Source organism: Sycon ciliatum, chromosome 2 (genome assembly GCF_964019385.1).
Source record: "Sycon ciliatum chromosome 2, ocSycCili1.1, whole genome shotgun sequence".
Lineage (NCBI taxonomy): Eukaryota > Metazoa > Porifera > Calcarea > Leucosolenida > Sycettidae > Sycon > Sycon ciliatum.
The window spans coordinates 13,171,062-13,302,023 of NC_088644.1; the positions used below are offsets into that span (position 1 = coordinate 13,171,062).

A 130,962-nucleotide genomic window follows, 5' to 3' on the forward strand; every position below is an offset into this window, starting at 1 on the left:
TGAAGACATCACACCACACTTCCAAAAGGGTATATGCACTTGTCACTGACAAGTGATGAAAACACGGAAAGGTGCACACATGACACTGAACAAAACACACACACACACAACAGCCTAGCGGTGACAGCCATCAGACCACTAGAAACAAAGAGAGAGGCTGAACCAAGGCATCCAGTCACTGCACAGCCGTGCCAAGTCCCGAAGAGCGAGATACTGCAAAACATGTTATTTTCGGTGTGTTTAATTTCGGTGATTTCGGTAGAGAAACCTGGCACCTAAATTGAGATTACACCTAAAAAGCACCAGAGTATGCACTGTATCATGTATGTGAAGGGAAAGCTGGTCACTGTAATTCTACATTTAATACACCTGAAACCTGTCAGGTCCCTGGCACCGACATTTTAATACACCTAAAAATTGCTAAAACGATACGTTTTACAGTATGCGTATCACCGCTCACCTGGACAACATGGACATGTGATTGCAGAGAGGAAGCACAAAGCCTGGCAATGACGACACTGACGCTCGTCATCGGGCAGCAGCTCAAACGCCTCACGTTCCGATTCCACAACACCCTGTTCAGGAAACACATACCAGTACACAGGTACATACATGTAGAGAACACATCTGTGTCAAGAGAAAGGCATTGCATTTTCCACAAAGCCAGACGCCTTTAATTCAGAATCCTCGGTTTCCGGCAGGGTTTCTCAAGAGCCAGATCGCGGCCAATTTTTTTCCCCACGCTTTATATCACCATTCATAATCTGTCTCTGGCAGTGCCTTTCCAAAAGAAAGGGCAAACAATTAAAAATGCGTGCACATCAAGCTTGTAGTCTGTATGCAAAATGTACATGCGTCCGCCAAGCTGACTCCTTTCGTGAGTGGCAAAGCCACTCGATTGCAGTCCCTTACGGAATTGATGTGTTGATTTACAAATAGGCAGTGTTTTGATGGCCTGCTGTCAAATCTGAGTGATATGCATTAGATCTACACGTATTCCGTTTGCATGTGCCACTAAGAAGAGCTCCTCATCTCTGCTTGGAAATCTGGACTCAAAAACAGGTGAAGTCATAGACTCTAACACACCGACACCTGCTCGCTTCTCTAATGACTGTGTGGACAAATCTGGATGCAAACATGATAGCCACGTGCACTTACATGAAGTATTAACTGGTTTGAGGGAGAGAGACAAACGGGAAAAGTCTGAAGAAAAAATTGACTGTCGCCACCAGGACTCGAACCAGGGACCTTCCAGGGACCTTCCAGGGACTTACATGAAGATAAATAAAATAGTTAAAAATACACTGCTGTAAAACTGGGAATTTTTGCTGGTGTTTATATTTTTGGTATTTTCCAAAATCAATGGTTTGGTAGCGCGAAAATTTCCCAGATCCAAAAATGCATTTCGCACAATGTGTGACATGGCATGGTTGAATTTTAGGTCGCGTTCTATTCTAGGCAAAAATTACCTCTACCGAAATTTTCCGGTTTTACAGTAGGCAAAACTGAAGAACTCACCCTCTCCGAGATGTTCTCGCGCAGTTTGCTTTCGTTCTCCACCATGACTTTCATGTCGTTGTAGAGCTCCGCGGCCATCTGAACATCCAGGCTGTTCACAAGCATCGCCATCTTACAGACCAGCTCGTCGTGTGCAAACACCGTGTAGCGCTGAAGTTGCTGGTAGTGCGCCATGCATGAGCGACCGTGTGGAATCTGCAGAATACACATACATCAGCAGCAGCAGAATTATTTTCTTTGTTGCACGTACAAAACACTTTTCTCGGTGAGCTTGAGGCACCACACATTATCAGAGTAGATTCATTCGATTGAATGTGCTTCCTCTTGGGAGTCTTGCAAGGACAACGTTCGAATTTTAACACTCTCGGACACTGGAAAAGGAAAGAGCGATAGCTCTCAATAATGATGGTGGCACATCACACTATACCGAGAAACAGGTTGCAACATGTCATGCAAAATCCAACGGGGTTGTCGTTGAGAGTACTGTTGTTGAATAGAATGGTCTCACATCTATCACATGACTATACGAGACAGCCATGTTGGTTCCAATTCCAGTCAAGCCTTGCATCTATGGGCCACGCGATGACAGTTATGCATGTTGGTTCCACTGTCTACATGCCAGGATCACGTGCTACACAACTTTAGTCACATGACAAACTGATGTGAAACCAGTCTACGCTCTACGAACGCTTGGCAATACAACAAACATTCACAGGGTGCTGCAATGTTGTGCGAGGTGAGCACGGCAACTCACAATCCACAGCAGTCCCCCTACCAACATTTGAAGACTCCCTGCTATACGCTCTGTTGACGCTGCAAAATTGCTTATCATCTCCCTCCCTCCCCCCCCCCCCCTCCTCTCTCTCTCTCTCTCTCTCTCTCTCCCTTTTGAAATTCGCTTCCATAGAATTGGGCACCATTGCCCGTTTGGCCTTGCGAAGCAAAATAAAAATCAACAACAACAAACAACATACTTGCAACATGGCATATTTTAAAATACTGTCCCCCCCCCCCCCGCATAAACTGCTTCGTCACAGGAAGCAGTCATAAATAAATTGGAACTTGTACAAATAACAAATAACATGTTTAGAATGTACCATACAAGTAGTCCATACCCAATCAGCCGGGCAGAAGTTGACTGCCTCCGCAAAGTTATAACCCTGATTGAAACCGGCGTGATAAGCACGCGGAAAGGTTACCACAAACTCTCCAGCATGCTGGTTCGTCCGCACAACCTGAAACGGATACACGCACACGCACACACACAATCGCAAGCGCCAAACGGGCGATTAAAACGGTTGACTAAGGATGAGAATACCAGCCACAACACATGATCCAACATGCTCAATATACACAGTGGCAATACTCAGCACTGACATCTACTCAGCACAGTGTGTTTATGCAGGCAGACAAGCATGCACACAAACATGTCGAGTTAAAAGCAAGTACATAACGTGCACAAGAATGAATGCATTCACACCCACACTCGTACATATGCCCGCGCCCACACAAGTGTCTATGTCCATGCAAACGAGAACTACTCACGGGAACATTCTGATCCATAAGCGCATTCGGTGAGATTAGCGTGACGAGATGATGCAATAGATCCGGCGTGTCCTGGAACAGCTCGGGGACAGCATTCCGCATGGCTTTCTCAAAACTGCTGGCTGATGCGCCTGGCACACCATACCAGGTCTTCGGCTCACCCCTACGGGGACACACATGCATTACAACAAAGATATATCTGCATACGGCTACGAGAGAGAGGGTAGACACGTGTATACGCAGTACTGGTTCCAGCTAGATTGCATGCCATCATAAGCTCATACTTCAGTAACAACTCATTATACTGATACACGGGGAGTTCATGATAGTACACATTACATCAATCAAATGGTTGTTGTTGTTGTTGTTGTTATTTTATTTTACTTCACCAGAATTACAGGCAGTAGAATGCCTTCTCACTAGACCAGGTCTAGTTTTCACAAATGATGAAGAAGTTACATGCATGTAGGCAGGCGGACATTCCTACCAATGCAAGTAGTTGATGGAGTAACTCCAGTGGTCTTCATTGTGCCAGCAGAAGCTGGAGAAGCACATGCCCACGTACAGCCATGGCACCTGACAATGCCACATTGCACCAACACACACACATCACATCACACACACACATCACATGAGCACACAAAACACACACCACTAAGTCTTGCAACCCGTGAACGCACAGTATAGCCATTCTTGTACAAATTCATGCACTCCATTAGGACAGGAGACACGGACAAATAGCTGCTAACAGTAGTAGGGGCAAGTGGAGCAAACATAGATAGCCGCTCCCCCTCACCCCACACACACATAGTAATCATACACGCGCACACACGCACACGCACACACATGCACGCACACACAAGCATGCACGTACACCACACAACATGTGCACACACACAAGCATGTACGCGCACGCACACACGCACGCACACACGCACACACACACACACACTATTGAAAGCAGTACAAGCCCACGACCAAAATAGCACGCAATAATACGGCTAAGCCTTTTTAACCTACCTTCATTCCGGATATATCAGCAGTTATGTGGCGCAGGACAGAAGCCTCCAAGTTTGGCAGGTTATTCAAGTTCCATCCATTTTGTGTATAATACTGCAGTGCATGCCATGTTTCGGTAAACACAAACAAGACAAGACACAGAATAACATCAATACATGTACAGCCATTGAGACGCTCACTGATAGTTAACACGCAACACACCGACTAATGGGGGGGGGGGGGGGCACATGCTACCCACCTGATGATCGTTCTCCTCAGACTGTCCCATCGGGAAGCCACTACCGTGGTCCGAAGAGTGCAGATCAGCACCGTACTCAACGGTTACCTGACCAGTCAGCAAGCAAACACACACACATACACACACACGCGCACACACACACACACACACACAAGCAGAAGAGAGTATAAGAGAGCCTTATTTGAAGGTGTGCCGCATAAGCTCACCCCGGGTGAGAATCAGCTAGACTGACTTTCCTGTGTCCTTAGGAATGACACCACCGTCAAAGGTGAAGGCATACATGGTTCCTAAAGCGGCACGGCGTGATCAGATCAGACCCGCCACAAAGTGGCCGAAGACCAAAACTAAAAAAGCGTTCTAATCACGACAGACGCGCCCTGTGCCGCTCCTGGGATATGAGTGAAGTACACGGGCATGGTGGCTGCACTCAGCACTGTCAAACCAGAGCAGTGCATGAAACATACGGTTATGAACGTAAGAACGGAAACTCCCTCAATTTAGGAAAAGGACTGTGGAGAGTCCATCAAATACCAATAGAAGTACAAAAACAGAAAACAGTGAGCATGACAACTACTATGCTAACTTCTCTTACATCATCTTCAATAGAGTGCACCAGCCGCCAGAACTCCTGCTCAACATCACTTGTTGGTACAAGCTGAACAAGAAACACAAACAAACAGAACAGTACCAAGAACCACCGTCATTCGTGAGAGAGAGAGAGAGAGAGAGAGAGAGAGAGAGAGAGAGAGAGAGAGAGAGAGAGAGAGAGAGACATTAGCCACAGCAAATGAATGACACCGGAGACAAAGGAGAGAAGCTGTCCATATTTAAAATTAAAAAAGCAAGAAGCAAAACAAAAAACAACTGCCTGAGTGCACAGGGTCTATACGCACAGGGTCTACACAAGAGAATACTCATTACTTCTACCAAGAGCACATAACCCCCAAGAGTGTGCAACTCCAGGTATGGGGTCTGCGACAGCAGAACTTAACATCACGTGCCGGACACATTATTTGCACCCTGTGCATGATAGATGCATGGTTCAACTCTCTTGTGCTAACTTTGCACTGTTTGCCAGCGTAACCCTTTGAACGTTGTCACGTTATGTCAAGAGTAAATAATCTCCCAGAGCGTGCAACGCCTGATCTAGCTCTGCATAGGGTCTTGGTCAAGCGTAATCGGATCTTTGCGTCACAGTACCGTACAGATCTGAGGGGGGCCAGGGGAGTTGCGTGGACTGCATGATCAAAAACAACGGCGCCCTGCCTTAAGACTGGCCTTGCACTGGTGTGAAGCGTACGCATGACATCAGAAGATCTGACTACGCTCGATCAAGACCGTATGCAGAGCTGGATCAGGCGTTGCACACTCTGGGAGGTTATGTACTTTTGGTGATGTGAAGTTCTGCTGTCGCAGCACTGTATAGAGGCTGTGCAGGCAGTTTTACACTCTTGGGGGTTGTGTACTCTTGGTATTATTGTGAGACCTTGGATGTCCAACTCTAAACAAGAAGTCTCACAGGTCAAGGTCGACGTGGATGGTAAGTCCGCTGCCACCAAAATTTACCAGTGGCTGCAATGTGCGTGTGTGTGCGCGTGCGCGCGTGTGTGTGTGTGTGTGTGTGTGTGTGTGGTATGTGTGGTATGTGTGTGTGATGTGTGTGGTGTGTGTGGTGTGTGTGACTCACATGCGGAGCTGTCTGGAAGTAGTCGCCCTTGAAGCGATTCGCGAACGTCTGAAATGTGTGTAGCGTGTAAACCTTGTCAGCCTGCTCGAACCCGAATGCTTCCTGCGGTTTATTGCACTCCTGTAAATACGCCACAAGCAAACACACGTCACAAGGGAACACTAGTAGATGACTACGATACATGCACTGCAGCACATGTACATGTACAGAGGCAATGCGCCTTAACTTGCTAGAGTGCTCAATGGCCGTGCCTTCCCCTTGTGTACCTCTTGTGTACATGTACATGTATAATCTCTTGATCACAGCAAGAGTGCAACTCCAGACTACGGGATATGCGGCGGCAGAACTGCACACAGCGAGACAACCCCCCCCCCCCCCCACACACACACACTATCTGCACCCTGTACACGATAGCTATATGGTTGCACGTAACTCTGCTTTGGCATTGTGGCTACGACACAGCACTGTTTGCCAGGACAAACTGTTGAATTTAGCCATGTAAAGTGAAACTGTGCCATCACAGTACTAGAAAGAGAGAGCGAGAGCGAGAGAGAGAGAGAGAGATAGAGAGAGAGAGACAGAGAGAGAGAGAGAGAGAGAGAGAGAGAGAGAGAGAGAGAGAGAGAGAGAGAGAGAGAGAGAGAGAGAGAGCGAAGAGAGAGAGAGAGAGAGAGAGAGAGAGAGAGAGAGAGAGAGAGAGAGAGAGAGAGAGAGAGAGAGAGAGAGAGAGAGAGAGAGAGAGAGAGAGAGAGAGAGAGAGAGAGAGAGAGAGAGAGAGAGAGAGTACAGGCAGCTGCCCACTTTTGGGGGCATACACTCTTGGTCATTGCTATAACACATGCACTGGTAAAGACTGCTATAGCCAATAAGCAGGTGTCAGTACGAACAGAGCATACCAATACAACTGCCTACAATACGAGCCAAAATAGCGCACCTTTGCAACGCATGGCGGACACCTCCAGTCACCCGGCGGTACACCACGCAGTGGTGGAACTAGGCAGTATGTGTGATAGCTGGCGTTACACACATCACACAGTAGCATGCAGTCTTCTCCATCTCCGTGCCGGCATGAGTAACACACTATGCTATCCACCTGGGCAGCAGTAATCACACAATACAGCAGACAGAAAAGGCGAGTGAGTGAGTGAGTGAGTGAGTGAGAGAGTGAGTGAGATAGATAGACAGATAGATAGATAGAGAGAGGGAGAGGGATAGATAGATAGAGAGAGAGAGAGAGAGAGAGAGAGAGAGAGAGAGAGAGAGAGAGAGAGAGAGAGAGAGAGAGAGAGAGAGAGAGAGAGAGAGAGAGAGAGAGAACTTGCACACTAAACACGCGCCTGCAAAGATCGAGCACGCCATTTCACATCAACGTTGCACTGAAACACATGTAAATAGAATGTGTGAACTACAGTACACAGTGCATTGATACTAAACATGACGGGATAATCGTCAACTTCAGGAAGAGCACAGGGAAGAACAGGGCAAGTCAACCTACATCCAGAGTGCCGTCCGGTTTGGTAACGGTCACGACTGGCTTATCCTCTGCCTGGTCTGGTTGTTCTTCCTTGATCTTGGCAGTGCTGACCTCATCTGAACAGCAATAACAATCAAAATTCAGCATCATCCTTGCCTACGTAGGCACGCACAACATCTGTGAACAGGGTCAGTATTCGCTAGCAAACTACCAATGCAAGCAGCTCTCTTACCGCTGCTGGACAGGTATGGGATTCCCATTCTGCTCACCTAGTGCACTTGCCCTACAAGTACCTGCTACCAGTTCAGTACATGCAAACACAAACCACACTTGCTAGAAGATCAAGAGCACCACAGACGAAAACACGGAAAGCTCCCACAAGCCAGAACCCTAGTGAGCTAGTGGTACACAACTGTAACAGTGTGTAGTGTAACGGACGTAAGACATACCAGTGTCATCAGAGTTTAGCTTCGACTCCTGCAAGATCTTCGGCCCAGGAGCAATGAACTGCAAGCGTTGAAGCTCACGGTTCTTTTTGTCGCGGACTCCCGGTGCCTGAACAGATACCACACGACAAAAGTGCATACGTCTATGTCCATGCAGTCCACGTATCTTACAGAGACTAGACGAAAGTCTAAATTCAAAAAACCCAAATCTGCAGCACTGTTCGCTGGTTGAGTAAACCTAAATCTAAGGACATGGGGTGGCTATACTTCCAGCAAAGGCAAAAGTTGCACTACACTCAGCTCGTGACAGCCTAGCTGGGTGTAAATATGTGCATTGTGATTGAGAAATCGTTGGTTAGCTTGCTTCAGCTTTGTGCAGATTACATCATCCCTAGCCAAAACGGTGGCTGAAACATGGTTACATGAAGCACACACGGTAATGCAACGTACATGTACACAGCACCAATGCAAACAACACAGGCATATAGAAGAACTCACAGCCGTAGTCGTAGCAGTAGTAGCGGCAACTCTGGCTGACAGTAATGGGTCTACACCACCGGCCATACGGCGACTACGGCGGGTGGTGATAGACGATGAGCCATGTGTGAACGCACCCGGTGTCGCTTCACCCACCGTACAGGACGGCCGATCAGCGGCAGGAGTCAAAGGCACCGTGCCACCAAATTCCTTTTTCTCCTCTGCTGAAGGGGACCATGCGTCGTCTTTGTTATCCTCGCTGTCCTCGTCACTATCGGCAGGATACGGCGAACCCACGCTGGCATCACTGGCAAAATTCAGCTGCAATTTGTCAGTGGCACGATCGTTTGGGAGAGGTTCCGATTCGGCAGCACCATTATCTGGTGTGCCACTCTTGGATTCGCCAAGCTACATAGGTAGCACACGGAGAAAGCATACACACACACACAGCACAACACTGCAATTGGCCCATTTCTCGACAGCTCTTGTGCAGTTCCACAGTGCTACCCAGTGGAATCCACACACGGAGAGGGGGTGTACGTTGAGCATCCTGAGCAGCCATTGACAGCCTGCATCCACACAACCTGGCTCACCATGCGGCTCGCGGCACAGTTCTCAAGCGAGTGGTCAGATTTCACTGGTCGGCAATTTTGTTCTTTCCTGCATGCTTCCTTGATGAGTACCTCCCACCGCATTTACGTACGAAATAACTATGTTCATTACTAGTCTGTAGTATTTTCAAAGCAATCACATCGTTACTTGTTCTGCACCCCAGGGTTAGTAGCTAAATCTTCACATCAACTTCAAGGGAATTCCAGGATCCTTTCAAGGAATTTCACAGGTGTTATCATTACTTCGAAGTAAAATGTAGCACCACATATATACAGTCACAAAAATATCAAGTTTGCTAATTCAAATTCTCAGTCATATGGTACACCAGTACTCTCCACAAGACTACGCTGGAGCTCACATTACAAAGAAAGAACGAGAGACAGAGAGAGACAGAGAGAGGGAGGGAGAAACAGACAGACAGACAGACAGAGAGAGGGAGAGAGAGAGAGAGAGAGAGAGAGAGAGAGAGAGAGAGAGAGAGAGAGAGAGAGAGAGAGAGAGAGAGAGAGAGAGAGAGAGAGAGAGAGAGAGAGAGAGAGAGAGAGAGAGAGAGAGAGAGAGAGAGAGAGAGAGAGAGAGAGAGAGAGAGAGAGAGAGAGAGAGAGAGAGAGAGAGAGAGAGAGAGAGAGAGAGAGAGAGACAGAGACAGAGAGAGAGACAGAGAGAGAGATAGAGAGAGAGACACAGAGAGAGACACAGAGAGAGACAGAGAGAGAGAGACAGAGAGAGAGACAGCGAGAGAGACGGAGAGAGAGACAGCGAGAGAGACAGCGAGAGAGACAGCGAGAGAGACAGAGACACACACACACACAGGCTAACAGTTCAACGTTCTGTATTCCGAATTTTGGAACATTTTCTGTGCGCAGGAAGGGGTCTGAAAGGGAAGGCGAACACTAGGAAAATCTGGGGTGAAAGAATAAACTGTTCCTACAGGTTTCAAATCGATCACCTCACAGTACTAAAAAATGAGCATAGTTCGTACACAGTTTGTCAGATTCCCAGCCTCAACAACATACAAAACGAATACACAAGGCAATACATTGCAGTTCCAGCAAGTGAAGGAGCAGTGAAAGAAAGGGGTAAGTTATCGACAGGCAATACGTGCCACTTCAATGATGCTAGCTAGTACTACTTGGTATAATAATAAGTCTTCCTCACCTGTACATTCTTGAACACATGGTAAGGAAACAAGATCTTCTCATAATGATTACGAAGAACCGATCCTTGACCATACTTGCAAAAGCCCATCTGATTCACACAACAACATAAAGGCAGTGCGACAAAAACTGTACACATTCAGATGAAAATTGTGGTAGTTTATTTCGGAACACAATGCGCTAACTGCTAACATCACAGTGATATTGTTAGGCTGTCAGTGACAAACACAAGAAGTTTCCAATGTTGCAAGTCAGGCGTGTAAGATCATCTACCGGTATGTCGGCCTAACCTTTTGCGAAAGCTGGGCCCAGCGCTTTTCCTTGCAGACTTGATTGAATCCACCTTCGGTTTCTACCAACTGCATACATGTATACACACGTACACATGTACACACACACATGCCCGTTCACGCGCACACACACACACACACGCACGTACGTACACACCGCACAGCAAAGCACATTTCAATCATGTCCCCATCCTCAAAATCATTGGCAAGTCAATAGCACCAGGGCTACATGCTAGTATTGGGGTTCTAGCCAAGGAGGGGGGGGGGGGGGCAGCACCCCCCCCCCCCACTCTGATTGAGTGTCCTCCTGTGAGAAAGTGCCCCCCCCCTCCCTACTCATTTTTTTTATATTTTTGTGTTTTTATGCCATTCAACGAAAATACAGCCAGTAGTGAGTATTAGAGGGTTCATATGGCACACGTATCAGTGGTGAACTCCGGGGTTCGCCCCGTACGTTGCATTTTACATGGCAAGACAATTTTGGAAAATGGAAAAAATGGGTTACGGGGTAACTGTTTCCCTTGCCCGCCCCACACTATGTTGACCTGGCTAGAACCCTGTGCTATGCTTTACTATACAATAATAAAGAGTCAGACACTGAGTAATGACCAAGTATTGCCTAGCATCACAGGCCACACTCCAACAAACAACTCTGCCAAAAACATGCCCAGCCAAGTAATATGGGACAGTCTCCATAGTAGCAGCTCCATGCAGACATGGCCACTAGCACTACATGTATGTATAACAGTTGTGCAGCACTGCAGGGCTAATGAAAACCATCAGAGTACCGTCCGTGTACATGTATGATTGTGCTACACAGCTCACAGCATGTCTGCAAAACAGGTGCATGTTGCAACCCCACAGTCAAGACAGTAGTAGCCCCCATGCCATACACTAACTCAACACGTACAGCACTCCTCCACAGAAGGATTGCACAAGGAATCAAAGAGCATGATCTAGTACAGTACTAAGTAATTATCAATAATTATTTTAGTTAGTTACTTGCACAATCCTGTACCTGCACCTACATGTATACTGTGTACTGTATACTGTAGAGCACCAGCCAGCTACATTGGGCAATCAGTACAACATGGGAAAAAGGCTGTAAGACTAAGAGAAAAGGATGTACCAACAAGATACCCCTGTATCAATGCTGCTGCAATGCCATCACTCCGTGATATGATTGAGTGCACAGCACATGAGCACAACAGGTTGTCAGTGACTGACCTTCCACAGCTTGAGCAAGTCCAGGGGAGATCCTTCCACTGTTGGCAGACGCATTGTAGTGCCCTGGACGAGGTCCGAAGCAGAAACACATGCACAAGGAACATTGAATCATTGACCAGTGTGAGTCCCTCACCACTGTATAAGTTAGAGAGGACTAGACTAAAGTCTTCAGCTGATGACCAAAGTGACATTACCAACTACTTCAACTCACTGACCTGTAACTCCCAATATTTGGCAACAGCATCCAGGAAATTTAGCTTCACTCTTGTGGTGGCCTGCAGATGGCAAGGAAAAGGCAATTCACATAGCCATGGAGTGATTGGGTGGCCAAAACATCCATGAAAAAGTTTTCACTTTATAGCCATAACCGCCATGTTGGCATCTGGTAGCATACATTGAGCAGCACAGTGTATGCAGCTGTTGCAGTTGACTCACACATGGCACAAAGACAACTCTCGCAGAAAGGAATGCATCTTGGCTTTTTTTGTTTTGATATTGTGCATAGTCTCAAGAAGTAGTGTGGTATGCAGCAGATAATTATAGTAGGGTATAGTGCCTCAAGCAGCGGAGTAGTGTGTGCATACCTCCAATTCGTTCAGACGCTGGACTCGTGGAGTGAATCGAAACTGAGGAACGTCCACTGAGAACGGCGGTCTCCATTCCTAAATCAAAGTCAAATATTATGAAACAATTTCATGGGCAATTGCAATTATACGTGAATACACCAGAATGATGAAAATGGAAGCAGCACTTACTGACGGTGGACGAATCTTGCATATTCCCGATTTCTCAGCAATTGGACGAATCTTTGCAATGTATGCCAATGGATCTTTGAACTCCTCTCGGCTGGGCTCAAAAACAGGAGCCTCCGGAGGCGGAATAAAGCCTGGCATGGTGCTCAGCAACCCTACATACTACAGTAAGACGATGTTACTCAGAAAGGTGAGCTTTGAATCCCGTCACTTTTTCTTCGTGTGCATTTGCTCTCTGACAAAATACGACCAACCACACATCTACACAGTACAGACTCAGTATCCTTGAGCTGAAGCTTGACACTCAGCTCTGCTCAATGCTCATCGAAGCATGGGTTTTAGTACGACGCTGATCACCCCCCGACCATGCATGCAACCAACGAAGTGCAACCGAAATACCTGAATGTACAAACAACAGTTACATGACTATACTACTGTACTATCTCGTACTGAGTCGTAGTCGTAGCCTCCCGGCCTGGTTCGAACTGCATACCGAGTCGTAGATTTACACCTCGTTCCAGATCAGCAGGGGAGTCACCGATACCATGGATACAGGGCCAGGGAGCTGCAGCTGCAGGGATCCGGATCTACATTATTATTTATAGGGAGTCGTCAAAATACTTGAAGATTCCCTGCAGGGAGGAGTAAAATACCGGCATTTACTACTCCCTGATTCGACCCATGCCTGGCCTTGCCCAGAGGGGGGGGGGGGGGGGGGGCAAACTGGGGTGACTCCCACTTCGAACCAGGGAGTACAGTAGTGTGACATGCTGTGTGACATTAGGCCTCGCATTACTATTTCACGAAACAAAAAAGTTTAGTTAGGACTCTCCCCCAACCACCCACCCCTGAACGAAATACCGTGATTGACTTGACAGCAAGAATGCCTTGATGTCTCTCACATCAATATTTTTCAAAACGAAACTCCCCTTGACCCACCCACCCATAAATGAACTTTTTCTCAGTCTTCGTGTAAAACATCGGTAATCATGGACGGCCTCTTACGTACAATGTACATGTAATAATGACTGAGGGCCATAGCATCCTGTCCGGCCATGGCCGGACCTTATTTCGAAAAAAATTGGCCCACCCGTTAAAAAAGTTGTTTTGTCTGTGTCTAGTCTGTGTCCATTTCTGGCCAAGTACCGGTTTGGTTGGTTTGGTTTTTATTATTTCAGTTCGTTGCCTCAACAGTACAAAGTACAAATATCAAGAGCCGGGGACGAACGAAAAGAGAAAATAAAACAGAGCAGAGAGGAAGATGCAACTGAAGGGAAAGAAAAACGGAGAAGGAATGTGGACTGGGCGGATTCATGAACATTACTGTAGAGCAGGGCAATGCATGAACAGAAGGGGCAAGTCCGTCGATATTCATTCATTCCTTATTTTATTGGTGAAATACATTTTCAAAAAGGAGGGGATATAGGGATATCAGTCAATTTGTCATTTACTAGCGCGCAAAAGTTCTGTAGAAAATGATCTAATGTCCTCACTTCCTTTCAAGTGAGCAGGGAGGGCATTCCACATAAGGGATGCTCTGGAGGAAAAGGAATTGTACCCTACCATGGATTTATACAAGCAAATTGACAAATTGTTTGTAGTTCCACGAGTTGACCGTTTAGTTAGAGGTGGGCAAAGGGAACAGACTGCGTAAGCATGATGCAGGCTGAACAATATGACAAATAAATGTAAACGTAAGAAATTGATAAATGTATCGATATTCAAGGTGTTTTATTTGAAGAGAAGCAAGAAGGCCCGGTATACCGCGTTTGGCCGGACCACCTGAAAACGCAGTGCTACGGCCCTGTTTTTTACGGGCAATAATACCATCTCGATCAATAATAGAAATGCAACTAAAACCCAACACAATTTTAAAATGTAAAGAACTCAAAGCAAATGGAAAAAACTCAAAGCAAATGAAAAGAACTGAAAGCAAATGAAAAGCCCTATGCCTGTATGTACATCCTGGTTCGAATCAGGGATCAAGGGAGCAGGGAATAGTGCGATACAAAGACGGCAAGATAGACCAGAGTGACAGCGTGCAGCTCCGGGAGAATACGCCCCGATATTGCGCAATGACGTACATGTAATTTGTACCATCAACACCCGACACAGCCACCTGGGCATGGTCGTGTGGAGGTGTTGAACAGTGCATTCCTGATCCCAGCATACCAACTCACATGCATTACTCATGCATTCCATATTTGGCAATGTGCAATGGGCTTATCATCCAACGGCAAAGTTGTTTGTTTTGTTTAGGGCATAGTGACTCCCCTTTGCTGCAGCTTGCGCACCGGCTCACATGGTCATTTTACCGTATCATTCTGTTTCCCATTGCTGCTTGTCGAAATAAAAGATGAAAAATGCACGCGAATTTCCCGTTATCACCTTGGTGATACGGTGAATTGGCACCGAACCTTCGGTATGACTTGGGATCAACACTGTATACAATGCAGACAACTGCGCTGCATGAGAATGAAGTAACGGTGCCTGTGCTCACAGCATACATATACAACACTGGGGAGACTCGGACCTCTTTCTATCCCACTCCATTATCAGCATCGCACCTCCAGCAGAAACGGTCCAAGTCACCGGGCGGTCTTAAAGTGTTTGCAGTGTGCACATTATTCAGAGAGACGAAATACACTGAGGTGATGAGGTGATCCGGCGATTACGTTAGTGAGGTGAGAGCCGAACCGTAACACGCTAAAAGAAGTTTGGAAAAAGCATTCCTTCCATGTTATGTCATCCAGCAAAGCAGGTTCAATCACTCGGCATGCATGCCACAGCCAGACTTGTGAAGGAAGCTTCCCACAAGTTTCCAGCAATACATTACGCCCTCAATGTTGAACATGCTTGCACTCAGTTTATGCCCCGATATTGTCTCGGCATAAACCGGCATCTAGATATGTGTCAAACGAATGCCAGCAGTCTAGGTTGATTTATTTTCTTTGCACTCACTGTAAGATGATTGCTTACTTCGGACTCAGTTGACTTTACAATGTATACCAACTTCAGAAACCTTGTGACGGGTTTTGTGAACCTCCGTTGCAATTGTACTTGTTCATGTTGTGATTCACCTGCAGATGCGCCTCACGGCCACCTGCCGGCGCGGGTCACGATGATAACTGCAGCACACGGCTGGGGTTGGTTATGCGCCGGTCTGGTCACAGGCAACACGCCGATCCCACCATGCAGACTTGCACACACAGGTACTTGTACATGTACATGCAATGTTGCACTGCAGATAGTAGCCGGGTGACTCGCACACATGAACTGATGTCCCAATTTGCGATGATGTTGAAAATTGGGACATGATGAGTTCGTGCATATCTCTCTTTTCCGAACCTCAAAGTCACGGACACCTCAGAGTATCCAGCAGGCTAGGAGGGTCAAATCGGATATAGCTTTGATGCACATGTGACTCAGTGCAAGTAATTTTTAAAGGTACTACGACGGGTGTCCAGGTTAGAGAGTCCACGGATGTGCAGGAGGCCTGGCACATACAGCACTGTGTACGTGCTAGTGTCGTGGCTGGCCCGGGCTGATCGTCCCTACGTGTTGAGTTATCCCAAGCCCGTTGGCACAAAGTATATTGTGCACCTCTTGGTCATTCCACTCAGGCCCACCTCAGACCCACTGCACAGAGAGAAATCAGGGTCACGGCGGAGCCCTCAGGTTCGATATGGTAAACGTAGAGAGACAAAGGAAAAGTAGGAAAGTTAAAGCCACGGTAGAAAGGCCAAACCCGGGCCGGCTCAAGCGGACAAGAATGGACAACGGATGTCTTATCTATTGGCACAACACATCTTGTTTGTTTTTTTGTGCTGCGAAACAATCCTAATCAGAGCATGGTGGAGCTAGCCAGATATCGAGGAGATTCTCTTTAGTTTCCTTGAATAGACTTTTGTTGATAGGACTTGTCCGCTTGAGCCGGCCCGGGTTTGGCCTTTGTAGTACTTTTCCTTTGTTTCTCTACATTTATCGTATTGGACCTGAGGGCTCTGCCACCCTGATTTCTCTCTGTGCTTTGGGTCTGAGGTACGCTTGAGTGGAACTACCAAGAAAATGCACATATACTTTGTGCCAACGGGCTTGGGATAACTAACACGTAGGGACAATCAGCCAGCCAAGACACCAGTACCAGACTAGGCAAAAACCATGCATTCCTGGATTTCACTAGCCGCCGGCAATGCATGTACTGCTAAGGTTAATATACCGTTAGTCGTGGATAAAAGCCGGGTTTGCATACAAGCACATCGCGGATAGAAGCCTGAAAATCAAATGGGTCAAATGCATATAAGCCTGTCGCGCGTAGAAGCCTGGCTTCCATGCAAGCGCGGCTCGGGTAGGTCAAGAGCGCATGCGCTATGTACGGTGCATAGTAAAACTGCCGCCATACCGGTAGTCAGTGGTAGATCTACGCGTGTCGCGAGTAGAAGTGTGCATACAAGCCTGGCAAAAAGTATCAGTGGTGCATAAACATGGTTTGCATTAAAAAGCCTGATGCAGAAAGCGGCTTAAATGCTTATAAGCCCTACGGCTTTTATCCACGACTTTACGTTATTGGTCTTTATACTGATCAGTAACTGTACGGTGTAGCCTATTCAACTGGTGTGCTGCACACCCTCTGGGGGTCTTGTCCCACCAACTCAGATGAGATGATGGTCTGACCAGTGCAGTACGTCAGAGTACATGTATGTTTGTTTGTTTGTATACTTTATTTGAATTCGCAAATCCAAACGAGCACAAATGCTCAATGACAAGGCAGCGAATATGTTATTATGTTACAGGGAAGGAGGGTTGGGGAGAAAATAAGGAGAAAAAAGAGAGAATGGTAGATATCTCAATGAAGAGCGAAGCGTTATCAAATTACAAGTAAGCCAGCGAACGATACGTCGATAGTTCTGTAACCCGCCTAATACACTAAGTACTTTTTTTTCAGGCGTGCAATGGACTGTCATTAAAACAGAAACAGAAAAATAATAATAAGGCACCCGTTTTGTTAGTCCAGGGGATGGCCCACGCCTGGTAAAGAGAATAAAATAGAGAAAATAAACAAACAAAGAAAGTACTTGTACTAACATCGGGAGGATTTTTTTTGGAAAAAGGCCCAACCCTGCCCTGCCAGTTACGGACTTACGGGGGTCGCCATGGCAAATAATAACGGTAAACAGTGAAAATCAATCACAGACAGGAAGCTGTCTCAGGGCAAGTCTATAATCATAACATCAGGAAGATCGGAGGGTATACAGTACGACGGCAGCTTTGAAGCTGCTGAGAGACGACAGTACTCTGACTGCATCCGGTAGGACGTTCCAAAGGGCACTACCTTGGGAGGCAGGGCGAGATCGTCCGGCGCGGATTCGTGTAGCTGGCAGACGGAGCCCCAGGGCGAGATCCTACGATCCGCGCATATTAGCTATTATTCAATACTGATCCAGGTGACCTGGCCAGACACTCCAATGACATCCGTCATGGTGCATGTGCATGTACAGTCAACTTTGCTGATGCCGTCTGCGGATATAACGACAATTCGCGAATAACAACAGCCTCGGAATATCTATGCCCAGAGCAAAGTCCCATCTAACTGTAACACGTATAAGGACACTTTTCTGATGCCCCGCTGAGTGTCGTTATACGCAAAGTTGACTGAACATGGCTTGTCATAGTCATAGTGATAATATGCTGTATTGTGAGGTAAATTTGCCACGGCGTGTACACTCCTACCTCGTTTATCCGGGACTGGTTGACTTGTCCTAACTCTCTCTGAAACATGCTCTTTGGATTTGTAGGCATGCTTGGCAATAATACCCTGCAATACTATTAATTGGCTTGGGCTTTTTTCTTTCACCTTGAATGGTTATCTACAATCTGTATCCCGGTGACATATTTGTTGGTTCACCAATGAAGGATATGAGACTAACTCTCTCTCAGTGAGTGTCTTGTTGTCATAATTATCATGTGTTGCATGAACATAATTATGCAACCCCTATGTTACTTTTCCTCAGCGCCCAGGTCAACACACTTTCGTCAACACCGGGTTTCCGCACACAATCGAATCACAGTTCAGTTTTACTCCACTCCGGAGAACACAATTATTCAGACCCATGGAACATAGGAAAATCACAACAGCTACAAACTTGTAGAATCTAGAGCTCAGGTCCTACACAACAAGAACCAAAACATTACCACGCGGCCAGCAACATGTGCATGCGAACAACAACTCACACAACAAAAGGCACATGCTTCCAAAACCAATACACACTCCGGCCCGTGTCGCATATGCCAGCGGTACATGCATAAAAGGAAGTACAGTGAGAAGGAAGTAACGCAGGTCACATGAAAGCGCGTAGCATTCCCACGTGTAAGCTAACACGCACCACAAATCACGTATCACAGACACAGGGCCTAGGGCACAACTGCAACTGTGCACTACGCACACATTCAAATACAGCTGTAGACACGCACTGCATAAATCTACAAGTACTCGTACAAACTGTGCAGGTCAGCGACACCTGCAGCATCTGCTGGAACAATGGCACAAGGGAGTACTAAGAGTAAGAAAACGTAACATTCCGTCCCTCATGAGCGAACGTGGGAAAACTGAGCGAATCTAATGCCTATACGCTATTGGGCAAAACCGTAACTTGATACACAGCATTAACAACGGCGAGCATGCCAGTTAATGTCACTCATTGAGATCACTTAGCCGGACTTCGGCAGAGGCTGGGAGAGTCACCTTGACTGCTGACGGTTCCACATCTAGGGGCACCAAGCGGTGGACGCTGCGCTTGTACACCTTCCCTTTGACCTTCACGTCCACTACGCGCACCTTCCCGTCCTTTCCAGGATACGTAGCGACCACTCGACCAAGCGGCCACTGAGTCCTTGGGAGCGATTCGTCCAGCATCATCAGGATTTTGCCGACTGTAACCGATGCACTATCACGGTGCCACTTCGTCTCCAAATTGGCTCGAGCAACAATCTCGCGGAGCCACCTCTTCCAAATGCGCTTCATCAGATCCTGAAGCAACTGCCAGCGACGATGCAGACCCCCCTCCGGGGTTGCTTCCAACGCTGTTGCAACTCTCGAATGGCCAACCAAGAAATGCAAAGGCGTTAGCGGCTCCAGGTCTTCACTTTCCTCCGAAAGCGTTGTCAATGGCCGCGAGTTGATGAGAGCCTCGGCCTGCACCAATACTGTCTGGAGCTCTTCTTCAGTTAAATCAGCCTTGTACAGCACAGTCTGGAGAACTTGCTTCATGGAGCGCACGATCCGTTCGAACACGCCGCCGAAATGAGGAGAACGAGGCGGATTGAATTTCCACTCAATCCCTTGGCCTGCATACTCCGATGTGAGGTCGGCATGGTCAAGCTGGGCGACTGCCTCCCTCAGCTCTCGCTCTGTCGCAACAAAATTGCTTCCATTATCAGTAAGCAACATCTCGGGTGTGCCGCGACGCTTGCAGAATCGCGTCAGGGCCATCTTGAAGCCAGTCGTGTCGAGAGAGGTAACCAGCTCCAAGTGACACGCTCGAGATTGCAGACACGTGAACACTGCCACATACCTCTTCTCTTGTGTACGTCCTCGACCTCTCTTCACTAGAAATGGTCCGGCGAAGTCCACAGCGGTGCGGGCGAATGCCAGAAGTGGTCCTTGCGTGCGGAGGTCTGGGAGAGGACCCATCCTGGGAGTGGCTGGTTTGCGCCACACCTTCTGACATCCCACGCAGTGGTGCCGATGTGACTTCACCATTTGCTTGCCTTTCACAAGCCAGTAGTGATCGGCGAGGTTGGACAGGATGTGATTCGTGCCAATGCTGTGTCGGCATCGCTCATCCTCTCTCCGAATGATCAGCTCTGTCACTCGGTGTCGAGGTGGTAGAATAATTGGCGATCGAAACTCAGATGCCAAGTGGTAAGCCGTACGCAGTCTCCCACTAACTCTTAATACGGGGTATCCACTCTGTTCGTCGATGCGCGGTTGCAACTTGAGAAGAGGGGCACTGCTTGGCAACTCCTTCCCTTTTCTCAGCGTGCTCGTCACTTCACCATAGCTCTCATCTTGCGCACGCATGATCCAATAGTGCTCCGCTCTTTCAAACTCAGCACGGGCGTCGCTGAGCGTTAGCTGTGGCAGTCGGCTCTTGCGGCGATTGTGTATGGCACGCATGCACCAAGCCGTGACCCGCACAAGACGGCTCCACGAGGAATAGTTGTTTGGACTTAGCCGCAACGGTGGTGACATCATTGCCGTCATCGTGATTTCAGGAGTCTTGAGCATTTGTGGTAGCTCCTTCGGCACAGCTATCCTGCGATCTGGCCATTCGCTCTGTTGCTGTGCCAGAAACGTTGGTCCATGCCACCACCTGCTCTCCTCTGCCAGCTGTGTGACTGTCATCCCACGGGTGGGGAGATCAGCTGGATTTCTGACTCCGGGAACATGACGCCAGTTCCGTGCCATAGACTGCTGTTGGATCTCCGATATCCGGTTGCCGACTTCCAGCTTGAACTTTCGGCTGGGTGATCGAATCCAATACTGGACATTCATGGAATCGCTCCAGTAGTGGCTGTCGGCTGCTCTCACACCAAGAGCTTCGCTGACGTACGTCCCAAGACGCACACCCAGGACCGCTCCCTGCAGCTCTAGCATCGGAATGGATCGACGCTTGATCGGTGCTGGTCTTGCCTTGGCCATCACCAGGGTAACCTTCGCTGTACCATCTGGTCGCTCTGCTCGGACGTATGACGCAGCGGCGTAGGCCCGTTCTGATGCGTCGGTGAACGTGTGCACACTCAGACCCATCGACGTTGTGCTATCTTGAAAACAGCGATCAATGCGTAGCTGTGTTAGCTTAGGCATCTCAGCAAACCATTCTTGCCAAGCTACCGCCGTCTCTTCAGGCAGTGGGTCGTCCCAGCCGAGCCCCGCAAGACATAGTTCCTGGAACAACAACTTGCTCCTGATGGTGAATGGTGCTAGTTGCCCTCTGGGGTCAAACAGTGATGCCATGCGACTGAGGACGGTGCGCTTCGTGCACGCAGCGGATGTGGGTTCCTGATAGTGAAACGTGAAATAATCTTCGCTGACCATCCACGTTACGCCCAGTGCCTTTTGTGAGGGCTGTCCAGACGACTCTTGTGCCGTTATGGACTTAGACGTGGCCGGCGCGCGGTGCTCCGGTGGAATTGATTCCATCACTGCTTCACTGTTGCTCAACCACTTCCGGAGATGGAAGCCGCCTTTCTTCAGGAGGTCTTGTAGCTGAGACCGAAGACGCATTGCTTTCTGGTCGTCAGGCAAGGACTTCAACATGTCGTCGACGTAGAATGCCTTGCGAACTGTGTCACTGACTGCTGGGTCGTAGTTCGCTCCGAAACGCTCGGCCGTCTCCAGCAAAGCTCTGCCTGCTAGGTATGGCGATGCACGGATGCCAAACGCCAACCTGGTGAACTCATAGGCCTTGACTCCGTCCCCGGTCTTCCAAAGAAATCGGTGATATCTGCGATCCTCAGGCTGTAGTGATACCTGAAGGAACATCTCCGACACATCAGCAATCAGTGCCACGGGGTGCATGCAGAACCGGATCAGTACTGTGACGAGGTCATTCTGCAGTCGCGGCCCAGCGTACATGTGTTCATTGATGGACGTGCCGTTGAAGCGAGCTGCAGCATCAAACACAACACGGACCTTAGTTGTAGCCTTGTCTTCGCGGACTACTGCGAAGTGCGGTAGAAACCATTGCTCACGGCCACATTGCTGGACTTGATCAGATGTCAGCTCCTGAATGTACGCCTTCTGTAGGTACTCCTCTAGCACCTTTGCATAGCGAATCTGAACGGTTGGTCTTCTCTCTAGAGACCTCAGTAGCGAACGCAGCCGATCCTCGGCCTGCACTCGGTTGCTCGTGATCTGAGGACGCGCTCCATTCTGCCAGGGAATACCGACAACGAATCGACCATCTGCGTACCCTAGCTGCTGTCGAGTCATTTCCTCAGCATGGCGTTCGTCAGGTGACAGGTAGCTCTCAGCAGACGGTTGCATGCCGACCGCTTCCAAGTCCCAGAAGTTACGGACAAGCGAGTCGAGGCCTGTCTGTGTTAGTTCCAGGGCATGATGGGTGTGCTGGACAGAGCTGTCTTGTATGGCTGAACCGAAACAGACCCATCCCAAGGGTGTGCGCCTTGCAATGGGCTCACCTGCCTTGCCAATCCGTTCTTCCTGTGCACTGTGCAGTGCTGCTGAATTTAGCCCGATTAGGATGTCGATGGCGCGTTGATTGCTTGCAGCAGGGAAATCAATGTCTGCTAGATGTGGCCACTGGTGACGCAGACGGCTCCAATCAGCAACGTGCACGTCGCTTGTGATCTTTGGCAGCACATATGCCTCAACTTCTGATATCTCCTGGCTGTCATATTGATGAAGGGACAGAGACACCACCTCTCGCTCGCCTGAGAGAACTTGACCGCCTAGCACACCAACATGCACTGGCTTGCGCTCTCCTCGCAGCCGTAGTCGGTGTGCAAGCCTCTCTGTGACAAAGCTGCATGTTGATCCAGAGTCAAGAAGGACGTTGGCTGTGGCAGTCACTGTTCCATTTGCAACCCTCGCCGGTATCGTCATGAATGAGGTCAAGCCGGCCTCGTCGTCATTGACTGGCTGGGATTCGCTGTTCACATGGTGGCTAGCCTCTTTTCGCGTTGGTGGTGATGGTGCAAAACTGCCTTGTCGTTCACGGTGCAGTAAATGATGATGCTTGCCTTGACACTCTCGGCACACCGCTGCCATGCAGTCTCGTGCCCAGTGCCCATCTCCCAGGCAGTTGACGCATAGCCGTAGGTTCCGGACCGTGTCATTTCTCTTTTGCACGGGCAGACTCTTGAATTCGCCACAATCTGCAATATGGTGTGCACCCTCGCACTTACCACAGGCATGGCTGTTGTCTGCATGCTGTCTTTGCTCTGAGGCAGCTTGCTCTTTTCTGGAGTTGCTGCGGCTGCTAGAAGCGACCAAGTTACGTTTCGGCCCAGGCTGTGACGAGTCGCTTGATCGTGGAGTCCCAGGACTGGAGATAAGCGTGCGCTCCCTGACTCCATATTGCCTGCTGGGCAACGGCCGATTACTCTTGTTTTGGTGCTCCTTGGGCTGCAGTGATACTGGTGGGCGGTCTCCCAGGCCAATTCGTTCCTCAACACGCATCTGCTTCTGGACGTGTGTTATTAGGAATTGCGAGAATGCCTGTATGTCACAGCTGGAATCATCATAACGATCGAAGTAGCGTGCCAGGAGCCGTCGAGGAATCTTCCGGGTTAGCGCCAGGTATAACTCTCTGCCTGGCTGCACCTGGACTGCTTCCATGTTAAGCAGGGTATTGCGGAGCCGAATGGCGAACTTTTTCAGCTGGCTGACGTCACGCTCATTGGTCAAGACTGGCCACTCCATGAGCTCTCTTTCCTGGTTGTTCAGCTCTCGGTCTTGGCCACCGTACCAGCGTTCCAACTCGGCCATGATTGCTTTATATGCGCCAGGTCCATCCAAGACATCAGCAATCAGCTCCTCTGCAGAACCATCAGCAAGGGCCTCCCTCAGATGCGCAAGCTTGTGGTTCTCCGACATCGCGTAACTGTCGTCAATCAGCCGAAGGAAACGCTGCCGCCACTTCAGGTAGCTTTTCACCTTCCCATCAAACTTGGGCAGCTCTAAAGCCTTCAGGTGACTGGTAACAGCATAAGGCGAGTTCCATGGCATGAATCCAGGCGATGCCATCTGGTGTCCAGGCAGTGCCAGCTGAGGTCCAGGCAACAGTGTTTGCTTCGCTGGTTGGAACGGCACTGCTCCAGGGTTGAGTGAGAGTGTCTCAGTCATGGCACTGCACAGTGAAGCTGCTTGCTCGGCTTTGTCCTTGTTCTTCTGTCGTTTTTCTGATTTTTTCTTCTTCGGAGTCATCAGTCTTCTCGGTGCAGCGGCGCTTGGCTGGGCCTGTCCACTTGCTTCCAGCAGCATTGGACGCACGGCGCTACCAAGCACATGGACTTGCTGCAGCTGCTGCTGCCGTGGCGGCTGTGACGGCGGCTGCTGCTGCTGCTGCATATGTACTGGCTGGGTAGTGCAGGCAGCTCCGCCTCTGGACGCAACTCCTGCGTTGGCCAGAGCACGTGTACCAACACGCCTGGAAGCAGGCCCATAGTGACTAACAGTACTACTATCAGTGTGGCTGTTATCACTTTCACCACTACTGGCGTTAGTTGTAGTTCCAGTAGTTGTAGAGTCACCAGCAGTGTCACTACTTGAGGCGCTACTGGATGACACATAGTGGTCTGACTCTTCAGACACACCGTCAACGACGTCCGGGACATTCTGCGATAGCTGAGCAGCTGCTGTTCCTGCTACCAGTGTATTCACATTTTCAACACTGGTGCGCGCGAGTGGTAACGGGGGATCAGTCGTAAACCTACTACCGGTAACTGCACTGTCCGACTCCGCTCGTGGTGGCATACAAGATCGCAGAGTCGCACTTGCGCCGTCACGACTTCGTTGGAAGACCACGTCCCCGTCCGAAGCGATTTCTCTACGAGGCGACGGGCTAGCTCCTGCCGCCGACTCGTGCGCAGATTCTTCTTCGGAACGAGCTTGCTCCAAGGCTTGCCGTTTCTGCAGGACAGCTAACTTACTCTGCAGAACTTGTTCCTGCAGAGCAGCAATCTCTTCTGCCACTCGCACTTCGGCCTCTGCCCTTTTTCTGGCCACTCGAGCTCTCTCCAATTCTACGAGTTCAGTGCTCCCAGGACTGGCACGAGTACCCGAGCGCTCACTTCCAGAAAATCCATATCGCTTGGGTTCCTTTCCTTTCGTCGATCTGTGGCTGATACGCCGCTCCTCACTCATGGCGACGACTCTCAGCAACCACGGAAAGGCAAAAGGATCCCGTCGGAGGTGCCAGTTTATGTTACTTTTCCTCAGCGCCCAGGTCAACACACTTTCGTCAACACCGGGTTTCCGCACACAATCGAATCACAGTTCAGTTTTACTCCACTCCGGAGAACACAATTATTCAGACCCATGGAACATAGGAAAATCACAACAGCTACAAACTTGTAGAATCTAGAGCTCAGGTCCTACACAACAAGAACCAAAACATTACCACGCGGCCAGCAACATGTGCATGCGAACAACAACTCACACAACAAAAGGCACATGCTTCCAAAACCAATACACACTCCGGCCCGTGTCGCATATGCCAGCGGTACATGCATAAAAGGAAGTACAGTGAGAAGGAAGTAACGCAGGTCACATGAAAGCGCGTAGCATTCCCACGTGTAAGCTAACACGCACCACAAATCACGTATCACAGACACAGGGCCTAGGGCACAACTGCAACTGTGCACTACGCACACATTCAAATACAGCTGTAGATGTTCCGGCCCGTCCGTCGATTCTGCCCATCCTAAGATGGGCAGGGTGGCCAATGCCCATCCTGGGATGGGCAGGCGAATCTCGGATCGATCGATCGAGGTGGCATCGATGTTGTAGTTTGACGTTTACATTTATAATCGCCTTTTATTACGTGGAGGAGCTTTCATGTTCATCGTCCATTTTCGGAAAATGTAATTGTTGTTTTCGACATGTTAGGAGAGGAGACGGTATGGTTTTCTAAATATCTATGTTTGTTTTGATGTTTTGATACTTGTTGCTAGTGATCTTGCAAACTGTTACTGTGACTTCTCCAAGTCCTACTGATATACCTTGTCAAATCAGATGCCCTGTAGTCTTGGTGGAGGCTAAGTGGTATGCATTGAATTCGTAGCTGCTGAAATTGAAATTTATTTTTTCTGGAGTGACACTGGCAAGCGATGGCATTGGCGACAGAAGAACTTTGCTTCCTTCCAGGAGAGCTGCATCACAGTCGGATCCTGTCCATGCACATGCGATCATGCTGTATTGTACTTGTAGACATTCGGGAGCTGATTTTGACCCGAGAAAATATTAATTTTTTAAACATTCATGAAGAGGATATTGTTGCTGTAGCTAGCTGACAGACATAACCTGTGGCAGTGGTGTATGGAATCAGCTTGCAAGGTCTGTAGCAACTCGATCATGCAGAGAAGGAGCTGAACTGCTCACGCACTCGCTACTGCTCTCGCAAGATGATAAGATTGGCTTCTCTCCAGTGATCCAGCCCCCCTCAAAGCATGGATCCACTGCACTTTGTCGTCGAACACATCAACACGCCTGTTGACGTACACTGGGAAAGGTATCACTTCACGATGAGGAGCACACAGCACTCGTGGAGGCTTGTGCTGGGTGAGTGGCTTCTCTCCAGTGATGCAGGCCACCTGGAGGCATCGGGCCAAGTGCGTTCTTTGCCGCAAGGGCCATATCAAAACAGCAACACCAGCAATGCCACGACTTCCTGACTTCAAGACAACTGGACCACATCAGTCATCTGCCATAGTTGGTGCCGGCTATGTCGTCCCGTTCTATGCACGCCAGGGTCGAGATCGGTCACAACTCAAAGAGATCTGTATGTGTGTTTACATGTTCCTGACTAGGGCTTGTCATTTCGAGGTTATCTCTGGACAACGACGGTTTTCTCCTGGCTCTTAGACCCCGATTCACCATGCGACGTCGTGTGCCACAAGAGATGCAATCGGACAACGGTACCAATTTTCTTGTTGCTGATCAAGAGGTAAAAGCAGCTGTCAAGTTTCTCAACTACTCCAGACTAGCAGCAGAAGGTCATACCGCGACATTACCTGGTACTTCAAGCCACCAAGTGCACCACACTTTGGCGGTGTGTTCTAGGTAAGGGCCAAGGCAATGAAACGACTGCTGCAAGAAGACCTTCAGCTGCTATTGCCACAACACTTTCTCACTGGCCATGCTAGGGCAACTATTGCTGCTGAAGCCAACACATCTACAATTACTCAAGTTCACCCGAGGAAGTGCTGGGAGTTTGTGCAACGTATTGTAGATCAGGTATGGAAACGTTAGCTGAAAGAGACTGTTCCCAAGCTGGGCATCCAGGTGATGTGGTTGCTACAACAGCGTAACGCTAAGAAAGGAGACATCGTGCTTGTGATGGATGAGCACACAGCAATTGCACAGTGGCCACTTGGACGTATGCTTATGACCTATCCAGGTAAGGATGGTGTTGTTCGGATAGTAGAAGTTTAAGCTGGGAAGGTATTCAAGCATGCAGTTCATCATCTTGAGCCACTGGAAGTTAAAGGTGCAAGTACTGGGCAACTGTGATTGTTTTCATATTCATAGTAAAGAAAAGACCAAGGAACTACAAGCTATGCTGTTGCCCCCTAGGCGACAAGCAACACCCGTCGTATGCAACATACTTTGTATTCACTGCTACACTTTCTGTAGTCTGGGCTTTATGTATGACTAACTATTGATGTATTGACTTTCAGTCGGCTCCAGTTACAACTGCCGGTACACATGATACATGAGCTGTCTGACCCCTTTCATGCATTCGTATGCAGCTGTCACCTAACACCGGCACCTTTTGTCATCTACTAGTATGTATCATTTGCCGCTACGCTAGGATCGGGATGGTAGTCTGTGATCCGTAGGCGTAGATCGGTGCTTGTTTTCCTTGGTGTGTGAGTTTTAGGTTCCTGCTTCGGTGGTGCAGGTTATTGGACTTGTTTTAGTTGAGTTAGCTGTTTGGCACGAGAATGAAAGAGTAATAACACAGTCTTCTTATAGTACAGTAACGACGTTACGTTTGTGGAATGGTGAATCAAGACGAGAGGTAGAAACATATGCTATAATGTCCACTAACACCACCAGTTCCTTGACGATCAGCTCATGCGATAACATTGCACGAAACTGGCCGACAGTACTGATGTTCAACAACTAACTGGCTATCAGCTCTAGCATGTCTTGTAGGTCCTTGGTCCTTTTCTTTCCATCCAAGTTTTCATATCCAATTGCCATTGTTTTTGTTGTGTTTTTTCTTCTTGTTGTCTTCGTCTTTTACTCACTCATGTGCTCTTTATCACTTTTCCTTCACGAGGGAGGTATGGTAGATTGATTCTCCTATTTCTGTGTAATTTACATGTACTACTGTGTTCGATGGTGATGAACCACGATGCATTGATTATCATGAATGCATGTGACGTGCGTCATAGATAGATAGATCTGATTTCTATGGCTGGCGTCTATTACGCCTGACTGCTTTCCGCCTTAGGCTTGCATTCACAACGAAACGTACTATTATTTCTTCACGGCCACATGCATGTACGATGCAATGCTGTTATGTCGTTGCCTGTTCATACTGTCCTGGAGCTGGAAGAACCCGCTAGTCTTACTTCTTCTACTTTTAGTTGTTACTATCTTGCCTAAGTGGGCAGTTTAAAAAATGTTTGCAGCGGTTGTGCTTCGGTTTATAGTTATATCAAGGAACGTTAGAACATACGGTTCTCTGTGATTGTTCTTCGAAATAGTGTAGATGAGTGCTTGTAAGACCACAATATAGCGAATGCAACACACTGCATGCTGGAACTAGCTGGTCGCACACATGCGCTCTTAGCCACAACAACAAATAGCACCCGAACATATACCCTCCAGTTGCATGAGAATAGTGTTGTACATCAGCAGTACTACATGTACTAGTTCAATATTCTATCACAATGCAAACCAAAAAGCATGATGGGAAGAAGGGATCAATGTTGAGAGGGGGGGGGGGGGGGGGGGAGAGAGAGAGAGAAAGAAAGAGGGAGAGAGAAAGAGAGAGAGAGAGAGAGCGAGAGAGATACAGTGTACGTTAAGATGCGTGTTGAGATGTTCAACGACAAAGTGCAGTGGATCCATGCATTGTGAGTGAGTGTGTGTGTGTGTGTGAGAGAGAGAGAGAGAGAGAGAGAGATGGATCCATGCATTGTGAGTGAGAGAGAGAGAAAGGGGAGAGAGATACAGTGTACGTCAACATGCGTGTTGAGATGTTCAACGACAAAGTGCAGTGGATCCATGCATTGTGAGTGAGCGAGTGAGAGAGAGAGAGCGCGAGAGATACAGTGTACGTTAAGATGGGTGTTGAGATGTTCAACAACAAAGTGCAGTGGATCCATGCATTGTGAGTGAGCGAGTGAGAGAGAGAGAGAGAGGGAGAGAGATACAGTGTACGTTAACATGCGTGTTGAGATGTTCAAAGACAAAGTGCAGTAGATCCATGCATTGTGAATGAGTGAGTGAGAGAAAGAGAGAAGGAGAGAGAGAGAGAGAGAGAGAGAGAGAGAGAGAGAGAGAGAGAGGAGAGAGATACAGTGTACGTCAACGTGCGTGTCGAGATGTTCAACGACAAAGTGCAGTGGATCCATGCGTTGTGAGTGAGTCAGCGAGTGAGAGAGAGAGAACGAGAGAGAAAGACAGAGAGGGAGAGAGAGAGAGAGAGAGAGAGAAAAAGAGAGAGAGAGAGAGAGAAAGAGAGAGAGAGAGAGAGAGAGAGAGAGAGAGAGAGAGAGAGAGATACAGTGCACGTTAAGATGCGTGTTGAGATGTTCAATGACAAAGTGCAGTGGATCCATGCATTGTGATTCAGTGAGTGAGAGAGCGAGAGCGAGAGAGAGAGAAAGCGAGAGAGATACAGTGTACGTTAAGATGCGTGTTGAGATGTTCAACGACAAAGTGCAGTGGATCCATGCATTGTGAGTGAGCGAGTGAGAGAGAGAGAGAGAAAGAGAGAGAGAGAGAGAGAAAGGGAGAGAGATACAGTGTACGTCAACATGCGTGTTGAGATGTTCAACGACAAAGTGCAGTGGATCCATGCATTGTCAGTGAGCGAGTGAGAGAGAGAGTGAGAGAGATAGAGAGAGAGAGAAAGCGAGAGAGAGAGAGTGAGAGAGATAGAGAGAGAGAGAAAGCGAGAGAGAGAGATACAGTGTACGTTAAGATGCGTGTTGAGATGTTCAACGACAAAGTGCAGTGGATCCATGCATTGTGAGTGAGCGAGTGAGAGAGAGAGAGAAAGAGAGAGAGCGAGAGAGAGAGAGAGAAAGGGGAGAGAGATACAGTGTACGTCAACATGCGTGTTGAGATGTTCAACGACAAAGTGCAGTGGATCCATGCATTGTGAGTGAGCGAGTGAGAGAGAGTGAGAGAGAGAGAGAGAGAGAGAGAGAAAGAAAGAAAGAGAGAGATAGAGATGCACACACAGACACACACACACACACACACCATTGGACCATTGGACGCCCCATCGCCAGAGGCGATGATAGCGATGCCAAAGCAGAAGCCATAGCAGCTTGTGCTGGGATTGCACCATTCAACAGCTTGCAAGGCTGAATAATTGACCGCCACTATTCAGCCTGGTCTGCACCACACAGCTATGAAGTGGCTTTTGCTGGCCAGTGAATCCCTACTTTTTGGTCTTTTTCATATTTTTCCGCACACACATCACACCTCATACTCCGGCATGCACTGGCTGTTGGTAACCACCCAGGAGAATGAAAGAAAAGTCAGGAGGAGTCTGACACACCTACACACGCACAGCACAGCACACACACACACACACACACACACACACACACACACAGGAAGAGAGATAGAGAGGCAGACAGAAAAGAGAGTGGGTAGCTTAATCAATGCGCAGATGTGGATTCGTGTGAGATGATACAGAGAAGCTATCAAAGTTGACAAGATAGATCTGGTACCGTTGGTATAAGAGAAAATCAGTGGGTGTACATCCACTGCACTTGCAGACTTGAGTGTTTCTCTTGAGACGGATGCACATGGTGCTTAGTTTCTGAGTGTCAATTGGCTCATCCTACAGGCAAGTGGTCAGTGCCTGAGTTCAATCTCAGAAAAGGTAAGTAGCTTTAGTGTGCAGTGTGGAGAAACATTATACCAAATAGGCGGTCTTTAGTAGAGACTATACCAGCAGCCTCAATGGGGGGGGGGGGGTATTGGAGTTGTTGATGATCAACAGAGTATCTGTTAGGCATATGTTGCATCCATTGGTCCTGTTCGAGTGACAGTAGGCGTGCGACCGGTCAATGTTGGTGAAAGGTTTCATTACCAAAAATTTTGGAGAGAGAGAAAGAGAGAGATGCAGTGGATCTACGCTGCAAGGTAGCCTGCATCACTGGAGAGAAGACACTCGCCCTGCACAAGCCTTAGCAAATGCCACGTGCAGTTCATCATCGTAGTGTAAAACAATCACCAGTGCAAGCTGCATGGCGTGCTCCATGCCTCGCATCAACACACCGTGCGGTATTTATCACATAGCTCATCATGCTTCAATGTGGCATGCATCACTGGGGAGAAGCCACTCACCCTGTACAAGCCTTCACGAGTGCTGTGTGTTCCTCATCGTGGAGTGACACCGTTTTCCAGTGAATATCTGCGTCAGGCGGATTGATGTGTTCCGTGACAAAGTGCAGATAAGTCATGCATTGAGGCAGCCTGTATCACGGGAAAGAAGCCAATCACCTTGCAAGAGCAGTAGCGAGTGCGTGTGCAGTTCCTCATCGTGGAGTACCGTTAAAACTTAAAACATGCGCCAATGGAAGTTGCTTCAGCTCCTTCTCTGCCATGATCAAGTTGCTACACAGGTCCTCATCGTGGAGTCGTATCTTTTCCAGTATACGTCAACAGGCATGTTGATGTGTTCCGCGACAAAGTGGAGTGGATCCATGCTTTGAGGCGGCCTGAATCACTGGAGAGAAGCCAATCACCTTGCGAGAGCAGTAGCGAGTGCGTGTGCAGTTCCTCATCGTAGAGTAACGTTAGAACATGCACAAATGTAAGCTGCATGGCACCCTTCACATCTCGCTTCAGCTCCTTCTCTGCATGATCAAGTTGCTACAAACCATGCAAGCTGATTCCATACACCACTGCCACAGGTTATGTCTGTCAGCTAGCTACAGCAACAATATCCTTTTCATGAATGTTCAAAAATATTTTCTCGGGTCAAAATCAGCGCTCCACTGTCTACAACACAGCATGATCGCATGTGCATGGACAGGATCCGACTGTGATGCAGCTCTCCTGGAAGGAAGCAAAGTTCTTCTGTCGCCAATGCCATCGCTTGTCAGTGTCACTCCAGAAAAAATAAATTTCAATTTCAGTAGCTACGAATTCAATGCATTCCACTTTGCCTCCACCAAGACTACTACAGGGCATCTGATTTGACAAGGTATATCAGTAGGACTTGGAGAAGTCACAGTAACAGTTTGCAAGATCACTAGCCATTACAACAAGTATCAAAACATCAAAACAAAAATCGTGTAGATCCAGCCATCGATCTACAAAAATCAGGTTCCTTTTACACGCGGGAAAACGAAAAAACCCAATTCCACGTGAAAAAAGACCCGCGCGCGCGGCATCTCCATCATGCATGAACGTATCCCATCCTAAGTCCGGCACCCCCCCCCCCCCCCCTGCCCATCCTTGAGGTATAATTATGTATCAGATTGCAACGACCAGGAGGCTCAAAGTAGTGGCTGCAAATGACCGATATCCGTCACTTGCAGCTCTGCATCATATCAGAGACCTGTAGCTGGCCTGATGAGTTGTAAAATTACTCCTTCGTAGCCGGGCGAGTCAGAGCGAGGGCGATTCACGGCTAGCTTGGTCAAAAAACTGTCGGCCTGGAACGTAAACGTCGATCTGCCGACACAGTTCACCTGGTTCACACGCCTGACCAGTGACCTGGCATGCTGCCTGCGTGGAAGGAACATTTTTCGGAAAGCAAGCTTCTTCTCCAAAATTCGAAATTTTCCTTCCAAAAATGCCGTCGTCCTTGACCTCGAAGCTGAATGTTGTTAGGATAGAAAATTAGCGAAGATGTAGCCGACCCATTCTGGCAAGCCGTGTGCCCTCTGGATATGCAGTTGTTCGCCATGGTCAACAATCTTCTTCTCCTTCGTTCGTACTTTCACTTTCCTGACCACGAATACAAGCGGTACCCATGCTCAGGTTAGTGTTTGTTTGTCTGTCTATGCACATACATGTAATACAATGTACTGTTCGTGCTGCAGGCACTGGCCGATCATGGAAATAGAGGAAGCAGCCAGCTTTCTTTGAAAATATGTACACACTTTCCTTGGCACCTCTTTCCCACCGCCACCATGCATGCACAATCGAGCTTGCTTTAATGCCCTGCAGTGCAGAATGCTCCCACCACCGCAACTACCACCGCCGCCACCACCAGCAGCAGCAGCAGCAGCACCACCACCACCACTATGACCACCACCACCATGACCACCACCACCACCACACCGTGACCACCACTATAGAACTAGAAGCATTGTTGTGCATGGCACGTCTGCAAGAGAAAATAATAGTATGCCAGTGTTGTAATGCCCTGCAGTGCAGTATGCTCCCACCACCACCACCACCACCACCACTATGGAAGCATTGTCACGCACTGTACATCGATCCACAAGAGAAAATATGCCAGTGACTTACTAGCACCTCCATGCTGCATGCGGACCTGGACACAGCACTGTTCCCTCTGCAGGAATGGGGCGGGAGTGTATTTCATTTTCCCTGCTTGAAGTAATAATGACTACATGACATGATATCCAGCTAACTTTGCCAGTAACGAACGACCCTTGATCGGGCATGAGAAAAGTGTTGCTATTTGGGAGTTGTCGTCATTCACGGGGTTGAAAACATACGGCTATATTGTTACTAGGTCTGAAGATAGTGTCACTATCCGTGGGTTGTTATACCCGTGGTTGACTGCAGATACGATTGATTATTCTATGAGTATATGAAGGGTATACGTTTAAAAATATTTTCCTGAGGACATAGCACGAGGAAATTATGGGGAATGCAGTACATGTATACAATGGTGCAATCCATTTCTCCCAGGGCACTTTCCCAAGACTCCTCTCAATATTCACTCTTGGCGCGACCCATGTGAACTGAGCGGGGTGTATCGTTGAATACACCCCTCTCAGAACGTCTACTGATTGGCTGAAATCGCCCAAATCATACCGTGCCATGGATCAATGCATGTCAGGGAGTCGTAGCACCCAAGGAAACAACACGAGATCATGATACCCAAAATGATGTACTGTAAAAGCAGAAATTTTCAGTGGTGTTTTATTTTCGGTAACTTCGGTGCCAACAATTTTTACCGAAAAAAATGCACCGAATTTTCCGGTACTACTTAGTAGTACTAGCACCCTTACCTGGAAAGCGGGTATTACCGAAAATTTCCCTCCACCGAACTGCCGATTTTGGAGAATTCTGAAAATATTACACCACCGAAAATTTCTGCTTTTACAGTACACAGATTGGATCCATGGAGACTCTACATGATCTGTTGTTTATGCAACTCGTGATCGCGGACTTGACCCACTGGCCCCACGCATGGGTCAGTCAAGCGATGCTATATGCGAGCATGTATGTATCGCACTTGACCCTAAGGCAGTAAGGGCAACTGTCACTGGCAGCCCGGGGTTGAACCCACATTAATAATTTTTGAAATTTTCTAGGGTGACACGAAAAGCTTCACGCACTGGGTGGTCACTCTCTATTCATGTATACCACTCTGCCAATAGTGCATAGAGCTCTCGTTTGAGCTGCCCAGCTGGCCCTCGTTATGATTTAGGCTGAAAGTCTACCGTGCCGTCTCCCTTATGCTATGACTCCATAATGCATATGTACAGAAGAAAAAATCCCGGGGCCCCGTTGATGAAATTCTGTTTTGTCAAGTGGGCATTTTTGATTATTGTGAATGGCGTGTAGTGCCATAGTACAGTTCCTTTTGCTACATAACGTTTGCACAAGTCACGTTTCAGCAATTGAACTAGGGAGATCTATGTCTCTGATCTTGTCATTTGGCCCGGCTGGTGCTGTGCATTAACAACCAATGTCAGGCACCCTCGAAAGACCAACAGCGATGAGTTCATGACCCAAGCATTATTTGGGCCGTTAAGTTGACTAAGGCTGTGTTTACATGAGGCGTTTCAACCCGGGTTGAGTTCGACCCGGGTCAGATTTCAACCCGCCATGTGCACAAAATGAATGGCGCGTTTACATGACGCATTGCGCTTGACCCGGGTTGAAATTTCGCCCCGGGTTGATTCAACCCTCCCCCTAAGGGGAGGGTTGAAACCAACCCAGGTCAAGAAAATCTTACAAACGTACTTCTGTGCGTATCTCGCGCCAGGTTTGAACAGCACTGCAGATGCAAATTTCGCGCGAACGGATTCACGTGACCATGCAGGACTGTAGAAGTGGACTTTTGGCGGCATATCAGTATTTGACCCGGGTCAACTGTCTTCATGTAAACGCTCACCTCTTTTGTTTGTCGTACAGACTTTCAACCCGGGCCGAACTCGACCCGGGTTGAAATTTCTCATGTAAACACAGCCTAAACGGGAGTGTAGCAAGCTTTGATCGGCGTACTTCCTTCCGTACGTAGTGAAATGTTGTCCGAGCTGAATAGATTCTATCTCCTGCGGTTTAGTACAACAGTTTCACACCTAATACTGTAGATTCGACGTCTCCAAGAAAAACCTCCATGGAGACTGGAAACTATAGCAGATCATAAATGACGCAGCAGCTCAGCTGATTCCCCAGCTCGTGTCTACTTGGTTCATGTACTTTGGTCAACGTGTTGTGGCAGACTCCATGTACAAAGCTGCATACTCTTGGGGTTATTGATTCTTGCTGATAATTCCATTAATGTTATTGCATAGATATGAACATCATAATAATTGAATGTTGGCAAGACCCAACAAGGTGTCCCTAATGACTTACATCAGATCTTCACAAAATGCACATACTGTAAGACATGTATATATATAACGAGGAAGCAAATCTAACGTTTTAACGGATGACATTTCTTCGTTATAATAAGATCCGTTGAGGCCGTACTGCTTCATATATGCTGTGTGTGGATATGGCAGAATACTGCAAGATCGTTAACCTATGAATTTTGGACAATCGTTAAATTAGCGACTCGTTATAATAACATGTCTTACAGCATATCTTGAAAAGCCGTATTTTGGTTTCACATACACGTCTCATTTCTATCACAGAGATCAGCAGCCATGGGCCATTGGTGGCAATACTGGTAGGAGTCGCCCGAGGCTAAGCCAATAATTTCCGTTCTATACCCAATGTACATACCTGAACTGGGCACAAATCTATCCCATTCCTTGGTGCTGACCCCTTTGATGCGCCCCCGAATCCCTTAGCATTATTAGTACCTCCAATTCATTTCGTCATCAGCTCACCGCATGCTCAGTACTGTGTTGTAAAGTATGCAAATTTTCGACGCTTTTAAATTGCAGCCTCCCCAGGGCAAAAACACATCTCGGCCACATTGAAATTTCAGCCTGTACTGCTGATGCCTGTATACACTGTCACATTGAACCTTGCAAAACAAATTTTAGGCTACAAATGCCCAGTAAATAAGAGGGGAGAAGGCACTGAACGAAGTGTCAACCTACGAATACAACCTCAGTGCAACAACGTGCTCTTTCTCTTTCTGCTTGTGTAAGCAGAAAGAGCACGTTGTTGCACTGAGGTTGTATTTGTAGGTTGACAGTTCGTTCACTGCCTTTTCACCTTTGGTTACATAATTTTGTTACCTTTTGCGTTTCCTCTAGTAAATAAAAGGGGGGTTGTCAAATGACAACCGCTCTATTCAGTTGCTATTCACTCTTGGCGCATGCGCTGGACGAAAAATTCTTATATTAGTGATGTCGAAAAAGTATGCGGTTGTCAGTTGACAAACCCCTTTTTATTTACAATTCAGTTGCGTGATGTCCACCACTTTCCGAATTAAAAATGCACAGGCCGATAATAGCCGAAAATAAAATATGCGCCGAATATGCAGTACCTTGCACACTCTGTTAGAAGACATTAGGGCTACTGGGAATGAATGCCCAAGTAAAATGATGAAGTACAGTAATACAATACTATAGGGAGTGCATTTGCCATGAATGCACCAAGCCAACTCTCCTATACAAACAGTATAGTGTTGCTGCCAAAAATATGATCAGCTAAAGTTGCCTTTTTGCATTATTATATAATATGGTTGAACTTTTTTTTTCCTGTAGCCTCGTTCCCAAGCTGTGGATTTAATCATGAAATTCGTTAGCAAGACGAAGAGGTTTTATGTGAGCTTGCTATTATTCTACCTGCACTTGCTTTTATCTTTTTTGTGCAGGACTCTGAGAAGCTGGAGGGACCCAACAAACCTCAAGCATTGAAGATACAACTTTTAACCAAGAACCAGGCAACATGATGTGCATGTATCACGTTCGCTGTGATTGCATCGTTTCAGGGTACACTGACAACATACTAGTACTAGTAACTAGTCCTTGATTAGCAGCAGTGGCCTGAATTATTGCCTGGCTGCTATTCATATAATCCTTTGGTGCTTACTCATCGCCTTGTTCTGTCTCTAAAATGGCGTATGGGTGTTCCGAGGCTTGTAATATTTGCTCAAGCCGCGCATTGGCATGTCGGTAAATGCCAGCCACTGCCTAGCTCAACATGTTTTGTATGATGTAGAATGCGCTCTGTGTATCTACAATCGAGTGACCTACAGTTGCACTAGTATGTGCACTGTGCTGGCACAGTGTATCATACTCAGTCTTGTCACTTCTTCTCCCACGTTTACTGTATTGTTTAATTCACTGTACACATCTTGCCCAGCTCCTCTAAGGCCACACAGAATTAGTTTGTTGTTTTGGGCCACTACACTCAGCTGGTGTAAGGTTGGTCTGCTTCTCTCTTCCTTCTCTTCGACGTGTCCAGCCAATCATTCATGTCAAGCTTTGCATAACTTAGATCACTGTATATACAGTCACCTGGCTGGAAACGTCCATGGCTGCAAAATCACATCTTTCTTGAGGGACCCCATTTTATAGAGTGGACGACATTCACTTTCCTGATAGACTCACCTCAGATGTTGGTATTGTACCCATCCCTGATTTGTACATGCACCACTTTTTTGGCAACTCCGAACAGTGAGAATGTCTGCTGTGGATAGTTCTCATGCTTTAAACTCATTCCTAAATTGAATGTAAACAAGTACGGTATAATACCGCCGAAATGTAGTTCATTACAAGTCGTCGATTATGATCCTTTGTTGAGACGAAAGCTTCGGGACCTGGGAGTACTTGTGACATACCCATATCATACTCCCTCATGTTCTGAAGCTGTGTGTGTCGTGTTTGCTTTGCTTTAAAGTATATTAAGAGCTCTGATGGTCTGCACTCTTTGAATGGAGTCACCTCCAGTGGTTATGGCGATCGAGTGCATGTATGTTCGGATAAGGGCGTGGGAAAACACTCATCTAAAACATACTCATTTCCTCATGCATACTTTTATTTCTCATTCTTTTCGGCACACACTCCAGCTCCTCGAAATTATCATGGGATGCATGTTGATGACAGCCTGCTGCCATGCAGACTGAGCAGTTCGGACAATCAATCATTCGGATAATCGGCATTCTATATTACTACAGTTGTAGTAGCTGTATTTCATGTACAGTACTACAGACAGTAGAGTCAGGCGCCGAAGAATGTGTTGCCCAAGAATGTCCAGCCTGAAATGCTAAGAACGCCACCGCCTAAAGTTAAGAATGGCGGTGTTGGTTTTCCGGCAGCTTTTGGGATACATCATTATGATCCTAACATGATTGTTTCTAAGAACATGCTATAAGAGCGCAGCCGGATGGCTGAAAAATAAGAACACCCCAGGCTAACCTCTTGGACACAACGTTCTTGGACGCTTGACTCTACTGTAGTATGGAAGAACACTCTTCGGCAGGGATGTTACATTTTAGAAATCATGCGTACAAGATGCCTATTAAAGTCTGCTCTTTTTTTATGACAAGCTTTGGCATGCATGCAGCTCTTAATTAATCCCAAAGGTGGAGTGCAATGACATGCATTTGGAACCGTGATCACTAAAATCCTTCGCTAAATTCTACGATTTAGAACTATACGTGATGTTGCACACCCAAGAACGTCGTTCCGAGGGCCTAGGTCGGGGGCGTTCTTGGAAGAACATCATGCTGGATTGTAGATAAACTATATAACCCACATGTGTGTGATAACAAAAACTGCGGTACAGTGCGGAGAAACTAGTTTAACATACCGGTACTAATATCACCAGTAGGTTTTCTAAACTTCTTGTTCTATACTGGAGAATATTCCAGCGAGTGAATCCAGAGCAAGTGCTATGGAAATGGACTAGCGAGAGCTCACAATAGCCAGACAAACCCACGAGTCCTTTCTTGAACCGAACAATAATCATTTATGGCATTCAACATGCAGTTTGGGAAGCCATGCAGTCCTGGGACAAATATCCAAATGCATTCTTGTCTCCAGACCAAACAACGATTGTTATCATACTTGACAATTTCCAACTCTACGACCACCATGCCAGCTCAAGCAAAAAGAAGCAAAGGAAGACGGAGATTTCTACTTGTGCAGCCATTCAGGGAGGAGCACGAAGGCTGTTTTAACATTACATGATTCGACTGTGCACGCACTTTCCAAAAGTGTACTTATCACATACCACGTGAACTCTTAGGCTGTTTGCAGTGCGATATACTTACATGTGCATGCCCTTGCCGCACATTCACACTCCAGTACAAAACATAATCATGCAAATATGTAATGCACATAATGTGACATTCTACGCTTGAAAGCAGATCAGCATTCGAACTTTTTCATTGCCTTCAGGCTGCAACAGCATATTGCAAGAGGGCACAATGGCCCAACCCAACATCTTCCAGTGAACACCATCGGCCATGGCAGTACAGACCATCTGACATCACTCACACCACCCACATCGAAGAGAAGCAATGTTGATACTTCATAGTTAACACGTTACAAATACTACTGAGAGTGCATATAGGCAGTACACCAGGTTCAGGATGCATTGATCCATTCTTCTGCTTCAACTACCTTAGCTGCTCATTTGATCTATGGCTATGCATGCTGTCATCAGTGAGCCACATCATTGCGAAAGACTGATGATGGAGAGATCATTGCGAGTGTGTAGTCACAATACTATCAGAGAAATACGTTTGGCAAATATAGGAATACTGTGGACAAAATTGTACACAATAACCTGCCTTGAAGCAAATCTCAGAAAGAAAGCGCTGTGCAGATGCATATCAGCGGCTTCAGATTCAGTCACTTCGTGAGATCCAATATTCTTCCAACCGTACTGTTCAGCCTTTGGTGATCCACAGAGACAGACAAACAATCTGTTCCGTCCTTCCACATGAGAAACAGAGAGGGAACATGTTCCAGTTCATTCCAGTATGAAGGCGGCGGATACAGGCAATGAAAGTCATCGTTGGGCCAACATGACCAGCTTTCAGACATGGGTTCTCAGAGACCTTCGCTCATGATAATGGTATTCAACCTGGCTACAATCCTGCAAAACACGTGAAAAGATTGCAGCAAAACAAAGTTGTAGTACAGCGAAGCTAAGATACAACACCCAGCAGCCAGGCAAACTTGCTAATATCCGATGAATTAGCATGCCTGGTCATGGCACACCGGGTACAAAATATGCAACCAGCATAACGTTTCCACCAGTATTGATAATCTATCGTAACGTTATGATCAAACTACATAACTGCTAAGAATGTGCAACACCTAACATAAGGTACGATCGGCTTCGAAATCCAATGATTATGAGCAAGCGCGCATATATTTCTACATGTGCCATGTAGATAGAGTGTTTCATCAGGTTCAGTAGGCATGGATCCACAGTTCATTGTTCTGCTTCAACTACCGTAGCTGTGATGTACAAGTTTTGATCTCTGGCTATGCATGATGGTATTAGTGAGCCCAATGGCCCACAAAAACCGAAGTGATGAAACTTTCTGCCGTGGGCAGAGGGATCATCGAGTTGCCCACTCTTGGTTATGTACTCATGCCATTACCAACTATCAGTGCACAAGTACTGCTACACCCTCACTATGATCCATTGCAACACTATCACCAGGCACATGCATGCTACTGCAGCCATTAAACCAAGAGTCGCAAATAGGAAAATCTTTGCTGTAAACCACAGCTATAAGGTGCTTTGAGTCCAGTTTTGTGGGAAAGTTTCACTGCACGATGCACAATACCACATCGAGCGAAATTCTTTTTTTCACATAGCGTGAAGTGTCTCTCGAGAAATGCAATGCACAATGCATAGCACATCGCAGAAAAATCTTGTATTGCACCTGCAGTCTAAAACTGCTTGCCAGCCAGAGCTCTTGAGTCACATGCACCAGCATGCAGGAAGTGATGCCCATCACGTGTCACCCAACCTAGAAGTGGAGCTGGACTCAATTTCCTGTGATATGACCTGTGATGGAGCTGCAACAACCAGCGATGCAAGTTTGCAGTCCAATTATTTGAAACTGGCCCGCTATGTTGCTGAGAATGTACTCAAGGCAACATTTGAGAAATTACCTTTCGAAAAAATGTTCGGTACAAACCTGGCCGGATATTGTTTCAACGGTACTGTGCGAAGAAAACAACTATTTTATTGCATAGACTAAGGAGCTATCCAGCATTATCGATAATTTTCACGAAATGGTCCGCATGCAGCATGGAGGTGCTAGTAAGTCACTGGCATATGTTCTCGTGTGGATCGATGTACAGTGCGTGACAATGCTTCCATAGTGGTGGCGGCGGGAGCACACTGCACTGCAGGGCATTACAGCACTGGCATACTATTAATTTCTCTTGCAGACGTGCCGTGCACGACAATGCTTCTATAGTGGTGGTCACGGTGATGGTGGTGGTGGTCATGGTGGTGGTGGTGGTGGTCATAGTGGTGGTGGTGGTGCTGCTGCTGGTGGTGGTGGCGGCGGTTGCGGTGGTGGGAGCATTCTGCACTGCAGGGCATTCAAGCAAGCTCGATTGTGCATGCATGGTGGCGGTGGGAAAGAGGAGCCAAGGAAAGCGTGTACATATTTTTTGTTGAAAGCACGAGAATTCAAAGAAAGCTGGCTGCTTCCTCTATTTTCATGATCGGCCAGTGCCTGCAGCACGAACAGTACATTGTAGTACATGTATGTGCATAGACAGACAAATAAACACTAACCTGAGCATGGGTACCGCTTGTATTCGTGGTCAGGAAAGTGAAAGTACGAACGAAGGAGAAGAAGATTGTTGACCATGGCGAACAACTGCATATCCAGAGGGCACACGGCTCGCCAGAATGGGTCGGCTACATCTTCGCTAATTTTCTATCCTAACAACATTCAGCTTCGAGGTCAAGGACGACGGCATTTTTGGAAGGAAATTTCGAATTTTGGAGAAGAAGCTTGCTTTCGGAAAAATGTTTACGTTCCAGACCAAGCCTAGCCGTGAATCGCCCTCGCTCTGACTCGTCCGGACTAGTAATGTCTACTGTACTTCTGATCCACCCTCCCAAAAAAGAAAGAAAAAAAAAGTATAATATAAACCACGTTTATAAATTTATAAAAGCACGTTTTCGGCGGGAAAACGAAAAAACCGGATCTCCATCAATCGAACCTATCCCATCCTAGGATGGGCACCCCCTCAACCCATCCTAAGATGGGCACCTGCCCATCTTAGGATGGGCAGAATCGACGGACGGGCCGGAACATAGACACGCACTGCATAAATCTACAAGTACTCGTACAAACTGTGCAGGTCAGCGACACCTGCAGCATCTGCTGGAACAATGGCACAAGGGAGTACTAAGAGTAAGAAAACGTAACACCCTATTCTTGTTGTTGCTGGGGTGAACTGAAAAGTAAGTAAGTATTAGTTAGTTACATGATATAGCTGGAGCAGACTGGTGCATGTTTCTAAGATGTGACACCCACTCAAGACCAAGTTACTATTTAGTTAGTTGTCTCAGTATACTGTAACCATGGTAACTGTGTAAGTCTGTAGTCGCCGCGTAGTCACCAGACCCAGTCAGAGGCCGGCATGCAGTACGTTTTGTAGGTGGAGGTCTACTAAAATTTAATGAATATGACTCTAGTCAGTGTAGTGTAGATCTATTGTCTACTGACTGCACCTCAGAGGCTCAGTACCTGTCCTGTCCTTGGTGTATGGACTATGGAGTATGCCGGGTCCTATGCCGGCTGTGGAGCTTTGTGTACTCAGTATTCATGGTATTTGACAGTTTGACTTTGACTGAGTTTGTGCCTTCATGAAGTAACATAGTTCATCGAGAGTTGACTGGGTGTTTGCGATGATCCACTCAGCCCACTCAACTCCAGCTGCTCAGGCATGCAGGACAGAAACTGTAAACAGCTAGCTCCCAAACAACCAGATGCAGACTTGACTGACGTGACACACGCAGCCATACTACGCTGGCTTGCACTTTTGCAGTGCAAGCCCGAGAGCTACAGTGGTGGTCAAAAGTTTTGACCCACCATGCAGATTTCTCGAATTCTGAAGGTTTGGGCTGTAAGCTACTAAATTTTTGGTCGAGGACCTCTGAATCAGGCTGAATAGTGAAGTAGAAATGAAAAATGCTGAAAGACGGAGTCATCTGGGGACTACTGTGGTCAAGTATATGTAAAAGGCGGGTCAAAACTTATGGCCAACGCCCGCACTATCATAAACCGCCAACAGGATACACGGAATAGTGTGATTTCTAAAAAGTATTCAACTAAGCTAAAGTCTAGAAGTCAGTCCCGGCCTATTCCAGATACATCCACCACTTTGTAACCCCTCCCTTGGTCTTGATGATCGCTTGCATACACTGCCGCATTGAATCGACGATCTTCTTGCGCTCGTGAGGAGAAATCAACTTCTATGCCTCCCGGCACACTCGCCACAGCTCATACTGGTTTCTGGGGGTGATTTCAACATCGTGCTGCTTCAGCCCAGCAATTTTGCAGAGATTCTCAGTTGGATTGAGGTCAGGTGGCTGCAGGGGCCATGTCAGGACGGTGATGCCGTTCACCGTCCGCCGCGCCTCCGTTCTGTTTGCGGAGCGTTAGCGGCCATAAGACACCACCCACAAGCTGCATCATGCTCAGCAACATCATGTTTTCGGATGATGCGAGGAACTGGTCCGCATTCATCGTATCCATCACCCGGCAAATGCGCGCTACGCCGTTGCTGGCCATGGTTCCCATACATTGATATTGCCGTCGCGGCGCTTCACAGTTTTGCGGGTGCATGTGCCAGCCAGAGCCTATCCTGTCCACCTCCTGACGTAAACTGCATCACCAGAGCCCTTGAGGTTGATTTTAGACTCATCAGTCCACAGAAATTACCACCAGTCATCACTGCTCCAGTCCTTGTGCGTCTATACAAATTTAAGGCGTTTTGCCTTATTCACAGCACTGATGAAGGGCCATTTGATGGCCATACAGCCACGTAGGCCTGCTCTCTGCAACTTGCGTCTCACAGAACGCACAGAAATCGCGTTATCACCGTCGCTCACCATCTCAGCTCGCAGGCAGTGACGGATTTGAGGCGATTCTCCATTGACTTCATGATATGGTGGCGATCTTGTCTTGCACTGGTCTCTCTTGGTCGGTCTGATCGAGGTGAAATGTAGTCAATTTTTGTTTCCTGACAATTCTACGTATCGTAGGATTACTCAAATCCAACAGAGGAGCGATACCACGCCAAAAGAGACCGTCAACACTCAGCTTCACGACCATTTCCCTCACATCCTTACTAATCTGACCTCGGTTCACTATCCTGGCTGAAAATACCATCTCCGTCGTCAAAATAATCAAGTTTGATATCGCAAACTCTCAAAGTGAGAAGTCAAGTGTTGATTTTCAACTTTCCCGGCACGTGCATCAGCCTGACAACTTTTTTGAAACCGTACGGCCAGTCGGTACGGTAGAGCAAAATTTGGTCACGTGGCCATAAGTTTTGACCCACCCAAATGTATGGTGATCCATCACAAATCTCAGTTGACAACGGATTCTTGCAAATTTTAGTGTCCTTCAGCCAAGTTTCAATCGGCTTTGGCCTCAAAGAAGTAAAAAACGGCGTGTTTAGGAGCCAGGCTGAGCTGTACTGACGATTCCATGGGGTGGGTCAAAACTTTTGGCCACCACTGTAGATGATGCATGCTAGCGTCTTCCTAGATCCTAGTCTACCTAGATCCTGTCAACGGGAAACACGTGTTGATAGGTAAATAATTATTTTATACAAAGAAGTGCGGACGTGTCCGTGCATCCGCGACGGCGCGAGTACCTCGGTCGATTTTCTACACGAGTCTTTCCATACGGACGTCAAAAGAACAAACACCGTTTTCGTATACTGAGTACAGTACTTATCGCGCTTTTCATGCGCTCATCTGCCCTCGGCTGGTACTTGCAGCTCAGATCTACGGACCCAGTACGGTACAATCGTCGCTTTTGTTCCTGATGACCTGGTACTGTGGTAGTGGTAGGGAGGAATTTTTGTTGATTGATTTAGGGCTCTTTCTGAACTTGTTTCGGAATGCGTCTTGGAACGCTAGCCGACTACTACAAGTAGCAGTTCGTCTGCAGGTAGTTACAGCGCTTGTCCCGTAACGGCGCTAGTCAGCCTAGAGCCTGTAGAGGCTAGTCTGTTTTTTACTCTGTGCCCCTTCCTGAAGCGACAGAGGTACGGAGCTACCGAGTCTGGCAATAGCCTTAACTAAACTGTAGTATAAACGGCGTAAAACGCCTTACTTACTTCGTTACTTGCCTGCACTGCTGTAGCACAGGACTTAAGTATCGACTTGTATTGGCCTCTTTCAAGTAGTAAAATTAATTACATAAGGGGTGCGATTCGTGCAAGGTGCGTACACGAAAACACAACCTGGCGTAGTGCCCGTCGCTGTCGTTACCGTCCGACACATAGCCGCTACACTGCAGTGGACCTTTTAGCGTTCGGCGCTTTGCGCTACGGCGACGTTAGCAATGGCGGAGAGTAACAGCGAGTTGATACTGACGCAGCTAGACGAGCTTCGGAGCGCAGTTCTACAGCAGGACAAGTATGAGAAGCAGCTGGAGCGACAAGTTGAGGAATTGAAAGCCGAGGTGCTGCGCTTGAACGGAATTATAGCCGAGTTGCAACATGGTCTCCCTCCTCCTCGGAGCCCTGAAGCCAGGTAAGTCGATATTATTACCACTGTGTCGCAGTCAATCGGTGCTAATATCAAGCGAGTTTTCCTTGGTCTTAGGCAAGGTACAGGTGGGAAGGTGGTGGAGGCTTGACCCTGTCGCCAGTCGGTCAGTGACGATCAAAGCCTTTGCTAAGAAATATTGTTGTTTTCGTCTGGGCTAGCTACTACCGTAACGCGATGGTGTGGTGCAAGCAAGGGAACGCTCTGCTTTTATATAGACGAGCTACTACTAGCGATGTGTCGCGCAGCGTAGTAGTAGCCTGGGCGAGCCCAGTCGGCGAGGAAACGAGCGGCTGAACGAGCTTGCTAGATTCCGTCGACTAGAAGCGTGGCGTTCAGCGAGCTAAAACCAGACACACTGATATCTATGATTGTGTTCCTGCGTGGTTGTGTTGTAACTCATACTAGTCATAGGCGATTATTGTTTCGAGTATTGCCGCGACGATGGACCCTGTAAACCTACCTCCCACTACGCGCCAGTTGTTTCGACGAACCAGTTACGTAGCTGGCACGTACTCCTGTCATAGTTGCTTTTTGCGCAGTGTCCATCACTCGACGACCGGCATCCGCTCAGGACGATTTCCGTCCGCGAAGCTAGCAAGAAAGACTCCCAATGGCGTAGTCGAACTGGTTCTACTCATGTCATGTATTCCCCGGGCTGCTTGTGCTAGGACCTCATCCGCATTCATATTCATCTCGTCGAAGAAGGTTGTAGGAAGCATGTCTGCTGCTGCCGTGCTGGCAGCACCAAACATCTCTGATTGCCAATGGTCTTCACGTCAGGTGTAGGCGAGCGGCTTTGACCATAATTATGCATAGGTCGAGCTGGAGCGAGCAGCTAGGATTCATTTCTGTAATTTGCGAGTCGAGGTGGGCGCGAATGTTGTCGTGAAGTCCTGCACTGAAGTCGATTATTTTGTAGCGGCTGGTGACAGCGGCGTAATCGGTTCGCCAGCTTAGGTGTGCGTGTTTTGGACAGGGACGTGTCCACCTGGAGTCGACTGGACATCAAGTAACACTTGGGATCCCACGGGAGTCAGTAGCCCTTCTACCTGGAACACGGTGCTAATGAGCTGTGGCCAGTGTGAGGGGTGGCAACTGCTGGTGTTGGTCAATATTTTTGTCACCCACTGCTGTGCAGTGCAGTAGCAGCGGCGATCGACCCAGTCACAGGAGCAAATGGTTGGTGAGGGTATGCCTCCACCGTCGTCAGCGGAGAGACGAGGGAGAAGATGTGGAGTGAACTCGTTGCCACCCAGTATGTTAGTGGCGGCATCTGCTGCTGCTGCTGCTGGTCAAGCTCCGCCGTCCAGGGCTTGTTTCCAGTATGCTCTGCCGCCCAACTCGCCCCTGGTTCGGAGTCCTGCAACGGCAGCTCTGCTTGCAAGTGGCCAGGGCTTGGTTGGTGTACAGAGTCGCAGTGCTGTGGCAGCGTTGAAGCCACGCAGGGAGAGACCATTGTCCCAGTGCCTGTCCGTTGCTCAAAGAAAGTCGATGGAATGGTGAGACTAAAAGTGCAAAGCGTCGATAATGTTGACGTCTTTTACGTAGTTTTCCGCTCACTATCTGTGATTCTCTGTGCATACTCAGCGCCTGTGACCCAAGAATGACGAAAAATGTCGATGTCACGGGGCCCGGCTGTGCACGTGGTTGTTTGTCAATGCAAAACGTTGTGAAATATGTAGTGTGGTGGACAATACTCAGTAAAAATGGTGTCAACTGGTCAGGCTTCACGGATTTGCTTGCTGAACTCTGGCCTTTCCACTTCCAGGCTACCGTCATTTGACTGAAGTGATGGTCCCATACATGAAAGCTGATGGTTGCTGCCTGGGCTGCAGACAGTGCAGTGGGAGCCTATCTAACTACTTTATGCAGCTGTTTAGTTGGTTAGGTTGGAGATGGTTGTTGTACAATCATGTTGTACATATGCAGGCCAGTTGCATTGAGGGTAGACACCACGACATGTATCACGTGTATTCAGGGGTGCTAGGAAGGGAAAGTAGCGAATGCTTCTTGTCGATTTCATGAATTTTTGAGACGAGCGTCATAATAATAATAATAATTGGTGTGTTGGAAGTCGGTTGTGTTTATTGTTTCGTAAACAGCATACCGAGGTGGGTTGCTATTACCGTATTTCCTCGATTAATGGACCATGCTCGAATAATAGACCATGCTCAAATAGTAGACCCTCCTAGAGGCCTCTCGGAAAAATCGTAGACCATGCCCGAATAAGAGACCCGGTCTCTTATTTGAGTTCATCGCTTTTGCGCATGCGCACTAAGAAAGCACGTGGTGGATCAAAAAAGGACGCGATTTTAGGTTGTGCAACTACAATTTTTGTAGTGGCTAGTGCTTTCTTTCATTATTTGAGCACGGTCCATTATTTTCATCGGCACATCGCTGGAAATTTTTAATACGTCATTATTATAGAACTTCTATATTATGACGTGTTAAAAAATCCACCATTTCCAGCGATGTGCCAATGAAAATATAGTGGACCGTGCTCAAATAATGGACCATGCCCAAATAAGAGACCGGGGGTCCAACCCTCTTCAAAAAACAAAAGCCCGGGTCTATTAATCGAGGAAATACGGTAGTTACCACAATACGCTTTTCACGATGTTCTAGTTCCATGTAAATAATCAGTGAAAGCGTGAGCTCCTCTGAACAGTTTGGTGTCCTGGAGGAATTGTGCCTGTCATCCGCAAAGCTTGCCGATAGCTTCCTTCATGGCTTCCTCGCTTAGTCAGTTGTGCAGGCAGTTGCAACAGGGCATGCCCGTCAGGCGCTGCACGTAGCAAGTTTAGACCAGTCATGTCTAGGTTAAATGGAAGCTCAGATGCCACACTGCATGAGTGCCGTCAGTTTGGTGGTAGGTTTCGTCCTCAGTTTCTGTGCAACACGGGAGGCTGTCTGCTACTGTATGTTTTGAAACTGGTCTATTGCGTCTATTACGGGTCTGCAAGAGGTTCGAAGTTGGACTATGGGCGCTGCACCTATGTCGGCAAGATTCTGGACTGTGCGAACGAGGCTGCCGGGAGGTTTGACCCGAGGTGCAATTTGAAGATGTATTGTGACGGAGCCAAGATTCTTGAAAAGTTTTAGTATCGCAGACGCTTCTTGCCCGTGGAAGTGGAACGTAACGTGCTGTAACTGTGGTTCTGTCTACATTGCAAGTGAGTGCATGCTACTACCATGCAGGGTAAACAAACAGCATGTTAGGGCTAGGGTATAGTAGAAGTGTTGAGTATTGACTCGGCCTTTGTTGCTGTATTGACTCGGCCTTTGTTGCTGTATTGACTCGGCCTTTGTTGCTGTATTGACTCGGCCTTTGTTGCTGTACTGACTCGGCCTTTGTTGCTGTATTGACTCGGCCTTTGTTGCTGTATTTACTCCTGATACGGAAGACCCCAATGGCGGGGCAGTTTTCACGGTGCCAATGTTTTGCTTTGTTTCGCTGATGCTTCATTCCGGTCCTGTTATGGTTGTCGGGCTGCCCCTGCTTATTTCACCAAACACACACACAATGTGTTCTGTAATATAGCCTGTCATGTTTTCTGCGGAATATACGTCTGTGTGTGTGGGGGGGGGGGGCTGTGTGACCCTGACTCAGTGTCGGGGGTGGAACTACATGCTGATACTAGTATCTCGTAATACAGTGTATGCCGGGGGGAGGAAGTAAATCATCTCTTACATTCTGAAAGATGAATTCAGCGGAAATGTTGCTGCCAGCAGGGGAGAGTACACTCATGACGTGGCCAAAGGGAGTCATCATCTTCCATTGCCGGCAAGACAACGACGCCTTAAAGCAGAGTATTACAAATTTGTAGGATACTTGATCAATGTGAATGGCATATGTGGGTGTGATGAAAGCTTCTTGGGGGAGATGCCTGTATGACACCCTGCTCATTGGCTTCATACAGTCATGATTATCAATCAGTGACATCAGTGGCGGGTCAATAGCAGATGCCCGCAATATGGCAATGTATGTCCTGTCGTAGCGCACTGAAACACACTACTCTCTGGGGAGCTTCACACGAGCTGTACACGGATAGTAAAGGGTAGCGTTTCTTGTCAGTAAGAGTCTGTTGCATGGCTGCATTCCGGTATACATGCTACAGAACTAGACAGTGTATCACGGTGTTTATCATTGTATCACTGTGTGTTTACTCCAGGAATGGCCATCCGGCAGGTCGACCACTGAAAGTACGCTCCGTCCCTGCCCATTCTCAATCAGTGCAGGCCTACAATAACTTGCAGCGCCGCAGCAGTGGCGAATTGGCAGTGCAGCAACAGCAGCTGGGGACATCGACGTCGTCACAGCAAGGTCTCTCGCGAAGTCAGTCGGCGAGCGGTCACATTTCCGACAAGGCAGCATCATTACCAGGTGCAAACCTGCCGACGTCGCGCACTACCTCTTTCGGCTCGTTCAGCGAAACTGACAGTGGTACGGCGTCGATGGGTGTTAGTTCAACCACACTGGCCACGTCCACATCGGATGTACGCTCTCGCTCTGGCAGTAAGAGTCGCAGTAGGGATGACAGCTTCTCTCAGCGTCGTCCCAGCTCGAGTAGCATTAACGATACAAGATCCCACTCGACTGACGGGCCGGAGTACGTTCTCTCTCCGGACATGGAACAGAAACGCAGTGAACGGGCGGTGGTGGATATTTGCAGGCGCTACGGCGGCAACCTGAGGACACAGAGGGCGGCGCGTACGATACAGCGGGCATTCCGCGAGCATGCGCTGAAGCGAAGGCATGCTCATCATCGCCAGATGCGTGCTAGCCGACTGTACTCAACACCGCCGACCATGGAACAGCTCAAGCAGAGTGGGTTGTCACCGAAGCAGCACCGCTGGATCAGCGAGTCCAAATCCATGCATCGGCCTGTACAGCGCACAGCTATATCACCAGCGATGTCTGCTGGTACCATGAGCAATGGGGAGTCTATGGATTCCATGGTGGGAATGTCGGAGATCGTAGTGGTCATGCCAGAACCGGAACAGCTCTCCACGGATGTATCTATGGGTGGTCCGGACGGCGGAATGAACTCCGAGACATCCTCAATCAATACACGCTCCTCACCTGGAAACAGCAGTGGCGAGGACAAGACATCGGCTAACGGCGTTCATAGTGGTGCCGTGTCTCCTGTGTCTATTGCATCGTCGGCGAGCCCGTCTCCTGGCATTGACACTGGCGGCCAGTTTGAGGTCATGCGACGGGCGTCTTTTGCAGTCAAGCCGAGCGATTCGAAGTTGAAGCGACAGAGGCAGCTCCGCATCGGCATCACTCACTTTAACAGGTAGGTTGGACTGGCTGCCGGAGAAGACTCAGTGTTGCATGCTGAAGAAAACTTGTGATTGCTGGCGTGCTGAGTATTCGGGAGCCTGGACAGTCGGTTGGGGCTGGTGGATCAGCGTAGTCGAAAAGAACATACTATGCCAGTGTAGATGATTGGTTACATCGAGAATACAGACTGAAGCTTTCAGTAGCCTGTGGCAGAGCTGCAATGGCTTCATCTAAATGTGTACCCATGCATGTGGATTTGTGTGTTCACTGGCTTTTGTATATCATGTGTGTGTATCCGTATCAACAGAAAGCCGAGCAAAGGGATCCAGTATCTCATTGGGAAAGGTCTTCTGCAGGATGACACCAAGTCTGTTGCTGTGTTCCTGAAGAAGCAGGGTGGTCTGAGTCGCCAGATGATCGGTGAATACCTGGGAAATCTTCAAAGTGGCTTCAATCAGGCAGTGCTGTTGTAAGTGACCACCGTGACCACACGCACACACACACACATCCCCAACTCGAACACGCACACACACACACACACACACACACACACACACACACACACACACACACACACACCTACACATACGCACATGCACACACACCTCAGACCTCAGACCTGCCCATCGCGGAAGCGATGATAGCGAACAGCTATGTTGGACATAGCAACTTGTGCTGGGATTACACCATTCACCACACACACACACACACACACACACACACACACACACACACACACACACACACACACACACACACGCGCGCGCGCGCGCACACACACACACACACATGCACCCACACACACACACGCGCACACACGCACCCACACACACGCGCACCCCCCCCCCCCACACACACGCGTGCGCGCACACACACCCACACACACACACACACACACACATGCACACACACACACATACGCACATGTGCACACATACACACGCGCACCCACACCCACACCCACACACACGCACACACCCACATACACGCACACACACGCACACACACACACGCGCACACACACACACACCACACACACACACACACATGTGCACACAAACATACACGCATTGGCATAGCGAGTGGGTTGTGGACTCTTTATTGCTATTTTCTTGATCAACTTAATTTCATGTATGGTTCTACAGCTGACATTGGAATGCTTGGAAGGTGATTGATCATGTACATGTAGTACATTGCGTCTGGTAGGTCAACTCCGTGATGGGTACTATAATCACCTGCTTGTGTTTGCTATGGCTCTTGGCGTTTGTGCAGAGATTTTGTAAATCAATTTAATCTTCAGTCAGAGGCATTCACGATGGCCTTGCGTAAATTCCTCTCAACTTTCCGTCTTCCGGTAAGACTCGAGTCTGGTATCTATATAAATAACTGTTATATGAATACACACACACATACTCTCTCGCACATGTCCAGATATGCACTCACACGCACACACACACACGCACATGCACGCGCGCACACAGTACTGTCGGTAGTACACGGTGCCACTTTCCAGCTAAGGGCACCTCAGTATTAGTCAACTGCACCATTTATTTAAAAGCCTGTTGACCTCACATGACTTTCCTCGGGACAACCTTCATGCCAATCCATTTCATGTGTGAGTGAATGGGCTTACCAGGTCTTTGATTCTAACTCGGTTCATACGTGTACATACGTGTATGCACCTGTATGCGTGTGTTCACTGGTGTTGTGCTGAACTGTCCACTACAGGGTGAGGCACAGAAGATTGAAAGAATACTTCAGGTAAGCCTCTAACCTGCTTACCAATGACGCCTGTACATCAGTGAGCATGATTTGAGCACAGCGATCGTCGTTTTTCGGTTGTAAGCACTCTTGAATCCCTACAGCTCGCATACTGTACTTTGTGCACGAACAGTTCACATAACTGATTTCACTGGCAGCGTTCCATGATCAGTTTCAGTTTGTCAGCCGTTCTGAACTGCTCTTTTCAACGGTTCTCTTACCATTTTGCTCTTTACATGTCCGATTTTGATGTCACGTACAGGTGTTTGCCAATCGTTTTGCGGAATGCAACCCTGAGCATGACCTGAGCGCCGACACTGTGTTTGTTCTGGCCTTCTCCACCATCATGCTGAACACGGACCTGCACAACAGCAGCGTCAAGCAGCACATGACCAAGGAAGAGTTTGTACGCAATAACAGAGGTGAGTCGCGGGCGGCACGGGGCGCGGCGTGACGTAGCAGGTTCAAGTTGAGGGAGTGCATGGACGGACGCCTGTGTAGTAGTGCACAGAGGTGGCGTTGCAGTGGATGGAAGTGCCTTTAATAGTGAAATGACAGGTGCACAAATGCCAGTTGTCTAAACACTGGTGTTATGCACCCATACAGTCAACCGCTCTCCAATAGCAGCCTCAGTTATAACAACTCACAAATAGTGACTCTACCGTCAGACCCACAAGTAATCATTTGACTGCATACCTTCAACCTCACGAACTTAGCACCGACAACTCACAGTTAACAACAACTTTCTCGTGGCAGGTAGAGTGTCGTTACTCGCAATGCTTACTGTAAAATGTTGCAGCATTGCAGTGCCACGACCTGGCCATGCACTGGACGTAGCATATTCGGAATGTGATTAACCTGTCACGGTCGGGGTATACCGAGTCAGACGGCATCTCATTGAAAAGGGGATCACAACTGGCGCCTGACCTGCACTCTTCTCTCTTCATCTTCTTTCAATGGCTGTGTATCCTTTTTTTTTTGCTCAGGCATCAACAATGGAGAAGACATCCGCCGCGACTTTCTGGATGCCATCTATGAAGACGTGTCTGAAGTAAGTCGCAATACCATCATTTCATGTGTCTCTTCATTGTTTGAGAGCGCATGCTCACCTTGATGACAAACTTTGAACTGAAATCGTTTGAATTTGTTTCCTAAGCAGAAATGATTGGTAAGCAGTCCAGCAGAGCGTGTGCTGTTGTGTACAGTCGTCACCGCGCTTGTCGATGTCGGAATTTGTGTGAATGAACTTAGGTGCAGTGTACTTACTACCACGGTGTTGCCGGCTGTATGTTTCAAGACCCGGTGGAGATCTGTTCCGAGCAATGATGCCTCATGGCCTCAGTGCGGTGGGTGTCATAGTCAGTCGTGATGTTTTCACCGTTGCCACACCGAGAGTATGGAGTCTCACCCGGTGTTGCAGACATGCAGGGCCTTAAGCATACATGTCTCATTCCCGTTGTTCTGTTCGGCTGTTGTGTCCTCTAACTACAGCGAGAGTTTAAGACCTCCAAGGACCACGTACAGCAAGTCCTGTCTCTGGAGAAGACCATCACTGGCCGCGGCCAAAGCCCCGTAAGCAGAATGCAGTTTGCGCACACAACGTGTGCATTATACCAGCACATCTGGGCATGATATGCACAGATAGAACACACAGATAGAATTATGTACATGTAGGCCTATGTTCATTTAATTCGTTTTCCTCTGAACGTCACGTCGACTCTGGAAATAAGCCATTCAAGAGATTGTTTGGGGGGGGGGGTGAGATCTTTCCTGCTGCCTAAGTAATGATGGACTCCATTGCGATACCAAGCAATAACAACCATTTCATTGTTATTGTGTTTGTGTTGTGTTTCCTGACTTGATTGCAACAGCGGCTGTCGCAGCCACACCGACAACTTGTGCACGTGGCCAGGATGATTGAGGTTCTGGATAAGGATAAGAAGCAAGCCCCCAACCAGCACTCGCGCTTCCTCTTCCTGTTCAACGACATGTTGCTGGTAAGCCGAGAGTAGCACTGCACAGTTTGCAGCTAGCGAACTTCAAGTCTGACATTTTCAGTGCGGGGCATGCATTCCTCTGTGTCTAGTATCAAAATTGAAGACAGCTGTGGGTTCAGTACATGGGGTAATGGTCTACCAGAGCAATTACACTCACCAAGTTTCTGTGTATCATGCATAGTGCGGTCGCTTCGGACAGACTTCTGACTGCACTGTAAACTTAGTAGGGTGAATTATTATGACTGTCACAGTGCAGGAGCATGTGATAAAACACGCCCGATATAAATGTACAATGTGTGTGTGTGCGTGTGTGTGTGTGTGTGTGTGTGTGTGTGTGTGTGTGTGTGTGTGTGTGTGTGTGTGTGCGTGTGCGTGTGTGCGTGTGTGTGTGTGTGTGGCTACTGATCATGTCTTCCAGATTGCAAAGTACGCGCCGAAGAAGAACAACGGCTGGACGTACATGTACAAGAACTCACTGCCGTTGCTGGGAATGAAGGTTCAGGAATTCAGCAACCAATGTAAGCAGCAAAGCATGTGCAAACAAATCACCTGCCATATCCAGTAGTTTGCAGGGAGTTGAAAAGGGAAAAAGTCGGAGGAAAACAATCACTGCCGCCTACAATACGTGAAGTAAGGTCATTCGCTTCAGGCCACTGAACAGTGCTCTACAATTAATCTATGATAGTGCAGCCATTACCAGCGGAGACTGTGACTACCTTTTTTGTCGGACGGCAAAATAATACTTCCCGTGAAGCTACTCAAGCTTACCTGTTCTACAGCAGGCTATCTTCGAAACCCTGTTCAACAGTATTCTCAAGGATCTATACTGCACTACATGTACGTGTATGCTTTTTGGGCAGGGCATGAAACTGGTTTTCATGTTTATGCTTCGCCTCTGTGCTTCGCCTCTGTGCTTCAGACTACAAGCGGGGCGTACAGATAATGACCAACTTTGAGGGCAAGGTAAGGGTGAATCATTAGTAGAATCATTACCGTTTGGGCTGGAATCGAGTATGCATGGTGCTATAGATTGTTAGGAGCAGCAGCAGGAGAATGCTGCATGCAGTGTACAGGAGAATCCTGCATGCAGTGTACACACTGTACGTGTGGCTGGAAGTCTGCACTGCCAGTACCGTGACACACGGAACGCAGCACCTTTTAAAAAATAGGCACCCTGGCTTAGCAGCTGCTTCATCTGTTGTCATGTTACAGGTGATGCTGACAGTCAATGGAGAGAAGGAAGAGACAAAAAAGAACTTTGTTCGCGACTTGCGTGAAGTAATGGCGGAGGTAAGTGATCATTCATAGTTGAATTATTGTGGTACATGTACATTGGCTGGCACTGTGCTCTGCATAATTCTTCTGTGTTTGCAATGGTAGCTCATTGCACCATAATTCGCAAAAACTCCGCTTGGCAATTGCACTGTCCCACATAAACACATTTCTGTCATGTCTTTTGTGACAGTCAGGCAAGAAGTTTATTCATGTATGATTGTTTCATGTGGGGAGTTGTGACAGTCTTCCAGTGAAAACTCTCACATGACTTGCCGTGTTGCTGAGCCGAGTGGCCTTCACAACTGAAGATCACATCCATTACACATCCATTACACATCCATTACACATCCATTACACATCCATTACACATCCATTACACATCCATTACACATCCAGCATGATTGCTGCACATAATGAATGTGTATTGTGAGTTAGACAACAATCAGGATGACAGTGTGTGATTACCGTTTCTATCTGTCGTATCTTATCTTTGTAGATTGTCGAAATGGAAGAAGAGCGAATCCGTAAGTTGAAGCGCCGCAGCACTTACTAAGCTAGCTTTCCTATCCATGGCACCCCATTCATGATTGTAAAGACTCATGCTGTGGACACAGAATGTCAGTATAATTTCTTTTGTGAAAGATTTTCTTTTGCTAGTAGTAGTCTTAATGAACTGACCTGTTTGCCTGTGTTTGTGTGTGTACATGTCGCGCCACAATACAGAGGAGATGGAACACGTCTCTCAGCGCTCCAAGAGCTCTGACCTCTCGCCGGAGACTGCACGTCGCTCAGCACTGGCACAGCAGCAGCAGCAGCAGCAGCAGCAGCAAGGCCAGTTGTCAAGTGGCGCCTCGCATGTGTCCTCTTCAGTACCTGCGAATACAAAGGGAAACCACCTTGGGCAGGCACAGACCCTGATGCCCATCATGGAAGGTAGCAACTCTGCAAAGAGGGCAAGCTCAGGTAAGTCGCCGGCAAGCAGGTTTAGATGTTGATAGCATCTCTTACCAAACTTGGCTTCTTCTGCGGCTTGTGCTGCACCAGCTTACTGAGGAGGCATCAAGTGCACTGCTCTGCAGCCTCATCATTCCTAATGCTTTACTATGTGGTGCTAAAGTGTACATGATCCACCACCACCACCACCAGCCCACAGTCCAGACTCCACGATCTATACGAAAATGGGTCATTTTATGTTTGCTAATCCCGTGTCTCCGCTGGCTCACCTCCAGGTGAACTCGCGAATACCGTAATATTCCATCAAGACAATGACTACTTGTACTTGCATTTGTACTTGCAGTGCTGGTGTGCTGGAGTGACAGCCTGGAGCATACCCTGTGTGGAATTTTGGCCTTTTCCGATTTAGTCTATGCAATATGCCCATGCACTTCCCAGCTCATACTTCTTAGGCTCCGAGTTCACCGTTGTGAATGTTTTCGATGTGTTATGGCTTTTTAGGCAATGTTAGCGTACGTTCATCTGGCTCGCCGTCATCGCAGAGACGCGCTTTAAGCTCGTCAGATGTCAGGGTAAGTGCTGCGAGATATATCTCTGTGTCTTTACCGTGACAATGGTTGGTTTTTAACATGTATGTACTGTACTGCTGGTGCCCAGTTGGCAAACTGGTTGTGAATGTTGGTCCTGCAAACACGAGGGGTTAAATTCTGCTTGTTCAAAGATATTTCCACCCTGAGAAAGCCTATCTGGGATTGGGTGACAGTTTGGGCGGCAAAGGAGACGAGGAGAGGAGAGGAGCACTGGCACGGTTCGCAAATCAAGCTTATTGAAACAAGAGATCTCGAACACCTGCCGCCTAGCCAGAAGTGGCTATGGGCTACTTTTTGCCTTCCTGTTGTACTTGTCCTAGCCTAGATGGCCACGTACAGTTAGTTTCTATATAAATTAGGGACTAGTTGCTGGATTCTCAACTACACTGTGCTTGTCACAGCTTCACATGCTGGTCTGTGCATAGTTGTGTTGGCTTGTACACGTCATGCAGAATAAGTATAGTTTGGCCCTGTCTGAGAGATTGAGCACTGGAGTGGTACTGGTGTCTTTAGCGAGTATCATAATAATTATGATTATTATTTATGAGCGGTCAACCTTGCGAATAGTGACCCTTGATCGGGCATGTTGAAGGTGCTGTTGTTTGTGAGGTTAATTAATTAAAGTATGCCGTCACATAGTGTTAATAGGTCTGGAGAGGTGCCGTTATTTGCGGAGTGTTGTTATGCCTGGGGGTCGTTACTCACAAGCTTGGCTGCACTGCCATTATAATGTAAGTTCTGTAACTGATTGTATCCATGGCATGTCGTGTGGTTCAGGTTGAAGAGCCCACAACATCACCAACACCACCTTCTAACCAAAGACCTGCAAGTAACGTTGAGGATCACAGCATGCTCACCGAAGGCAGAGAAAGCGGCTCGTCGAGCAGCTGGAGAGCCAAGCTCTCCGGAAAGCGACGCAAGCCAGGAGGACCGCACCTGCCCTGAGTTGCTCTAGGTATTTAAAAGCAGGTGCATCCTCATAGCTGTTCAATTTTCACCTTTTTAAACTATTTCACTATTTGTATCAAATGCGATTTTTTGGCTTTCTTGATTTCCCTACGATTATCACCATGTGTGGAGATTCAAAGATTTTCTGTCGACTTCCAATCTGATGAACCTCGCAGATTGCCTTGACCCTGCCGTCCTCCTAATTATTGTTCTGTTACGATGATTTTGCCCTGCTCTTTCGAGAAGTGGGTTTCCTTGATGTTCACAGTTTCCAAGTCCCCTACACATACTACCGGTCTCTGGGATCTTGAGTGCTTACGTTAGAAATTTCAGTTGAATATTTCCAATACTTCCCTCTCCCACCTTGGACTATGCCTTTTAAGATTTGGCAACATCATTATCCTTTACTTAGTGCGAGAGTTAGGTGTAGCATTAGAGATTTGTGGTGGCTTGTGTTGAGCAATCTAGCGCAACATTTCAGGTTTCTTTTTTGGTTTGGCCTCAGCTTGTCTCCGCTCTCCCCTTTCCTTTTAACGGACAATTTGCTAATTTCTTGCATACTGTGTGATGGTGGTGTAAGCTGTGAACAACATGCTTCAGCATGTTCATAAGGTCAAGCCGAAATACAACATGGCTGTGCCCCTGCAAGCAGTAAAATCTTGGGGAACGTACTTTGGTCGAACTTCATCAAAGGCAATAGAATCATTTCAAAGGCTGTCAAACAGATGCATAACAATTCAGGTGACGGAATAATAACAACGAGATCCATCGTAGGCAACAGGACGGGAGCACTCAATTCGTGTGCATCCCTCTACTGTAAATAATAGGATTACCATTGCTAGTCTCGCCAGTGATGCATCCAGGAAAGATGGAATGATCAGCAAAAAAATTTAAACAAACTAAAGCACTGTCAGCAAGCTTGACATCGTCAACACAGGCCGTGTAAGGTCTAGGGAAAAATCTATGGAGTGCAAGCTGGCTGCACTGCAGCTTTGCTGCCGCACCTACGGTATACGGTGCTTGGTCTACGCATACCACCCGTGTCAACAGATGGTGTTCAGCCGGGCTCTACGGATCAGTGACAGCAGTGCACACCAGCAACAACGACGACCGAAAGGAAACAGAACACCATTGATTGGTAAACAAAATCTAATGGGGGTCGGAAGCCCTACAGTAGTACAGAGCCCATACCACCGCTAGTACAGTGGACATGCATGTACAGGGCAAAATGGATAGTAGCAGTCATGTTAGTACACCGGAGAGAGCAGCAGCAGCAGAAGCAGCAGCCGTAATGTGTTGGTGAGATTGAAAGCCGGCTTGCACTGAGCACGGTAGTTGAAGAATGAAATCGGATTTTTTTGGTGGTCCCATCATGTGTTGTTGCCAAACATAAGCTCCTCGCCTGGGCATTGCACTGGAACGATTCTTGCCACTTGGCCACACTTCACGTGCATGGTCGTCGGCTGTGCGGGTGCACGGTGCGCTAGCTTTACAGCTTCCACGCCGTCCGCATCATCAGGTCAAAGTAGGCATCGTTATCGATGGATGAGCTGACACCGGAATAATAGTCCATGAACTCCTCTCTCTCAACCTGCATGCCAGTATGAACACAACAGGAACATCGTCAACACTCTCTCACACATCTTGCAATAGTCTTGCAATAGTACATAGACTAAACAGGTAGGCGAACATCAGTCGAGACACAGCTCTGTAATAGGAGGGTACGGCTATGCATTTTTCACTCATGCCTCAATAGTCACCCCAATGGAACAGTGTTTGCGCTCAGAGACAAGTGCAGTATTGTTTATGATACTTCAAGAACGTAGAATATATGCCATTGTCCAGCGCTAGTTGATTTTACGTAATGATAAGATTGCATTCAGCACCGATGTCTTATGATCAGAAGAGAGAGAGAGAGAGAGAGAGAGAGAGAGAGAGAGAGAGAGAGAGAGAGAGAGAGAGAGAGAGAGAGAGAAAGAGAGAGAGATGTGCACGTGTACATGGGTGTATATTGGCATATACTGCAGTCCGCAACACTAAGCTGCAGATGTCCACTACTCCGACGGTATACGTCACTAGGGTGTCACCCACTAACCCTGCCGTCTGGATCATCCGGTGAGTCATAGCTCTTCAGGAAGGATATAAAGACTTGATCCTCGTCCCACTCCCCATTCTGGTATTTGGGGTGCTTCCTGGCGTTGTACACTCTGTCAAGGTGAAGAAGACGGTCACAACATAAACATACAATTAATTCCTGTTCATGGAGTCAATCAATGATTGACAACCAGAGACGAATGTCAATGCTGGTCAAAGCGGGAAGACCATTAAAAGACTGCGAACCCTATCTACTAGCAGTCACCTCACAATAGCAATGAAAAACATGCTGACAGGATCGCTTGCGTCTAAATACTATACCATGCAAGAGTAGCTACCAACATACCCTCTCAGGTCCTCCACAGTAACAACTCCATCACCTGTCTTGTCCAGCTTGGCAAAGGCTCTGACCACCAACGATCGGCGGGCCTCGCTCATGGGAGGCTGAGAGGTGAACCAAGAGAAACAAAGCAGAGCCAAATGTGTTACGTGCGGCCACTCCAGGGGCTGCATAAGCCACTGTATACTTGTGACTACAACATTCTGCTGAGATGTTGTCAATGATGCATGGGTCGCATGCGTAACTGCAGTTGTTCTCATTGTTTGTATGGCCACTACAAACAATACACCCTCAGCCATGCTGGTGCACGTGCAATGCAAATGTTACAGCAAGCCCGAACGCGCCGAAAAACCACACTGCATGAGCAGGAGTGACAGCAAGCAATGTTGTTCAAGCAGCCACGTTTAGCACACACACACACGCACACACCTCAGACCTGCCCATCGCGGAAGCGATGATAGCAAACAGCTATGTTAGACGTAGCAACTTGTGCTGGGATTACACCATTCAACAGTTTGCAAGGCTGATCAGTGATGAATTGACCGCCACTATTGTTAGCCTGGTATACACCACACAGCTGATTGAAGTGGCTTTTTCTGGCCAGCGAATCCCTATTTTTCATTTTTTTCACACACACACACACCACGCTACATACTCCGGCATACACTGGCTGTTGGTAACCACCCAGGAGAATGAAAGAAGAGCTAGGAGAATGAGAAAGAGAAGAAAGACGTGTGCGACCATAATCGTCGGGAATTGAACCCGCAACCTCTCCATTGGAAATCGACTGCACATACTACTGTGCCATAATTATGGGCACACACCCCTTGGACCCCCTTGGACGCCCATGGCCGGAGGCGATGATAGCGATGCTACAGCAGAAGCCATAGCAGCTTGTGCTGGGATTGCACCATTCAACAGCGTGCAAGGCTGAAGAATTGACCGCCACTATTCAGCCTGGTCTACACCACACAGCTATGAAGTGGCTTTTTCTGGCCAGTGAATCCCTACTTTTGGTCTTTTTTCATTTTTTTCACGCACACACACATCACACCACGTGGCCACATACTCCGGCATGCACTGGCTGTTGGTAACCACCCAGGAGAATTAAAGAAAAGTCAGGAGGAGTCTGAGAAAGAGAAGAAAGACGTGTGTGACCATAATCGTCGGGAATCGAACCCGCAACCTATCGATTGGAAATCGCTGCACATACCACTGCACCATATGGGACACACACACACACACACACACACACACACACACACACACACACACACACACGCGTACACACGCACATGGATAAAATAACGCACATACGAATACCGGTACCGTGATGCAGGCGCAACAGCCGAGTTACAGTGGCAACTTACCCTTAGTCCTCGCAGAAACTCATCAAAATTCAATGTTCCGCTGTGATCACGGTCACACTTCTCGAAAACTTCCCTCATTTCCTGAATCGAATGCAGCAGTGGTAGTGAGAAGAAAAGTCCACAGTCATTGATGCATGCATGAACAAAAGCAAAGACGTCCTCAGGGAGGATGAACAGCATACACAGGGTACTCGAATTGATACTTCGCATCCCAGAATAGCCAGGTCAGTATGCTCTCCAGGCTGTTCAGTCTCGGTATCCCCCACCCCCACCCCCACCCATCCTGCAGTCCAAGCTACAGAACGGAAGCCGAACTCCTCTACGTCATACGCTAATTAAAGTTCATTAACACGATTGTTACAATATATAAATGTCATGTACTGCTGTTGTAACATATCACCTGTCATGTTGGTAAGACGGCTGCAAAATTACAGTCTGGCAGAAATAAAATAAAATAGTCCATTAATCAGCTGAGCAGACCGGGATGCAGTGGTGGCTCCGTACCGTTTCGTCGAATGTCAGTCCATACTGGACGATGCCCGTCTTGAACTCTGTAAAGTCAATCTGTTTGTTGCCATCGTCGTCCATGATACGGAACAACCTGATAGCAGCAGAAACGCATCACATGATGAAGGGTGAGAGATACGGCTCTGCCACACACAACCCCACGTCGCTAGCACACATCGTATAATGGTCACGGATATGCCATGCTAGACCACCACCAACTACAAACATGTCTCCAATATGGAAGAACTTTACCTATGCAAACACCTACTCATAATGTAGCCTTTCCTGCAGCAAAACTCTCTCAATGTCAACCCAACACATGTGTGTGCATGGCCCATATCGGCTCAGGGTGAAACAATCAAACTAAAGACAAACAACCGTAGAAATGGAGTACTACTCGTACAGATGCTGTGAAGTGTGGTAGAAAGATGATAAGCTTAATAAGGGAAGCGAGAAATGTGTCGGCTTATAGGCTATTAACTGGTTTGAAAGAAATTATAGGCTATTCAGACTACGGCCAATTGTGACCACGTTTCTACGACTCAGCCATGTTTGATCAGCGATTGTGCATAATTATTTGAAACACGACTGCATCACCATGGAAATTCAAGGTCAGGCGTGATTTTGGCCGTAGTCTGAATCGCCTTAAGGAAGAAGAGGATTATTGATCAGCTTCTGCACATCCCTAAATCATCCTAACCAAACAGTGAATGGGACCCGGCTACAAAGCCACATATGCCAATCCGTGCAAAGTGGGCCGCTTAGCTACCATCCAGACTGGCACGTTACTCTGGCACATACTCCACTCAGGTATTCTGTGTGACAACTGGCCCCTTGATCATCCATGGCATGCAGTGATGCACTGGCAGATATGTAGAATGTCAAGCCATCCACTATCTGATGTGTGCCCAGTATGGCCATGGTGAAAATGTATAAAAGAAACTTGTAAATGTATGGCCTTGGGATATTGTTTTCTCAACCACTGTAAAATATGTACATATATTTGAAGTATGTGACATATTTGATAGAAGTGCAACATCAGATCAGGGGCGTCGCACACGCTACGATGACGGTATTGATCATGCCACTCTTTGTCCCAGGTGCCCAGTCAATCAAAAAAGAGCAATGATCTGGGCTCTAAATTTATTTCGAAATTTTCCAGAGGAGCCTACCCAACCCCACGAGTAAATTGTACTTCACGTGGCTGACCATAATAATAATAATAACACAGATACGCGTACAACATGCACAGCCGTGCCATACATGCTTCCGCTGCTGTTCTCTAGCTCTGTCCATTATCTATGTCAATATCCGGCAGTTGTGGCGACTCCTTCAGATAATCTGCCGCCATCCATTGCGATCCGCAGCAAACTGTCTCAGGTCGTCCAGATGGCTTCGGCTCGAGAGGCCCAGCTTGCCTCTGCTGAGCAGGTCTTGGTTCAGGGTGCCGACCAGCGACAATCTGGGCCGGCCCTTGTACCCACGTTGCTGTGGAGTGAAGTACCCACTCATGGCTTGCTGTGCTGGGGTGTCCGGCGACAGTCGCAGTGCATGCCCCAGCATCCGCATACGTGCCTTCTCGATGGTGGCTGACAGAGGCTCTTCCCGACAGCGCTGGTACAGGTTGATGTTCGATATCCTGTTCGGGAACCTTATGCCAATGAGGCTCCTGAGCTGGCGTCTGTGGCATCTGTCAATCTCACTCGCCAGAGCCTTCGTCATGCCCCAGGTGGCACAGTTATAGGTTAGGCATGGCTTCACAAATGCACGGTATAATTTGATTCGCCGATTCTCGCTGATTTTCTCCCGTCTGATCCACAGTGAGTACATTCTACCAAATACTGTAGAGGCAAGCTGTATCCGGCGCTCACAATCCGCTACATCCCCCAGCAGCGATCCCAGTTGCTTGGAAGACTTCCAGACATCACTGTCGTGGGTGAGGTGGATCCATTCTGTTTTTTCTGTGTTGAGTTTTAGATGCCAGTCTGCGAATACAGTGTCGATAATCGGCAGGGCCCGTTGTAACCATTGTTTGCTAGTGCTCATCAGCGTCACGTCATCAGGCTGACCATACCACCCTAAAAATACCTTCCGGCGCCCCTGACTCCAGTAATCAGTGGCCAGCATTCTTCTCCACACTCATTCCGCATCACACACACACACACACATACACACACACACACACACACACACACACACACACACACACACACCTTTCGACGCCCATCGCCATAATCAGTGGCCAGCATTCTTCTCCACACTCATTCCGCATCACACACACACACACACACACACACACACACACACACACACACACACACACACACACACACACACACACACACACACACACACACACACACACACACCATGTACCACACACACACCTTTTGACGCCCATCGCCAGAGGCGATGATAGCAATGCTACGGCAGAAGCCAGGCGCGTGCGCCGGTGCCCTTTGCCTTCCCCGGGAAAATTTTCGAAAAATGAAGCAAAATCCTGCATTTTGAGCGAAACAAGGGGGGGGGGGGGTTCCAGGCACCCAGGAACCCATGCGGGGCACACGCCTGGAAGCCATAGCAACTTGTGCTGGGATTGCACCATTCAACAGCTTGCAAGGCTGAAGCACACACACACACACACACACACACACTCGTGCGCGTACCTGTCTTTACACGAAGCCATAATATTTCTGCATACTCCAGGGGCGTCGGACACGGTACGGTCAATACGGTATTGACCGTACCACTATTTGCCTCAAGTACCCTGTGAATCAATAAAATGCACTGATTTGGGCTCTAATTTCCCAACAAATTCGGCTCAGCCATCCCTCCCACACGAGTGAATTGTACTTCAGATGGCTGACCGTACCACACTAAATTGCCTTCCGACGCCCCTGTACTCAGTACATGCCATCTATAACTTTATAAGCAAGGCTAGCGACACAGCAATTGCACATAACTATTATGGAAAGCGGGTGAAGGACAGCTGCAGGACTAGCTCAGCGGTTTCGGAGCGAGTCATCCATACCCGAAATTGCCCTGTGGGTGGCACTAGACTTGATAATGGTGCCCGCTTGCAGCATCGCTTACCTGGCCAGACCCTTGATACCTGACGCGCCGCGAGTCAGGCATTTGTTCCTGAGTGTCGTTAGCGGCGACGCACCGCCTTTGGACAGCTCGGACTTAGCGCGCTGTACCATGTCCTTCTCATGACGCTCGGTGGACGCCATCCTAGCAAACGACAAGGGCTCGACAAGCAAGCAGTACTTTTGTGTTCCTCGGAAAAGAAAATGGGATCAGTCGAGTTTCGTAACAAGAAAATCTGTGCTCAAGAAATTTTTGTGTCGTCGAAACAGCGGCTGAAGAAGGCTTTTATGTGGCATGAGATTTTCCGCTCCGTAAAACCCGTGGCTATGCTGTGCCTAGCCTGGAAGGCTTGTCTGTTGTCAGATCTCCCGCCGCATATGGCCGATCTACACTACAGCGTAAACAACGTCCGTGATACTTATGAAGTTATGTCATGACTATAGTATGAGGACAGGACCTCGGACTCGGAGCCTGTCAGTGTCACTCTATCTGAATGCCTCGCGTCGCTGTCCACCACCACAAAACTCTCGTTCACCACACCACGATGCGAAAGGGTTTCCATGGTGCCCAGTCGGGATCGCGAAGGCGCCACATTCACAAATCAAGAATCATCGACCATTTGACTGTTTTTTTCTTCGCATAGAGTGAAGACAAACGTCATGCATGGCCATCTAGCCGGCTTCCAAAAGCAAGGAAGGACAGCTCAGTGGTCACTCCATCGTGATCTGGTGATCAGCCCTGCCTGTACTCGAAGCACCAGGCCCAGGGTAGAATCTACCTACAATTAGTAATCATGGTAACTAATACTTGACTATGCCCCTCTAATGCTCTATGCATGGTGACAGTTTGTGTCGGTTGTCATTTCGGACATGCTGCCGTGCCCAAATACCAAGCTGAATACAAGGGCGAGCAGTACAGGTAAGGCAGCGAAGCCACATACTGACATAGCGTAGCAGTACCTTCATGTGTGGCCGAGCCAAGCCCCCTAGGTGACCGTTACTGACGACGAAAACACACTCCGTGTCACGAAAATTGAATTGAAAACTGGACCGAGCAAGGTTTGGTTTTGCAAGGGAACTACTGACTTCCAACGCCGGCTCGGTCGCATGTAACTCCGTGAGTGTGAGTTGTAACGGCCAATGATTATGTTCCGACTGGTTGTTGCATGGTATAGCGGCGTTCGGTTCCACGCAAAGATTGCTTGTAAGGCTGCCTGATCAGTCATCGCGTGTAATGATCGAGTGAGTGCTAGTGTAGTAGTGGCTGAACCGCGGAACGACGTACCTAAGAATACTTGATGCACCGAGACAGCCTAGCTTGGTTCGAGACTGAACTGAAGGAGACATCGAGAGAGGTAGGAGTGAATGTGACGATTGCTTACAAATATACTCCACCAATCAACCGAATCAACAAGCTGAGCTTCTGCCTCGCGACTGCCCTTACAGTTACATGACAGCGATCAACGAGCAGCCCTAGCCCTGGCGATACTGTGCTACACCGTACACGAGTCCAGACTGAGGTGTTGTGGGAGAAGCAGACCGTACCTGAGCTGCGTGCGTTTACAACTGATGATGAAGCATCGCACTTACGGCCCTAGCCTGGCCTAGGCTATACAACAGCTGGTAGTACTACAGTCCGCTGGAGTTCACCGGTCATAGTCCATCAAGAGTAACAAACAAGACGTTAACGTTAGCTCTCCCTCCACTTACAAAGTTAGTTGAAACTTGAAGTCACTGTTCCCAGTACCAGCAAAGATACCAGACCAGCAGTGACAAATCATCCTGGTTGATTGCTAGAATGTAGTTATTGTGATCAGTAACCCTGCAAGCTGAATACCCAAACACACGCTGGCACACATGCACACACACACACATGCAGTATGCTGCATTGAATCACTACACTGATTTACCGGCATTCTAGATCTCTTCAACCAGCGGATGGTCAATCTGTACATCGACCATGCTAGCTGAGCCGCAGCCGGCGTCAGCGCAAAGCCGTCCAGAGATGATGGACAACCCGAATCTGACGTTCAGCCCGCAGATCAACGAGCACAGCCGGCGCCTGGCCTCGGCATCTGCACGCCGTTCCAGCAGTCGCATATCGGAGGCATTCGCCAGTGTCACTATGTCCACCTCCCCTGTAATCAACACTGCCAGTGGTGCCCTTGTGGCATCGGCTCAGGAATCGGAGGCCGGCAGTGCAACTGAGAACATGTGCACACGTGATGTAGCTGCTGCCTCCTCTTCTGGTGCGGACAATATCTCTGGCTCTCAGGACAACGTGAACACGGAAGAACAGGTTGAAGCACCATCCAACGGGGCACCCAACGGAACACCAGCGCCGGGTTGTGCCGTGACGAACGCCGCGCTCAAGCCAAAGCTGCCACCGCTACACTTGCATAAAGAACCTCGAAAATTCAGGTGAGTAACTTGTTATGCACCGGAAGCTATGCAGTGTTTGATATCATCAGATTTACTTAGCTTATCCTAGTCTTGCTTCCGCCGGGGTATAGCATCGGGTCTTGTATAAAGCACAAGATCGTAGCCGCACCTGGATTTCGTGGCATACTTGACCAGAAAATGAACATTTTTGACAGAAACCCCCGCTTTGAATGAATTGGGTTGGCGAACTTTTTCAAAAATAGGGTGGTCCAGCCATGGTCGGACCGGATGCTACGGCCCTGAAGCGTGGCATGTCAAGAGTGCATTGGCACATAGGCATGCCTCCTCAGTGGGTTGGTTTAATGTAGGGGTCAAAGGGGTGTTCCGGGTACCCGACCGTTAATCTCTGGTACCGTTAGTAAAAGGGTACCCGTTTGGATTTCGATGATCCAGTCAGTACGGAACGACACTGCTAGGATTGCGCATTCCAGGCGGGAGTCAATTATTTCCAACTCCACGCTGGATGTCTGCATTGTTGTTGCATTTTTGAACCTAGTAGATCTACCTCCGCAACTATCAGACACAAATCAATTTGCGAATCATAATGTGATATCAAAATTCAACCTGAGAACAGATAAATTAATATCATGATTTATGTAAAAATTGCCCAAAATTAAACATGGCGGCTAAAGGGTACCCGTTAACCCGCTCGTTAAGAAAATTACCCGGTCGTTAGTTAAAGGTACACCCGTTTGACCCCTAGTTTAATGCATAATTTGGCAAATTGAACAAAGGCCTTGGTTGACCAGCGTTTTGCCAACCAGGCACCCCAACACCATTTTACTATGCCCATGCATGTACTAGATAGTGTTGTGTTCCCTTAGGCTTAGACCATGATGCCCACCCCAATGCCCAAACCAATCACACAGTATTGAGGCCTTCTAACGTTACCACCTGCAATGTGCCATTCCATGCAGTTTTGATTCACAGCTGACGTTTGCACCGCGGATCAACCAGAACAGCCTGCGCATCCTTGCCAACAGCAACAGAGACCAAGTAGGCTTAGTGGAGCGCCTCACAACACAGCGTCCCATTGATCCGGATAAAATTGTCAAGCCACTGACATTCCGACCCGAGGTCAGCAAACGTAGCATGCAGATGGCGGAGAAGCTAACCAGTACTTTCCTAAGTCGCCAGCAGGCAGTCGTCGAGAAGCGGAACCAGCTGGTAGGCTCTCTCCCCTTGTTCGTGTGTATGTGTGTGTGTGTGTGTGTGTGTGTGTGTGTGTTCTTTCTCTCCCCCCCCCCTCTCTCCCTCTCTGTCTCTCTCTCTCTCTTTCTTTTTCTTACTGATGTTAATCTGGGCACCATAGCATATGCAAAGTGTATGATGCCTATACACACCTGGTAGATAACACCACTGATTTTGTATGGAAACAGGTAGTTTACAACCGGAAATAACAATGGATTGTCCATGTAACTGAGTGGTCTATCTTGACGGACAGATAATTTACTGCTCACCAAACTCTCAGATAGGGAGTGCTTGCTCCCTGGTGAACAGCGTCACAAGGGGACAGTGGAAGGGAACTGCTAAAATGTATTAGTTTTTGCTTACTGTTTGTCCAATGCCTTCAGATTCCACAGGGGAAAGCAAACATGATCGGCCAAAACAGAAGGTCGGACAAGCCGGATCAGGCAAAACTAGCGGCGAAGAGACTCCCCACCAAGCTTGGATCAATGGCAATCGCCGCCATAAACCTGCCAGTGAAGCTGTCAGTCGCCCGCAAGCTTGCCTTCAGTCGTCACCACAACCTACATGCAGACAACACTGCTGCGAATGACAAGGCAACAGCAACTAAATCGCAGAACAGCATGACTACAACGTCTATACCTGCAGCAGCAGCAGCGGCAACAACATCTGAACACAAAGTTGCACAGCAGAGAAGTCAAAAAAGTAATATGTCTCCCGTAAAGCCGCCAGTAGCAGGAAAGCAAACCATGAAGACACCGACGATAAAAACTTCTCCAGTAAAGGCATTATTCCGGAAGAATAGCTCTTCGTCTTCGTCTTCAGTAGATAGCAAGTCCAAGGTCAATGATCATGACAAAGGATCTGTGGAAGTTACGGAAATGACGGTGACGGTGGGTTCCTTGGACACACACCTGCTTCTGAACTTAAATAGTGCTGCCAAGGACCATGCTGGCGTGTCTGCAGTAGATGAGACTACCACCTCTGTAGCCGCTGCAGGCAAAATGGCACGGGTTAAAACTCCTGTCAATGCCACCGGGGAAGACGCAACACCAGCCAGCGATCAAAAAAGCGATGATGGCGGCTCGGGCGACTCTGACAGTGCATGCCGTCCCAGTTCGCCAAGCAAGGCGGTGCACAAGAAGACGCTGAAGAAAGCAGCACCTGCATTGCCGGGCCATATGGACATTGATCGTGTGAAACGTGTCAAAGCCAGAGCTGCACAAGCATTGAAGGTAGGAAGCATATCACTCGCATGTCCCGTTGAGTCATGAGTCTTCACAGTACATAATAATGGATAACAATTTTAAAAAATATTTTTAAAAAAATATCTTTTTTTCTGGAATATTGTACAAAGTGTAATAATTGGCTCCTATCTTGCCAGACATGCAGCCAGTGATGGCACAAGTACACTTGGTTAACATGCTCCCCTACAATATACAGTTCGTTACAAACGAAAACAGCTTGCTGCAACGGGTCAATTCTGTATGGCTTCAAATAGCAACATGGACGGTGGTTCGCTATACATCACGAAATTTGCTACATACGCATTTGTTATAAGTGAGGTAGGCTGTACTTCTTATAAGAACTGGATCAGCCTGCACAGAATGATGCTACATGATGTGATGCTCATTGTGTTCAGTATGTTCTTCCATGCTGCAAGCAGCAGCAACAGCAGTGCATCTTTCTCTACGTCTTTGGTACAGAACCACATCATCAATGTGTATAGCTTAGAGGAGAGGGGGGGGGGGGTGAGAAATGAGGACACGGTACTATGGATGGCTCTTAAGCAGTTAGTAATACTTCAGTATTACCCAACATTGACCCAGAACACGTTGCACATGGTCTTTGCTTGCGGCTACAGCAAAAACGAATATTCACCATCTATGGCCCATACCCAATGGTACGCTATGCTCTGAGGAAACGAGGCTGGATTGAGTTTGAGTACAAGATTCCCAAGGGCATCCTGGCAAACCGGCAGCGCAAGAAGCGCAAAAAGAAGCCACCCGCAATCCAGACGAGTCCCGAGAAGAATGTGTCGACCACAACCACCGGTGTTAGCGGTGGAGAAGCAAAGAGCAAGAAGGCGGATCAGTCTGCAGAGGCCGGCAGCAGTGATAGCGATGATGGTGACAGTGGTGATGATGGTGGTGACAGTCCCGCTGATGCGGACCAGCCAGAGCCGTGTCCTCGCCTGCTTGGCTATGAGCCAATGAGCAAGACAGAGGAAGAAGAGTGGGGAATGCTGGTAAGCTTAAGTATCCACCATGCACACTATCTGTGTTTTCCAGAGAGAAGTAAAAGTGCTGCATGTACTTCCTGGTACAGACTATGGTTTACTTACTGTACAATGTAGTTGCATAGCTATGTTATTCAGTATGCTTCTGGTGGTATGGTAGTATGGGCTGTGTTGCCGGGGTAGACAACCATCCTGGAGGAATGGAAACCCTGCTAAGGTTCTGACGATGGGTGACTGGCCCGAAACGCCATGCGTTTTCGACATCACAATAAAGAATTTTTCATCCAGCGACTGCGGCGATTTTAGGCTGACATATTTAGCCCAAACTTAGGCTCGAAAACCTATTCATTGATGTATCGTCCATAATCACTGAACTGGGCGTGCCCCTCACAGCATTGGCATGCAGATATGCAAACCTCATAGCACTTGGGAACATCACGCAATGCTGTGTGGTACATCCCGTGCTCCAGGGGCGTCGGAAGGTATTTCAGGGTGGTACGGTCATACATCTGAAGTACAATTTACTCGTGGGGGAGGGTAGGCTGAGACGAAATATTTTAGCAATTTAGAGCCCAAATCAGTGTATTATATTGGTTTATGTGGTAACTGGGGCAAAAAGTAGTACGGTCATTGACTCAATACCGTAGTGACCGCACCGTGTCCGACGCCCCTGTGCTCTCTAGTACTCGAACGGTATGCATGTGGTGTCTGGCTGGTATCAGGGCTAACCGGCGGCCCGGAGCTGGACCACTGCTGGTGATTGCATTGCATTGGTTCCATTGACTACTTCGCTTGGTTATCGGACCTGTCTTCCTCCCTGTCCATTTAACCTTGCAGTCCACATTTGCACAATGGCAAATGTTTCCCTGCCTGGGGAGTGGGGATCACTTTTTTTGCCATGAAACTCTGAGCTGAAGCTTTATCCCCATTTACATTAGGTAAGTTTATATTCAAGATCTGGATTTGAGCACTCTCCCAGGACTTGAGAGCCGCATGATTGTGCTTTTGTTGTGATCCCACAGTCCCGTGCCGTGCGCAACGAACATCCGCATTTCATTTGGACCATGATGAAAGAGGACATTGACTTCAAGATGCTCTATAAGGTAGGTGTTAGCAAAGAGGACGTGAGTACAAGCCATATTAGGCATTCCATGCAGCGATATGGTTCAAGTAGCGGCCCTACTGTGGTAGCCCCAGAGCTATTAAGTGGGATATCGCGTGTATCAGACATGTCAAGATTGGTAAGGGAAACAGAGCAAAGACTGGATTTATTAGTTTTGATAGCCTATTACAATACATGGCCTTGTGATTACACAGTTTGGGGTTTTAGCAGTCAAAAAATTCACACTGGAGAGTCTCTTCCTAGTAAGAGACGGGGGGGGGGGGGGGGGGGGGAGCATATCACCATTGAACATTCTGAAATACCCAAGGTGTGGCACAGGCCCGTGGCAATTCATGCTCTGCCATTCTGCATGCCAACTGCTGTGTTTTTTCTTGCCTCTCCACCTTTGATCCTAAATGCAGGACCAGTATATCAATCATTTCCGTGAAGGACATGCTTTCACCACCAAGGTAAGTGACAGTGCGAGTGTGCCTGTTGAATTGATCGAGCGGCAGTTACAGACTGGAATGCACACTTATTCAGCATGCATCAAAGTACACAGGAGCAAAATAACGGGTATTGCGCTGCAATTTCTTAATGTGATGGCCTCCCTAGGCAGCAAAAGGATACCCAGGTTCTAACGTTATTGTAATTCTAATCCCAAAAAATATTCCATTCGTTTCATTATTTGAAAATGGATCGTATACATGTATGTATGTGTCAAACCTTTGGACTTGCTTGTGACTGTTCCGATACACACCAGGTTGGTATTTGTAAGAATCTCCGGCAGCTGAGCTGGTCTTGTCAGCAGAATTCCGATGAGTTCTTCCCACGGTGCTACGTTCTCAGCTCCAAGGACGACCGCGACGAGTTTGTAGGTAAGGAGCATGAGTGCGCTGCAGCAAGGCTAGCATTTTGTTGGCTAGAGTTTGTTGTTCAAGTACGTTCCGACCCGTGTCTGAGTCAGATAACTGGGGTATGACTTGCGCAGTGGCTTGCCAAGAACTAAATAAATAGCTTCATTCCGTACTGATGTGCAGCCTTTGTGTGACCCCATGATGTAACCAATGATGTAACCCATGCTGTAAGTCTGGAACCAATGATGTAACCCGTGATGTAACCCAAATGTCTTGTAAGGTAGTGAAACACTGCTGTAATAGTTTCATGCTCTTTTCCCCAGCGTAATTTCGATGGTCATTAACCACTAGCTGTCGCTGTATCCTTGCAGATAACTATCGACTGACAGCTGCCGCGTCCATCCTGAAGTCGTTCTGCAGCGGTCGCAATGCTGCCGACCAGACCTGGGCCAGCACCAGCTTTGCTAAGAGACGCCAGCAGGAGAGGCGCGCCGGCCGACGCAAGAAACGAGTGAGTAACGAGTCCTGCAATGCCGGTGTTAGCCCTAGTGCCAGTGATGCTGCTGCTGCTGACGGTGCCGATACCAGCTCATCAAGCAATTCCAGTCCTGACTCCTCACCCAATGTTCCACGCAAGTGTGCAAGTAAACTGGACAGCAGTAACAGTGACACTGGCCTTCACACCACCGCGTCCTCCACTAGCGTTCTCCGTGCTGACCTGGACTCCGATGGGCGGCCCCGTGCCGAGGAGAGGGCTGTCCGGCTTGCCGTGGAGGCTTGTGAGCTGTTCCTCTGCCAGCAAGAACATGATGACATTGATGAAGAAAAGGTGAGCGGAAACCACTGCTGTGTTGTTCCTGATAACTCATCCGAAACCTAACAATCCACTAAAGAGAATGGCATTGTGTAGCTGAGGGTATGCGACTAATGGGCATGCATTGTTTTGTTTACAAACTTTTGTTTCCATGTGTGCTTGCTGCAGGATAATAAACTGTCCGATGCTGAGTGGGACTATGTCATCGGACAATTCTATCTCATATGTCAGTAAGTACCTGGCAGTGGTACCCACCGACACTGCTGTACTGACCGATGGTCATGACTGGCTTCTTTTTGATTCTACATCATAGTATATGTATTTCCGAACCGCGGTACAATCACAGGCCATGTACAATCCTGCTCAATGAAATCCAGTCGTGTCACTCAGTTTGCACCTAGCACAGTCCAGTGTTCGCAGGCCTATGGCTGCAGAACGCCCGGCGCGTACTTGAATGACATGACTGGATTTCATTGAGCAGTGCTGTACTTTAGCAGCAGGTTAGGTGGAGGTGATCAGAGTGTGCATGGAAGCCGAAAAACAGGAGCAGATGCACCCAGCAGGGGTGGCAGCAGTACATGCAGCAGTGTCGTAGCAGCTTCAGCTTCCTTCCACAGATCACTGTGGAAGCTTTGCAGGTGTTGCCACATGTAGTAGAGACAAACTGGTGAAGCAGCCTAGTGTTCGGTGTTTGCATGCTGGAGGTAAATGCATTTCAGTTCCAAAGGCAAAAGCCTCCACAGGTGCGTAAGCAGGGATCCTTTAGCCAAGATAATTCCAAATTCTCACACCAAGCACATGGGGACCAATGTGACACAGACCTGTTGTTGCGTGGTGGTGGTGGTGGTATTGTCTTTGTGGTGTGCATGGTGTGTTTGCGCTCTGCCAAATCCTATCTAGCTACAATGCCCTGCTGGAGGACGTGTCTGTGGAGTTGGAGCAGCGGGCAACACAAGCCCTGGACCAGGTAAACTGTACACGTAACTGGCAGGCAGCTTGAACGTGTGTGACTTCTGGGTACATGTATGTGGATGTGTGGATATCTAGTGCTAGTGTGTGGATATCTAGTGCTAGTGTGTGGATATCTAGTGCTAGTGTGTGGATATCTAGTGCTAGTGTGTGGATATCTAGTGCTAGTGTGTGGATATCTAGTGCTAGTGTGTGGATATCTAGTGCTAGTGTGTGGATATCTAGTGCTAGTGTGTGGATATCTAGTGCTAGTGTGTGGATATCTAGTGCTAGTGTGTGGATATCTAGTGCTAGTGTGTGGATATTTAGTGCTAGTGTGTGGATATCTAGTGCTAGTGTGTGGATATCTAGTGCTAGTGTGTGGATATCTAGTGCTAGTGTGGGGCACATCACATTGGTTTGTGTGTAGCATCTATCATGCACTGGTACCGGGCCAGCCTGGATCAGAAGCTAGTCAAAGCGAGCAACTGCATGCTGCATTGCAAGACTGTGGTGGATTATTTTAGTATTGTCAGTAAAGCTGGGCATGGATTAGCATGCTGGCAATCTGATAAGATGGATTGCAAAGAGCCAGTGTGCATTCAGTACAATCATACACAATACATGATGCATGATGCCGGACCAATTAGTGACATTGTGATGTCGTTGTTTTGCACACACAGATGAAGGAGATCTTACCACAACTCCATTCGGACGGGATAAGGAACATCTGGATTGTAAAGCCTGGGGCACAGTCGCGTGGCAGAGGTGAGATATATGTTGTCTACTTGTTCGGAAATGTGAACTGAGAAAGAGATGTCCTACACACACTCAAACATTTTTAACTATTGCCTGATGATTGCATAGCATGAAACTCAGAGTTGCAACAAACTAGACGTGTGCCTTGTCGTTTTTTTGTTACGGTTGCATGTTCTCTTTCTTGATCATGCATCGCCAGTGTTGACAATATCCTGTTTCCTGTTCTCTCTGTTTCTCTGTCTCTCTGTCTCATTGTGCAGGTATCGTGTGCATGGACCGTCTGGACAAGATCCTCTCACTGGTCAACAGCAACACCATCATGAAGGAGAGCAAATGGGTCGTGCAGAAATACATCGGTGAGCGTCGGTGTCCTTTTGTTGTGCATGCAGTGGCTGAGGCAATGTCGTGAATGCTCCACCTCGGTTCACAGGATATGCTACTGTAGACGTATTATGGTTCCCTGTTCTTCAGCGAGAGAAAGTAAAATCATATACCGGTACGTGTACATGTGCAGAGTAGCTGATTGCAACTAAGGTCATACAGTGCAAGAACCCGAGTGCGGTGGGGGTCGCACATGGCTCCACAGCAGCCCACTGTTTCTGTGTGGAGCTTGCTGATGCCGATGCTGATGCTAAAAGCCTCAAGTAAAAGGTGAAGTGAGCATGGACTTAGTAGATAATGTGCAGTGTGTGCACGGTGTACATGTTGCCAGACTCGCTCATCCGCTCCATGCACATTCAAAATATGACCACGACTGGGTCCATGTGGTAGGGTGGTATCATGGTGCTTTACCGTACACATCTACAAATCACACAGCTCGGGTGCGCCAGTCTGGCTTTTTGCATCCATGGCTGCATGAGTTCGCAACTGAACATGACTGGGCATGTTGTATTCATGATCGTGTTGCGCTGCAGAACGTCCAATGCTCATCCACGGCACCAAGTTTGACATTCGCCAGTGGTTCCTGGTGACTGACTGGAACCCACTCACACTCTGGTTCTACAAGGTCAGTATTTGTGTGGTTTGCCAATCTATGGCGATCGATGCACTGTCGCGATCCCATTGATCTCTAAGCACACTTGTCTGACTGCTGTCTGTGCATGAAACACAATCATACTCTATTCAACCGTACCCGCCTTACTTTCATGTTATGCTTTCTTCCTAATAAAACAGTTGTTGTCTGGGACTTGTGCAGTGAATTTTACGTATAGTGAGTGCAGGAACCAATGTACTTTGATGTACACCCAGGAACATACCAGTACCTGAGTTGAGCAACCACTTAACTGGATACTGTACTAGAAGTATAGTACTGTAGAAGTCTTATTCAGAGGAAACAAAGCTCTGTATTTCATTCTGTGACCAAAGCAGGCTCCACCACGGTGCATGAAAGAGGACCTTCTGTTGTATCTGCCGGCCACCGCAAGCACAGCAGTGTGCTATACTATCACTGAATCATGTGACGCCGCACTCCCTACCCTCTCCTATCTGTTTCCACAGTCCAGCTATCTGCGCTTCTGTGGCCAGCAGTTCACCTTGCTCGACTTATCCGCGTAAGTATCTACTTCACTGCTGTGTAGCCATGACATGTACTGATAAGAACGTTGCTTACTGGCAGTGTCCTGGCAAGCTGCAGTACATTGTACACGCATTTACACCACTCTCATGTAGTACTGTCGGATAAACGGCGAGCCATATCTTAGCAAGCTGCACTTCGCTGTGTGATTGAATTTGATGTCCCCCTTTCTTAATTTTGTATTGTAGCGCTTTTGTTGGACATCATTATTTTATTTTTCTTTCTTCTTCTCACACTACAGTAAGATCGGGCGCCGAAGAACACCTCGCCGAAGAACACCCAGGCTGGAAAACCGGCAAAATTTAAGAACAGTCCAGGCTAGAATTATCAGATTTAAGAACACTTTTAAAAATTTACACGTAGATCTACATTGTACATGTACGGGAGGTGAGTACATGTCATGTACACGTGTAAACAGTAACTGCTACATGTACAGTCATTGCACTACATGTACATGTACATGTACATGTACACGTACATGTACATGACAAACGTCATGATGTCACTCGACTCGCCGCGCGCGTGTGAATAAGAACGGTCTGGCTAGAATCAAAAATTTAAGAACTTTCCTAGGCTGCGCTCGAGCCCCTGCGTTCTTCGGCGCCCGATCTTACTGTAGATTAGCATTCCCTTTTGTGCTTGACGGACTGCACACCCGTGAACTGTCTTTGGTCCCCTGGACTGAATATTGATACTGCTAGTCCGCAGGCCAGGGTGCAAAATTCGTACTTTTCGCTCCGAGCAGAAGGGTACCAAGGTTTGACTATACGAAATGATAGAGTGGTGCTAGGGCTTTCTTATCATGTATCTCTTGTCCCGGGATTCTTGTCCTAAGTTGACCAAATCAAAGGAATACTATTATTTTGATGTTGCCATGGTAACGGAAGTCGAAATTCAAATTTTACCACCTTTCCTATGCTGTAAGCAGTTCCAGTTTTTTGCATTGCCAAAGAAAGACCAAGAACCACCGGTATCCAAGGTTTGATGATAATCGTGCAACTAGAACCCATGCTGCCGGGTCGCCCGCAGTACGACAATTGTGTGCATACAAAAGGTCAATACCATTGCACTGTAAGTACAGTAGTTGGGTAGAAGGGGGGTGCTCAGCCCCTCGATTAGGGATGCAGAATGGGGTGGAAGGGGAGGCTCTCCCCTCGTGATATACCTGGACATTTTACAGTCTTTATCACTTGGTGGGCCTTGTTTCACAATACAAATCAGAATGCCCTTTGGTATACAATAGCATTACAATCACTGATAAGATTATGTCCAATACATGGATCGTCTTTCGTAATGAGCTGTAGTCAAATCACATTGGGGATCGGATGTACATCAGAAGCAAAGAACATCACAAGTATTATAATGTACATGAAATACACATGTAGGTGAGCTTCTCCATGTGACTGGGCCATCATCTGAAACAAACTTCGGCTGTTATCAAATCAAAATGAAGGCGTAGAAAATATAAAAAAGACAAAAAGAAGAGTATGCCATCACATGGGCATTGGACAATGTACAATGTGGGAGGGCTATCCGGCAATCGCTGCCAACTCAGTAATGGACTTGAGCAGGGAACTGAACATGCACAGTATATGCTGCTATGCACAGTAGATTCTGCTAAGCGGCCAACAAAATATGGACGCCGAGAGATGCACATAAATCTGACGTAACAAAGATGTTGGCTTTGCATTATTACCAACCACATACTCATACTACATTGTTATACACTATACACTATACACTACGTTGTTTCAGAAGCCAGCAAAAACACTCAGCACATACACGTGTATGCAACAAGTAGAGGTGCCTGACTTTTAACCGCATCGGTCCACTAGTTTTGAGCACATACTGGGTAAACCGACGTGATCCGTACTTGCCATTCATGCAATTACCTGCATTGACAGACCATAGAAGCATAGAACTCACTGACTCACAGTACGACCTTACATTGTAGTCACCCATGAATCAGAATAGGGAAGCATGTCACAACGTGAACACAGTTCTGTATACCCAATGTTTAGAGTTGAACAGTTACATGTAACATAAAACGAAAGTGCATTATCCGTGTGTCCATAAATGGGTGACTCACTGCTGCTCAGTGTCAGACGGAAGATCTCCCTCATCGATGGCCTGTACTTCGTCATGTCCAGGAGCAGATTCCACCGGGCAGTTCTTGCATGGAACTGAAGCATGATGGTGACAGCTACAAGCATCTGTACACACGAGCATGTGACGCCTGCAGGAGCAATTGCCTCCTCCACAGCCAGTCTTACAGCCACAGCTGAGAAACTCGAGGACAGAGTGGGGAGCGGGTGGTATACTAAGCCAGTCCACAGCTAGATCACCGTTCTGGTCAAGACACCAACCTGTAATGGGGAGAACAAACAGATGGAGGAATGCAAATTATTTACTCCATATATCAGAAAAGCTTCTTACACTACAACAGTCAATTACTTCATGCATGATTGTGTTGATAACACAGCTGATTCACTCTATTGTATAAGTAGCAACATCAACGAACATGTCTTGTCCAGAGAATATCCATCATTTTCATACTGCAGTCCTCCTCTACAACTGCATTATATGCTACAGTCAGCTCACTCACCTTGGCCATTATCTTGTGGTGCTGGTATCGCAGGCTGGGCCACAATGCACTGGCGCCAAATGGCAGCTTGGTAGTTAGCTCTCGCGGCATGCTTCAGGAAGGCATCTTTGCATGGTGGAAGCTGGTTTGACTGCAAGGTCTTTGTGCAGAACAGCTCATACCTTGCATCGTTGACGCTGCTACAACCCGAGACTTTGTAATAGGAGCACACAAATGTCTCAAGGTTGATGAGCACATCAGCTGTCAGTGGTTCGAAGCCTTTCCCCAGGGAGGTGAATGCTTGCCGAGATGTAGACCCAACAGGACCGGTGCTTTGCAGAATCTTCAATGCAGCCTTCTTCCCGCGGTATGCAAAAGCACTTGTGCTATCACACCCAGTAAAGGCGTGGAAGCCTGGCAGTGCTTGGCAGAGTTCTGGGCCAAGCTCGTCGCTGACAGTTGCCATGTCGATGCATCGAACCTTGTTCCCAGTCCCAGTGAGGAAGTACAATCTTCCAGAGATGCAATGGCGGGCGAAGGCAGCCAGAACTGCTACATCAGTGTCCGGGGACTTGACCGTGACGGTGGGATAGCCTGCGGATCCAGCATGAGATGCATGCAACAAGAGACGGGTATCCGCTTCCTCGTGGCTGCACTCCAAGTCAGGTACAGGGACGACACTTGTAGCACCTGCCTGACGTTTGATCATCACACAAGAGCTACCGCTGGTAACGACAAGTTCCCTCTGCTCAGGCACCTTCTCAACCATGGCAGGACGCTGCCACTGTACGGCGAGGAATGCAATCAATTCCTCTTTGTTGTCACCCACTGCCAGGAACTTGGCAAACTGCCTGGGAAGCCGTTGATCAGCGCCAGTGATATGCTGCCGTAGAGTCCCACTAGCGGCCCGTGATGAACGTTCCAGATTCTTGATCGACATATCCCGGTACGTATCAACAACAAAATCCACTCGAGCATACCGTGCAAAGAACTTACACAGGCGATCTAGGATGCACTCAGCATATTCGGCAAACGTGGATGGCAAGCTGGAAGTCTTCATTGACCTCAACAGTGCCATGGCGTCGACTATTAGTGCACCATCAGGTGGGTGTGTACTGTCGTCGACAATCGCCTTGTCCGTGAGCAACGGCAGCAGGGCAGACTTGCTGGTCTTCACCAGAGATCCTGACGTTGTTGCTAAAGCCCAGGGCAGGGGGCCAAGTGGGTATGACAGGACATGACGCATATCCATCTGCCTGGTCTGAGCAATCAGGGCAATCCTGGAGAATGTTGACCGATCACTCCGGAGAATTTCGGCTTGACCACTTCCAGGAGTCTTCTTCTTCTGCTTCTTCAGAGTGAAGGTCTTCAGCTGCAGCTTCTTCAGTGGATCGTGGAATTGTTTCTCGGATGCTCCAGACAACAGTCTGTCGCTAAGAAAAGCCGTGAAGGCCTTGTGTCCACGAGATTCGGCATGGAGCAGATCCTGGGCTACATCATGGGGTGCCTCAATGCCAGATGCGAACTGTGTCAAAGGCAGCGGTTCCTCGCCGTCAGATGCGAATGGGTTGAGAAACTTGCTGACAGTCTCGACCACACTCACGACATCGTTTTCATCACGAGCCATTCTTCCCGTCTGGCACTCTTTGTGCAGGGTATCTCGCTCCTCGGTACCACTGTCCATACCACAGTGCTCCGAACAGACATCTGCCACAGCGGCTCGGTCATGTGCAGTCAACACCCATCTCTGCACGGTTGCTGGATGGCGGCTGAACCCAATAATGCCTCCCACGGTCTTTGTGGCCCGGTTTATCGACTGTTCAATGGCCTGGTCAGATGGGACCTGAGCAAATGGGTTGTCGGAGCGCTGGACGGAGAAACCTCCTTCTTGCAGGAACCGATCCGCTTCGGGATGTGTTGTTGGCAACTGGGTCATTTGCAGCCAATAATAGGACATGTAGCGGGCATAGTTTTGCCTGTCGTACGCAAAGCACCAAGGGAGCATTTTCAAAACGCACTGCAGATGGAGCTTCCAATCTGCCATTCGACTTGCACGCAAGAACCGGAGCAGAAGGCTCACCATGGCAATGTAGGAAGACCAGAAGTTGAACATTTCTGATGAAGCGGCCCGCTTCCGGCAGTACTCCGTATACTGCTTGTGCAACTCCACAGCCTCCGGTGATGCCGTGATGCACGCCGAGTTGTCATCGGTGACACAAGACTGTAGCTCCTTGAATGAAGACGTTAGTGAAGATCGGATGGCTGCTAGGTTGATGATCGTGGGATCCGCATCTTGCACGAACTGCTGCCACCGCATCCGATGCAAAGCCTCTGCAACAACCTTGTGCAAACGCACAGCTCGGTTGTATTGAGTCCCGTCTAACGCAGACGAGGCAGAAGATGGTCCAGCTATCCCGGACTCAACGAACAGATCAAGGAGACCTGCATCACGGAAACGCTTCCCGATGATGGCGAGGAACGTGCAGGCTGCGTGAAACGCTCCCAATCTCAGCACCACGGGTGAGAACTCGTCAGGCCGGTGGTTAATAATGTCCAATGCCTTTGCGTAAATGGCTTGGTCCACTACAATGATGCTAAATGGGAGGCCAGCATTGGCACATCGACCAAGGCACTTTCTGAGGATGGCGTAGACTGTTGACATGTCAGTTGGTGACGAGTTGACCACAGGGCAGTAACCTATGGCAGACCGTGGTGGGATGCATTGACGTTGAAGCAGGGCATTAAATGCCGACCACGCTGGAACTGTCTGGTCTTGATCAGTGCGGGACAAAATGACGTTGCCGATGTCACCGTCCTTTGAAGCCCGTGCAAGCTGCCAGATGAAGTCATCCATGGCCACCGCGTCAGAACAGTGAGGCAGTGAGGTGTCCAGCGTCTCCACGTCAACTGCCTCACGGCGCTCTGGGTTGACTTTTGTCGGGCACACTAATTCGGGAAGAACCTCAGGTTCGAGGGCCAGCGTACGCTTGCGTTTTCGTGCTGGCTCAGCAGGAGAAACATCACTGTCAGGGCGGCTTACAGATGAAGCACGGGGCTGGACAACAACGGTGTTGGTGCAGTGTGTGGTCCCTTTCCCGTCCAGAGTCTCCTCGTTTAAGTCGTTATTATCTGCTACATGGTAGAATGGCCGGTGGGGGTCAATGCCACCCGGTAACGCATCCACTATGTGCCCGTCTCGCACTCGCCGCTCTGCCATAGCAGTCTCCCTTTCCAAAACCTGGGAGTAGGCAATGGTGTGCCCAAACCGGTTAAGCATTTTCAGCAGCTTCTCGCTCCGGTAGAGGTGATGTAGGGTCAGTCCCAGAACAACATGTTTGGGGCACGGCAGTCCTGATGTAATATACAGCAAATCCTGGCCAATGGAGGAGACGTGACGTTGCAGCTGCTCATCCAAATCAACTTTGTCCTGACCGATGTCATCATGATGCTGGTCAGTCACTACCCAAGCCAGAAAGTTGTGGAGTAGGCTGGGTAAGCATGCGTTTGCTTCAGCAACTGTTGGGATTTCCCCGCTTGACTCTTGGGCCTTTGTCTCCTGGCACGCAGTCCGCAAAAGACGTGCGGCGTGATATACAATACGCAGGCGATCTTGTGCTACAACACCTTCACCTCCTGAAGTGTTAGCTGCATTGTCCTCCTCCACCCAAATATCATCATCAACCCCATCCGAATCCCTCGCCTCTTCCACCTCGGCATACAAACTGGCTATTATCTCACTGGCATGGGCATTAGCGAAAACTAGCTCAGCCGTGTTCCGGGACGGACGGCGCACAAAAGTGACAGATTCACCAAACCGTTCTGTGATAGCAGCTTTGGTTCTGTCATTCCTAGCAGTTCCATGTACTGTCGCGTTGTAGTCTGCCGTAAGACGTGAAATGCTAACAGCAGTGCGTTCCACAAACAGCAACTGGTGTACTAGGTGGTAAAAGTCTTCGATGTTTCCCTCTTGTCTTGGTGTTGACAGGTCATGCTCAGCGCTACCTGCAGACGAGCTAGTGACTAGGGTCGATGTAGCTGGGGTCGATGTAGCTGGTGTGCTGTCACGGATTCGTGCAAGGGATGACTCTCTTGTAAAATCGTTGTAACACTGTTTGTGATAGTATGCCTCTCTTGCAATGAGGCTACTGACTGCTGAAATGGCAATCGAAATGCCCTCGTCCTTCCGTATGGCAGCAGCTTTTCTCAGCCTTTCCTCAGCTTCGAGTGTCAAAATCTGCGAAGTACTCTGCTTTTTGTTGGTACCTGGTATTCTTTTCTGGATGGATCCACAAAATATGCAATTCTTCCTTCCTGGCTCGATACGAGGAACTTCAACGGACTGGCGAGTACTGCGCTTGTTTAGGGACTCTGAAGAAGCAGGCGAGGACGCCATGAGCTGGACGACAAAGGCCTAACACAACGCGCAATCATTGCTTGACATAAGGAAAGGAAGAACAGGAAATGGCTGTACGTGCAATAAGAAATTTGACAATGTGTTCGCCGTCACCTGATCACTCAGTTCAAAATTTCCAAATTCTGCGTGGCGAGCATCACTTGATCCGTTTTGAGCAGTTTCCGTGCATGCTCAGAATCCCCATACACGACAGCTGTGCATATTTGACAGCTGTCGAACCCCCTCAATTCCACGCGAAAGGACAAGTCCCCTGACACCAAACCTACATCATTGTGCTCGTAAAGGAACACTCTATCACGTAGAGTCAACAAACCTTGGTACCCCATCAGCGGGAACGAAATTTTTTTTGGAGCATTTTTTTCCGCTTTGGCCTGCGGACTATGCAGTTTCCGCAAATTTCCTATGCAGGCGGAATCCTGATAATTCGAACCTCGAAATGCCAGGAAAAAAACTTCTGATTATCCGGACATTCTAGTCCACATTTTGCCTACTTCCCTCCATGATTTCTTGCGCAGAATTCTGATTTTTTCCCACAGGGACAGGAAAGGGGTATTAGGAGAGATGACAAGGGGAGGGGGCGTAGTGTTACTAGTGTACATGTAGTGTAAACCGGGGACTGAGGGAGTAGTAACCGGGGACTGAGGGAGTAGTAACCGGGGACTGAGGGAGTAGTAACCGGGGACTGAGGGAGTAGTAACCGGGGACTGAGGGAGTAGTAACCGGGGACTGAGGGAGTAGTAACCGGGGACTGAGGGAGTAGTAACCGGGGACTGAGGGAGTAGTAACCGGGGACTGAGGGAGTAGTAACCGGGGACTGAGGGAGTAGTAACCGGGGACTGAGGGAGTAGTAACCGGGGACTGAGGGAGTAGTAACCGGGGACTGAGGGAGTAGTAACCGGGGACTGAGGGAGTAGTAACCGGGGACTGAGGGAGTAGTAACCGGGGACTGAGGGAGTACTACTCCCCGGTTTACACTACATGTACACTACGCCACTAGTAGCATGATAGTAGAGCGTGTGTCCCCCCCGTCGCACGCATGCTGTGCTTCTCTGTGTTCGTGCACGCTTGCAGTGGTGTACACCTCGCTAACAACGCGATCCAGCGGCACCTACAGGTAGACAACAAGCGATCACCTGACCTGCCTGATGACAACATGTGGTCCAGCGACCAGTTCAAGCAATACCTGACGTAAGTCACCAATAGGAATACATGTATTGTGGTTGTGACACACTAGAGTGACTAGACGTTGCCAGCAACGCAGCATGCAAGATCATAATAAAGCTGCCTCAAGCAGAATAAAAAACCGGGTACAGCACGTAGGGTGACAAAGCGAGCTCTGAGAAGTACATCACGTGAATTTCATGAGTTTCCATGGTGGTCGAAAGGAGTATATGTATAGCGAAGGTAACTATTAAAACAGGCTGTTAGTGGAGAATACATGCAGCGTGAGGAAATATGTGGGTGGTTGATGGAGATCATGAATTTAAACCACAGAAAAAGATGTTTCATTTCTAGTAGCAATTGTTTTGCCTGGAGTATGATGTGAAGTATCTATACCGGTATGTACTTCTAAACCCATTACCACATTGAATATCTGTACTAAGTTCGGCTTTGAGGTGCTTCAGTTTCCTATAATACCCAAGTCCCTAGATGGAGCATTTGCCTAAAGCGACGTGAGAAAGTCTTGAAGAGAGCCGCCACTGGGTGTATCAGGCTTCCCACTTTGCTTTGCAGCTGCTTCCAGCATTGCTAGTTGACCCCTAAGACCAGCTTTGCGTGCATTCTGGCGTGCTCTCTTCTGCGCTTTCTTGCTCTTGCTCGCCTCGTCCTCTTGCTGCGAACCGGGAGTAGATTGCGCTGTAACGGTAGGCGTGTGCTTGTGAGTGGCATGGCTGTGTGTTGTGAGGACGGGTGCTTTTTGATGGCTGGCTTGAGTAGGCGTTGCTTGAGCAAGTCCAGGATTGGGGTGTGTGGCACTGGTTGTTGCTGTGCTGCTTGGAGTCACTGACTGGCTTGCTGATTGCGATGCGGCCGCGTGCTGTTCGCCAGGTTTCCGCCTGGTGCGCTGGGGAACGGAGACATGCTGTGTTCTGTGGTGACACGTACTGCAGCGAGTGGTAGTGTACGTGGCAGAGCGGTGGTTAGATACCTGTCGTCGCGATACAAGTGCAGGACGTGAGGGTAAACTACTGCTCGCTGCCGTGTTGTCCGGAACTGTAGATGACCCGCCACCAGGGCTGCTGCTAGTACTGCTACTAGTGCTATTGCTAGTGCTGCTGCTGAGGTCTCTTCGCCGCTTTCTGAGCTTATGCTGCAGCTTTCGCTGGCGCCTGCAGCCGACCAGCCGCGTGCGTGTTGTGTCACCAACCAGCAGGGACGAGCAGTGGGCGCACAGGTGGCGCTTGATCTTGTTTGGCAAGATGGTGGCTATGCCTCCGTCGATGTCGGTCAGGCTCTGCAGCTGCTGCTGGAGAATCGTGGACAGCGTCGGGCTAGTCTGGTGGTAAAGGAGACTGGCACTCCAGAGGTAGTTCAGACTCTTGCGCATATTAGAGGTTTCGGATGAATATATCCACTGTTGCACTCACATCCAATAGAGCAGTACCAGGAATACCTCCTACAAACAAACACAGGAAGGGGTGAAGTTTTGACTATCCTGGCAGCAGTGTAGGTAGAAGTGAGCCTTTAGCATTTACAAGTTACAGCACTGCAGCATCGCCACACATGGATGCTTGGAAGTGGCGTGCAGCTACTGCAAAGTGTATGCATACAGTCGACGAAACATTACGAACATCGTGCCCAGCCGCCTACAAACAATACTCACGTGATAAGGAATCGGCTGTGGGGCGTAGCCAGTCCGCTTACACTTGGCGCATAGTGCACATTCTGAATACATTCTGGCCAGCTGAGGAGTTTTCTTTCCTCGCTGTACGATGTGGAACAGTATGGCAGACGTGACAGTGAATATTTGCTTTCTCTGCTGGTTGCCTGTGTTTCATATTTCTAGTGAGAATAGCCAGGGCGACAAGTGGGACTCAATCTACACAGGCATGAAAGATGCAATCATCGGCACGCTTCTCTCCATGCAGGACATTGTCGAGTGCAGGAAGGTGAGTCCCACCAAACTCCCGTGCTCACTACATTATCACAGGTTGCCAGGCTACTTCACTGGGTGCTGGCCTATCTTGTTTGCTGCTGAACCCAGGGGACTTCCTTCCACACCTAACCATCACGAATAAGCTTGATGCTACAGACATGTCTACACGTACCACACTACAAAACACGCTGCTGTTTTCTCTCTCTCTCTCTCTCTCTCTCTCTCTCTCTCTCTCTCTCTCTCTCTCTCTCTCTCTCTCTCTCTCTCTCTCTCTCTCTCTCTCTCTCTCTCTCTCTTTGCAAAATGCACAGCATTCCTTTGAACTGTTCGGTGCCGACTTCATGCTAACTGAAGACTATCGCCCATGGCTGGTAAGTCTATTGCTTGTGTGTGTCCGTGTGTGTGTTTGTTGGTGTGGATGTTTCCTATGATGCTCAGGCTGGTAGTAGGTGGAGAGCATGTGCTTCAGTCCTCTCTAATCTGAAAGTCTACTACAGTACATGATGTGAAAGTCCACAGTACCTGATGTATGAGTAGTCTGTCATGGCATGATGTGAAAGTCCACAGTACAGGATGCATCAGTAGTCTACTGTAGATGTGACAACGATCATGCAAACAAGACCACCCAGCCATTCTATCCTACAGCCAGTACAGTACACCTGTACTCCACAGGGTTGTGCACCGATGGGGCGTGGATGGCGATGTTAATCAGGATGACACTAGCCAGATTAACACTATGAAATGTACACACTGGTGCAGGACCCAACACATCCACTTTTTCTGGCAAAACATTACCTCCGAACATACTCTGCATTGCACTAGCTACCCCAGCCACAGCTACAGTACTGAACATACTCTGCATTGCACTAGCTACCCCAGCCACAGCTACAGTACTGGCCGATGAACCGTGGAATAGGTCTCGGGTACAGAGTTTTTTCGTACCGTGCGCTGCAGTCACCAAGTGATCCAACTAGGGATCGCAGACCAGGGTATACCGTTAGGTTACGTGATTACCGTACATCGCTACAGTATTAATTAGAGCTGCTTGCATGGAACGACACCGGAAGCACGGCTTTGCCAATCCATACAAAGACTACGGTGATGTTTGCAAAAAGTCTATAAAACAGCTCAGTATGGCCAATATCATGATACTTGATGATAGTAGCCAGGAGTTTTGCATACTGTAATTGCTATCACTCTCCACTACTCCAGCAGTGTGCAGCACATCTCCTACTAACACAGCTATACTATATTACTGTTCACAGTCAGGACTCAGGAGTACAGTGCAGTGTACAATAGTGGTACTTACATGTACCGAGTTGGCAGCACTGGCCACGCTATGCACGTGTATAGTCCACACGCATAGACACACACAGTAGAAGTGCTCCGTTCTGCTCCGTTCTGTCTTTGGCTGCCCAGATTGAGATCAACTGCAGTCCGGCACTATCAGCCACTACACACGTCACCGGCAAGCTATGTGCTGCAGTCGTGGAGGACACAATGAAAGGTAACAACAGCACACATGTACCTGTATGTCACATCATGTCAACCTGTTCTACTGCACGCAGGTATGGGACACGCGTAAGGAACAAACTACTCTCCCAAAATCAATCAATCTATCTAGAGGCAATCGTACCACCACCGCACACCCGGTACCCCGCTCATAAAGATAGGAGCTTTGAGACAGGAGTCACATACGTACACCTGCCCGTTGAAGTGTAGTCTATATTGTTGAACTCCTAGTGTTGACTGGGTCTCCCATTGTTTACAGTACACAGCACTGTATGCGTGTACTGAGGTCTCCCATTGTTTACAGTACACAGCACTGTATGCATGTACTGAGGAAACACTGTCTGTGTCTCCACTTGTTCCCGTTGCAGTGGTGCTGGATCGCAGATGGAACAAGAAAGCGGACACGGGTGACTTTGAGCTGGCTTTCCGGCGGGTAAGTAGCTAACTAGATATCTTTGAAATACGGTTGCTGTGAATGAACAAGAATTTGCTGTTTTCGCGGGACCCATTCTGCAATGCACACTTGTCCCCAGTCCCCAAAAGCACCTGCAGTGCGCACTTTGTAAGTGATGCCTGAGAATTCCGCTCCATAAGTAAGTACAGGGATGAAGAACTTTCGGTTTGCTTTTATAAAAAAATCTTTCAGCTTACCAAGTGCATACATGTACATTGTATATTGCATGCAATCTTTTGTGTCGTTTGTGATTGCTTCAGCCGTCAATATCAATGCCATCCTACGTTGGCGCGCAGTTGACAGTGGAAGGACATCACATGAAACTACAGCGCCAGTAGCCACCACAACAGGCATGATATAATTATGTGGCTGGTGGGCGACTGGAGCCTAAGCCCGCTGCCCACACATGCCTAGAACACCCAGTACATGTACAGGTGCGTGCTGCACGCCCAGGACAACGGTTGCGATACGCATTGTACATGTGCGTGCTGCACGCCCAGGACAACGGTTGCGTTACGCATTTGCACTTGTCCTGGACAGCCAGTCTGCGTGCAATTGCGTGTTGCAATGCGCACCATCGAGGAGTTTTCAGCCTTCACTTCCACGTCGTCATACTGGCAACCCATGCACTGTCTGGTGCAGTGCACCTGGTCTGCATGTACAGTAGCTACTAGTACTAGTACCGGTTCATCTACAACGTTACATCACCGTCTTGAATCTGACAGAACACTGCTTGAAAAAGTCTACAGTACGTTGCCTTAACTCTAACCAAAACGTGCACCCAAAGAACTTGACGTACACCTTTCTTTCTTTCTTTTATCGAACCACGATCCCTGTAACCCGATATCACACGTATAACCGCTGATTCCAATTCTAAAAGTAGTCTAGTTACCGATTCCCGTTCAGATGCATTGATTTTCTCCCGCAGTAGCTACCTACTAACTTATGTCCAGGAAGTATTACCAGTCCCTATTACTACCATTAGCCACAGAGAATATCCAACACTACAGCTAGGAAAATAACAGACTGGCGAAAACAAGTACAATGCATTGTGTGTTTCGTATAACCTTCTATTTCTTGTCTCAGAAATTTGCCAACAATCGGTCGTGTTCAAGCTTATCTCTTCAGAGCAATTGTACACTGCCCCACAGGTCTAGACGCCCAGCATCATGATAGTGTTTTCTATTGCATGGATTACAGTAACAGTGCATCGCCCACTGTAGCCGGAACCACTAGCTGTACAGTGTACAGTGTACTGATCTTGTATGCCAATCACTATGTACTAGTACATGACTACATGTGACTACCGGTACATGTACCGTATACTTTGTGAGCTGTGTGTTGTGATCGGCTACGTGTAGTGCTATACATGTAGGGGACACACTGGCAACGGTGTATGGTCTGGGTAGCGTACCGTGCTGCAGCGTTTCCATCACTGACAAAATTTAATAATATTAAATTTTGTCAGTGATGGAAACGCTACATGGTGACATGGTGACATCACTGCAACACTACCAATTTGGTAGTGTTGCAGTGATGTCACCATGTACATGTATTTGTATGCATACCACTGCAGCCAGAACTAAACCATGCGCACAATTATGTGCTAGTACATAATCTACTACATATACATGTGCTGGCACACAAGTTGTATCAAATCTGTACAATGCTGACCGCTCCATTATGACTTTTTTTTAACAAAGCACCTTGCACAAAAAGAGAGAGAACTGACCATCTGCACTTGAAGCATACACCCATTGTACTGCTGTGTGCTACTTACAACTTTGAGCAGAATAGCCAGCCAATACTACTAGTAAGTAGTTTATCAAGAGTAGCCATTCTTACTCTTTCATACACACAAACACAACCTCCTACAACAAGGGAGACTTACCGAATACAGGAAATCGAGATAGCTTGAGTCGAAATCAATGACAAAATAGAGATATCCCATGCAGCCGCGAGACACAGATAAGAGCCTTTGAATGGATAAGTACCTTGTACTTAATATTACTGTTAGTTGTAGAAAATTTGAGATGAACTATCTTCTGTCACACATTTTGAAATCTGTGGCAAAAAATGTGTGTTGACGTGACATCGATCCATCCATGGATCGTGTATAGTATTTCTTGCATCATTGATCAATTTTATGACTCATTGCATTTTTCAAAAAAACAGCAATGAATTATTTTGTTGTGCCTGCGCGTATGCTTCACGACCTTCTCCCTGTCGACATGTCCTCAGTTTGTCATAACCTTCCATTGGACGACCTTCGTGTGTTTCAGTAGCAGTAACTGTTAGTACCTTCGACAGCTTACAAAGCTAATGTTCTGCTGAGTGTCCCAAAGCAGCCTTTTGAGGAGACCAACGAGGGGCAGGGATTTTATGAAATAATTGGAATGTGAGACATGGTGTTAGCCCACTTTCCCCATGGGTGCATCCACGTCGTCTCTGGACGAAGTGCCTGGTGAGCCTCTCGTAGATTCATTGGAGTTTTCAGAGCAGTTTCTGGCAAGGTATGAACCTCTTAGGAAAATTGGGTCTGGGGCATTTGGCAGCGCCTACGTGGTGAGAGAGCGTACCACCAACGCTGTTTGGTGTGCTAAGAAGATCAATGTGCAAAGCCAAAATGTCCCTCAAGAGGTAAGCGTTAGTTACATCTTGGGAATAATTGTATGCGTGTAGAGTCTCGGTGTGTTCAGTTGTGTTCCCACATACATGCACGATCCCAGTGCGATATGATTCTTATTGAATTCTGTTCTTTGACCATTGTATGAAGAAAATGCCTGCATGTATATAGCTACAGCAGGCACTTGATTTTTGTATTTTACTTTCCTGTACAAATAAGTTTTACCTATGCAAGTACAAGGGCAAGGATTCTTACTTGTACTAGCATTGTGACGAAGAAAATACGTGCCTGCTTGGCTTGGCATTGAAGTCGGCCGTTGCAGCTGGGGAGAGAGCTTGGTACGCCCTACAAAGAATAGTTCAGAACTTGAAACATGTATAAATAGAAATAAGGATCGAAAAATTGTTCAGCTGTAGCTCTCGGCTTCATGTATAAGGGATTATCAGACAGCAATGACTACACGGCTCATTGGATGTGTTTGATACAAGAAGTGAGCTTGAGGGTGTGAGTGTACAGGGGCGTCGGAACCGGTGCGGCAGGTGCGGCCAAAGCCACGCCAATAAATTTATCTTGGAATGAAATATAGCCCGAATTCCCTAAATCCCCCCAGACACACACACACACGAGTTGAGCGGCTGATCTCAACTCCTTTGCTGCATCAAGTGTTCCACCACGCTGACCATCTTTCTTTCCTACAGCTTTCAAGATCTTCACATACTCGTGCAAGAATTTGTTTTACTTTCCCTTTCACTGTTCCTCTGACGTCTTCTCTTCCGCCCATTTTTCGTCTAATAGGGAAAGAAGTAGCATGCGGGGCTTGAAATTATTTCGTCTTATGCAAAAAGTCTCGTGTCGCACAAGTCGTCTCATCACACATGTTTGGACCACTGTGCTTCTTTGTGTTCGCACACATTTCATCATAGGTATGTTCGTGTGAAGTGTGTTCTACTGTATTATGGGCAAAGTGAATGATGCTCTGTACTAGTACCTATCGCATGGATGATGGTACAGGCATGCTGCACTCCTGCCTTTTCCGTGCATGGCCTTTGTTGCTAACACTGCCTGTGTGCATTCCCTACACTTGTGTGCTCAGGTCCAGTCGCTGAAAAAGAACGAGTCCAACGCGCACACGGTCACGCTGTACGAAACCGTACACGATGTGGCGCGTACCGAGTACTACATAGTTATGGAGTACTGCCAGGGTGGCACGTTAAAGAACTGGATCAGACGCAATCACCGCAACAAGCTGTTAACCGAGCCAGTAAGACGCTGCATGCACTGCCTTGTGCTGTGCAGTAGCAGTTAGCAGAAGAAATTAAACTTTGATTGACATGCAATGGAGTATCCCATAATGTTTATTTTGCGTGCAAGAGAACTAACACGAAAATGTCCTCGTTCATCCTCTCGAGTTCAGATTTGCTGGGTTCCCTTGCGCTATTGCATACGTTTCATTTCTGATGGGTCATGTGACTCATGTTCACCTCTGTTGTGTGCAATGTGCATGCACTGGTATGAAGCACATGCCTGTGGATTGCCGTGACCTAGCTCTAGTGCTATCTATGCGTTGGTGTTGTCGGTGCCTTGTTGTAGGTTGTTCTGGCAATGCTCTACAAGATCTGTGAAGCAGTTCAAGCATGCCACGCCCTGCACACGCTGCATAGGGACATTAAGCCAGAGAATATATTCTTGGACGTGAATGGCAATGTTAAGCTTGGTGAGGAATGCGGTCTTGAGTTTTTGTGTGTGTGTATGTGTGCGCGAGAAAAAAATGAAAAGACCAAAAAGTAGGGATTCACTGGCCAGAAAAAGCCACTTCATAGCTGTGTGGTGTAGACCAGGCTGAATAGTGGCGGTCAATTCTTCAGCCTTGCAAGCTGTTGAATGGTGCAATCCCAGCACAAGCTGCTGTGGCTGCTGCTGTAGCATTGCTAACATCGCCTCTGGCGATAGGCGTCCAATGGTCCAATGGTGTGTGCGAGAGAGAGAGAGAGAGAGAGAGAGAGAGAGAGAGAGAGAGAGAGAGAGAGAGAGAGAGAGAGAGAGAGAGAGAGAGAGAGAGAGAGAGAGAGAGAGAGAGGGGGGGGGGGGGAGAGAGACAGAGAGGCATACAGACAGGAGAAGAGGAACAGACTGGCGGGAAGCAGGACAGAGGGAGAAAGGAGAGGCTGGGATATACAGACAGCACACCACTGTGGTGCCGGCACTGTGCTCATTTTATCCCAAGCTTCTCTTACACAAGGCCATTCCATTGTACACTAGTAGTACATGTATCTTCAAAGTTCTGAAGTAGAATGTGCACCAAGTTACGAATATAAATGCATCTAACTCGGAGATGGAAGCCCTGGCTAACGTATATCCTGACGCATGTACGATATGTTTAGAAGTATTCCCAAGCTGAGGTGTTTTACTTGTCTGACCTCTTGGCCACTATTGTTTATTGCGTTTGGGCCAGTTTAGAATCTTCTGTGTGTGTGTGTGTGTGTGTGCGTGTGTGTGTGTGTGTGCGTGTGTGTGTGTGTGTGCTTCTTGTTTTCATCTCACCCTGCCACCAGGTGACTTTGGTGTTTCTCGGCAGCTAGGTGATCAGTCTGCAGCAAGGTCATTCTGTGGTGAGTTGTGGTTCCAAGTTGTGTGCAGCGATGGGCTCATTCATAGCTGTACATTCTAGTATGATTCCAGTCTTTCACAGTCGCAGTGATTCCGCTCTTGCTGCCGAGCACTAGTACTTGTACATACTGGCATATTCCAAGGGCATTCCGAAAAAACCAATACAGTATATCTGAATTCTGCCCTGGGACGCATACCCCAGACATTCTATTTTGTACAAACTAATACTAACTGGACCATAACATTCCGCCTCCAGGAAGGAAGGGGATGTAACTTTGCAACAGTTCAGGCAATAGTGCGAAAACAAGAGTGTATAACAAAGAGTATGCAACTGTGGTAAAGGGGCAGTGCACAACACACTGCCTTTCTTATGCAACTTGCCTGCATCACGCCCTGTACTCATGCACTCTAACCCACAATCTCTCGTACTAGCACATCCGTTCTTGCTCGATTCGTTAGAGTTCCGACACGATCTCTAAATTTTAGGTGCGTGAACTTCATTTCCGGACGAAAGTTCATTTCAGAACAGAGGGGAAGTGTCGGGTTTGATTTCCCGCAGTATGTGGACTGCAGCTGCATGATGACATTGTAATGAAGGCAGTGCGCCACACATCTGGTGCGGAGGAATAGATCACAGGTGGCACATCACCCAAATGGGCCAAAATCACAAGTCCGTGGACATTTCTGGGTGTAACTCAGCACTAGAACATTGGATTCAGTTCAAATTTTCAGGGTGGCTCCCATGTGCATCAGGGAGGAGATTGACAGCATTAGTAGGCACATACGCGAATACGTTCCAATCTTTCACGCAAATTCAAAAATGGAAATTTGCGATTTTGCGATGTTTGATAAATTTTCAGCAGAGAGTACTGAGAACAGTTGTGAATAATGATATTTTTCAATTTACAGACTCTATGCAGTTATGTTGAGGTGCCGAACCTCCAAATTAGGACAGAAGGAAACAAAGAAGCAGACTACAATCACACCAAAGTTCTGTTTCCGGCCGTAAGAAAACGATCAGAATGTTTGAAGACATCAAATGCATTTTCTGCTTCACTCTACACAAGAAAAGAGAGGTTCAGCACCTGGGAAATTTGAAGCAGATGCGACTACATATAAGGTTTGTTATTCTAGCATGAATAGCACTAAAGTTATGCCGGAAATACTGTCACCATGTCCTACGAAAATCACTAAAAAACTATGCATGTTGGGCCAGCTAAAATCCACCCGCGGTGTACGTTACACCCTCTCGCTCAGCAGCTGCATCACCAAACCCCATCTTTTTGGGCTCGTTGACTCTTCCTTGCATCTTGCTTGCTTGAGGATGACTTTCTGGCCTTGTGGTACTGCTTCTTGCGGTCGAGACCCTGCAGTGCACTACTTGTGAGGGTGCCAGAGCTGCATGCCATTTCGGTCAATACGGCTTCCAGTTGTTCGTATCCATCGTTAAAGATGATGACAGCCAAATGCACAGCTGTTTCCACCGCCTTGGCGCTGCAGAATAGCTCCTTTGGGCAGATCTGCCAGATGAGGCTGTTGATCGCTTCATTGGCGTTCTGGGTGGCACCACGTGTACACCGCTCCAACAAACTTGTCTCGGCCAGACGTACATAAATAGGCTTCACGGCATCACGGATTGCGGGTGACAGACTCTTGGTGTGGCTGTAGGATCTCTTCTCAGCCCTGGCCTTCTGCCATCCACACCAGGAAGTGGGGCCATCAGGACAAAAGTCATGGTTGGGCGTCTGGTCAGTGGGAAAGGTATGACAAAATGATGCCCATATCGCCCGTGCCATATCTATCACTGACCCTGAATTCCCCCGTGTGGCCATTCCGTAATAATTCTGCGTGGAGTTGATCAGCACATCAGTCAACATCAACGACTTTGTGGACATCCCAGGCAATCGAAGTCTGGACACCACAGAGAGAGCTGAATCCCCTCTTCATCCAGGTACCATCTGTTGTAGCTGCGATGTCTACCGGCTCGCCTTCAGACTCGCCACTTCTCAGCGCGTCGGCAACTGTGGCCATGCTGTGGTTGGCTACTTTCTTTGCTGCTGCATGGAGTGTATCCCTATGTTTGAGAAAAGCACTGTTGGCTACAGGAGGTGGAATGTCCAGGATGGCACTGGTCTTGCACAGGGCTTCCCGCGATCTACCAAAGGTCCAATACGACGCATGGCAAGCACGCTCTTCCTGTTGACCTCACAGAATTTCTTGCCCACAGGTGTCTCTGCCATTTGGGAAGTTGTCTCGGCTCCACTGTCATCACAGCACGAAGTCAAAGTCGTGGCTAGGCCAGATCTGCCTGACTCCACGAGCTGAAGAGCCCTACGTTGCATACTGAGCACACACAGCTATCAGCGACCAGGCGGCTTGCAATGATGGCAAATGAATTATTCAATTTCTTTGTGAGCCATGATCATCAGGCTGCTCCACATCATCTCCATCCTCATCAAACCCGTCTGCAGCACAGCTAGCATCCGAATCACCACCATCATCATCAGAAACAGTCTCGACTAGAAGTCGTGGAACGTCTTCAGGTAAACTGCGATCGCTCTCAGATTCGGAATCACTCGGTGGAATTTGAATTTTTTTTGAATATTCAAGCGAATTGATTTCCTTTGAAAGCTCGCTTTCTGCTCTTGTATCGACGACTGCCCTTTCTCTTGTTGCCCATAGTCTCACTAGGAAGCTATCGACAATGCTACACAAACCAGCTGACAGTTCTGTCGTTCTAAAACTACAAGAAGGCCAACCAACGGCAACCGTTGTCCTCAATAGTGAAAAATCGTGATTTTGGAAAAAAAAGAGCGGCGCGTGGAAAATCTGGTCTTGTAACCATGGCAGTCAAAGCAGCGTGTCTTTCTCCGCAGACGGTGGGAGTTTGAGCGAAATCCACCACTATTTTGAAGTTTCATTATAATTTCCTAAAAGTTGAAGTTTTTCAAATTTTGGTATTCAATCACAATTGCATAGCGCAACTTCAATGCTCCATAACTTCGGATTGGTGCAACCGATTGACCTCAAATTTTCACAGAGCATTCTTCAGGGCACATACCACCAGAAACCAGCAACAAAATCCACTTCGGGGAGATTTCGATTTTTTAGCATTTTTGGGTGATGTGCCACCTTGCATTAAGTTTATGGACGTTTGCCAAAAAGTACGGTCAGCCGAGTCGGTAGGTTCGCTGGACGGTTACCACTTTTTTCTTGTTTACTTGCATCATTCTTCGCGGTATAAGGCCTTGATAAAGGGGATTTCACTTACATCTCACGCATCCTAGAACTGTGTACGTGGCAGTACCTGTTGATCAAACTACCTTCTCTCCCACTTGTTTTCTTTGCCTTTGTTTTCTTGTGGTACTGCCGCAGGTACTCCACCGTACATGGCTCCGGAGCTGTTTTTGTCCTACATGAACCATATACACGGAGGCCCGCCTGTCGGGTAGGTGACTGTGCTCAGCTGTGCGGAATGACCCGCTAGCCTCTATGGTACTGGTTATGTGATAGTGCTGACTGATCCGACACCTGTGATCATGACTACTGTAGATGGCCCTGGCCAGTGGAATTCACAGACGTGAATGAATAAGTGACATGTTTGTGTGTAACTGTGTACGGTGCAGTGTTCATAGGACCAGTTTCGTGCAGCGTCCAGTGCTGTTTTATTCAGGGGGAGGGGGGGGGGGGAGTTGTCCAAGTTTCCAAATTGGCTGTAATGATCTTGCATTCTTGCCGACCTGCATCTCAAGAATTATTATCAAAATGTGATCAGGAAATCTAATGATCGTCCTTGGTAGCGTGGCCGAGTGGTCTAAGGCGCTGGATTAAGGCTCCAGTCTCTCCGGAGGCGTGGGTTCGAATCCCACCGCTGCCATCAGTCATTCTTTTTTTTCCATCCTTTTCTTGCCTTGAACTGTTTGCGTGTGTGGAAGCTATCACTTTGGTACCGTGGAAATCGCGGTTTGTTGATCACTAGTCTGATCAATTCTTCGCTGACGCTGGGCGCATCTTTCTTATCTATTTTTGGGCTTGTCTCGCCGTATATCATGTACATGTACATTGACAGTTGATCAGAATCAGCTCTTCTGTACTCTAGCTGTTACTAGTACTATTAGTAGAATTTATTATTTTGATAGGGAAGGCCCTACAGACGTTGCCGTCTTGTTACAGGGAGCCCTAAGTGCTCTTTACAGAGCGAAACAAAAACGGATAGATGCTCAACTTCACGACACGAGACAGGTAGAGAATTCCACCAAGCTGTGCCAAGGACAGAAATAGAGAACATGCCATATCTAGTGTTAGCAGCGCCGGGCAAAGAAAGTGATGAGAAGGACTGCCCTCTAGTGCGCCTCTCGGTGCAAGTAGCAGCCGACTGGATGGTGAACATTGAGGAAAGAAGAGGACTTGTAAGCTTATGAATACGGCGGGAAACAAATTAAAAGCCTCAAGTTTAGGCGAGATTCGAGGGAGTACAACTTAGCGTGCTGCAACACAAAGGCAGTCGGAGTATGGTGAGGGAGACCCAAAATCCTTTTTCATGCTGATATGACGTAGTGTAACAAGGTGAGAGTATGAAGATGTTGTCAGACAGTGAGTATACGAGTTGCTGGCATATTCAATAGTGGATTGGAGCAGGGATAATTAAAAGATTCGCTTAGTTGTGTGATCTTATGTACGGCGGCAGGGGCGGAATGCTCCTATCTTCTTATAAACAGATATACATACATGGTCGACCTGATCCTCCAAGGTTAAAATCAATGCTCATCAATAATAAGGCCAAGATAACGTGCTGTGGCAGAAGGTTGAATCTCGACACCACCGCGTCCAATGACAAGATCCGGAGGAAAAGGCAGAGCCTTTTTCTGAAGCACCACAAACTTCGTTTTCTGGGCATTCAAGATGAGACAATGCTTCCGAGGTACGTATTTAGTATGTTGAAATCACTGGTCAACTTTTGCCGGAGTTCTCCAGTAGACTTACAGTGCATATAAAAAGCTATATCGTCAGCAAATTGTTGGGACTGTGCGTGGCAAAGTATCCCAAGAACATGGCGCACGTACAGAGAGAATAATAGAGGCCCTAGCACCGACCCTTGGGGGACGCCTCACAAACAATGTGTCTCGTAACGAGTCGTTTCCTCGGTTCGTTCCAATTCTCACGTGTTGTCATCTACCTTGCAGCTAGCTGGCAAACCACTGGAGTGCTACTCCGCTTAAGCCAATGGCTTGTAGGTCATTGAGGAGTAGTTCACGACGTACCCGATCGAAGGCGTTACTCATGTTCACGAGTACAACCGCGCAATATGCGCCCTTGTCCACACTTATCATCCAGCAGTTTACTGCAAGAGTTGACGCATCCTCGCAGTTGTGTTCTCTCCGGTAGGCGAATTGCTCGTCGGGGAGAATTCGAAGCTCAGCATGGTCTTGAAGGAACCGAGTCATTTGCCGATGTACTACCATCTCAAGAATCTTATGAACAATCAGCAAAAGTGAAACGGGGCCATAATTCGATGCTTCGATTTGCCCCTGACTTGTGAACAGGGCACACTGTTGCCAATTTGTACACTTCTGGCACCGTTCCAGTGCGCAAGGACTCGTTAATGATCTGCGCTATGTGACCTGCAACGGCTGTTGGGGGTCAAAGCATTTCTGGGGAAAACAACTTGAAAAAGTCGGCACATTCTGGGGTTGCCACGGGAGTTCCTCAGGACCGTAAGCCTGGGTTTCTATGACTCTCTGATCAGTTCCAACTCCAGTTTATCTCTGCATCAGTAGGTCACACGTCGCGTGAAGAATGAGCCACTTTGGTTCCACTGTCCGCATGTCGTGTACACTTTCTAGTTGAAAGTTTCTACCCAAGCGCAATCACATGGCAACGAGTGCAACCGCTCTATTAGTATAGGCACCCACGCCTGCACTATCGTGAGCTGACGGCCCAAATGGCTAACTACAGTTGTGATCATCGACTTGTCACAGTTGTGGTCACTTACAGCAAATGGAGATTAAACCCTGATAGAACCATTTCTCCTTCTACCCCTCCCTTCAACTCCACATCCAGTTATGGGGGAGTGGTCCGAGAAAATGGGAAAGTAGATTGATGGTTTTATTTTTGGCTGTCATCGCTAACACATTTACTTTGGCAGAGTTCACTTAAGTGGCTGGTTTGATTCCCTGTATTTGTTGTGTATCCCCATCTCTGTGTGTTCTCATTGGTTTGTGGTTTACTCATGACTGTGTTTGCTATTCTTCTGTCCAGCTATAACTTCCTCTCAGATATCTGGTCAATTGGATGTGTGCTGCTGGATATGTCGAATAAGTTTGGCGTTCTTCTACCTGTAAGTTGCCTCGTTTGTTTGTGTGTGTGTGTGTGTGTGTATATTTGCGTGTCTATCTCTCTATCTTCTTATATCTGTCTGCCTATCGGCCTGTCTGTCTGTCTGTCTGTCTGTCTGTCTGTCTGTCTGTCAGTCAGTCTGTCTGTCTGTCTGTCTGTCTGTCTGTCGGTCTGTCTGTCTGTCGGTCTGTCTATTTATCTCATGTTGAAGATGTTTTCTCACTTTCCTGTCCATTTGAACAGGATAGAAAACATGGTCTTGGTCTTGCAGCAGCAGAGGCAATGAATCCACAAGCTGGTGCTGTCAACATGCCCGCGCTGCCCGATATTCCGAAACTGATTGATGAAGAAATCCCACCGGTGAGATGCTCATAATTTGTATCTATAGTGTGTGTCAGGGAGCTAGCAGGCATCTAAGGAGATGATGACATTAGGCCATTGTGCCCGAAATGATGCGCGTTCGACCCTGGATTGGCATGTTCTTTGCGATCCATGGTGTCTGCATCACGCAGTCGAGCTCGATTCCGTGGCCTGCTAACCCCAAGCGCGGCCCACATCAGTGATGGCATACTGCAAGAGCCTAAACAAATCAACCCTGCCCCATGTGTGCCTGGAACGAGCAGCCCGGCGTGACACTTGTATGGTATCAGGGTCCACTCCCCCCTGAGTCACGCTCTTGTCTACTTCCACTTTCTACTCTCTTTCGTTGCAGAGCTGGAAAATTGTACGTCGTCTACTGTCCCGCATGCTCTGCTTCAAGGCTGAGGAAAGAATTAGCTTGCTGCTAATACTGACTGATCCTGAGCTTCGCCGCTCCTTGCAGTATGACCCTTCTGCGGGTGAGTGGCTAGACACATTGTGATGTATTGCATGTGTTTATGTTTGAGTGTGTGTGTGTGTGTGTGTGTGTGTGTGTGTGTGTGTGTGTGTGTGTGTGTGTGTGTGTGTGTCCCATATGGTGCAGTGGTATGTGCAGCGATTTCCAATCGATAGATTGCGGGTTCGATTCCCGACGATTATGGTCACACACGTCTTTCTTCTCTTTCTCAGACTCTTCCTGACTTTTCTTTCATTCTCCTGGGTGGTTACCAACAGCCAGTGCATGCCGGAGTATGTGGTGTGATGTGTGTGCGGGAAAAAAAAAAAATGAAAAAGACCAAAAATAGGGATTCACTGGCCAGAAAATGTCACTCCAAATAGCTGTATGGTGTAGACCAGGCTGAATAGTGACGGTCAATTCTTCAGCCTTGCAAGCTGTTGAATGGTGTAATCCCAGCACAAGTTGCTATGGCTTCTGCCGTAGCATTGCTATCATCGCCTCCGGCGATGGGCGTCAAAGGTCAAAGGTCAAAGGTGTGTGTGTGTGTGTGTGTGTGGTGTGTATGTGTGTGTGTGCGCGCGTGACTGTACGTGTGAGTGTGCGTGTGTTCTTGAACGTACAGGGTCACTGGGTTGAAGGGCCATCACACACTATGTGGGAATAGCAGAATAACGCAGGGCCCATGACTGTCCGCGTTGCAAATGTGCAAGCGCTCCTTGCTCATGAACCTGAAATACCAGAAATTCCCTAGCTATGACTTTTGTAGCAAGCGTTTGGCTTGGCAATGCACCATTGCTTTATGAGTACATGAATCAGAATTGTTTCTCTCACTCTCTTGTTCTCATGATGCAGCTGGATGGCATGAAGGAAAGAACGAGGTCAGGCGTTTCTCTAAAATGTCTGACTCCTAGCCCGTACTGCTACATATACGTGTATAATTTTCTAATAATTATGTGCTGTGTACATTGCTGGTCAAGACTGTGCAAATTCTGATGAACATAGCTGCGCTATACTTTTATTATTTTCTATTCTCCGATATACTCGTAGTCATTTTCGGTGGGACACTTCACTTTCCATAGTGTTTTATTATTATTATTACAATTATTATATTTTAGGATGAATTGAGTGTTGCTTTTGCAGCACATGCAGCCTATCTACACAGTGACATTGATTAATCACTCTTGCTACTGGTGCACATGACTGTACTTGTATCCGTTTTGGATACCAGCATGACTGTAGTAGTTGTTGTATGAGCTGTGCAGGCATGGTTCTACACGGTCCAGGGACCTGGCACTGTTATCATGGTTATTGTGCTCTCCGCCCAGTGGCAGTGTCGGCCTGCACAGGAGGAACCGTAGTTTCCTCTCCGAGCCTCCATATAGAACAATAATCATTATTATTAATATGACATACTCACCAACACAATGGACTATCAATGTACATGTAGATTCACTGAAGATAACATGGCGCTAACGGTGTTTTTTGAATCCAACTCAGAATTGTTGTGAAAGAATATTATAACTTGTATGTCGACAACATTTTGTTCTGTTTTGATGTTAGGAAATTAGGAAGTTGAACCAAAAAAATAATGGTTTGGATAAGACTCCTTGCTGGTCTATTAGAACAATTGTTTTACCCTGTAAAACATGGTATTTCATGATCAACATTGTCAAACTGTGAATGACAATGCACTTACACTATACAGTGAAGTTTGCAGGTGCTAGGCTGGTACTACATACTTCAGTTGCCAGCACTGTAGTACTCATTACTTGATTAGCATGTTGATCGGTTGACAGCATTGTTGTAAGGCAATTGTAGTCAGGAGCACTGTTTTCAGCACGGTGTGTCCTGTCCTCCGCCTTGTATTCATGCTGCCAGCCGATCGAATTATGTTGGTACCATTTGTGGAGTTCAAGCATTTTTTCATCAGATACATGGATGGAACCAAGAGACTGTAGAGTGTCAGTCATTTACTACATGACTTGTACAAAGACAAGTAGATCTACTCTTGTGGTAGCAATAGTACATAACCCCCCGGGGGGTTATGGACTATTGGTGTCTTTGAGTTTGACTTTGTGGTGCAGTCTGGGTGCCCTTTCACAAACCATGCAAACCCCAAGCATGCATGACAGGTGTCGTGACGTCGAAGAAGTACTTTTTTAGACAAAATGTAGTACTCTGAGTGTCGAGCTCTGTCTGTTGTTTCCATGAGAACAGCCGCTGCCCGCGGGATCCTTTGAAGCGAAAGAAGGTGACACTTTTGAAAAGAAGAAAGACATCGTGTACGTGTATGTACTCTTCACCTTCTCTTCCGAGCAATGTTTACAATTATTCGTTTTTGTTGGAATAGAACTGTGTAGCCTGCTGGTGGGATTAGCCTCGCCGTGAAGTAAATAGAACTGTACGCTTTTTGAAGATGACGACGTGCAAACTTACCACGGATGACATCCTGCTCACTGTGCGAGCCCTGATGGGAGACAAAGAGAACTGCCAGTTCACTGTGAATGACTTGAAAGAGCCAACCAGCCAAGTGTTTATACCCATACTGAGCGAGATTTCGGAACGTATCCTGGACGTGCCTATACCCAAGAGCCTGCCTTTTGCCGCCGCACAGATCCTGGATCACCCGCACCTATACGAGGAACACACGTTGAGGCTACGGCTGCTCAAATGCTTAAAATTGTGTTGTAAATATGCTCTGGTGCCGTTTCCCGTAGATATGGGAGATCTAATCATGCCCGAACGCAAGCGCACACGCATCATAATGAACTGCCTGATCAACTACTTGCGCCATTGCATGCAAAACGACGAGAAGCTGCATGACATCGAGAAGAAGCTGACAGTGCTCCGCAAAGAGAGTTCTGCCAAAGAAGAGCGTCTGCGTCGTCTTCAGGACCAGCTCGCCGCGCTGGAAGAGGAGCGGCGAAGTGACGAACCGGAGATGTTTCGCCTGACAGATATCGCTGCACAACTGCAGGCAGACCTGGAGCATTTGAACCTGCACCAGAGTGAGCTGCGTGCCAACTTGCTTAAACTGAAGGAAAGCAGCGCCGCTCAGCAGGTGAAGCTTGAAGGTCAGCGGGTGGATAACGCCAAGAGCAAGCAGGCCAGCGAGGACCAGAGAGCACACATCGTCGTCTCGCCGGACCGTCGCAAGGCGCAGATTGCAGAGCTAGGCCAGGAAGTGGCCGAGCTGCGAAGGCAGGCGGCGGCGCAGGGCGAGCGTCGTCAGAACTGCCTGCACCACCGCGGCGAGCTGCAGAAGCTGGTGGCCGAGGTGTCGGTGCAGCGTGAGCAAGTCACCAAGCTGAGCGAGCAACAGCAGGGCATGGTGGGAATGGAGCGACACAACACCAACATGAAGACGGACATGGACGACCTGCGGCTGCATCTAAAGCGCTTGACGCTGCAGATGCAGAGCCTGAAAGAAGAGCAGGAGCAAGAGATGGAGCGGTTTACGCGCCAGCAGCAGCATGTGCGAATGCAATGTGAGAGTGTGCGTCAGCGCATACAGCAACACCAGGAGCAGGAGCAGCAGATCATGGCGGACGTCGAGCATCAGGTGTGCGAGAGTCACAAATATCTAGACGCCTGTCAAGAGGTGAGTGTTGATGATAGCACTGTAACTGTAGCCCTTCAGCGCTCCTGCGTGTATGTGTGTGCGCGCGCGTGTGTGTGTGTGTGTGTGTGTGTGTGTGTGTGTGTGTGTGTAATTAAACCTAAAAACCTAGTCTAACTCTGAGCGGAGTCAGAGAGAGAGAGAGAGAGAGAGAGAGAGAGAGAGTATGTGTGTGTGTGTGTGTGTGTGTGTGCGAGCGCGCGCGAGAGGGAGACACGCACACGCATTTGTTTAGACAAGCACAAATGAGGACCGAGAGCTCCACCACAGGTGTTATGCCTGAAATCAGTGTGAGAGGGAGACCTGAAATCAGTGTGGGCAACTGTAAACTACATGTAGTTTTAGTTCTATCCTGCAGGTGCTGTGCAGGCCTGGTGCCAGATTGAAAGCATGTGCACTCATTTAAGGTTAGCCCTATGCTAGGCATGTACAGTGTTCTAACACAATAATGGGAATTTGGTAAGTGAGCTCTTTGTGACGTGTACGTGTGTTTCAACGGTTAGGTCGAATCGGAAATTGCTGATCTGGAAGAAAAGCAACAGGAAGACCTGGGGAAGATGGAAGGGGTTTTCGACCAGCTGGTGTCTCAACTTGAGCTTGTCACGGCACAGGAGAAGGAGGTGTTCGAGTCGTTTGTAGCAGCCAACACTGAGAAACCAACTGAGTAGCATGCCATTGCTGCACACGAACATTGCTGTGGTTGAATAGCTTTTTCTTCTTCTTCTGGTGACAATTTGCACTCTGCTGAAACAGCCATCCCGGACTATATCATCTTTGAAACTAGCAAGCAATCATTCCCATAAAACTTAGGCCATTCACAATCACAAGATACGTGTACATAACGCCATTGTTTGTGTGTAGGCATACACATTCATGCACTTACTGGCAACACCGTGATGACCGCCCGCAGCACTTTGCTGCCACTTCTGCTGCCAGAGATATCATCTTCTGCTGGTACAAGCACATTCAATCTCATAAAACCTAGGCCATTCACGAAACACTTGTTGATCTTCATGAACATATAAATCTGCGTGTACCATCATAGCTTGAGTCATGACACTAACTCTCTTCACATGTCTAGAATGTTACAATTGTATCCATATATTATGCTAAGTCTGTGTTTTTTTATTATTTCATTAGAATTCTATACTCTTGTATTTTGCTGCGAAGCGTGCGTTTTCGAGGCACTTTAGTAGATCTGTGTTCATTTTAGCAAGAGCACTACTTATGCATGTACACGTATTATAATCTGCACTGTACTCGCTGTTGGCATCAACAAACATGGCTTGAGAAAGAATCATTCCGATTGACTTCACATGTTTGCAGTTTCTCTTGTGATCCCATGCACTCTTTGCATGCAAGGGGAAACACACGGAAGTGTGCGTAGAGGCATTGGTGTTGAAAATTAAGTGTGCATGTGCCAGAATAAATAAGAGATAACATTATACTCTACAGTGTACATCACCATGTGACAGTACATGTATACAAGGCTATGATACATTCAATTGTATTGTATCATTGTATGTACGAGTTCAGTTCTACAAGAAGACAATGCCGACCAGCAGACACCAACCACCCTGGACTTCAAGTACATTATCTACGTGTACATGTATTACTACTAAATAAATAACAATAACAGCTTCTAAAATGTGAACCTGAAAATATGCACAGCATACTATGACAGGGTATTAAAGGGTATAATGTAATACTATGTGTAATGGCTAGACGGACAGCTACTACGGATGACTGTAGACTGTGAGGAGTGTACTCTAGTTATGATAGATAGTCTCACTAGCTGCACAGTGACTAGCTTGATAAGTGTTTCTGGAACCAGCTCAGAACATCCGTTCCACTGTCCCAAGGCACAAGATTGGCTTTGAAGTCCTGCCCCGCCGGAGTTGCCAGCTTCTTCATGAGAGGATAGCCTCGCCGTGCCAGGAGAGTGTCACCTGGCGAGAGCTGCAACGCTGCATGAAGATCGCCGCCGCCATCGCCAATGTAAACCTTCCGTGCGTATGGCGTGGTGGCTATGAATTCACTCATGAACTCTGCTTTACAGAGATTCAGCACACAGGTGGCGCAGGAATGCGAATGGCAGTGCTGAATGCGCAAGCAACCATTTTCATCAAAGTGAGCTGGATTGGTGACGACACGCTTGAACAGATTTTTCAAGACGTAGCGCTCGAGAAGGACATCGATGAACACTGAGTTGGAGTCGGACAGAATGAAACAGTCAACATCGGTTCGGCCTTCCATCAGTTTACATGCAGCCAGCATGTCGGTGTGAATAACCATGCCTTGCATGTGCGCTTCAAACTGCTCCCTTCCAACACCTTTGCTATGAATCACCGCGAATATCTCACCCATCAGATCTGCAGTGGCAGAACAACCGTGCCACACAGTGTTGTATATGTAAGCCAAGCCTAGTTGATAGATAACATGGTTATTTTGTTTGACAGCACATAATCATTACAAGGCGCAGGACGCACTGTGCTGAGAGAAAAAAACAGTGCTCCTGACTATGCAAATGGTCGTCAAGGCCGGGGCTCTGCCAACCGATGATGGTGGTAGTCAGGAGCACTGTTTTTGTTAGCACAGTGTGTGTTCCACACACATAAAGTATCCTGATCTGCACGAAGCTTCAGTACCAGCAACACACACACACACACACACACACACACACACACACACACACACACACACACACACACACACACACACACACACATGCACACACACACACACACACACACACACACACACACACACACACACACATGCACACATGCACACACACACACACACACACACACACACACACACACACACACACACACATGCACACACACACACACACACACACACACACACACACACACACATGCACACACACACACACACACACACACACACACACACACACACATGCACAGACACACACACACACAGATCACAATAAGGGGTCTTGTCATACGACTACCCACCTGTCCAGCAATCATCTCGTCCACGTGAGGCCCGCAAAGCAGCTGCCTCGTCACCGCCAAGTTTCATTGACCAGCGATCTGTATCATCCTCAAGCAGCGACTGATCGAAATCAAACACTACAAGGGTACGGTGACAGGCCTCTGCAGCTGCTGTCATGGCTTTTTCCTAGATGGACAAAGTCATGCAGCTCTGCCAGTTCAACCTGAAGAGTGAGGACAAAGCACGAAAGAAAATAAGTTAAAATAACGTTACCATTCACTGCAGTATAGTGCCAAGAGTACATAACCCCCTACACTGCAGCACAGTGCTTTCTCGGCTACTGAACCCTCCCCTTCCTGAACGAACAATCCAATTCCTTTTGAAGTGCCACATGTGATCTACCCCCCCCCCCCCCCGCAATCCGCATACATGTACAGTGCTGCCAAATATTTTTCGCCCAAAATCGGACACCCTTCATCGCCAAGCTAGGCTGGCCACATGGTGCGAATTTTTCTCCTCAGCAATTTTTTCCGGAGAATTCAAATACCGCCCAAAATACCATGGAAAGTCGCTTCGTTGCCATGGTAACCGATCTTGCACACCGAAGTAATTTGTTGCCATGCCTGAATTCTGGTAATGCATGAGTGTGGTCACACACTGTACAGTGTACATGCCCTCGTACTTTGCATTTCCACTTCTTCAAAGCGCTAGCCTTTTTAGAAGCACATGACAGACTGATTTGTGCCTTCAGTTGCCCTGAAAAGTGAAAATACAGGACTTCTGAATAGGAAAGTATTGAACCCTGACATTTTTGGCTACTTTTCGGACGTTTCCTTTTTCGGAAGAGCCTTCAAAAATCGGACACTGTCCGAAAAATCGGACGGTTTGGCAGCACTGCATGTGCTGTACATGCATGTGTGAGCTTGTGTGTATGCTGTACAGATGTACTTTACTGGGAACTATGGCCGCTGCTGAGTCTTTCACACACATGTTGGCTCGCTTTTCGCTAATACCCTCTCTGATACTGGCTCCACACTTTAGCTATTCAGCGAAATGGCAGGTGAGGTGTGCCCGCCAGTTCCTGGACCAACACTTTGAAATTGTCCTTCCAACTAGCTGGAGATCGTGTCTGAGCACGACCGGCCGAGTTGTGCGGGCCCCTGCTCCTCCAGGTAGACTCAGCAGATGGCTTGAAGTAGGAGCACATTGACAGGTTCGCTGGTGTATTCTGGTCCAGCCGCAGCACGTGCCCAAACAGACGCCAGCAGGCTTTTAAGCCTCATATGTGTTAGGTGTGGATTTTGTATTTGTATCTATGCCAACTCTAGACCAACGCATATGGCCGATTGGTTTTCAGGCCTGCCTGCGAATCATGAGGTCCCGAGTTCGAGACCCGCGCTGGCAGCAAGGAGCGTGTAAAAAGACTTTTTACGCGTGTTGAACTGCGCCGAAACCCACGGTCAACTGGGTACTCACAGCTCGAGTGAGGATAACAAGGATGCAGTTTACAGGGTTATGGGCCGTTACACGCCCGATTGGTTGAGAGACTCACCTCCTCTCCCCTGACTCACTTGTGAGGTCTGCATTCGCCATTAAGGTGTAAAGGCATAGTGGTGGCCTGCGGAAGCGAAGGCTATAGCTTGTGTGTTTCTGAACATTCAAGTGATGCTAACGCGGATCCCGCGAATATTATTATCTATGGATTCTCCACAGGTCCGTAAATACAGTGCGTATTGGTTATAGTGTGGTCGTGTAAAAGAATATACTGCCTACAAGAATGAACTCTCATATTTTCATAATCATAACATGGGTTTCATGTGTATATTTATTCTTACAAGCAATGTTATCGTGTAATACTGTCCCCACAGGATACTGCGATTCCGCGGACGCGCAATTTTCCGCGTTATTGGCTTTCATCCGCGTTTTCGAGAGATTTTGCATAAAACCCGCGTTATTCACGGGAATGTACAAGAAAATAGTACATGATGTTGAAAATGTACTACAAAGTCGTACCGGTCCATGAGTTTGTACGACAAAGTTGTATACTTCAAGTACTTGCATGAAACTGCACGCTAAAGTTGTACAAATGACAGATAACTCGTGCATAATGACCGCAATATACCGCATATTTGCCGCACAATCCCGCATATTTGCCGCATAATGGGCTGTTTTCGCCCGCATAAAAAAAAAAGAGTAAATTATCGTATCCGTTCCCGAAGGGAACTCACGACGGCCGCTAACACCCGATAAACCCTAGCGGCAGATGCAGCGCCTAACGGTGGGGGTGAGTGGGTAAGTCTCACAACCACTGGCACAAGTGCCGAAAGCGACCCCATTAGCTGCATCCATGTACCCCTTGTGCCTGGCCACAAGTTCCCAGTTGACTGTGGGTAGCAGCATGGCTGGAAAAACCGCTCCCAGGCAGGACTTGAACCAGGTACCTCTCGTATCTCAATCATGATCTTTGACCAACCCACTGTGCCTGCCTGGCAAATTCGCCCGCATAATTATGCGCATAATTTTAAGATTTTGTCCGCGTAATTCTGTGGGGACAAGTAATAGAACTATATCGGTCCTAAGAATGGACTTTGTGTAGCAAAACATGCCAGATTAGTCCAAAGTGTATCGCCTGTAGTAATAACATCTGCCCGATACAGTTCTGAACCGACTCGAAATGCATCATAATGCTGCAAGTGCATCTGTTGTGGTCATGTAACTCATGTTGCTCAGCCACATGGTGAACCTATGGCCCGCCCAGTATGGGACTACTTTGGAGGTATGAGCAACCGCATACACAGCAGCACTACGTTGCATGTATGATGATCTTCCTGGCTATGCGCACATGCATATGATACGTCACGCTATATTTATCGTGTGTAAGAGATATCGGAAATAAGAATAGAACATCGTTTTTCAAACACCCACGCTATAACCGATACCAAGAGTATAATATATACTCTTGCCGATACCTACTGTACATGTATTTACTTAGAGACGTCTAAGAGGCGTTTCTGGTGGGTGGGTTCGCCTGCAAGGCGTTTCTAAAAATATATATTTCGGAGTGCATGCATACCATACTACACGTGTACATGGTGTCATATACATGATGTAGCACTGCTACAGCTATATGCTGTCCCCGGGGAAAATTGCGATTCCGCGGGCGCGTTTTTTCCGCGTTTTGCGATTTTTAAAAGACCGCGTTTTCCGCGATTTTTGAACTTTTCTGTTGCACTACACGTACACACAGTGCACTGTTCGGTCAGCAACGTCTCATCCGGTGGCGGCTTTGTACTCAAATATGACGAGCGCTTACACCAGAGACTTGTAACTGATTGATTTCACTACATACTCACTGAAAATTGCCTCATATCAACTGCAAACTTGCCGCCGCGAGATGATATCAATAATATTCACCGCATATTTACCGCAAATTCACCGCAAAATATGCCATATTATGCCGCGTTTTTTTTATCCTAGAGGGTGGTGGCGTTCCCACGGCGGATGCTGAAAACTCGGCTTTCAGCCGAGTCTCACGCAAACCGTGAAATTAATTATTATGCCGCGTTTTTTCCCGCGTTTTTGCGATTTTTTCCGCAATTTTCCCCGGGGACAGTATATGTACATGTAGTACCAAGAGGGTTATACTCTTGCTCTAAATAATGTACAAGTCATGTAGGTATGAAACAGGATCCTTGGTCTTGGTTTCAGGTTCAACTCTGAACCGCAAACGACAAGGGTTCGCTATCACGAAATTCGCTATAGGCAAGTTCGGTATAAGTGCAGTCGACTGGACTATAATATGTGTGCAGTCGACTGGACTATAATATGTGTGCAGTCGACTGGACTATAATATGTGTGCAGTCGACTGGACTATAATATGTGTGCAGTCGACTGGACTATAATATGTGTGCAGTCGACTGGACTATAACATGTGTGCAGTCGACTGGACTATAATATGTGTGCAGTCGACTGGACTATAATATGTGTGCAGTCGACTGGACTATAATATGTGTGCAGTCGACTGGACTATAATATGTGTGCATAGTATGGTGTTTAGTAGTGGCATTATCTGCATTTTTGGGGGGCGTTTCTGGGGGTGGGTGGGTGGGTCAAGAAAGAAACGCCTCTTAGACGTCTCTAAGTAAATACATGTATTTACGGACGGCCCCTTAGCCTAAATCGAGGGAGTCTCCGTATATGCCTGAAGATTGCAAGATCGTTAACGTATCTTCTCGTTAACCTATACATTTTGGACAAGCGTTAAAGTTGCGACCCGTTATAATAACATGTCTTATGGTGTTGAGTTTGTCCTCTTGTACAGGGTAGTGTTCTTGATCTTAGCTGGATACCATATGCCGATGATTTTACGCAGTTGCTATCCGTGGAAGGCATCAACTCTGTCACGGCATGGCAGTGTCAGTGAGTCCCTATAGTCTAGTTGCTGCAGCCCAGGACTGCTAAGACAAATGCCTTGCACAGTCGCAATTTTAGCGACTTGTTTAATTTGGGTAAAATGTAGGGTGCCATGGCAGGCAGTGACTAAAAGCCTCATAGACAGTATTTTAACAGTTAGAGTAGCGTTTTTTTGTTTTTTTTGTTTTGTTGCTTGCGTGCCATCCTGCTCAGCAAAGGAAATCCTTAGCTTGAGTTCAACATCCAAACCCCATTCGAATGGAATTTTGCCATTACGGTAATTCGCATTTGTGTGCATACTGCAGTATGGAGAATTAGAGAGTAACTGAGCTGTTTTCTTTGGGATCACCGTTTCTGACTCCAACCAAGCTAAGCTTATAGCTTGCTCAATAAAAATTTAATATTCTTAAGTTGTAGAATAATCGAACTAACTTACGTTTCTGTATCCACTAGTACTGCACCAACTTGACCAAGGCATCAACAGCAGCAAATAGAGAGGAAATAGAATATGTTTGCGAGTGTCAAACAAAGTGAAAGTCCATCAAGGCATCTTCAAAGAAGCTCTGCTCTGGTGCAGATTGTACAGACCAAGAATTCAAAATATCGGCGATGAGTCATGTGGGGGAAATCCCGGGTGTGTTTTGTACGAGTACGGGTACAGTGGTACCGGCCGGTGCAGTAAAAAAAGGAGTCATGCTCTTTACTTTCCACAACATTCTTGCTCTTTCCATTCTGCAGTTTTCAAATAATTTCACACAGCATGAAAAGTAACAAAAGTTGAAAACGTTGGTCGAGATCTTCGTAATCTACTGTTCTCTGGTTCACAGCGTGGAGGATTTTAATTTCTTTACAGCCATTATTACTAGTTTTCTGTACTGAATCTGCTTGATCACTGTGTAGCGTGGTATTCGACGAAAGTAGGGAGGTTGTTTGAAAGCTAGAAGCAAAATGGCTGGGTCAGGAGATGGAAACGCTGAAATGAGTCGCCTTCAAGGTATTTTACGTTGGTCTATCGAACAGCAGCCAGCACAGCAAGACGAAAACAGGACAGAGACGGCGGCTACCGGGGTGATGTCTGAGGAGGTGGGTGAGAGTGAAAATGGAAATTCAACAATTAACTTGCAGTGCTAGAGTATTTTTTATCTGGATTGAAATGGAAATGAAATGGAGGACTAAACAAATTACGTGTAATTCCCGAAGCTATGCATAAGACATAACGAACAGTAGAGTCCGGCGCTAGCCAGGTCTTGTGTGTGTGTGTGTGTGTGTGTGTATGTGTATGTGCTGCCATTCGGGCCTGCCATGTGTGTGTGTGTGTGTAGTACGGGCTGACATTCGGGCCTGCCATCACCACGTAACCGACTGGCCACCGTCACACATGACTGAGCAGGCCAGAGTTGTTGTAGGTGACGTAGCAGCAGCACAGCAGACGGCGGGCACCGTCACACACGCACAGGGAGGGTCCGGAGTTGGCTCTCTCGTCAGTACAGTGCAAGCATACATACCGCTAAGCACACATGTGCACTGGTACTACCCTCTGTTTTAGATCGCAGTGTGCACAATACTACTTGCCTTTGAAACTAAATTGTTCTGCTTGATTCTGTTATAGCGCCGGGAGTTTCTTCGCAGTGCCTTGGCAGGGATGCAAAACGCGCCGACCGAAGCAGACATGATGAAGACAAACCTAGCCATTGTGGATCGTGTGACGGCAAGCATCGGTGAGCCATCGTCCCTCGACAACCAGGTCCATGAAGAGCTCGTTGAACGGGGCACGGAGGCGCTTGAGGCACTGTGTGACATGTGTGAAAACATTGATAACGCCAATGGTAAGAGGTGTAGGTTTGTGAGTAAAATGCTTCCCTTTTTGACAACACCTTGAGGCTTCCATAAGTCATTGGTAGTTGCCGTATTCTTTACGTCTACTGCTGTGAAGTAATTTTTTTTAATTGACAGCTGGCCAGCGATATAGGTTTTAGTTCATTGTCAGGTGCCCTGCTGCATGTTGGGCCCACATAGTGGAATCCAATAATGGGTTGGGTGGCGGTCCGTATGCCAGGATGTGACAATGAACAGAGCATATTAAACACCACACACCGAAACTCTGCTGGCACATATGGTAGTGGTTTGCCGTTCAAGATGTCCATTACCAAACTGGTCTGAGGGATAAACCTGTAGATCAAAAACGAACGCCCCCTAAATTCGAAAGTAAATACGTTCTTGTTTGTGGACTTTCACCGACACGGTACCTTGGACTAACTTTATTCATGTATGCTTGTGCATGCACTCACCATACTTGCTATGGATTTCTCTGTGCAACCGTATTGACCTGACTTTGTTTATTTCTATGTGTGTGTGTGTGTGTGTGTGTGTGTGTGTGTGTGTGTGTGTGTGTGTGTGTGTGTGTGTGTGTGTGTGTGTGTGTGTGTCCCCTCACCATTATGGATATATTCTTCCACTGATACGAACAGACATGATTCCCCTCGGAGGCTTTCCTGTGATTGAGAAAGCTGCGGACGCAACGGAAAGGTGTGTTGAGTTTCGGTTCATACTTTCGTCATTGCTTTTTATAGGGGCCGTCCGTACTTATCAGACTTTTTTCACCAAACAAATTATTTTGGTTTACATCCAATCCCTCCCTCCCCCTCAGGCCACACGTTTTTATTTCTATGTTTCTCGTCACCTGAAAATCTAAAAACGTATGCGAGAGGTGGAAAAAAATAAAAAAAAGTTTATTAGACCTTTGTTCACACTAAAATCCACCAATGCACCTGCAAAATAGCATCCATAGTTAGCAACTAGTCTGTGGTAGGAGTTCTGTCACAATATGTGCATGTGCAGCAATAAAAAATGCCGTCCTTGCATCATGTGTCGCGCAGGCCAGGCCACATTATGTGCATGTGCATGAGTGTGCTGGTCCCCACATGCACAGTCCGTGCAGCACAGTTTTTTTCTTTTTTTCTTCCAGACTCCTGAATCGTATGCGCGCGGGTGACGAGAAACATAGAAATAAAAATGTGTTGCCTAAGAACGTAACAAAAATGTTGACAGACATGCATGTACAAGCGACGTTGCAAGTGTGTCACTGCTCCAACGGCCATGTACATGTATCAATGTTTTCTGAAACGAAATTGGTCAACACCCTCCCACCCCATAACGAAATTATTTCGTTTTGTGAAAAAAGTTCGATAATTATGGACGAACCCTTAGCCATGAATCAAGAAATCGTGCATCTTTTATTTTACTTTGGTTAATTTCTTTCTTCAAGGTAGATAGTTGATCAGCACGTGTTATTTGATAGGAGTGTGTCTTTTTCATGTCTTGATTTTTGCTGACCCGCAGGATGAATCCTTTCTTGGACATTCTGACAAGTTGTCAGCTGTTACACTGCCGTGCACTCTGTAATTACTGGCACTTCTTTCTCTTGCTTATAAGGTAGCAACTGCTGTTGTAATAAATTATAATAGTGCTCAACACACTGGGTGCTGAGTCTTCACATGCTTGCCTGTAGATCGCCGTTGGGCAGGAAACTCAGACCCTGCAACTACAGTCGAATCCTGATATAACGAACACCATTGTGCAGGAGAATTAGGTCTTTATAGCCGACGTTCGTTATACCAGAAATGCACTCACACTATACGAGCAGCAAGTCATGACTGGCAAGTGGCGCATGCCAGTATGAGTGCACTTGGTTTACATGCGACCCTACAAGATTTGTTTCGTCATAAACGAAAACTGTTCGCTATATGGGGGCTATTTTGTATGGGTTCAAACAGGGACAAGGACAATGGTTCGCTAATCACGAAATTTGCTATATGCGACTTCATTATAAGTGGAGTCGACTGTAATCCTCATTGGTGTGTGTCTTCCGTATGTGTGCGTGTGTGTCTTCTGTTGCTGCTCAGTTCCTTGCAGACAGCAGCCTTTGAGCTGCTTGGCAACCTCTTCCAGAACAATCCTCGCTGTCAGCAGCATGGCTTGGAGTGTAACGTGTTGTCAAAGTGTATTCACCACCTTGACTGTAGCCAGGTGGTGGGTGTCCGAGTGAAGGCTCTCTATGCAACCTCGTGTAAGTCTGGTTACTGTAAGAACCTGACGATATTTACCCGTAAAACCTTCTGCAGTCCAGTTCATTAGTCTGAGTGAGATGATAGAGAAATTTCCGAAGACACCCAGCCTGGGACCCTGTGCTGTAGGCCAATGGTGATGTCATCTCTACTATACATTGTAGTCGTCTGTCAAGCTTTACTCAAGTTGAGGAAAGTCACAGGCACTGCTTTGATTTGGCTTGTGGGAATTCCCTGAAAAATGTGTTGCTCTCTACTGACACTAACTCAACTCTATGTGGAAATATGAATGCCGAGTATATTGCTTTCTACTATTTCTAGTAGTCATGTACTTCGGTCCAATTTTACCTTCCCCAGGTTAGAAAAAACGCTTGTTTCTTAGTGTGTGTGTGTGGGGGGGGGGGGGGGACTGCCTCTGATCCTTGTATGTACATGTATGACGTATTCCTTTAGACCCGGGACCAGGGAATGGTTGTCCCCTTGTGGTAGAATATCATGTCAGCGGAAAGGGAAACTTGTCCGGCACAACACATGTATGGTTTTCGCTGTACTTGCGACTTGCTATACCGCATTTTCCAGTTCTTGTGTCGAACCGGTCGTAAGTGGACCCTCAATTTCCCGGTACAATTGCGGTTAAACCCCAGTTGTAAGTCAACTACTAGTACCCCTTTTTTGTTTGGCTTTTAGGTCGTAACGGGTAGTCTTATAACCAGTAAAATACCGTACCTGCTCTAATCCAGCAGTGTATCCCTGTATTCACAGCTATTGGTGGCCTTGCCCCTCTGCGTTGTGTATGGTCTCTGCTCAGGCTTGGTGAAGGACAACCACCCGGCACAGGCAGCGTTTGTAGAGCAAGACGGCTACTCGGCGCTGTGCCGGTGCCTGAAGAGTGGCGTAGAGAAGATCACGACGAAAGCTGCTTTCCTCGTGGCGAACATGGTTGCCCATTCCGCTAGTAACACAGGTCAGTAGATCACTGGTATCGTGCTGAATGCGGTGAGTGTCGAAGTGTCTTGGTCACGGGTAGAGTACACTCCATCCACCGGTCAGTAGATCACTGGTGTCGTACTCAATGCGGTGAGTGTCCAAGTGTCTTGGTCACGGGTAGAGTGCAATCCTTCCGCACTTATTCTCCTGCAGAGTTCTGCACTGCGTTGTATGTGTTTTTGATGGTGCTCTGGGCCACTCACAGTGCACTGCTGTCTCTCACTTGTTTTCTTGTGTGCAACACGCACCTCCTTCTCTTCACTGAAGTGCTCCATTAAATCTATGCTCAACACTCCGCTGTGTCGCTCGAATGGTCCCATGCTTGTGCTCTTACATTGCTTTTTGCCGCGGTTGGCAAACGCCTGTTCTGACCAACTGTGTGCGGGCTTCTCTGGGGCTGCTTATTGTGCCATTCACACTTGTTCGCAGAGTTTGTACTGAAGTCCGGTGTGCTGGATCAACTGCTAGCGCTGTTGTCATCCAATCGCACACAATCCCTGGAACATGTCGCCAGAACCGTGTCCTATCTCATCGATGTGGATGGATCGTGCCTCAAAGCGGCCTGTGAACACCACAGCCACCTTGCCACGAGTATGGAGGCAACGATAGTCGCTCTAAAAAGGCTCGAAGACGACCAGTATCAGGTAGGTATTCACTATTCACAATCCTTTTGAACTGTCCTCTTTGGGGGGGGGGGGGGGGGGCTACTGCCATACAAATGTCGAAAGAAACAACCATTTTTCCGGGATCATTGTTGCACTTTTATTTCTCCCGATGTGGCACTTTCAGTGAAATTGTTCCACTCAAACTCCCATCTAGTAGGGCACACTCACCCAGTTTCGGAGGAATTGCGTGAGGTTCGATTACTTGAAGTAGGACTGTAGCAGTGAAAACGAATGGAGCATCTCAGCTTGCTTGGACCAGAACCCCGATGACTACAAGTGGTAGAATTTTGATTTTAGGCCTTGCTTTTGCCTTGATCCTTGAAGGGTGGTGGCATTCCTACGGATGCGGAAAACTCGGCCTCTAGCCGAGACTGACGCGAACTGCGGATTTGTTCTCCCTTTTTTCAGCTGATTGCCACGAAAAGGAAGACGCTTTCAATGCTTCACCTTGCACGGTGTCCGGATAGCGGAATTTCTACTGTAACTATTCTGTCCCAGCCTCTCGAATATCTTCCACGACTAAGCACCATAGACGGTTAAAACCATTCATGGAATATATGAAGTTTTCCGAATGTGTCGCGCATGTTTGTCTCTGAAGTGCTCTCTTTTCTTGTCGGCTTTTCTCTATTCTCGTCAGGATGAAATTGAGAATTTAGAGAAGCTTATCCTAACGCTGAAAGTGTGCTGCTGAGGGTGGATCGGCTTCTTTTGCCTCTGCTGAATCAAGCCGTTGGTTGGTGGTATGCCATTCATGAAGACATCGATGCAACACACGTCAGGCATTAGTAAGCTTGCTGGGTGCAGTGTGTGTTGACTTGTCTTTGCTTGTAAGCAACACGGACCATCGACCAGTGACACTGTTGACGACATGCTCCGCGTGGCAGGTTCGTCTGGTTGTTGGTGCTGAGCTCAGGCAACCAGACCCTACCATCTTTCTGGTGTTCTGATTACTAGTATATTCCACTACAGTAACAGTCATCCCAGGCTCTGCGTTCCAACATTGTTGACTGCTGAACGAGTAGCTAGTCTCTGGTTTATCAGCTTGGGTCTATTTCTAGGTCCTGGGCGTTCTAATCTGCCAGCAGTTTCTGCTGCTCAGCAGCATTGTTGTCTAGCCCACATACAAGTATTGATTTTGTAATCCACACTATTGGTGCGCTTTTAGGATTTGTTTTCAAGCCCGCTTTGAATACTGCGTATATTTTTGCTGCTCCGAAGCATGCAATTGGTTCTGCAGAGAAAAGACAGCCCTCTAGATTAGCTGAAAAAATTGACTAGTTTTGTGTTTACATCTTCCATGGCTACACTGGCTGCTGTTGTTTTAAGATTGACTTTTTGATCAGAGCTTTCACTCATTGTTCTTTAGCCATGGCTACTAAGTAGTATGTCGAGAGTGGACATGGGATAACTCTCTCCCCACCATCAAAGTATTGGAATTGTTTGCGGCCAGATGCTTGCCATAGCCAGCTGGAATTTAAGTTGCTCCCTGAAGTGTTTTATTTTATTTTTCGATTTTCTTTCGTTCTCCCGGTCCGAGCTTTGAAAGTGAGTGACTTGACAAACATTGGAGTCCTGGTGGAGTGTGCTGTTCACAGCATGTATAACGTTGTGAAGAACTCAACTGCTTGTCTGCCAAGTTGGCCACATGCATTGTTTGCTTTCATAACTCACTGATGGAATAATGATGGATCCTTTGTTTATTAGCATGGTTCTCTGAACTGCTCTGACTTTCGGAGTTCAGGCCTTTTGGTTTTGAACTGTCTGTCGGCTGGTAACGTGTCAGGGTTGACAGTTCTTTGCCTTATACTGTACTTCAAGTAGTATTGATTTTCCGGGTTATGTCATGCTTGATTCTGTTTCGCACGACCGGTTTGTGCTCCTCCTGTCACTTTGACTCCAGCCACCCAGAGCCACTTAAACAGTTCTTGTGACGATATTCTAGCTATAGTAGGGGAGACTCGGGCATGCACTGGTTGTTTGCACTGCCTTTGGGGTCTTGTGCAAAATTGGTTTCTTGGATCATAGAATGCGCAGATTATCAGTCTGTGAAGTTATTTTTTACCATTCTATGCGAACCGCCTCAGATCCCGTTCCCAGTGTGTGAGCATGAAGTGTCGGTGCGTGCAGCGATTGCTACTTCCATTCATTTCCTGGATGATGCTTTGGTGTTGCAATATTTACTACTTCAAGTATATTCACCAAAACAATCTGGCCAATGCTGCACATGGCCGGATTGTTTTGGCGAATACCAGTATAGTATTATGTTATGCTTGTACAATGCCAGTGATCAGATGTCCCATAGAATAATGTCCAACAGGCTCAGCTGCATGTATCCGTGATAACTACGGTCGGTAGCGCTACATGTATCTATAGAAAAAAAGAGGACAAATTCGGAGCCCTCTACCACTAGCTCTCGCAACCCAGCAACAAATCAAATCATCTGCCATAATAATAATTCATCATCCACAAGTACAATGTACCGGTCACTTCATTTGGAATGACTGCACATTATACCGTAGTTGTTATTACTCTGGTAAACAGTAAACTCGCTTCTCCGCGCTGAACATGTAGAACTATTTACAAAGTCTTGCTACAAGTAGATCTACGTCCCGTTGTGCGTTACCAGAATTTACCAGTCGGTAACCATCAACTCTTGGTGTTACAGCTTGCACCAGGAAGTAGTGAAAGTCGTGGTTATCCGCGGAGCGGCCTCGCTTCTTCACGCTGCTTGAGTAGTACTAGTAGGAAAGCTTTGCGGTGGACATAATACGGACAATGAAATATCATGTCAAGGAAGAATGTCGCGGACTGTCGAAAGATGACTGGCGACTGGCAGCTAGCTGAGCAGCTATGTTCGAAGATGTTTCGAGAACTGGTCTTTTTTTGGCGTTGGGAAAAAGAGCCATTCCCACTGTATTGTAGCCTGTGTTGTGATTGCTAGATCGAGTCGCAGGTTACCAACGGTGCGGAGGAAACGTTTCGTGCAATGGTGTGAATGGAATAATTATATCTATTTGCGAACGCCAGACGACGACCAAATCAAAGCCAAACACAGCGGTCGAGAGCCGGAATCTAGGAATGGCTGTCTCGAGCGAGCAACATCCAGCGGGTTTAACTTTGGGGCATAGCATAGCAATGCGCTATTGCTCCCGGATCGCCTATGTTGTGTGCTCGTTAGTTACCGTGGGTGCTGTCGCGTTGGCAAGTGCCAATGGCTACTCGCCGTCATCCGGCTACTATTGCCTGTATGGCAGCTACCATGTGTGCAACCTGATATTAGCGTTGAGCATCATCCTGTTGGTTTCTGGTGTGCTGCAGTTGGTAGTGGATGTGCTGCGAATACACGACGGCAGGGGTATCATTTCCTGTGAAGTGACGTGCACAGTGCTGGCGCTGGTGTCGTTCGTGCTCCAGGTGTCCCTGTATGAACCTGCGAACACCGCTGCATCGCGCCAGGATCAGCTCTGCAAGGCGGGCATGGCGTTCACACTGCTTGTGTTCCTTCTGGGCGCGCTGAACAGCTTTCTGATGTCAGTGCGGGATCCGACAACATCGGCTGTGCTGCCAGCACAGGATTCCTTCGCCGGGTGGATACGGCATGCAGCGTCGGGAATGCTGGAAGTGCCTCTGCTTTCTTTAGCACTGGTATTAACACTAACATCCCTGGCTATTGTTGGGTCTTTTGGCATAGAAAGCGGAGTGATGCCGAACTCGACCTGTTTGTTTCAAGTTGACTCTGAGCATGTGCAAACATCTGCTTGCTTGATTCTGAGAGCATGCAATGTACTCACATTGTGCACAGTCCCCCTTCTGATCATGGACGTGTGGATGCGTGCTAAAATGGCCGAGGAGCGTGGTAGACAGCTGCCATTGCTCACGAGCGTTGGACGAACAGTGGCTATCATCGTTGTGATTGGAATGCAAATCACAGCCTCTGTCATGGCCGCGCAAAGCTGGACGTCCATTCTCAGCTCTGAGGCTGTGAAGCAGCTCAACGGCATGGAGAGATACGGTGGCGGTGCAGTGATATCTTGCCACGTGTTGACTGCAATGGCATTGCTCATGACTCTGGGCTACTGGACTGCAGGGCTTCTCTCTCGCGTCCCGGACAGGCCGCGTTGGGATAACGCGGACGACGAAGCTGACGGAATACGATTGGGTGAATTGAAGCCGGGCCATGGTGTTGCTTTGCTGCTGGTGGAGCTCAGCATTGTTGCCTGTGCGGCTGTTGTCATGGCAACACTATCAAATGCCAACTATGACGGCAAGATGAGTGCCCAGAACCACAACAGCTCCTGCGTCTATGCCAGTAATGAACATGAGTGCAACTTTGTCCTAGCTACTGTGGCAGTGACCCTTGTCATTCAATTTCTGCTTCTCTTTACCCGCTTTGACGGATGCTTCCCGTACGATAAGTGGTGGACGGACTTGGCAAAACTGTTTGATGCCTTCGCAACTGTGTCATTCTTCGTCATGTGGCTGGCATCGTCAAGTTTACAAGCTCGGCGAATGGTGAAGAACAGAATCGATCACAATAGGAGTGTGTTGATTGTTGCTGTCGTGTTCTCATTCTTTGTCACCGCACTAGTTCCCATCAAGATTACTGTGGTGCGGCGTTCAGTTAGCAAGGCCATATCTGATCACGCTAGATCAAAGGGCACACATCTGGAGATGATAGTTCTTTTGCTGCTGTTGGCTGGCTCGACGCTCTCTGTTGTGTTGACGGCGAGAGATGCACAGTGGCCCGATCAGACGGGTCGCAATGCTGTGCTGAGCAATACGTGCATTCTGGAGTCGAGCTCAGAGATGTGCCAGGCCATGCTGGCTAGTTACAGCCTCTCACTAGGCATTTCCCTTCTCCTGATCATCTTCACTTGTCTGGTGCACAAGCGCCCAGCCCATTTGCTCATCACTGTTATCGCTACCGTTCCCTGTACCGTGCTGTCCTGGGTTATGGCTTGTTTGATTAATGCCAAGTGGCATACTTCCGCAGCTAAAAGCCCAGTATTCGCAATGAGTGCACATCAATACAATGCTGGCTATGCACTGGCTGCTTGCAGTGTTTGCATTGCCGTCTGCTGGTCCGTTCTGATGCTCTTTTGGAGCTGGAAAGCATGCCAGCGCTTTTCCTGTTTGCAGCTGATCGAAGTCTGTCCACCGGCTCACGGAAGCAGGCATCCTGGAGCGGCAAGTGATGATGCTGGAGAGGCAAGCGATGATAATGGTCATGGTGATGGTGGTGGTGATGGTGTTGCTGCTGCTGGTGCTGGTGGTGGTGAAGGTCGGGAACACATGCCTGTACGCTTCTTGACACGTGGAAGCTGGCACAAGGGTATGAAGTGGCGCAACAGGAACAAGAAATGTCCCGTGATGGAGGACTGCTGGAATTTCGTTGTCAACAGCTTGACGCTGAATGGCCTCCGGGATGTGTTTGATCACCGCTACGACCGCTGCTATTGCGGAGAGTGCATTGACAAAACCATGGAGAAACAGAGAATCGAGCGAGGAAATGAGCTCTACCTGCTACCAAGCGGTTGGTGCCGCTTTGGCCTGGACCCCAAAGCCATGGTTGAGCAGTACGGTGGAGATGTCAGTGTTGTCAATGACATGTTTGGCAGCAAGTCGCCGGGTGCCAACAACTTGGGCCAACCTGTGGCATACCACGGCACATTCACAACGAACGTGCGGAGCATCCTGCATGAAGGTCGACTACTGAGGCCAGGTGAGCGTGCTCGACTGTCTGGAAATGTTATCAACGTCGGCGATGGTCATTACGATGATGAAAGGCAGCCATACAAAACTGAATACTTTGATTACCGGCGCGTTTTTCTCTCGCCTTCCATCCGCTACTGTGAGTGCTATTGTCAACAAGAGCCGCGTCACTCCACACACATGTGTGCAATGCAAGCACGCGTGGACTCCAGCAAGGCCAAGCGATCCAGAGAAACGCTGGCAGGAAAAGTCGAGGAGAAGGACATTGGCAGAGAGGTGATGGAGGTGAGCGTCAAGGATGGCAAGCATGCACCGCTGTACGGTCTCCTTGTGCGCCGTCGCGGCAACCACAGCTCACAGTAACCATGGTAACATTTGACACATAAGCGCTGGTGCCATACTAGCATAGCAAGAAGGAGCCCCGGGTACACGTGCGTGTGTGTGTGTGCGTGTGTGTGTGTGGTGTGTGTGTGTGTGTGTGTGTGTGTGTGGTGTGTGTGTGTGTGTGTGTGTGTGTGTGTGTGTGTGTGTGTGTGTGTGTGTGTGTGTGTGTGTGTGTGTGTGTGTGTGTGTGTGTGTGATCCCCCGTAGCCTAATTGGCAGGGCACTGTCCCCGGTGTAGGCGGATTGCTTGTGAATTGCTTCAGTTATGCCACTGGTTGGCACGGCGATCATGGCGATTACGGTGATCGCGGTGGCTCCTGAGGAGAAACTGGGTGAGACTACCAATCTCCCATGACCGGTGGGCAACTTGGACTTACATCAACTTGAGCTGTTCTGCTGTACAATAAGTACCAAGACTGTGGTCGACATGGCTCACAGAACTGATACAGGGCGGTAGCAGGCTGCATTTAAGTCTACCGCCAGCGTACCGGTGCTGAACTTCAGCGCAAGTAGCATCAACCCGACAGTGTATTGAGGGAAGTGCTGTGTACTGTGTTTGTATTCTCGTCTGAAACCTGACGGATTGGCACCGTTACGCCGTCGTCATGTCGCGGGTACTGATCCAAAGTGTCTGGTACGTATAGTTTCATTTATTCTCACCTACCGTTCTATTTGGCCGTGCTACACAACCAACGGCTGGCTACTTTGCGATGCAGCGATGTACATCAAGTTGGTAACACCAAGAGTACTGAGATATACATGTACGTGGCTCAGTCATCGGTAACGAGCCGCATCATAGTATCATCACGGTCACTGCCATGGCAGCAGATCATGAGTGCAGTATTAAGCGCAATGAGATGACAAGCCCTGGGCTCCCACAAAAAAGCTCCGTGATGTTATTCTGATCAAAACTGGCAGCGTGGCTCATGGGCGGCGTCCCAGCCGGCCTGCCTAATACTAGTAATACTGAGATTGTCCGCTACACTGTACTGAGGTGTCGTCACGGGAACTGTCAACTCATGCAGTTATCACAAGCCCATGCGTGATGACTAGCAGAGGCCAAAGAGCATGGCTGTGGCCTATACTATAGCCGGCTCAGCCAGGACGACCTCAACTTCAAAGGCTCAAGGTCCCGAGATGCTGACCGTTAGTCCACCTCATACTGAATTGACTTCACTCGGCTGAATGGACCGTGCCCCTGCTTATACCACTGACCCGGGCCATTCAAACCCCTCAGATCACTGTTGAATTAGGTTGCCGTGAGGATCAAACCAATTAATTGGTGCGGCTCAGGTTGCACCTTCAGTTTTAGCTTTTGGGCATCGTCGGATGCAACTGTCACTAGTGCACGACAGCCGAGTGTTTTTCGATCTGCCGTTGAACTTCAGTGTACAGAACTCTTCTAGATTCAGTGTACCGCCAATGGAAAATTTGATGCCCCTATGCGAGCTGCGGCCTCTCGTACTGTATTGCTATAATACCAATTACAAGACCTGCAGCAGCCTTTGCAGTGCAAAGGCTTGTTTTATATTTTTCGCAGTACGAAACCTCTGCAGCTGAGCTCCACTGATGAGATCATGTTAGACCAAAATACTAGACAATAGTCCCGGTGTTGACTTTTGAAAGCCCGATTTTGGTCGGAATGTGAGGCTCAACCCCCCCCCCCCCCCCAAACAGTAGGTTTGGGATCTCGCGGCTTCTCCATACATGTACATTTCGCCATGGCATACATGTCCTAAACCTGACTGAATTCCTGATCAATCAAGTTCCCTATCTTTGCCTTTTCCGGCCTCGACGACCGACACTGGAAGCACCTCACACATCCACTAGACAGTCTAGCTTGAACATTTCAGGCAGGCCCCGGGGGGGGGGGGGGGGGAGGGGGGGCAGTACTAGTCGGGCGTTTCCTTCTCATCAAGGATACCAGGTCCGTTGGTCAGGGTATTACCGGCCCACTTTTTGGCCACCAACACGTGCTTCCTACTGTTGAGGGCATAATGTACCCGCTATACTACTTTTCTAAAACTAAAAGGCAGTACAAAAAATGAAAGCTTCCACGCGGACCAGACAAAAAGGTCCTGGAGAGTCCAGTCGGACTCAGCCAGCTCTCAGCGTACAGCGCAGCCTGGCCTGGCTAGCTGGGCGGGTGGAGTGCAGTGGGGCAAGGTTGCCATCAGGGAGTAAAATTACTACTCGGTGGTTGCCATAGAAGCTATGGCGTCATAATTTCAAAAAAGTCATTGTCGTGAACACTGAAAATACAATGAACAAAATGTTGTTGCACTGTGACATGCAGCATGATTGCCAATTTGTAGTTTTGGAAGTCCGGTCCAAAGACAAGCGCTTACAGTAGAAGTTATAGTGTAAGCAAGCACTTCAGGGACATCAGATCAAGTTTCACACACAGTTGGCTATCACAAAGAGAGTCACACCAGAGAACGATTCTACTAAAAGAAGTAGAAGGCGAGTCCTAGAAAGCAGAAAGCGTGCTTCAAATTAAATTATTTGATTTAGAGCAGTGCAGGTACGAGAGAAAGAGGATATTGCTCTTTTATTTACCGATATTCATTCGTGACAGTGCGAAGCCTGGATGATGAAGCTGATGCTCGTTCTTCTTCCTGGCAAGAAGTAACACGAATTTGGGGTGCGGTGTGGTAGCTGACTTTCTCAGGTCTCGTCGTGTACCTGATGTGCTGCACGTAGTACATCTTAGTACGTGATCCATGTCTTCTCTAGGACGCCATTGCCGGACCAGCGGAGGTGCCCTGGCGAATATTTGGCTCAGGCATGTGAGGAATTCAGTCAGATGGCTTGCTGCCAGCAGTTGCCACATGCACGGTCGGCGGCGTATGAAGCCTACTCTCTATAAGCTTGAGCCAGTCCGTCATGGCCCTGTTGCAGATGGGTATGATGCCCAGGTCAGTGCATCTAGTGATGAAACAACACACGGTGCCTGCTCTGAGGAAGAGACAGTGCAATACTGGACAGATGCCCGGCAAGCGCTTGTCAACCACATCGAAACAGACGTGTGCTACGACAGATCTATGACGGAAGATGCGTCTTTTCTTGGCGGTGTCCATGGCTCACGATCTGGTGATATTTTTCGGCATTTATATAATGGCGAATCTGTTTTGCCGTGCGTTGACAATGTTAAAAAGGAAGTGAAATATTTCACATTTCTTCATCTTGTGGGGATGACAGAAGCTCCCACAGTCCAGGTGGGTGGATTGATCAAGCCTCTTTTTGTTGTGTAATATGGAAAAGAGGCACACTCGTGCGCTTGAGTCTCATGTGTGCGTTTGTGTATGTGTGCGTTTGTGCATGTGGTCGTTTGTGCATGTGTGCGTTTGTGCATGCATGCGTTTGTGCATGTGTTCGTTTGTGCATGTGTGCGTTTGTGCATGTGTTCGTTTGTGCATGTATGCGTTTGTGCATGTGTGCGTTTGTGTATGTGTGCGTTTGTGCATGCATGCGTTTGTGTATGTGTGTGTTTGTGCACGTGTGCGTTTGTGCATGCGTGCGTTTGTGCATGCGTGTGTTTGTGCATGCGTGCGTTTGTACATGTGTGTGCGGGTGCATGTGTGTGCGGGTGCATGCGTGCGTCTGGGTGCACGCGGGTCTGGGTGTGCCTGCGCACGTGTGCATGGCGTGCGCGCTCGCACCCCAGCAAGTGTGGGGTGTGCACAGCCATTGGGTAACTGTCTTGACCGTTATATCTCAATGTCCTGCATGTGGTGCAAACCAGCTGTGTATAGTGTATACTGGTAGATAGAGGATCAAATCACATGTGTGTGTATAGACGGTCAATGCACATGTGTGTGTGTGTGTGTGTGTGTGTGTGTGTGTGTGTGTGTGTGTGTGTGTGTGTGTGTGTGTGTGTGTTTGTGTGTGTCCCATATGGTGCAGTGGTATGTGCAGCGATTTCCAATCGATAGGTTGCGGGTTTGATTCCCGACGATTATGGTCACACACGTCTTTCTTCTCTTTCTCAGACTCTTCCTGACTTTTCTTTCATTCTCCTGGGTGGTTACCAACAGCCAGTGTATGCCGGAGTATGTGGTGTGGTGTGTGTGTGTAGAAAAAGAAAAAAAAGAAGAAAAAAAGAGAAAAAAAATGAAAAATAGGGATTCACTGGCCAGAAAAAGTCACTTCAAACAGCTGTGTGGTGGATACCAGGCTAAAAATAGTGGCGGTCAATTCATCAGCCTTGCAAGCTGTTGAATGGTGTAATCCCAGCACAAGTTGCTATGTCTAACATAGCTGTTCGCTATCATCGCTCCTGCGATGGGCATGTCTGAGGTCTGAGGTGTGTTTGTATTTATGGATTCTCCACAGGCCTTAGCCTAAATCAAGGGAGTCTCCGTGTGTGTGTGTGTGGTGTGTGTGTGTGTGTGTGTGTGTGTGTGTGTGTGTGTGTGTGTGTGTGTGTGTGTGTGCATGTGTGTGTGTTGGGGGGGGGGGGGGGGCAGCACGCATGGCTTGTCACATGAGCAGACACGAGTCATACCTGCCAGTACCGCAGAAGCTCAAGTTTCCTATATTCGATAACCCGTACTTGCCCTGGTACTGTAGTAACATCGAAGACATCCTGGATATCCTATTTTGGATTTTCAAAACCTGCCCGCGTCTAAAATTTGGCTGGAGCTACGCCAAGTACTTGCGAAAAAAGAGTGTGTCTCCCTCTTTCTCTTTCTCTTGTTTCTTGTGCGTTCTCATTTCCCTGTGTCATTTGCTTCTTCTTGGCAGGTATTCGCCCCATGGCTGCACCAAACAACACAGGTGAGGAAGCAAACGGTGTCTATAGAGAAGGCAGATGACCGGATCGTCGCTGTTGTCAGGCTCAGGTTAGTCCTGCAAGTTTTATCATCATTTTCTAGGGTCATGATAAAACATTGTCTTTTTGTTAAGCTGAGCTTCAGATCCAGGAGGATCAGAAAATGATGCATTTTTTTCTGACTACACCCATTTTCTTCTGTAACCAGAGATGAAATGGAGTTGTTGGTTATTCAGTATCTAAAATAGCTTTATATAATGCAATTACCAGTTTAGTTACTGCCATGAAATGATGAA

General features: G+C 47.9%; 12 protein-coding genes, 2 long non-coding RNA genes and 1 other non-coding gene across 16 annotated transcripts in view; 8 read left to right on the top strand and 7 right to left on the bottom strand.

Moving 5' to 3' along the window:
* LOC135808796 (lysine-specific demethylase 5B-like) overlaps positions 1-12,719 on the bottom strand; it is a 21,992-nt gene extending 9,273 nt beyond the window's left edge. Inside the window, exons 1-19 of the mRNA XM_065322022.1 lie at positions 12,447-12,719; positions 12,276-12,353; positions 11,907-11,966; positions 11,692-11,754; positions 10,465-10,533; positions 10,176-10,265; positions 8,427-8,813; positions 7,932-8,037; positions 7,504-7,598; positions 6,943-7,101; positions 6,009-6,128; positions 4,914-4,976; positions 4,322-4,408; positions 4,084-4,176; positions 3,551-3,639; positions 3,064-3,226; positions 2,634-2,753; positions 1,519-1,713; positions 461-575 (exon numbers count right to left, since the gene is read on the bottom strand). Of these exons, the coding sequence (XP_065178094.1) occupies positions 461-575; positions 1,519-1,713; positions 2,634-2,753; positions 3,064-3,226; positions 3,551-3,639; positions 4,084-4,176; positions 4,322-4,408; positions 4,914-4,976; positions 6,009-6,128; positions 6,943-7,101; positions 7,504-7,598; positions 7,932-8,037; positions 8,427-8,813; positions 10,176-10,265; positions 10,465-10,533; positions 11,692-11,754; positions 11,907-11,966; positions 12,276-12,353; positions 12,447-12,584 (2,290 nt within the window). The 5' untranslated portion in view covers positions 12,585-12,719. The remainder of the gene's footprint in view (positions 1-460; positions 576-1,518; positions 1,714-2,633; positions 2,754-3,063; positions 3,227-3,550; positions 3,640-4,083; positions 4,177-4,321; positions 4,409-4,913; positions 4,977-6,008; positions 6,129-6,942; positions 7,102-7,503; positions 7,599-7,931; positions 8,038-8,426; positions 8,814-10,175; positions 10,266-10,464; positions 10,534-11,691; positions 11,755-11,906; positions 11,967-12,275; positions 12,354-12,446) is intronic.
* Positions 12,720-19,134: 6,415 nt separating this feature from the next.
* LOC135810384 (uncharacterized) lies at positions 19,135-25,332 on the bottom strand. Its single transcript, XM_065323877.1, has one exon. It carries the CDS (start codon positions 25,330-25,332, stop codon positions 19,135-19,137), a length of 6,198 nt encoding a protein of 2,065 aa, XP_065179949.1.
* A 694-nt stretch (positions 25,333-26,026) lies between these two features.
* Positions 26,027-28,888, top strand: LOC135808798 (uncharacterized). Its single transcript, XR_010552129.1, has 2 exons — positions 26,027-27,586; positions 27,867-28,888. It is a non-coding gene; the product is annotated as an uncharacterized LOC135808798 (long non-coding RNA).
* Positions 28,889-40,232: 11,344 nt separating this feature from the next.
* Positions 40,233-42,744, bottom strand: LOC135810739 (uncharacterized). The gene is made up of 2 exons (XR_010552356.1): positions 42,496-42,744; positions 40,233-40,824 (listed from the first exon to the last, which is right to left on the bottom strand). It is a non-coding gene; the product is annotated as an uncharacterized LOC135810739 (long non-coding RNA).
* A 3,013-nt stretch (positions 42,745-45,757) lies between these two features.
* Positions 45,758-59,870, top strand: LOC135808801 (IQ motif and SEC7 domain-containing protein 2-like). Of its 2 annotated transcripts, none has more exons than XM_065322027.1 (16): positions 45,758-46,482; positions 50,673-51,800; positions 52,095-52,256; positions 53,060-53,141; positions 53,516-53,548; positions 53,811-53,970; positions 54,535-54,599; positions 55,040-55,120; positions 55,420-55,545; positions 55,964-56,063; positions 56,465-56,508; positions 56,758-56,835; positions 57,317-57,344; positions 57,544-57,783; positions 58,276-58,346; positions 59,142-59,870. In XM_065322027.1, the coding sequence occupies exons 1-16, from the start codon at positions 46,292-46,294 to the stop codon at positions 59,307-59,309; spliced, it is 2,757 nt and encodes a 918-aa protein (XP_065178099.1). In that variant the 5' UTR covers positions 45,758-46,291; the 3' UTR covers positions 59,310-59,870. The 2 variants fall into 2 exon arrangements, with proteins under 2 accessions (XP_065178099.1, XP_065178098.1); XM_065322026.1 differs by lacking the exon at positions 45,758-46,482 and adding an exon at positions 46,736-47,999.
* Positions 59,871-60,014: 144 nt separating this feature from the next.
* LOC135808803 (calcyphosin-like protein) lies at positions 60,015-66,986 on the bottom strand. The gene is made up of 6 exons (XM_065322029.1): positions 66,717-66,986; positions 63,621-63,717; positions 63,117-63,197; positions 61,753-61,850; positions 61,408-61,519; positions 60,015-60,903 (listed from the first exon to the last, which is right to left on the bottom strand). Exons 1-6 carry the CDS (start codon positions 66,854-66,856, stop codon positions 60,802-60,804), a joined length of 630 nt encoding a protein of 209 aa, XP_065178101.1. The 5' UTR covers positions 66,857-66,986; the 3' UTR covers positions 60,015-60,801.
* A 720-nt stretch (positions 66,987-67,706) lies between these two features.
* LOC135808800 (uncharacterized) lies at positions 67,707-91,988 on the top strand. Its single transcript, XM_065322025.1, has 20 exons — positions 67,707-69,133; positions 70,072-70,321; positions 70,729-71,577; positions 72,207-72,590; positions 73,604-73,684; positions 74,106-74,153; positions 74,447-74,561; positions 74,912-75,369; positions 75,523-75,584; positions 76,255-76,321; positions 76,986-77,070; positions 77,322-77,417; positions 77,976-78,067; positions 78,559-78,611; positions 86,704-86,820; positions 88,640-88,742; positions 89,041-89,100; positions 90,149-90,236; positions 90,610-90,674; positions 90,956-91,988. The coding sequence occupies exons 1-20, from the start codon at positions 68,673-68,675 to the stop codon at positions 91,031-91,033; spliced, it is 3,612 nt and encodes a 1,203-aa protein (XP_065178097.1). The 5' UTR covers positions 67,707-68,672; the 3' UTR covers positions 91,034-91,988.
* Positions 79,861-86,007, bottom strand: LOC135808799 (uncharacterized). The gene is made up of 3 exons (XM_065322024.1): positions 81,240-86,007; positions 80,724-81,000; positions 79,861-80,526 (listed from the first exon to the last, which is right to left on the bottom strand). The coding sequence occupies exons 1-3, from the start codon at positions 85,609-85,611 to the stop codon at positions 80,523-80,525; spliced, it is 4,653 nt and encodes a 1,550-aa protein (XP_065178096.1). The 5' UTR covers positions 85,612-86,007; the 3' UTR covers positions 79,861-80,522.
* LOC135808802 (uncharacterized) lies at positions 86,863-92,714 on the bottom strand. Its single transcript, XM_065322028.1, has 3 exons — positions 92,587-92,714; positions 90,039-90,209; positions 86,863-88,249 (listed from the first exon to the last, which is right to left on the bottom strand). The coding sequence occupies exon 3, from the start codon at positions 88,178-88,180 to the stop codon at positions 87,296-87,298; it is 885 nt and encodes a 294-aa protein (XP_065178100.1). The 5' UTR covers positions 88,181-88,249; positions 90,039-90,209; positions 92,587-92,714; the 3' UTR covers positions 86,863-87,295.
* A 159-nt stretch (positions 92,715-92,873) lies between these two features.
* Positions 92,874-104,620, top strand: LOC135808804 (serine/threonine-protein kinase Nek2-like). The gene is made up of 9 exons (XM_065322030.1): positions 92,874-93,335; positions 94,415-94,582; positions 94,912-95,035; positions 95,874-95,930; positions 99,304-99,376; positions 102,187-102,265; positions 102,508-102,624; positions 102,977-103,103; positions 103,937-104,620. Exons 1-9 carry the CDS (start codon positions 93,123-93,125, stop codon positions 103,993-103,995), a joined length of 1,017 nt encoding a protein of 338 aa, XP_065178102.1. The 5' UTR covers positions 92,874-93,122; the 3' UTR covers positions 103,996-104,620.
* Trnal-aag (transfer RNA leucine (anticodon AAG)) lies at positions 99,724-99,805 on the top strand. Its single transcript has one exon. It is a non-coding gene; the product is annotated as a tRNA-Leu (tRNA).
* A 761-nt stretch (positions 104,621-105,381) lies between the features above and the next one.
* LOC135808805 (golgin subfamily A member 6-like protein 26) lies at positions 105,382-108,018 on the top strand. Its single transcript, XM_065322031.1, has 2 exons — positions 105,382-106,685; positions 107,207-108,018. Exons 1-2 carry the CDS (start codon positions 105,501-105,503, stop codon positions 107,369-107,371), a joined length of 1,350 nt encoding a protein of 449 aa, XP_065178103.1. The 5' UTR covers positions 105,382-105,500; the 3' UTR covers positions 107,372-108,018.
* Positions 107,990-114,635, bottom strand: LOC135808806 (pyridoxal phosphate phosphatase PHOSPHO2-like). Its single transcript, XM_065322032.1, has 3 exons — positions 114,517-114,635; positions 109,688-109,890; positions 107,990-109,075 (listed from the first exon to the last, which is right to left on the bottom strand). The coding sequence occupies exons 2-3, from the start codon at positions 109,842-109,844 to the stop codon at positions 108,510-108,512; spliced, it is 723 nt and encodes a 240-aa protein (XP_065178104.1). The 5' UTR covers positions 109,845-109,890; positions 114,517-114,635; the 3' UTR covers positions 107,990-108,509.
* Positions 114,636-114,813: 178 nt separating this feature from the next.
* On the top strand, positions 114,814-121,504 carry LOC135808808 (hsp70-binding protein 1-like). Its single transcript, XM_065322033.1, has 7 exons — positions 114,814-115,163; positions 115,690-115,906; positions 116,549-116,606; positions 117,983-118,146; positions 118,953-119,108; positions 119,561-119,775; positions 120,434-121,504. Exons 1-7 carry the CDS (start codon positions 115,029-115,031, stop codon positions 120,485-120,487), a joined length of 999 nt encoding a protein of 332 aa, XP_065178105.1. The 5' UTR covers positions 114,814-115,028; the 3' UTR covers positions 120,488-121,504.
* A 6,664-nt stretch (positions 121,505-128,168) lies between these two features.
* The window catches only part of LOC135808817 (tRNA (uracil-5-)-methyltransferase homolog B-like), a 48,643-nt gene continuing 45,849 nt past the window's right edge, over positions 128,169-130,962 (top strand). The window contains exons 1-2 of the mRNA XM_065322042.1: positions 128,169-129,110; positions 130,639-130,736. Of these exons, the coding sequence (XP_065178114.1) occupies positions 128,616-129,110; positions 130,639-130,736 (593 nt within the window). The 5' untranslated portion in view covers positions 128,169-128,615. The remainder of the gene's footprint in view (positions 129,111-130,638; positions 130,737-130,962) is intronic.

Coding starts and splice junctions, on each gene's coding strand:
- LOC135810384 (XM_065323877.1), bottom strand. CDS start 25,332: ATGAGTGAGGAGCGGCGTATCAGCCACAGATCGACGAAAGGAAAGGAA.
- LOC135808801 (XM_065322026.1), top strand. CDS start 47,677: ATGGTTGGTGAGGGTATGCCTCCACCGTCGTCAGCGGAGAGACGAGGG. Junction 53,142..53,515: donor TCTCAACTTTCCGTCTTCCG/GTAAGACTCGAG, acceptor TGTCCACTACAG/GGTGAGGCACAGAAGATTGA. Junction 55,546..55,963: donor TGTTCAACGACATGTTGCTG/GTAAGCCGAGAG, acceptor CATGTCTTCCAG/ATTGCAAAGTACGCGCCGAA.
- LOC135808803 (XM_065322029.1), bottom strand. CDS start 66,856: ATGGCGTCCACCGAGCGTCATGAGAAGGACATGGTACAGCGCGCTAAG. Junction 63,718..66,716: donor GGTATCAAGGGTCTGGCCAG/GTAAGCGATGCT, acceptor TGCTGCTATCAG/GTTGTTCCGTATCATGGACG. Junction 60,904..61,407: donor CGGATGATCCAGACGGCAGG/GTTAGTGGGTGA, acceptor ACTGGCATGCAG/GTTGAGAGAGAGGAGTTCAT.
- LOC135808800 (XM_065322025.1), top strand. CDS start 68,673: ATGCTAGCTGAGCCGCAGCCGGCGTCAGCGCAAAGCCGTCCAGAGATG. Junction 74,562..74,911: donor CGACCGCGACGAGTTTGTAG/GTAAGGAGCATG, acceptor GTATCCTTGCAG/ATAACTATCGACTGACAGCT. Junction 77,418..77,975: donor GGTCGTGCAGAAATACATCG/GTGAGCGTCGGT, acceptor GTTGCGCTGCAG/AACGTCCAATGCTCATCCAC.
- LOC135808799 (XM_065322024.1), bottom strand. CDS start 85,611: ATGGCGTCCTCGCCTGCTTCTTCAGAGTCCCTAAACAAGCGCAGTACT. Junction 81,001..81,239: donor ACCACAAGATAATGGCCAAG/GTGAGTGAGCTG, acceptor TCCCCATTACAG/GTTGGTGTCTTGACCAGAAC.
- LOC135808802 (XM_065322028.1), bottom strand. CDS start 88,180: ATGCGCAAGAGTCTGAACTACCTCTGGAGTGCCAGTCTCCTTTACCAC.
- LOC135808804 (XM_065322030.1), top strand. CDS start 93,123: ATGGGTGCATCCACGTCGTCTCTGGACGAAGTGCCTGGTGAGCCTCTC. Junction 94,583..94,911: donor ACAAGCTGTTAACCGAGCCA/GTAAGACGCTGC, acceptor GCCTTGTTGTAG/GTTGTTCTGGCAATGCTCTA. Junction 102,266..102,507: donor AGTTTGGCGTTCTTCTACCT/GTAAGTTGCCTC, acceptor CCATTTGAACAG/GATAGAAAACATGGTCTTGG.
- LOC135808805 (XM_065322031.1), top strand. CDS start 105,501: ATGACGACGTGCAAACTTACCACGGATGACATCCTGCTCACTGTGCGA. Junction 106,686..107,206: donor ATCTAGACGCCTGTCAAGAG/GTGAGTGTTGAT, acceptor TTCAACGGTTAG/GTCGAATCGGAAATTGCTGA.
- LOC135808806 (XM_065322032.1), bottom strand. CDS start 109,844: ATGACAGCAGCTGCAGAGGCCTGTCACCGTACCCTTGTAGTGTTTGAT. Junction 109,076..109,687: donor ACGAGATGATTGCTGGACAG/GTGGGTAGTCGT, acceptor CTGCCACTGCAG/ATCTGATGGGTGAGATATTC.
- LOC135808808 (XM_065322033.1), top strand. CDS start 115,029: ATGGCTGGGTCAGGAGATGGAAACGCTGAAATGAGTCGCCTTCAAGGT. Junction 115,164..115,689: donor CCGGGGTGATGTCTGAGGAG/GTGGGTGAGAGT, acceptor ATTCTGTTATAG/CGCCGGGAGTTTCTTCGCAG. Junction 119,776..120,433: donor TCGAAGACGACCAGTATCAG/GTAGGTATTCAC, acceptor TATTCTCGTCAG/GATGAAATTGAGAATTTAGA.